Source organism: Lagenorhynchus albirostris, chromosome 4 (assembly GCF_949774975.1).
Source record: "Lagenorhynchus albirostris chromosome 4, mLagAlb1.1, whole genome shotgun sequence".
Lineage (NCBI taxonomy): Eukaryota > Metazoa > Chordata > Mammalia > Artiodactyla > Delphinidae > Lagenorhynchus > Lagenorhynchus albirostris.
Window position 1 is genome coordinate 74,415,264 of NC_083098.1, and position 144,179 is coordinate 74,559,442.

A 144,179-nucleotide genomic window follows, 5' to 3' on the forward strand; every position below is an offset into this window, starting at 1 on the left:
CCAGCCCTTGTGAGGTTAAACCCCTCCGTCGAACCCACATCATAAAAGCTGCATTTAACCAACAAAAGTGGAATCAACAGTGAAGGAGACATATGGGCGACAGCTTAATTTATGAGCAACAGTAACAACTGTTGAAGCAAAGGCAAGGTGGTATGTTCACCTACACGCTCACTGATCTGCAATTCTTGATTTGCCCTTTCTCCAACGCCTCTCTCTGCACTTCAGACCCCAGCCCCTTCTGCAAACCCAACATCTTGTTTTTCTCACAAGGCTCGAATGAACAAGACTGTTCTTTGAAATATAAAGGCAAAAATGTTCTTGAAGGATATGAGGAAGGTCCCATGGTGCATAAGGGAGGGGGCAGATCATGAACCTGGGAAATCAACAGATGATCCTGGAGCCTCACGTTAACTTCGACTTCAACCACCATTCTCACCAACATTTAGAGGAGCTGGTAATAGGGAGCAAAATGGTTGATTTGCTTTCTCTACATTTTCTTGTATTTTTGAAGGGGAACTGAAATGGCTAAAACATCATCCAGAACCCAGAGAAAGACCATAAGGAGCTTGCCTATATACCAACTAGTTTATAGTGATTCGGATTCAGAGATCAAACAAACTAGAGCTTGCCTCTCAACTCCGCTGCTCATGGCTGTGAGGTTTAGGGCGAGGCAGTTTTCTCACCTTGAGACGGAGATAAATCACACCTACCTCCTAGTGTTATTCTGAAGCTTAAATGAGGTAAAATGTGTAAAACATCTGTCGGAGGACAGGGAGAACAAAAAATGCCCATCGAAATGAGAAATTATCTTGAGACCGAAAAATGAGGCAGGCAGCTCGATTTAATCAACGGATCAGTTTATCATAGGGTAGCTTACTCACGGGGTGGACTGGGCAGACAATGATCTAGAATATTTGCAGCTGCACTCCACACTGCCGAGGGGCCAGGGATACTTTTATAGATAACCTAGGGTATGGGGGTACGTGCTTGGAAACAGGGAGTGCATTCCTAAGTCAAGATTTATGAATGGGTAACTAGTCTCACGGGCGCCGGGAATACATCAACAAAGGATTTCATCATGGTTTGGAGACTACCAGAGCATAGAGGCCACCTGGTTGTAATGATTAGTAAACGATATCTATTAACTACAAAGCCCTTAACAATAAAGAAGTGATTTACCGCACAGCATAATCCTGGGTAGGGACAGTGGAAGAACAGGAGGAACTGTGTGGGCCCAAGATGGCATCAGTGATGCTAACAGTCATACAACATCCGATGTAGGTCCAGGTAAAGAGTAGGCGTTCAACAACTGGTAGCCATCATCATCATCTTCATCACCATTGGCATCATCATCACTGATAATATCCAAACAAGGCAACCTATCAATTGTCACTGTTATTTATATGACCGAAACATCTAGTCTAGAAAGATCCCAGAGACATAAATGACTGCGTGCGTGTGCTGTGAGCACCAAAAATGTGCTGTCATCTTACAAGGCAAGAATTATTGAAAATTAATTCATTTAAATTATTTGAATACTCATTAACTGCAAACAAGCATGAGATAAAATTTTGGGATAATGTTCTAAAACTGTATCATGGGGATGGTTGCACAGCTCTATAAATTTAATAAAATCACTGAATTGTACACTTACAATGAGTGGATTTCATGGTATGTTAATTATACCTCAATAAAGGTGCTAAAAAAAAAGTCTCCCTAGGCAGGCGCTGAAGGGGGATTCAGATGACAGGAAGAACAGAAATTACCTTGCATGCAGCATAGAAAGACAAAAGAAGGAAAATATGAAAGATTAAGAGACATGGAGGGCAGAGTGAGGGGCTCTAAGATGCAATGAATTGGAATCCTACATGGAGAACTGAAACAGGATGGGCAGAGGCAATTTTAAAAGGGCTAAGGATTTGCCAGCATCAGTGAAAAACACCAATGCATAGATTCAGAGTCCAAAGAATCTCGAATAAGATAAATAGAAAGAAATTCGAGCTTAGATATATAATAGTGAAACCAAAGACAGAATGTTAGAAGCAGTAAAGAAAAAAGATAACTATCTTCAAAAGAACAATAGACTGACCTGGCTTCTCAACAACAATGGAAACCAGAAGAAAGCATGGAAATAAGCATGCTGAAGTTGCCAACCTTGAGTTTTATATCCAGTGAATACATCTTTCAAGAATGATGGTGAAGTAATTTAGACAGCAAAAACAAGATTTCCCACCTACAGACCTTCACTAAAATAAAGTTCCTCCTCTGTGTTTTACAATCACTTTAACTCTTCATTTCTTCCACATGCTGGACCTTGAATATTCCCAAAATCTAGACAAGGGTTATTAGATTTAGCAAACAAAATACAGGACACCCAGTTAAATTTGAGTTTCAGATAAACAACAAATACATCTTTAGCATCTATGTGTCGCCAATATTGTATGGGACATTTAACTGGGTGTCCTCTGTTTTATCTGGCAACACTAGTATATACAAGGGGAGAAATGTTAGAGACAGAATTGGAATCGTCTGTTTGTAGGTGATGGCCACATCCCAGGGATGAGATGAAACAGACTAGGGCTTGATGGGAGATGTCAGATGAAAAGACATGAAGGGCCAGACTCTGTGCAACTCTGACCTTTGAAGGGGTGATGGAGGAAAACAGAGAGGAGGAGAACCAGTGAGGGCAGGCCAGGGGGCAAGTTCCAAGGAGAAGCATAAAACTTCATTCATTCAACAAGTATTGAGTGTCTGCTACAGACCAGGTACTGTTCTAGGCACTGTTCTAAATAATCAAATAATTGAAAAGAGTGCTCTGAAATCGGCACAATGAAACGAAGTGATCATTTAAGGGTTACGGGTAAGTCTCTCCTCAGGCTAACTCCAATTGCGAAGTACAGGCTTCCTGGAGAAAGCTGAGACTTCGATGCCAGCATGGGAAGACCAGGTACTTGCCACCACGGAGGTGCAGAGACTTCACATACCACTAAGCAAACTTGGGCAAGTCTTTACCTCCTGCAAACTCGTGAGCAATTTAACCTCTGGACTGTCTAATTTTAACAAGTGAATGATAACCAGAGAAACTAGTGACCCACCACATATAGGTATTTTATGTTAATTAATTTTAACACTGACTATAGTATCGGTGGGGAGCAGATAACACAAAAAATCAAAATAATTACAGTACCAGGCAGAATAGATTGATAAGAGCAATAAAAATGATGGGTACCAAATGTCATGGGGATTCAAAGGCAACTTCCAATTGAGTTTATTTCCCTGGTCTTGAAGGGTGGGGGGCTTGTTGGGAGAGAAGAGACAACAACATAAAGTCAGAATGGATGGAAGCAGAAGAGTGGGGCATATTTATGAGTCGAGGGTAACATGAGAGAAGCGTGGAGAGAAGGCTGGAGCAAGAATAGAGAGCCTTGAATTCCTGGCTAAAAAGTTGGGATTTTAATAAAACACAGAAATCTCTATAGCAAAGTCAATTTTCACCAGCAAACTAGTATGGTACTGTTCGCATTTTAGAGAAAGACTACAGGTAGAAGCACATTTTTGACCGTAGAGTTCTATGCGGGGTAACCGGGAGCATCTTCTTCCTTCCTAACGAGCCTCATCAGCCAGGACAAAGGTCACCATTTTTTTATTTTTATTTTTTTTGCGGTACGCGGGCCTCTCACTGTCGTGGCCTCTCCCGCTGCAGAGCACAGACTCCGGACGCGCAGGCTCAGCGGCCATGGCTCAAGGGCCCAGCCGCTCTGCGGCATGTGGGATCTTCCCGGACCGGGGCACGAACCCGTGTCCCCTGCATCGGCAGGCGGACTCTCAACCACTGCGCCACCAGGGAAGCCCCAAAATCACCATTTTTGAATGCTATTTATGTAATAGGCATATGAACAAGGTGGTCTGACAGCTTCATTTTAGTACATTGAGGCAGTTACCACGGTTTTGGAAAATGAGATTTCAGGAGTTCATCTGCCCAATGTCACAGAGCAATAAGGGGTCGAGACAAGGCTGGCACCTTTGAACCCAGTGAGAGACTGGACACCAAGCATCTACTTTGTGATTAAAAGCTGGGCCAGTGAAGGTGACAGCTACATTAATAATATAAGGGCCAGGGATTGCTTCTAACTCTTGATTACACACACATGAGAAAGTCTAAATGACAATGAAACCATTCATAAAGGATTTCTTTGTTTTGTGGTCAATTAGCATTCATTCCTGTCAGTAATAATATAATGGAAAAACGCTTGACTGAGTTGTGGGTCTGTTTTTCATTGATTATTGATGTTTCTGGCCACACCATTCCCCCCTGATTTTAAAAGGATTCTTCTTCATTACAGTTCACCGTTCACCCCTTTTCCCTCTCCTTCCAGGAGTTACTTCTGCAGATGTAGATGCCATGTCAAAAAAGAAAATAAAACTGATGGTGTTTTGTGTGCTTAACTCATTTTTAATAGGATTTTGTGGTTCGGGGTGATTCTTTGTTTTAAGCTGGAGTAACACTCAGGCTTCTATGCAGGTTCCAATGGTCTGGACAGTCCCTGCTGATCACAAAGGTTGCTCCAGCCAAAGGACAGTACCGAATTAAAAGGCACAAGTCACCTCCTCCAAGCAAGTGGTAGAACTTCATTTTGTTCCAGAAGCAAGTGAGAATGAAGATGAAAGGGTAGAACATGGACATGTCAGAAGGGATGTTAAAAATCCAAGCCAACAAGAATACAAACCACGTTCTTGGGATTCCTCATGTCAACCTTGTGAATTACTTTACTGTTCATATTAATTTTTAGACAATCTCTTTTAGGAAGAAACATGCCAGTTATATTAGATTGAACCACATAAAATTGCTGCTAACCAGGATGGTCATTTCACATGAGTCAACCTAATAATCATCACAGCACTGTGCAGTCATCTCAATGTGTTCTACATTTATTTCTCAATTTAAATGGAGACCTTGGGCTGTAGAGAGAAAATGAGAAAATACAGCACATACAAATTCTTAACAGATGTCTGTTGAATCTTTAAGTATATAAATCCTAGCAATCTGGTAGCCTCGCGTGTATCTTACGCATCCTAGGTACAAACCATTCTAATGTCAGGGTGAACGCACTTTAACACTTTCAAGTTTAATTTCCCTGAGTCTGAAATAATTAAAAATTCCACTTGATTTATATATTTACACTTTTATTAGAATTCTTCAGAACTGTGAACAATTGGACAACATATCAGAGAAAAAACATAGAACATCAACATCCTTTAAACTTGCACCGCTTACATATTTACACATAAAGTTACTTACTGTATATATAAAAAATATTTTCAAGGACTCATGGGCTTGGGAATATTCAAAAGACATTATTGCTACATTTCAATATTTACCAAAAAAAGCCACAAAATAATTTCAAACATTAAGCCACTGCCAAAGAAACATGGGATGTAAAAAAAAAAAAGAAAAAAATTATAAAAATATAAACTTTCAAGAATATCCAAGACAAAACTCTCAGTGAAGTGCCCCTGAAGTACCTAGACATCTACAATTAACAACCATTTTTCTTACTATAATCAAAGTCAATAGAAACACAAAGGAAATTTTCAAAGTATGGCAAACAGCGACAACTTCTTACGTGACAACAAAACGCCCCAACCTGTTACCTTTGGAAAGGTGCGAGAGCATACAACTCCAGTGCAAATGGTTACTTCCAGATAAATGGCCACAGTTCTCTAAATGAAAGCTAAGAGACCTAGGAGGAGAAAACCGTGAGGGCAGCATACCTGAATCTCACGAGACAACACACAAACCTTGCCATGTACCCATGGATCTCTTCCAGTTGGGTAGGAAAAAAAAAGGTAAACTCTAACAGTAATATCCAGGCTACAGCCTAAAGTGTAAAATTTAAATCTGTTTCAGTGGGAAAGTAGCATTAATAAGGTCTAAGGAACAGGTAGAGTATGTTGAGTATAAATAACAGAGTGCCTTAAGTGCAGGTGGATTGCAAATCAACAGGTCCTTAAGCACTGCACTTCCTATATACCTCTATGTAAGCTTTGGTAAGCTTCTCTACACAGCTAGGTGGAGTGAAACAAGAGCTGTGCTGAAGAAAGCCAAGCGACTTCTTGGGTACTGAAGGACCCTCTTGGGCTCAAGGCAAGACTACTCCCAAAATATTTGTCTACAAGCATACACACGCGCGCACGCACACATACACACTTATATAGATACTGGCCCAGTGTCTAGGACATGTCTGTGATGGAGGCTGAATTTAAAGTTTACTTCCGGCTACAGAAGAATCCAACTGAGACAGTACTGTTTTGTCACTTCTGCTGGAGTCATGCAGTAAATCGGTCACTTTTTCAAACGGCATCAAATCCACTGAACACAATGCCATTCGGAAGCTGGTCAGCTTGTTCTGGACAATCTCTAGAGCAAGTTCATCGGCTACAAAGGAGATCTCTGTTAAGACTGTGCTTGGCAATTATGTGTTTTCTTTAAAAAAGAAAAAAAAAAAAAAAGCACTAACGGTTTCCTTCAAACTTGTCTGGCTCTTCAGCTATCCCTACACACAGCAGACTCAAGCCAGAATCGTATCCAGAAACTACATCGTGTGGGTTTCCCCCCTCAAATATGTGAATCTGTACAATTTACAGATGAGTATATACAAAATGCAGGCTGGGGAGGCCTTCTCTCCAATTCAGCTCCCTAATTGTGAACTCTATTTAGAAAACAGGTCAGGACCACAAAGGCTCACACCCAGCAGTCTTTATTCGTGCCTGGAAAGCATTTTTCCAAGGCCTACGTCTCACTCCCAGCATGAAATACTAGATTTCTTGAGCCCAGATACTCATAGGCTTCTGCCCTTTGAATAACATTCTATTTTCCACATCAAGGGATGAGCTTTCGGTTTCTAATCCTGCCGCATCATCGTATCATTACGGATGGTTATGAGGAATGAAGGTGACTACTGCCATGTATTCAAATAAACTATCAACTATACTTTTCAGGCAGAAATTGGAGAAGCCCTGGGAAGGACTCAGGGTGTCTATAGCCCATCCCACCCACCCTTTCTCCAAGTCTGAAGTTATTCCGTTAACGGGGGCTAGCTTGCTATTGGGAACATATGCAGCTCAATGGTAGCGGATGACAGAAATCATCGGCCACTAAAGTATGCTCATAAAGACAGGAGTACAGTGGGGTGTCCATTACCCTGGAGGAGGATTCGAGTCGAAGGAAAACAAAATAACCATTATGAAAACCAAAAGAATGGGGGCCGTTCTTGTCGGGGAACCCCCCAACACCGACCCCCAGATGTGCATTCTGTTTCAGACGTCTTCGTGGACAAGCAGAGGCTGCGTGGAGGATGTGCTGCTGCCCACCGAGTTGATCCGCACGGAACGGTCCACCGAGGGGGTCTCCCGATGGGGGCTGCAGTTCGCTAAGTTGGAATAAATCTGAGGAAAACAAGTCCGCAGTTAATACACCAGCCCCCGTAACGAGCACAGCAACAAAGGGGCACATCTGCAGCCTCAGAATCACAACTTATGAAGACTCCTAAAGCCAGAAGGTTTACAAGACCTTACAGCCAAGAACCAAATCATATTGACCAAAGACAAGCTTTGTTCTATCCCTCATTTTCCCCAAGGTCTGACTACCTAAGAAGTGATGGTGCAAAATGTGCTTTTCTGCTGGGACACATCTGGGAAAGAGAATGATCTAACTTTTATAAAAGGTGTATAAATCTCTACAGCCAACTCCAATCCAAAGGCTGATGTCAGTCACTAAGAAATCGGTGGTCCTTCCGGGGGTCTTCCATTGAGAACCGGGCTCTTGGGTGTGAAATGCTGTTTAATTCAAAATGTGCTTTGACACCCGGAAGAGCAAGCTTCAACCCAAAAGTATCAGTGGTATATGCTGAAGAAAAGACAGTTCTAAACACACAAACCAGAAAAAAAGCAGGTTAAAAAAAATCTGAGTCAAAGTAAGGATCACTCATTCTTCCTTAAAAGCCAAACAAATGATGGATTTGAGTTTTGATTTCCCCCCTCCTCAAATCACTGGGAGGGATCTCCCAACTTCAAACAACGTCTTCATTCTCTATGGCTTGTGGCCATGACAGCTATCTGCCACATTCTGGCTATGCTTTCTTGAGCAGAAGGTTTATTTTACTGCAGCAACAAGCTGTCTTTTCTCTGATTTTATTCTAGTGCACATCACCCCAACCCTCCAAAGGCTGAATAGCCTGACACGTGAGGCAGAGCGCATGCCGACCCCATGACCAGCACTTGGGGTGGAAGAGGAAATGTGGCAAATCCTTATGGAAACATCTATGTCCACACTTCTGAGTGCCAAGCCCTCTACTCTTTCACCTCCTTATTTCATAGCCCTTGGCCCAGAATGGAGGGGTTGGGTAAAAAGAAACTGTTTCCATTGCTTTACTTTCCTACCCAAAGCCCAATTTACAGCCCAAGCCAAGGAGAGAAGGGGTGGGTAGCTTAGTCCTCACCCCCAGAGCCTGAGAAGGACACGCTTGGAACCAAGAGAGCAGAGGTCCTTTGCCCGGCTAGAGTGTACTCACGTGATTGGTGCTCTCTGAAATCTGCTTCTCAATCAGCTGCACAATCTGCTTAAATGTCGGCCTTTTCAGGGGATCAGCATCCCAGCAAGTCTTCATGATGTCATACCTGCAAAATGAGGGCCATTTATCACTCCTCAATGCCCTTAACTGGTCCTCAGGTGTATGCCATGCAGCAATTTCAAAAATAATTCCAGGGCTACGCAACTGGACATAGTGAATGACATGGGCATAAAATAAAACTGTGTCTATGAGATGCTGCCAAAACTTTCTGTATATTTGGTGACAAGAATTATGAAAATCAGCTACAGAAACGACCTTTGACCAAGATGTCATAAAAAAGGAACCAAGCGACATTTTAAACTGTGCTAGTGAAAACCCTCAACATCTGAGCTTGTCTTTAAAAAGGAAAATAAAAGGGGAAACATTATCTGAAGGAAGAATGTGCGGGCCCTTACATTTCCGCAGGTGCGTGCTCAGGGCTGAGCATTCGGAAACCTTCCTTGATCATCTTGTAGAATTTAGAATCGACTGGCATTCCAGGGTAGGGGCTGCTTCCTGAGGCACAAACAGTTTGCAATCAGTGTAACAATACGCAAGCAGGACGCTGACAACACCTTAAAGAAGATGCTCTAAGTCTGATCAAGGAGGCTTTGGCAAGGCTCGTTTTACCTAAAGAGAACAGCTCCCACAGAAAAATCCCATAGGACCAGACATCACTTTCAAACGTGTACACACAGTTGAAAATGCTCTCTGGTGCCATCCACTTCACAGGTAGCCGAGCCTGCAATGGAAGCATAACAGAGTCAACAATGTTAATTATGAAGCTCAAAAAAAAAAAAAAAAAAAAAACGGAACAGAATATATTCCTATAAATGTTGCTTCTGCTGAGAGGTGGAGGTGAGAACTTGACGGGCATCTCACGAAGGCCTTCCACCCACATAACCTCAGATGACCCCGACTGCCTCTGAAATAGGTGGATCACAAGTACAGCTGACCCTTGAACAACGAGGGTTTGAACTGCATGGGTCCACTTACACATGAATATGTCTCAATAATAAATTCTACACGGTCTGCGGTGAGTCGAATCCAAGAATGCAGAGGAACCGTGGATACGGAGGGCTGGCTCTAATTTATACTGAGATTCGTCCCTGCATTGTTCAACTGTATACTATCCCCATTTTCAAGATGGGGACATTGAGTCTGTACAGTGTGGTGGATAGGAGCACAGACAGTCAGACACAGATACATGGGTTCTAACCCTGGCTCCACCACTGGCCTTGTGTAACACAGAGGTTACTTACCACTGAATGTTATTTACCCTTTTCCCTTGATAGAAACATGGCCTCCCACGGTAAGGACTGCATGGCCCAGCTCCTTCCCAGCTGCGTGCAGCCATGTGGCTCAGTTTTGGCCACTAAGGTATATAAGTGTTGTGTGACAGCTTTAGGAGAACTTCCTTAAAATGAAGCTGGCATGTGCCCTGTGGCCTTTTCCTTCTTGTCTCTTCTGGATGTGTTGGCTGGCTCTCTCATGGCCATATCATGGACCATGAAGATAAGGGCTACACCAAGGATGGTAAAAAAAAAAAAAAAAAAGAAACAAAGGTGGAGGAATTCGCTCCCCCTAGTACATCATGGAACCTCCATACCAGGCCCGGCCTGCTACTCCTATATTTGTTTTACTTTTTGGGGGGTGTTCTGTCATATGCAACCAAAACTATCCCTTACTAATACAGTGGGAAAGTCACTTATGCATCTATAATTAAGCCTCAGGATATTCTTCTGTAAAGCAAAAATAATACTTCAAATTCCATGAGTTGTCTTGGGGGTTAAATGAGATAATATGGGTACCAGTGCTTAGCTGGGTACTGCTGACTCACTAGCGTCTGAAAACTTGCCCTGTACAAGCAAGCACGTGATAGAGAGTAGCGGATATGCTGACTATGACTATTCCAATGTGGTGAGTGGCAGATTTGGGGTTGAAATTCAATGGCTGAACTTCACATCCTGAACTCCTCCTGCTAACCTCGAGCCAAACTTTCCGTGACTAGTCCTCTTAGAGACATTTCTGAATTCCTGGATCTTAATTTACCGTAAAAAGCTAAATCAATCCTTCGCTTAATCCATTTAGGATTGAAAACTGGGAAGACAATTTTTTCTGGTCTTAAAGTTATTTTAGTCAGTAGGAAAAAAAAAATGCTTTCCAGTATCCCCTCCCAGATTTTATGCTAAAACTCTTATAGAGGCCCTTAACCTGAGATTTACAATGTGTCTTGAATTCAGGAGCTTGTGAACTTGGAAGGGAAAAAATTACATTCTTGTCTTGACTAACTGAAGTTGAGCATTTCCTTAAATTATAAATTCAGGCAATAAAGCACCAGGTCTTAGCAGTGCCTGTGACTTTGTCACCAACAGTAACATAGATACCTTCACATTACAGTTTTATATTCATCACTTAGACATTACAGTAGTTGTTAGACCCACAGTTAGAACATGTTATTCTGTGTAACAAAGAAGCACGTGTAATGAATATCACAGAGGTACTTTTTAATATTTTAATAACTTCATTTCCATTTAATGGCTTTTCTCAGTATCCTATGTATTTTATGCATTTAAAACAGTGTTCTGACAAGGGATCCACAGCTGTCACCAGACTATGATAGGGGCCACAGCACAAAAACGACCAAGAACGTGTGCGAAGAACTTTCAGAGAAACTGACACAACGAGGAGGTCTCAAATGACTATGATGTAAATTTGGGGCCAATAACATGTTGTGTGAGTTTCCCTGCTTTTAATTTTGTCCCATTAGGTCTCCTTACCCAGTAGCCTGGTGAAGGGTGATATCTGTGACTGGTTAGTAGAACTGGCTTAGCTGGAGTCCACAATCTGAAGCCTGGTGGGACCTAACCACCTGACCCATCCTTGTTAATTCCAACTAAGGTCACGAGCCAAGAATGGGCTATTAAGAAGCTGCAGCATAACCACTGTCATGATTACTTAGATTCTAAATAAGACATCTAGCCATAATAATAAGTGCCTCATATAAGTATTAGCCACAGTGTGCCTGGCACTATTCTAAACGCCCTACTATGTATATTAACTCATTTAATCCTCACAACAACTTCACGAGGCAGGTGACAGTATTATTACCAAAAGGAGAAAAACCAAGGTTCAGAGGTGCTGGGGTAATCCTTGCCAAATATCACACAACCACTAAATGATAGAACCAGGTTCGAACTCAGCAAGACTGGGTCCAGAACCCAGTAGCCTTCTGTCAATACTCAAAGGCCTGGATAGAGAACCACCTTTCATTCTTCCTTCCAATAGTGTACCAGGACGGAGAGGACTTGGTGTTATTAACACTCCTCGAGTTACTAGAAACGCATGCTATCATCAGGAAGTAAATCCAGGAACACTTCTGCAAAGAAACAAGTCTAGTACAGCCCACCCACAGAGATGCCATAGTGATGGAGAAGGAAATATTACATCATCATAAGGCACACAAGAGCTACCTCCAGGAATAGCTCTGGACCATAGGTATGGGCCTGGGAAAATAGATACAGAAGAATATATGTTCAAGACTATTGGCTTCCCATACTAATGGGATATTCCTCTAGAAATCATAGGCTCTGCTTTCAGCCTCTACTGACCTGTGTCATCTCAGACAAATATCACTAAAATACACTGTTTTTAGCTTCTCCAACTTTTAAAATGTGAAGACTTGCATTCTAATGCCAAGGGTTTGTCCTGACGATACAATGAAAACTGGCAATGAAAGCACTTTGAAATAAAATCACTATGTTCCGTAAGCCAATTATTCCTTATGAATGTCTTTAATAAGCTCTTGATTATAAGATTCAACATTCTATATACCTAACTCTGAACACTATCTTAGACTTAACATTATCTTTTTCACATAGCATGTCAATCTCAAAATAAAATTCTCCTGCTGTGACCTTCAGGTCCACATTTGTTTCACTTGAACAAAATCAAGTTCATTGCTATTCTCAGGCTATAATGAAAATTAAGGCTATTTCTGTTTCCTTCACATGCTCCATAATTACACAATTAGAATTAGGAATTCTATTATCGGAATTTTGCTAAAGTACACTTAATTTGACTGCTAAAATGCATGGTACCGCAAAGGTAGGATTTGCATTATGAAAATCCTAAAAAGCAATACTTAAGAAAACTTGAAACAAAAATCCTTCACTGGACTGTCAAGGGAGAGTGGGTACTCACATTTCCTTTGACCACATAATTAGAATCATTCTTGATGTCTCTGGCTAGACCAAAATCACAAATCTTTGTGATTCGACCATGAGTAAGGAGGATATTTCTGGCTGCCAGGTCTCTATGAATACACTATTAGGAGAGTGGGAGACAAAAAGAAAACCATTTACATTTATTTTAAACTTTTAAAGAGTGAAAGCTATGTTTAATACTAGAATGCTGCTCATGTCACACAGTGCCAATACTTTTGCTTTACGTTTAAACTATTCAGTGCACCAAAAATAAATATCTAGATTACACTTTGAATGATGTTCAAATTTGTGTTTCACATTGTTAGGACCTTAATTACTATAATCACTTTCAAAACCAACTTGAATAAATGCTTCTTTTTTTCCTTAGGACTACTTTCATTCATAGGAAAATACATTATAAATAGTCCCATCATTTTTTTAAACGGAAAACTCATTTTACATGCTTCTCTTCGAATGTCCTTTTAAAGAGTTTCTAAAATGTCTACAACTTCAATCTGATACCTCCTAAGGACAAAGGGAAGAGGCTCTTTATCTCAGCCATCCTATATCCTCTTTGAGTTTGGTCATTGTTTGGAAATGTCACCAATGATAACTTAAGGGTAGGTTCTGTAACCTCATTCTATTCTGCTTGTCCCATTTCCTAAGGAATTCCTCTCACCCTTCCAGAGACCATGCTCCTTGTTTTGGTTCCATCCTTCTCTTCCCACCCCCAACCTTCTGATCAAATGTTTATCGCTCTCTCTTGATCCCTTACTCCCCTGCACTTTGTAAACCATACATGCAATATTTGAGGTCTAACTTCAAAAAGACCCAAGTATATGCTTCACCGAGCACTGCAACTACATGAGGTACCCCCTCCTTTGGCTGATCAAATAATTCTCTCTTTATTTTCTAAGAGCAGCTCCTATATCCTAAAAGCCAAGTTTTAAATGAATTCATTGCATATAAAAAATATATTCATAGAAAGCTTATTTAGACAAGCTTGCACTTTAAAGCTTACAAATGAGAACATGAATTCCGAAGAGACAGCAGTTAGAACATAAAGAAACTGTATTTCCTCTGCTTTTGGTTACCACACTTCAAATGACACTCTGCCTTCTAACTATGGCTCTAAAATGCCCCTTGGGGGCCATGGGGGCAAGGAGAGGACTCTTCTGAGAATCACCCTCACTTACATTCTTCGAGGCGAGGAATGCCATGCCCTTTGCCACCTGGTAAGAAAAGCTCAGCAAGTCCTCCAGGTCTAGGGCCAACTCATCATCTTCCATGATGGCAGGAGTCACGTCTCTTTCTATGTATGAACCTGGTAGGAGGAGAAGGGATTTTCCTAGCAATTAAAACCTTCAAGTAAGGACAGTAAAAGACAGTGACAACAATACCTCCAAGGGCTGGTAATCAAGGAACTGATGTTGAACTTGCAGGCAAATCACCTCCCCAATGTTAAGGACAGGTAGGTACTGAATCACAAAGCTAATATTCCCAATCCTGGGCTAAGTTACAAAATCTTCAGGGAACAAGAACAGTGGATGAATACAAAAGTCTCATATTTTTTATATGCAAAATATGTATTTGATATATTTTGATATGCATGTTATCATATATGCAGTAAAATGCTCAGATACAATAACACACGCTCTGACCCCAAATATCCACTTGCAACCCTTAACTGCCATTGACCACTGGCATTGCCACTGGATCCCGTGGCAATGGATCCTAGGCCATTGGATCCTATCCTAAAGGAGAACCGGTCACTACAGGAATGGTGTTAGATTCCACAGTGGTATGACAAACCCTCTGTCAATGAAGTTGTTTTTATTGCTTGATAGGTACCCACCTATTCTCGAAGATCTCCTTTTGTCTGCCTTGGTTGGTACAACATAAGAAACTCCGGGTTTCATGTCCATGTACTCATTAGTACTATCACCACTGGGAGAGATGAAACATGCATCAAATCATGATTAAATAAAATGGGAAATGGGGGAGCACACAAGGGCCAGGCTCTATCTCCCCATCCCTTTTTGAACATAAGAGGCTGCTTTTGTTTAAAGAAAGCATTGCCAAGTTTCAATAAGGAAAATCTTGTTCAGTAAGATACGAGTTTTTAATATTCAACATTCGGGTCCAATCCCCGGGAATTAGATGGCCGTTTTTGTGTTCAATTGTAGATGGAACTCAGGTCAGAAATTTCCCATCTCTTGACGCCAGGGATTTAATGAGAAGCAGAGAACCAAAAGCATTATCCCACATTACTTCAAACTCTCTAAATTAGCCTCGAGAGAGACAAGATGAAAGAGACAAAGAACCAGAGCTTCTGAGATGTGTTATTAGTGGGGGAAGACAGAGATCACTAACATATAGCAACTGATGGAAGAAGGGTTAAAAAAACCAAGTTTGGTTCAGATAAACACCAATAATTTGGATGATTTTCTGAACCATCTGGACCTCTTGAATCTGCAACATTTGGCTGGAGAGTCTTCAAGATTTCTAGTACTTCCTGCTTCTGATTAGCATAGAAACACCATGACAACAATCTCCTTCAGAGTGTGCTGGTGGTTCCAATCCCATATGGGATCCCAAAGCACAGAAAACACTACACAGGACTGAACAATTTAGGCCATTACTTCAGAAAGTTAAAAAATATACAAGGGGCCAAGGTTTTAGAAATAAGGCAAAGTGGCTCATTTATTCATATAAAGAGGATGTGCACTGGAGAAACTAACAAAAGATGGTTTGGTTTATACTGTATTTTACTTCCACTTGTCACTACTCAAAGTTTACAGGATTGAAAAAAAAATTAAAAAGCTTCACCTAGGATTTAAAACTTTAGCCAGAGGTATAGAAAAACACTTTAGGAGGTAACCGCCTATCAACAATATTTACCAAGGTTTCCTTGAGGGCCTGGGGTTAAGTTTAGGAGACAAGTCTTGCCTTCTCAAAATGTAGGGGATATAGCAAATAAAAAGGAAAGAGGAAACCCACCACACAACTGCAGAAATATAAAGTATAAGGGATTAGGCGCAATTACTAGGATTTCTGTTGGGCAGGGTGATCTAGGAAAGCTTAAATGGCAGATCTTAACAACACTTGGAAAGAAAAGGCAAGACGTGGCACAGAATTCTATTCTGGTTGTAAACTACACCGATTCTCCTTAAAGGAACTTGAAGCCCTTGACACATCATTCAAGTTCAGAACGGTATCAAGGATGAAAGAGATGAAAATAAGGCAAAAGTTTTTAAAATGTGCTGGAGTAGTTGTGCCTTTGAGAGCATGAGTTAAGAAAAGAAAGGGTAAGGTATACAGAAATAATTCAGAGGTAGATGGAGAGAAACCTATGTGCAGAGAGCTGTCTGGAGCTCTTTGCCATTCTGTTAAAGGTTTTAAAGGAATTTACCGTGACAATTTGGCAGCCTTTCCCACTTTCCCTATAAACAGTGTCTCACTGTAAAGACGCATACAGTACCTGGCTCAACAGTATAAAGAGAATGACACCAAGAACAGAACGATGATAAGAGAAATAGGTACAGAATTCATTCAATTGAACAGAACTAAAGCTTAGAAAAACACTAAAGATGCATTTTTAAGAATCAACAGAAATTTAAGTTCAACACTATTTCAATCCTTAAAAACACTATTTGAACCTTCTAAACCGTTAATCACATTTAAATCATTTAATAATTCTGATTTTGTACCTCAAAGTACCTCAGGTTCACTTTTTTAAAGAATCAACCTTGATTGTAAACCCTCAGACTCCATGAACTGCCTGTCAACAGCTATTTATGTAAATCAGTCTTACCAGGAAGACTCCTTTGAATGGAGAAGGTTTTTATAAAGCGCCGCTTCTGCGTGATCTTCCTGCTTTGAGCAAATAAATGAATCACGCTTTCTTCTCAAAAAATTCAGAAGATCACCGTAGCAACAATATTCTGTAATGACCAGGGTAGGCCCTACGAGCATTTAAGAAAAGGTTAGGAAAAGGTGAGATATACAGACCATCCAGCCTCCCATAAAAATACCCAAGGGTGATCACGGCCATTCACACTCAGGTTCAAGGCTAAGCCTACTTAGTACAAGTACGATCCTATCTATTAACATTGCTTAGCAAAAAGCAGCAGAGTAACCTTTTTACCTGAATTTCTAAGTGATCAGGGGCCAGGCATGACTGCTGGTTTTAGACAAGTTATAGCTTTCACCATTACATTATTATCAAGCCTCCTATTTGATTCACTTCTGTTTACAGTGGGGGCTCCATGCCTCTTGGTAACGTTATTATGGAAATGATGATGAGCACACACACACAAAAAAAACTGTGGCCTAATAGGAAAACCAACCACCAGCTGAGACGAGGAGGTGGGGGAAACCCTGAAATGACAGGGCATCGCCTGTGTTCCAGGGCCTATCTGTCGAACTTTTTTTTTTTTTTTTTTTTGGTGTTGTGCACGCCTAAAGAACTGTAGCTCTGAAGTTAACAGGCGACTAATTAACTCGGGCAGAAATCTCTCAGGAACAATTGGTGATGTGGTGAAGCCACATTTATGGGGGCTGTTTTAAGAAATTATATAACCCTATCAACTTGACAGTGGGTCTCTCCAGACCTTGAGGAATCGCTCATTTTACACATCTTTGTTCCTTCTGACCAAAATGCCTTCTGGCAACATCCCAGAAAGCCTTGATGAGGGGACTAATGACTGCTTCCGAATTGGAAATTTCTTTTTTATAGAAGTGAAATGTTTGCTCATTTGGTGTATATTTGAGGGCTGGAAGGCTTAGAGGACTATTTTTAATGACGGTATGTACATGAACATTAACCCTTTAGTGGCTAAATGTCATCCAGCAAAATATAAAAGCTCACAAGGTAAAAGAAAAGCTTTCTGGAGGAGATGAGACATTCTCGAGATATTCAAGAGGTCAATGTCGGTGAGACATACACGACTGTAACTAGGGTATGTCCTGGGCTGTCCTGCCCCATGATGATAAAACCTGAAATATACATTCTTAAAGTACAATAGCTTGGGTGGTGGGGTGCAGGAATCCAGCAAGAGGTTAGCCTCCTGGGTCAAAATCTTGCAAGGAGCTTATAATCAAGCATTGTCAAAAACCATATCAAAATCTCCCATCTTTTGATAATTTGACCCATAACAAGAGTCAGGTTGGCCATGGCCTTACCTCCAATGGTGCATGCTCCAAGAAGATTCACAATATTCACATGATTACCGAGGTAGCTTAAGACTTTGAGTTCAGACATTAGGGCTTCGCGTTCCGTTAAATGGGCACTTGCTAAAATTAGAAACATCTTATTTTAGCAAAAAACAAATCTGGGGGGGAGGGCTTGGGATGAACTGGGAGATTGGGATTAACACATATACACTAATATGTATAAAATAGATAACTAGGGCTTCCCTGGTGGCGCAGTGGTTGAGAGTCCACCTGCTGATGCAGGGGACACGGGTTCGTGCCCCGGTCCGGGAAGATCCCACATGCCGCGGAGCGGCTGGGCCCGTGAACCATGGCCGCTGAGCCTGCATGTCCGGAGCCTGTGCTCCACAACGGGAGAGGCTACAACAGTGAGAGACCCGCGTACCGCAAAAAAAAAAAGATAACTAATGAGAACCTGCTTATAGCACAGGGAACTCTACTTCTCTTTGCTATATGGTAGAAACTAACACAACGTTGTAAAACAACTATATCCCCCCAAAAAAACCCAAAAAACAAAGCCCCAAAAAAGATAAATCTGGGACACTGGTGGTTAGCACGCACAGTAGCCTGCGGGAACTTACGTTTGAGCATCTTCACAGCAACAGTCATGGCCGCATCTGACTTAATTAGGCCGTATGCAGTGGCCTCAACAACTTTCCCGAAGGCGCCGGCACCCAAGGTTTTCCCTACAGAAAAGAAGACAAGGAAGTAAGTGGCAATGGTGTGGTGGGACTGAAGGACTATTTGTGTCATTTCAAAACCAATAAAGGATTTGGGACAAATTTGTCTAGATACACTTCCTTAAAGTGTGCTTGATGCCAAATCTATCAAAGGTGGTGACATCTCACAAAAAACACTTATTGTTTCAGGTGGAATAAAATAAAGGAAGCTACTGGGGTTCCCTAAAGTCACTGTTATGTGTACACAGAAAGGTTATGTGGAAAGCCCCTGTTGCATACTGACCAAAACTCAGCCTGTTTCTGGGAAACTCCCATTTGTGATCATAAGGAAGTTGCGTTGGGTCTATGTAAACATAATTGTTTCCATTTATCTCCTCAACAACCTTCCACTGTACTTCATACATGGGTTTCTGGTGGAGGGAGAAAGGGAAAGAGGCATCATCTTTTAATGGTTAATGGTTCAGCCATTACAGCGTTCAAGGCAGAAAACAAATAAATGGTTACCTGCAAATATTTGTATGTAAGAATCATCACGATGATACACATCATACCAGCTGCGATCACAAAACCAATCAGCAAAGGCGTGAACAGGGTATGGGCATGGATTTGTTCTAAAATGAAGGAGGAACGTGGAATCACAACCTGTTAGTGGGGTCGGATCTTCACCACGACCACCTTGCCCCCAACTCGCCCACCTCCCACCTTACTGCCCATCACGGCAGAAGTCAAACCAGTTGCATCTGAGCTCCGTGCCATGATTATTATCTTATTCTTGTTATTCAAAGGCATCTTTTAAAATAAAAGCTTTAAACCAGACGACTGTGGAAAAGAAGTTGCGATTTCCATAGCACAAGAATAACGTTACGCTGTTTGTCAGTGAAAAGCGACATCTCAGTGAACTTTGCACTTCAAATTCCTGCCTTGAACTTTAAAGTGTTTCCTTTATGGATATCTTATAGTTTCTTCTTTATGTTTTCCTGACTTTCCAAATTTTCTACACTGAACATTGAGCTTCTTTCACAACCGAGAAAAACACTTTTAAAGTGTTCTTTTCACTGCACTCCCTGAAAAAAAACCTATGATGAAGAACAATGTAAGATTCTTCCCCTCGTTACTCAAAAACTGAACAAACACCACTTTCTGGCACTCATCTTTGCCAACTCAAGAAACAAAAACCGAGCCCTAAGAATGTAGGTGTCTAGTTCCTTTGTCTTCTGACTTCATACCAATTCATCAATTCGTCCACATGCATCGTTCAACTTACGTTAGGAGAGCTGGTCACTCATGAATCAAATTTTAAAGATGGTAAAGAAGTAGCTCACTAACATGATTCCATAAAAGGTAATGTTAACTTTGTGATACGGTGTCTGGCAATCTGTTAAAATAACTGATTTTAAGTCACAACTTAAATAATTTTTCATTGAATTTAAATCTTTAAATTGTCCCAATTCTGTTTCTGTTTGGATATAAAGTAAGTCTAGTTCTCCTACTTTCTTTCTCTACCCCTTCCTAATGGAAACCGTTGGAAATACACAATTAATTTTATACAGATACATATGCACACACATACATACGTGCACACACGCATAAAATACATATAGTACATGGTTACTGCACACATTTTATTAACAAACTAGCACAGGATGAAACTGAGTCAGTTTGATGACAATCAAACGTGCAATGTGACTATTACCAGAAATGACATGGCCAGGGATGGAATGGACTTAAAATCATGATGGACATGGCAGGCCGAGCCTAAACATCCCCTTAAATTGGATTAAAAAGAAATATACCTTTGCTGTTACCTTTAAATGCAAAGTTAAAATAGGCAGAACTCTTGCCCACATCGTTGTAAGCCCTGCACTCCACAGTGCCATTGTGCTTAAAGGCGCTGTCATCAATGGAGCTGTAAACCACTAGTTTTCCAAACGGTGACACAGATGAGTTTTGGATCTGCACATCCACTGGCCCAACAGGGACAGAACATCTAGCGGGAAAAAAACAGCAATGCAGACTTACTCTAGGAAGAAGAATCAATCGATCAAACACACTGGATGTGGCATACTTTTAAAACTAAGTCAGAGGTTTGTAATCAGACATTTCCTTTTACAACTGAAGAGTGTGATGACGGATGAGCACGTCTGTGGCACCGTGAACAAGAAAAGCGCTTGGAAAAGAAGAAAGAGGTTTCAGAGTGAGATGTGGGTTCGAAATCTGGACTCAAACACCTATTCCGTTGACTTCCGACTAGTACTTAAACCCTCCAAGACTCAGTTCCTACAGCTGCAAACTTGGGGTGGTAATACCCATCTTGGAGGGTTATCGAAAGGATCAGAGATGAATTCAATAAGACGGTTGGTTCATATCCTGGCACACAGTAGCCTTTTATAAATAAATGGTGAAAGAACGTATGAAGGATTGAAAAGGAAGAGCGTGGAGGAGGAAAGCAGTAAAGTCTATGAGGATGAAGACAGGGCCAGCCGCCAAACACCAGACGTGAGGACCCTACGGCTCGAGGTACGATCATGCCGCTGGGCTGGACTCCAGGTGGCAAAGACTCAGATGACCCTATTTTAAATTATCCCCCCCATATGCCTGGCAATTTTCTATTCCCTTACCTTGCTCTTTACTTTCCCCCTTAGCACTTAACACCTGCATATGGTAGTTATTTATTTCATCTTCTGCCCATCTCTGCCCATTAGAATATAAACTCACAAATGGGACTCAGGTGTTTTGTTCACTAGACCCATGTCTGGCCTAGAGGTGGAACTCCATAAATATTTGCTCAACAGATGTCTAAAACTATTGTGGTTGCTTTCCCTGTGGGCATACTTTCCAGGGGTCTTGAACCCGCTATTACTCCCCAAAGAAAACACTCCACTAAAACTCAGCTGAGAACAACAATCCTATGTAACCTCTTCCAACTTGGTGTTGATAAAAAAGGTCTATTCCGTGAAAAATGAAATTTCTATTATTATCCTGACTATTTAAATGATCGTGACGTTACACTGGCCTGAGTGTAAAATAGCATTTGATGGATAAAAACAGCAATGCTGACCCCATTTTCATCTCCAGGTAATGTGAAAGGACAGTTTAAGGTTTAAGTGTGGATTGTGAGGGAGAGGAAGTACAATGCCAGATGTGCTCTGCTCAGGGCCTGGGCACCTCAATCAAGGAGAAAACCTTTTTAAAACACATAGCTCCCAAACGCCGCATGTATGTGGTAATTGTGCGATCATTACTTTTTGGTAACTTGGCAATTAACTTCTGAGGTAATTTTTTTCATGATAACTACAGCCACATTTCCCACACATATTACCTCCTGTGTATAGATTGGAAATCTAATTACTCTGTCCTGGAAAATTGCTTTATCTACCTGCAGGGTGGAAATTGCATGATAAATCCAAGAAGATAACCACCAAAATAGAGAAGTCATTCAGTAATCATGTTTCAGCAAACAAAATTCATGTCTACCAAGAAAAATATAGCAATTATGTCCTTTAAAAAACCACATGGATAGAAAAAAAATTAATCAAAACAAAGTTTGGTTTTTTTAAAATCTGAAAACATATTTGAAATTCAAGTGAATTGCAGTCCTTTCCTTATGCATGTTAAGTAGTACCCAAAATAATCATCTCACCTCTGCTCGGTTCCTGGACAAAAATACCAATCAATGGTGGGCTCTGGGAATCCTGCTGCTACACACTGCAGCATGCCATTCATGAGCCTGTCACGAGTCAGGATTTCTGGCTTTGCTGCAGGGAGAGAGAAGTGGCCTTATGTCAGACTGCTGGAAAACCTCACCAAGGCTCACTCCACTATTTCTGAATCCTCAAAAACTTTCTCGAGGCCGAAGGGGACCCCGAGGAGCATGTTGTTCAAAGGGGAGAATCTGAACCAGTGAGTGGAAGGCACAGGGAAGGCAGATGTGAGGGTCTGACCAAGAAAGGCTTTCCCGGTTAGAGCTGCCCAGTCCCCATGTGGACTGTCCATCCTACGGATGCCGGGGTCTCTGAGATCTCCCTGTCCCGGGGATGGCTGAGGTCGCAGGACCACCGGACAGGGTTTCTGTTTCCAGTGAGGGGGAACCTGAAAGACGGCATCTAATCAGGATTCTAGGATTCCCAACTATCTTAAAGGTGGAAATCCGGTTTAAAGGTTTCCTGCCATCAGGATTTCAAATTATTGAAACTTTCATAGGAATTTCAAGTTATTGCAGGAACTAGAATACTTCCCCTTTTTTTGGGGTGTGGGTGTGGTGCAGATAAGGAGCTGAATCACCCTTTTACAGAGAAGTCAAAACATAAGAGTAAAACCCAATATGGCCTTTTAACTCCAAACTTTTATTTCAAATACAAAACAGGAACAGAAAATGAGAAGAGGAAACCAGCTCAAGAGTTTTATTTATACATACGTCTAAACCTGAGTATAATCACTGAAAAAGTAAACTGTATCATCAGCAGGAATGCTCTAATTTGACATTTCTGTGTAACTATAATAATCAACTGATGTTCAATCAAGGGTGCCCTAAAGCACTGCAAATTCTTGAGATTATTTCTAAAGTGAACGGAAGATGAATTTACATACAGTTGTTCTACTGGTAATATATCTGAAGGATTCTAACCCTTTGAGAATGAGTAAGCTCCACTGTGAGCACCTGATGGCAGGGATGGTGACGTGCTCATCCTGCATCCCCGGTACAGCATCGCATGTGCCGACGCCAAGCATGAGCACAGAGCTACAGGCGGCCACGTGCGGCAGACAGACCTGCACCCCAGCTCTGACACTTAGAGGTTCTCTGCCTTCCACCAAGTCTCCTCGGGTGTCCAGTGGGGAATAACAAGAGTACTCATTTCATAGGGATGCTGTGACGACTAAATGAGATGGCGCACACAAAGAACCAAGAATGATTCACAGAGGCGAAACAATAAATGTATTAATTACTAATTTATTAGTTATTCAGTTACTCTTTTCTATTCAGAGTACCCACCCTCCTCGGTTAATCAAGTTTGCTACCAATTAGGTTAACTGTATTTGCCACTCTAAATATTCTCTTCAATATCTAAAAACTGCTTCAAGAGAAGCATGATAACGTGTGTGTTTTAACCCGATGCATTGGGAATTTGACATTGATTATGTTGCAACTGACAGGAAAAATATACATGGTCAGGGGAAAAGACTGACAGATCAGAAGCTTATTTCCTCGAAGGAAGGAAATAAGCTGATAAATGACATCTTTGTAGAACGACCTCTCAGCACCTCACCTCCTTGCAGGCAAATGGCTTGGCAGGGATCAGAGTGTCTGCATGCATGGCACACCCACCTGTCATTCAACCTGGCCCTGCTGATGCGCAGGCCATTTGGCTAATATACACAAAAGAGCAACAATCCACAAGCAGTCTCAAGGTAGGGGCATCCTTGAGAGTTTGGAGCCAATGCCAGCTTTCACAAATAGAGCAAGAAGACAAGCCATCGTCTTGCGAAAGCATCCATCTGGCAAGTTTCATTTAATTATCATGGGCAACCGTGTGATCGGGCTGAAAAGTAGGACGTAACACAGAAAGCAGCGGAACTTTAGGAGAATGCTATTTGCTGAAGACTGCAGGCACCATACGGCAGGTCTCTCTGGACTCAATTCAAGTGTCATCTTCTTTTCCAAGCCATCCTCAACTCTCCAAAGCCAAGTTGGTCAGTCTCGCCTCCCTACTCCTGAAGCCCTTTAGAGCACCTGACGCGCTTATACAATATCCTGGTGTGTCTCCTCCTCCGTCAGACTGTATGTTCTCAAGGGCAAGGACCATGTCTCACTGACTGTACCTCTGACTCCTAGCAGAGTCTGACCTATGGCAGACATACAGTAAGAGCTGTTGAATGATTAAGTCCCCCCAGAGGAACAAGTCCCTCATACTCCAAAGGAATTCAATTAGAGTCACAAAAAGGGACCTGGAAGAACAGCCTAATGGTGATTTTCCTGTGTAGGGGCAAGATTTACACTACTTTTTCAACAGTGGGCCATGACATAAGAAATCCACACATATACCTGGCTGTGTGATTTTTTTTTTTTGCATACTGAGATTAATGATGAGAGGGGAAGGTCTACACATAGACAGTAAAGATAACTGGATAGGACTCAAATGGGAATCAAGTTCATAAGACAGATCTCCTCATACCAACCTTCCTTTTGTCACTCATTCTTCCTAACGCTACATGATGGATTTTTAGTGGAATTAAATATTACTCAGTATGGGGGAAAGGGCTGAAAGGATGCCTGATGACGTTCACAGTGGTTATCTCTGAGTAGCAGGGTTATGGGTAGTTTCTATTTCATTCTTTTGACTTAGTTTCTAAATTTTTTTTCTTTTTTGACAGTGAACACATAGCTAATAACAAACCTATAAGACATTTTTTAATTAAAAAAAATTGGAACAGCTGAAAATTACATAATCAATTGCATTTAGCTTTGGTTACAAGAGCCAAGCCTTCTAGCATGACACCTGGTAGCAGTTATACAACGGCCAGGGCTGGCAAAAGGTACAGTCAGGCTGACCTACTTGTTCCTGTCTGCTGGTTAATTAGGCAGATGTTTAAGCTACTATCCCAACCTAATCTAAGGCTAACAGAGCAGCTTTTGTCCTGTTGGACCTTAGGCTGGCAAACCAAGCTCAGAGGGCTCCTCAAACTTCAGTGTGCATTTGAAGCATGAGGAGATGAGGTTAAAATGCACATTCCTGGGCCCCATTTCCAGAGATTTAATAAGTTGAGCATCTGACCAAGCAAAGGGCTTTTTTAGAGAATCTTCAAGCGACCCTATCAGGGCTGGGACTAGAGTGAGGCAAGAAGAGCACCTAAGGCGAGGAATTTAAGAAGCTTCTCACCCTCTAGGTCTTGCAAATACAGGTTGGCACCCTGAGCGAGCACCTCCTTAAATTTGGCAACCTAGGCATCTCTCCTGCCTCATCCTAATTCCAGCCCTGTCCCTAATGTTGGTGACAAGAGACCTCATTGTGAAAAGGCTAAATTACATGAGTCCAGTTTGGGCTGTACATGGCAAGTTGCACTACAAAAAAATGTTTAATGCATAAAGAATGAGCTAGGTATAATTCTGATTCCTAAAAATGAAAATCTGGGCTCATCTGCATTTTGTAAGTGCCTCAACGCACCGTCTAAGGCATTAAATATACATTTTGCTTTTAAAGACACGTAACTCCCTGCAATTCTCCAGGTTAAATCTGAGCTGTGTTTCCTTAGATATTCTGCAATCAGCAGTATACCAAATGACACATTCCTTAATTCCTCCCAAGTTGGAGGTTTAGATAAGCCTAAGAGGTGTATAAGCTATGTATTTCCCGTGGAGATAAAAATTAGCCTTGTCTCCTTTCAAAGCATTGTGGACCTCAGTCATCTGGCGTCTCCGACAACACTGATCAGCTCGTAGGCAGATTTCAGAGTGCTTATAACTCTTCTGAGAATTTATTGCTCATGCAATTAAAAATCCCAACCATTTCCTGACTTACCCCACAGATATGTGATCTTACAAAATATTCCTTTTCACCAACATCATGTCCATACGGAAGGCAAGAACAAATCGAATTTTAAAGAACACAGCACAGACAACAAGAGCTGGGGGGTGGGTGGGAGGAGGTGCACAGGTAACTGGTGGGGAAGCACTGAGTATAGTTCTTGGCTCAACTTAACTACCTCCACCAACTCCTGCTACAAATGCGTATCTGCCCACACTCTCTAATCAGCAAAGAACACAGACTTAAGTGTCCATACAACAAAAGACAAAATGAAGAGGGATCTTACGGATGAGTATGTTTTTATAGTTGTAGGTCCCATGATATTTAATGGCAATACAGCAATGATTTGTAGCAATTTGTCACTATCATGGTTTGGGTCTGAGTCAAATCTACGTTCCTGCCATAATATCGTTATAATAAAGGAATTTAAATCAACTAAAATAGAAGTATTAAAAAACTCAGGTTAACTTTTACTTATAAAAGGAGTATCATACTTTTTTAATACTTTAAAAAAAAATCCCCAGAACAGATATTTTGAAAATACATTTTGGATACAAACAATTATATATAAAATGGATAAACAACAAGGTCCTATAAGGGAACTATATTCAATATCCTATAATAAACCATAATGGAAAAGAATATGAAAAAGAATATATGTACTATATATCTATGTACAACTCAATCACTTTGCTGTACACCAGAAACACAACATTGTAAATCAACTATACTTCAATAAAAAAAAAATTAAAGAAAATACATTTTGTTTTATACATTCTTAAAGATATCCAGCAACTGGTGTATGGGTACTTTAATAGAAATTTGTTTAACAAACGAAACAAAACTTCAACTATAGTGTCCTACATCCAGTTCTGTTTAGCAGAGTGTCTATCATTAAAAAAAAAAAAATCATTCTCCTACTGAACTGATGTCCCAAATGAAAGGTATGCAAATTTTTAATGTAAAAGGTGAAACAGTAATATTTTACATTTTAGAGGCCATAGGTCTCTCACAAATACTCGATTCTGACACAAACATAACATGTAAGCAAATGTGCAAGGCTGTGTTCCAATAAGATTTTATTCATGCACACTGAAATTTGACTTTTATTTTCACATCTCACAAATCTTGGTTTGTTTTTTTTTTTCCAACCATTCCTACCACCCACCCGCCACCCCAAAGAAAGAAAGAAAGAAATTCTCAGCTTATAGGCCATTCAAAAACAGGATACTTGTCAAATCTGGCCAGAGGGCTATAGTTTGCCAATCCTTATTCTAAACAGCCATCAAAAAAGATCTCCCTATCCTGAAAGTTAGCTTTAAAAAAAATGATGAAACTACTTGGAGAAAGCCTTCCTCAGCCAGAATCACTGCGCCCAATTTACAGGAGCACCATCGCTAGGTGACCTAGACGGAGGGGGGATGTGTACACATATCACAATGCAACCCTCCCTGCTGCCAAGGAGTGCAGGCATGTGATAAAGTGCTATTTTTCTACTCTGTATGACTAGTGAATTCAATGTGCCACATAATTCAGAAGTGGAAGAGAAGGGTTACTGACACAATGCCCATGGAAAGATTATGTACCTATTCTTGGATTAATTTAAATCTCCACTACATTATAGATGACGCTGTATACATTTGTAACTGAAGGGGGCTAATCTGATGTTAAGAACACATGTGGCTCAATTGGGAAGGAAATTTCCATAGAGCAGAAGTTCCACTAATATGAAAGGGACTACTCATGTTATTTTTACAAAAGTATATCCCAAGTCCAGGGTCAATTCTAGCTGAAGCTTACATGGTTCCAAACCTAAACCTCTTCTGCTTTTCCACCATAAACATGAAATAATGGCTAGACCACACCAACAAAGGGCCTAACGATCTAGATGGGTTACCCTGTCCTCCAATTAGTCCAATGTTTAAACAGATCTCCAAATTACCAACAGACCCCACCAGACCAACTTTCTAATGAGACATGAAAGAAAAATGATACCAACACGTTTCCTAAATTTTTTCAAAATATAAGAGAATCAAACTCTAAAGTAGGTTGCCATGATATTCCTTTTTTCTTCCAATTTAAATGTCTATAGCAATTCTTGCATCCACAGAGATCCTCTTCATAAGAAGGAGATATTAAAGTGCCACATCAAAAACAACACTCATAACTCCCAAGCAATTTAAGAACAAAAACTCATTTCAAGTTCAGGAAAAGAAAATAAAAAGACTTTAGATACTGTCAAGTATCTCAAATCACCTATAAAAAAATTAATGTAGAAAGATAAGAAACTAGTTTTACATAGATTAACTACCCATACTAAGAAGATCTGAAAATTATTCCTTAATTTGGAACTGTCCTGCAAGCCAGCACAGTGTATCTTCCGTGACATATGTTCGAGACATAAGAGCATGAAAGATGACAGATGATAACCTTATCAACTTCCAAGCACTTAGCTGAGGTCGTTCATTTGAGATTAAACAAGATAATTATAAACTTTAAATAATCATTTGGTTGGTTTCTTTAAAAACTCAGTCACATCATTTCAGAGTCCCACCCTCACACACCACAATGTCTCAAAATGGTATCAGATATGGGTTAAAGAAATTATGAAATAGCCATGCAGTGAGATTACCAAAGCAATACTGTAGAAGAAATATTATGGTATGGAAGATTGCTTATAATGCATTCACTGCTCAGCACCAAAGCACACAAGGTTAGCAAAAGAACCTCATTCTTGTTCCACCCCCGCAAAAAAAAAAAAAAAAAAGTTTTAAAAATGGTCTGTAAAGATATATATGAGATATATTAGCACTGGTAATCCATAACATGTAAATAAACTTCAAAAGGTACAATTAGGGGGCTTCCCTGGTGGCGCAGTGGTTGAGAGTCTGCCTGCCAATGCAGGGGACACGGGTTCGTGCCCCAGTCCGGGAAGATCCCACATGCCGCGGAGCGGCTGGGATGAGCCATGGCCGCTGAGCCTGCGCGTCCGGAGCCTGTGCTCCGCAACGGGAGAGGCCACAACAGTGAGAGGCCCGCATACCGCAAAAAAAAAAAAAAAAGGTACAATTAAAACTTGTTTGATTCTTATTTTTGCCTATTTGTATTTTCAAGTTATCCCATCCTTCACATAACATTTTTATAATAAGAAAAAATTGTTTAAATCTAAAAACACATGTATACAAATGTTTGCACAAACCAGGCTACATTCTGGTTACTGTGGTAGCCTTACAGCAAACTCTCAAAAGCAAGTAAATAAATCAGAGAAAGGAGGTCTATTTAGTACTAGCTTTATTTAATGTTGAAGAATTCCAGTAATTTAGTATAGGAGTAGGTCTAATAGAATCCACTTAGTAGGAAAAAAGAAAAGAAAAAACAGAAAAACACTAAACAGCAAAGCTTCTCAAGTAAAACTTGCTAAGTGTGTTAGCGGTAATTTAGCCTCTACCGCAAGTATGGTTTGGACACCCAAAGGTTTGGAAGGCCCTATCATCTTTAAAAAATGGAAATAGAAAGGCTAACAGGTTAAGAGGTAGGAAGACATTTCCACCTTCCCAAAAGGCAAAGTCCTAGTAACTTTGTTCTCTTGACGCATGAGGAGCTGGAAAGGTGCCCCAAACCCCCAAACTGGCACGGCCACCCCGGGTATTATTTTACCCTGGATAAAGTCACTGAAACTTCCAGCCAGGTGGATGACCCAGATGGCTGGCTGGCTGGCTGGCAGACTGTCCAAAGCCATCTAGCTACACGGCTGTCCTGTTAGGTCTACCCTCATCTACGGCAAATGGTGGGAGGCGCGTGTGCTGTATTTGCACAGTGTTGCACTTAGGGTGGCTTCTCCCTGGAAGAAGGATAGTTTAGCTATCCATAACTGGATTTAGCTATGACCCCAAATAAAAAATACATAAAAAGCAGCTCAGATTCTGTAGATGTGGTCAAAGGGAAACATTCCCATGAAGAAGCCTCGTTCTGGATGATTGATTACTTTGACCGATTTGGGTATATTGTATGATCTATAAATAATCGCTTACAGCAGACAGGATGTTAATTATATGATGCCGTGGTTTAGAAATAATACAGTATTTAGCATTTCCTTAAATTGTTTCAATCCCCTGTTAACACTCTGCCATAAATGGAGGGAAATCGGTGATTTAGAGAATTAATTTGGTGTAGAGTTCAGCAGTTGTTTGGATATCCAATAGAGCTTAACATTACCTGTGTTCCGTGTAATCCCAAAGATGAAAGGCAAGCGCTTTCATTCTCTAGACCTTACTTGTCCTGATGGCCTTCCTGTACCACCACCTGAGTACCACCATGCTCTCACTCAACTGATAGGTCTGTCATTAAAGGACAGACCTTTGAGATTGGAGAGGGATCTATTTATGGCTCCCAGATAACATTTGCTACAAATTTTAAATTCATAATACTGATCTGGAAATGCTACCAGACAACATTTTATAATGCTACTAGTGTCATTTTAAGTTACTGGCCAATCAAAACCATAATGAGATATCTCCTCACACCTGTCGGCATGGCTATTATCGAAAAGACAAGAAAACAAGTGTTGGCGACAATGTGGAGAAAGAGAACTCTTGTATCCTGCTGGTGGGAACGTAAATTGGTATAACCATTATGGAAAACAGTATGGACGTTTCTCGAGAAATTAAAAATAGAACTACCATGTGATCCATCAATCCTACTTCTGGGTATAAATTCAAAGGAAACAAAACTATTATCTCGAAGGATTATCAGTACTCCCACGTTCACTACAGTAATATTCACAACAGCCGAGGTATGGAAATAACCTAAATTTCTTTCAGTGGATGAATGAATAAAGAAAATGTGGTGTGTGTGTGTGTGTGTGTGTGTGTGTGTGTGTGTGTGTGAGAGAGAGAGAGAGAGAGAGAGAGACAGGGGGGCCAAGTGGATAATCAGGGTTAAAATATGTGTTTGGCCTCTTATTTGTCCTGGATCTGATAAAAACCTTTACTGTATGACATTGATTGTAACCAAAGAGACCATAGGTTTCTAATCCATTATCACAGGCTTCCTACAGAATCTTGGTGATGTCACTTTTTCTAAACATTTGCAGGAATTTTGGAAAGAGCAGTGCCTATTAAGAAAGCACTTTTGGGTAGTTTTATAGTTCTTAGAACTCTATTTTCCTCCCGATTTTGATCTGAAAGGGAAACAAATGGCCATTTTCACCGAAGATATCAAACTTCTTTTTAGAACTAAGAATCTGATTTCTGTATACACCTTCAATAAGCAATTCAAGACTAATTATAGTAATGCAAGTTCAATGCAAAGAATGACTGATTTTTTGGTTTCATTTTTTGGCCATTATAAACCACCTTTAATGTCAGTGAGCCTACTTACCAGACCCACGTAAATCATGGCTTGTTAGAGAAGTTAAAAACAGTATTAAAACATTTTCAAGGAGGTCCCTGGTGGCGCAGTGGTTGAGAGTCCGCCTGCCGATGCAGGGGACACGGGTTCGTGCCCCGGTCTGGGAAGATCCCACATGCCGCGGAGCGGCTGGGCCCGTGAACCATGGCCGCTGGGCCTATGCGTCCGGAGCCTGTGCTCCGCAACGGGAGAGGCCACAACAGTGAGAGGCCCGCGTACCGCCAAAAAAAAAAACATTTTCAAGTTTAACACGTACATATTTCTCTCTTAAAGGCTACACGTAAGTGATTAGAACACAAACACACACACACACACACACGCATGCACAATATCCTCAAATCTACATGTGGAATTTTCAAAACAAATGGGTTCTTCAACCACCAAACATTTAACTCTTCAAAATCAAGGATCTTCCTGAGCATTTCTCATAGCTGAATCTATTAAGCAATTATGCATCCCTGTCACTCAGTGAAAGTAGCCTGAATTCCTACACTAATAGCATGCATTTATTATTCTGATTTTTATTCATTCTAGTTTTTGCAGAGCACAGTTCCTTTCACCCTTGGGGCTAAGCTTATTTACAGAATAAAACATGCAGCAGATCTACATATGTAATTTGGCTCAGCTAAAATGGTATGTCAAAATAGACACAACTGGTCCAAGTTTAAATTTTAAAACTATTTTTAGCTTTTGATTTTAAATGTAACATTAAAAAAAAATCTTGCCCCATGATACATCAACTAGAATTTTTTTTTCAATCCAAAAAATAAAGTTAACAAAGAAATTAGCTAACTATATCTGTGAAGAGCAATCGGGACATACTTCATAAGAAACAGATAAAAGATTCACACAAAAATGCTACCTCTGTCAAAGCATTTGGAGGTCAAGAAATCCAACATGTTAGGTAAGTGAAATAAATGCCTTTATAGTCAGCTTAGTGTTTGTAATAAACTGACATCAATGAAGAGACTCCCTGAAGAGCTTAACCTACGAGGGCAGACACTACACACCCTCATCCGTGTGCCCAGTGCCATGAAGCAGGAGCTCAGTACGTGCTGGGAGGTATCTGCGACCCAGGCCCCAGAATATACAATAGAAAAGGCCTCCTGCGCTAACAGGGAATCCAAGAAGGGATCATTTGGGACAGTTCAGGCCATTTCCTCTCTAGTTTCAAACAGGCGTGAATTCACCAGCAGAGGTCATTAACACCGATCCTATGGATGGCAAATTAGGCTGGTAAGTAAAAAGGTAGCAATTTTGCCACCCTGAGAAAAGTAAGGGTGACTTCAGAGGTGTCTTTCTAAGGTCAGTGACTCATGACTGACTGGCAGACCACACACACTGGCAAATGGAGGCAGGAAAAAGGGGGAAAGAGACAGATCTTAATGCACCCTGGACCTTGAAGCCAGGGAAAGAGAAATGCAAACGACATAACTTTATAAAATTCCCAACTACTAAGCTTCTCAAAGTGAGGCCTGTCGAGTAGGCCATGTCCATGATCTACTGGTAGTGGGGACCTAAGCAGAGAAACCGAGACTAAGCAATTTGACTTCATTGTATCTGTTGAATCTAATAATAAAAAAAATCCATTCTTGGATTTTACATATCTTTGCTCTTTTCCATCTCACTTTTCTAGTGGCTGGTTCTTTCTGTATTTTATAAGAAGTATTGATCCAGAAGGAACTGGAAATTAAAAATACAAGGTCCCTTACCACAGACAGTTTGAGAAGTACTGCACTACAACACCCTAAATAAAGTTTTGTACGGACAGTACGGATATGACGCTTGCAAGGATACTGATTTACCTGCAATCATCTCTTCAATTACTTGAACAGTAAGCAGGTAGTTTTGCCCATGGGTAATACACTAAACTCTTCTGATTAACATCTGAATTAATCTAGAGATATTTGAATTTCAGGCCAATGAGATACCACATAATCAAAACTGTTCCCGGGAACTGAGATGTTAATTAACGTGTTTCCCTTGGAAAAGGAGAGTTCTGTGGTCATACAAATGTGAGAGATATGCTCATTTCCATGCCTCCTCCTGGGCAGGCAAAATACACGTTAGCGTATGAAGGATGCCGAGAAGGTCTGCAGTTAAGAAAAATGTTTATGCAGATGTGATGCTCTTTGTCTAAATACATGTTAACACCTTGTTCAGGAAACACGATTTTGGAAATGCTGGAATTGACAAAGGACTCCAGATTAGCAATCAAAAACCTGTCTTGAGTGTCACTTGCTAGCTGCTTCCTGTCTTCATTTGTAAAGGGATCACGCTCACCACCCCACCACGCTAGTGAGCGGCTGCATCAGTGAAGGAACGATGGAAAATCACTCTATGCAGCAAGTAATAAGCTCCTGGAGGACACGGAACTGGCTCCCATCCTGCAGCCCAACACACACAAACTGTTACTAAGCTGCTCTCTAGGGAATGTTCCAGGTTGTCTCCTCACGCCCCCCCCGCCCCTCCCTGCCATGCCCCGGATGGCTAATTCCGATGGTCATTTTGTGGGCTGGTCCCTTGAGATTCCGTGCCTTTGGAGGCCTCCTGCCTCTGGTCCCCTGGCTGGTGTGGTGTGGCAGGCACCTGCCACCCTTCCTGGGAAATGCAGGGGGCCCCAGAGCAGAGCCAAGAGCGGGCCCTACACTTGGCAAAAGTCCCAGCTGGTGAGCACAGCCCCAGGCATCAGCCTCTGTGCAGAGAAGCTGCCCCAAGACATTGTGGGATGTGGGCCACACAGGGCTCAGGTGTTCAGGTTCCCACGTCCACTGCCATCCTCCCACCCTAAACCACCTGCGCCCTTCTCCCACAGCCTCCACATGACACGCAGTAGGGACTCACTGAGCTGAGCGATACTGCATTCATCTCACACAAAGAATACCCCAACGTGGGCTTCCCTGGTGGCGCAGTGGTTGAGAGTCCGCCTGCTGATGCAGGGGATGCGGGTTCGTGCCCCGGTCCGGGAAGATCCCACATCCCACATGCCACGGAGTGGCTGGGCCCGTGAGCCATGGCCGCTGAGCCTGTGCTCCGCAACGGGAGAGGCCACAACAGTGAGGGGGCCCGCATACCGAAAAAAAAAAAAAAAAAAAAAGAATACCCCAACCCGAAAGAGAAAGCGTTGTAACAAGAAATTGTTTGTCAGGGCTTGATAGCACTTCTTTCCCACCTAATACCATAATCTAGCTCCTATTCAACCTCCGGCTCCCCATTTCAACAATCAGTAAGAATATATTCTCCCTCAAACTGTTTGCTATTTTTAACTTCTATGGCTCCTCTGTTGACTTCAAAGGCAACACCCAGCATCTGAGCACCAGCTACAAGGTCATGTGGTTAGTGAAATGTAGGACAAGGAATTGGTTTTTGTACACAGTCTTCCAACCACCAAACCACGAGGTCTTTGTTAAGGTCAAATTATCATGAAACGTTATTGACCCAGTACACAATGAACTCAGTGCAGCAGCTGTTACAAACACTAGCCACAACTTAAAAGAATAAAAAAATAAAAAGATAAGCAGCCATTCGTTCTACTCACTGTTCACGTAAACATTAAATGTCACGGAAGAATTCGCATCAGAATTGGACACGAGAAACGTGTAAGTGCCTCCTTCGGTCCCTTTTAATCTGGTTAGATGAAGTTCACTTACATATCTACAAAGAAAGGACAACCCATCAGTCACCTGTGGACGGCCTGCCTCGGGGCGTGTGGCTTTATCAGTTTCTACCTGAAAATACATGCTTATTTTGGAAAAATATGCCCCACTTAATTCAGTATTAACAAGATCCACATTAACAAACAAGAACACACACATATATTTCATTGGGGACAGATGCCTGGCGTGTGAGAATACAGAGTGGGGAAAGGCTCTCTCGGCATAAAGGCAACCTCACAGAGATGGCAGCCTCTTCCGCTTCATGAGCTGTCCCCACGGCCGCATCCTTCTCTGCCCTGGTCCTCTGTTCAACCTCCCTCTCATCAGTGTCCTGAACTCGCCCGCCCTGCTTTAACAGCACCTGCCTGGCAAAACGCCAGGCTGGTAGGCATCTCCACGTAGGTGTCTCCATGCAGATGCTTCAGGGTCACATGGCAAGGTCAATACCGCTGCCCTCACCTTCCTTCTTGTGACACCACTGTCTCCCGGCTTTCCTCCTTCCCCCCCCCGCCGGTGCTTCTTCCCAGTGTCCTCTGCAGCATGTGCTATTCGACCTTCTGTTTCACAGCAAGGACATCGTAGATGGCTGTGATAACTGAGCACGCGGTACCACCATCGGGGGCGTTACTGACACGGGCTCCAGCATGGACGGAGCACCCTGGGCGCCCCTTGACCCCCACAACCGATTCGACACGCGGTGGGTGGTTCAGTCTCTCCTCTCACACTGCATGTGTGAGAGGGCAATCCACGCTCCCCTGAACTACTTACTGTCTGCTCACAAATCCTGACCTCTAGTCCAGACCTCCCTGTCCTATGCCTTCCTTCCTCTACAGACCTATGCTCACGTCCCACCCCCCCAGTCCAGAGTGTCCCTGTGACTGGACTGTGGCTCACCCACACCCTTTCTTCTTTCCTTTCCCCTCTCTACCCTGTTCCCCCCAACTCCCCGCCAGGTCTCTCTCTCCTTTAATGAAGACCTTGCCTGTGAATCCCTCCCGCAGGCGCTGCATCCAGGGAACCCGACCTACGATACATTTTACCTGAACATCCCCGCTCAAGATCCCACAGTCAACCTCAAATTCAACAAACCCCAAGCCGAGCTCATTGCCTTTGCCCCCTCCCTCTCCCCTCCCCCTCGAATAGTATTGCCTCTTACCATCCAACCTGGCTGCCACAACCAGACTCCTGAGAGCATCTTCAGCTCCTGCCTCTTTCCTAGCCCTTCGATCACCTTTAAGGAGGAATCCTGGACACCTCCCAATCCATGCTCTTCCCTCCAACCCTTAGACCGAGGCCCAGGACAGCATCCTTTCTTATCCACACTCTTACAACAGCCAAGAGCTCCTGACTAGGAAAAAATACTAACTCTATCTAGGCACCTACCTCTTATCAGCCTTGGGCTCTTGTTCAGATTAACACATCTAGGTCTCAGATTCCTCTTCTATAGAAAGAAGGGAAGTAAGAGTGCCTCCTCATCGGATTTGTGAGGACCAAAATTATTGAGTTAATGTACATGAGGGACTTTGAACAGCACATGGCAGGAAAAAAGCACACACAGCTTACATGAAATGTCACTACTGCTACTGTTTTTATTATAAGTGTTTTGAGGATCAAATGAGAGGTCTGGGGCTTCCCTGGTGGCGCAGTGGTTAAGAATCCACCTGCCAATGCAGGGGACACAGGTTCGAACCCTGGTCCAGGAAGATCCCACATGCCACAGAGCAACTAAGCCCGTGCACCAGAACTACTGAGCCTGCGCTCTACAGCCCGCGAGACACAACTACGGAGCCCATGTGACACAACTACTGAAGCCCATGCGCCTAGAGCCCATGCTCCTCAACAAGAGAAGCCACGACAATGAGAAGCCCATGCACCGCAACAAAAAGTAGCCCCTGCTCACCGCAACTAGAGAAAGCCCGCGCGCAGCAACGAAGACCCAACACAGCCATAAATAAATAAGTAAGTAAGTAAGTAAGTAAAAATTTAAAAAAAAAAAAAAGAGAGAGAGAGGTCTGATGTAAAAGAAACTTGGGTTCACCGCCTGGCCCAAAGATGCTTAATGATTCTTAGTTTTCCTACAGTCTTAAAAAAAATGATTAAAGGCACTAACATTTCTCTTTCTCTGAAGAGAATTATTTAATGTGTCCCTAGTATATGCTAGTCACTGCTTTGAACTACCCTCAGAACTCTAGGAGAGAACTATCCTCCAATTTACAAACAAGAAAACTGACGCATGGACTTTTCTGTGTGCTCTAAACACACAGCAAAATGAAATGATGATGACTCAGGAAGCAGCCCCAAACTTCCTTCCATATCAGCTGTCCTCTCATACACTGACGGGTCACAGAAACAGGATCCGGTAGGCCAAGGGGACGGAGTGGGCAGAACGTGTAATTCCCCAAACAAGGCCCTTTTCTTACCTGATGTTACTTTCATTGTCAGACTTGGGGTAATCTTCCCACTTGTCAGTGGAAGTTCTGTTCATATATATCCACTGTCGGTGTTCAGGTTTGGGATATGCCTCATACTCAACAACCAGATCCGCATTCTCGCCATCGTTTACAAATACTGTTGTATTCATCATAGGGAAGATATTAATGAATCCTTTATCTAATCACAGCAGAATGAGACAGAAAGAAACTGTTATCCCCCAAATCTTGACAAATAACAAAACTTCACCTTTGGATTATAAAGATATTGACTGATTTCCAGTATTAATTGGCAATGACAAGTAAGAATTTTGACTAACCATTTTACATTTTATTTTGCTCTTGGAGAATCACGGTCATAAAGTGAGAAAGGACACACATTGGAAATGTTTATTCTCTTATCTCTGTCTCTTAAGCAAGTCTGTTAAAGATCTATCACCATCTTAGAAGTCTTCTAGAACAACCAGTCCTGATGTTGATTAGGCTAAAAAGTATTTGGACTAAATAGCTAGCCCATACCCAGATCCAATATAATTGTATATGTGATAAGAAGATGTCATAAATCAAGAAGGGGAAGAGAGCCCCAATATTTAATAAAAATGTTGCAAGAATGTCATTTAGTATTTAGAGAAAAATAAACTTAGATCTTCTTATCATATCATATATCACAAATGAATCAAGGACAGCATTTTAATAATTAAACCATATTTTTAACTAAACAACAGAATTTACTTCTATCAAAACTTTGTGGAGGGGAGGGCGAGGGGAGTTTTCTAGGCCTTTTAGAAGCAACCAAAGAAATAAAAATCATAAAAGACAAATCTAAATACATAAACATTTTCAGAACGTATCTATATATAGGAAAATTAATTAAGGTAATAGGAAAAAGAGGACATAAGAATATAGAAGGAAAAATAAACTACTAATTTAAATAAGGCATTCCTTTTCACATATTGAAAGTAGCAAAACTTCAATAAAGCTGTTAAAAAATAATGTATATCCACTCTATGGAAAAATAGTAAAACTAATCTGAAATAAACTCAATAATTTTGCAAGTGTAATTAAAGTAGCACACTCTGTAAATGGGCACAGCTCTTGTGGAAAGCATTTAGCAATATAGATTTTTAAAAATTATCTACTTTTCAATTTAATCCAGAGAACTCTTCTTAGTGAGGTAGATGGCCACGTGCAAAAAGAAGTGCTATTTACACTAGTCATAATAATTTAAAAAATGAGAAAATAGAGAACTGGCTAAGTATAAATCAGCCCTTAGAAATTATTATATAATAATAATAATATCAATACAAGGAAGAGCTTGGAAAAGACCATCATAAAATAATTGCCAATATCATATTTATAGCCTCAATTTATGGAAGGCTTACTATGTGCCAAGAACTGCCTTAAGTTCTTTAGCATACGCTTTGTTTAATAATTATGACAAACATTTAACTTATAACGATACTGAAAGAGAACGCTTGTAACCCCTAATCACAGATGAAAAAGAAATCAAGTCCTGGAAAGCCATACAGCTGGCGACCCAAAGCAGAGCCTACATGTGAATACAGGTCTGTAAGAAGCCAAGGCTGGTCTCTTTACTGTTGCACAGCCTAGAGTGTCCACATACTTTAAATGAGAAAGAGAGAGAACATAAAATTGTATGTGTAATTAAAATCCTGTTGCATATAAAAATATAACCATATACCAAATCCTAAAAAAGCTTATATCAAGTTAGTGGAATTATGGAAGAGTTTTAATCTTCTATTTATTTTTCAAAATTTGAAAATTAATGATAACATTTTATATTGTCATTTAACCAAACAGTGCCATTGTCTTTGGCACTGTTTGGTTAAATATATTGATAGCCCCCATGATGCTGACATGAGAGTATTTGACTCTCCTTTAGTTTCCTACAGATTCAGAATTAAAAAATGGAGCCAAACTGTCCTTTGTATCAATGGAAAAAATATTTTTCAGGTGAAAATCAAAAATCATCCAAATGACATTAAAACACCACTTTGTTCTAATACCTGAATCATAAATGGTACACCCCTGCCATTCTTTAAGCTAATTTAGATTAATTTTGAGGAAATAAATGTTTTGTCTGAATATTACGTTAAATTTTCAGGTACTCAAGATCATAAATTCAAAGACATCACACAATGCAAAATATTCAAACACCACAGACAACGATATTTCCACTGATTTCTCTCCCTATCATCATGTACAAAATACTAAAGTTCTCCTGAGTTTTCTATAGTCCAGTTTGCTCAATATAGTTTTATGTCCTATAATAGGACACAGTTTCAAATTCATGAAGTGTAAGAATTATTAGACTCAAAGAACCCCACCTGGGTTTGTTACAGAGGATGATTTAAGAAATTGACGAGACATTAACATTTAATCAAGGGCAAACACTGTGCCAGGCACATCTGCAAAATAAATGGCCTTCCTCCCTCCACAGCCTTGGGAGTTAGAGGCTATGTTTCTTCGAAGAGAAAATGCAGGCAGAGTTAAAGTGGGGTGTATTTGAAAGTTAAGTGGCAGAGCTCCAACTCAAAACCAGGTTGGGGCCACCCGGAAGCCTTTTTTGCGCCACTCCACACTGTGTCCAAATCCTACTCGCAGCCCCTAAAGAAATTACTTTTCTCTTTGTCTCTTACTGTTCGTCCCATCCCAACCCACTCCTGAAATAGTACAAAGCCAGATTCAGGTTTCACGGCCTCCAGTCTTTCCAGTTATACAGTTATATTCTTGGAAATTGATGAATGGATTTTAAAAATCTGATTACATACAACAATAAGCTCCAAACATCCTTACTAATTGCTTTCTGGAGCTGAAGCTGATATATCAACATGCTCCCTAATCAACTTAGCAAATTAGCACTTATGGAGTTTAATATTTTAAAAGCATAGCCTTTTATTCAAATTAATAAATGGTTCACAATCACATTTAGGGACAGAGTAGTGCCCTTTCTCTGGGCTGGCTCTGTAATTGCAAGTAAAGTGTCTTTTTCACGTTCAGTCTGGTGAGATACTTTCCATTACAACATGGGCAGAAACGCCAAAATCATATGAGATTATTGTGGGATAAATCGCAGACTTCTAACATTGGTACATAAATTATTGAAGAAATATGGGGGAAAGGAGAGAAATGAAAACAAATATCACACCATTTTATTATTGCTCATGATGAATTTCACCACCCTACAAGTACTTAAAGTCAAGCGCTGAGAATATGGTTGCATTAAAAAGACAAGAAAATAGATTAAACGCAAACAGTACTAAAAAGACAAGAAAAGTATAAACAAAGTAATTTTAAAATTATTATTATTTTCAGTAATTCAAAATACCACACTCTGATCTCATTAAGTAGATGCTTGGGAAATAAATATTCAGTAAGATCTAAAGCATGGAAGACTAAACCAGTTGTGTATGCCAGATTTGATGGGGTTAGGGCACAGGTTACTATGTTTCAGTTTATGCTCTGTAGAATCAATGACCCATGCCTGGTGGGCTGTCTTCCTGAAGGTTTATGCTACAGCCTATAAGGCTGGAGGACAGGGTGAGGTCAGGGGTGTACTGAGGAGGAGAAGCCAATTCAGTCCTTCTGCTACAAAGGGTGACTAGAGCCCATGAATCATAAAATCAAAAAACGATAAACCAAAAGGCTGAGGAACCTCACCAGAAGATTCAGAGAAATACATTAAGCTCTAAGCATATGCCTTCCTCCACAGAGAAAAGTCTCCATCCATTTCCAAAGTCAAGTCATTCAGCAAGGACTAGAGTTTCTGGAAAGGCTCAACCTACATTGTATTTGTTGAGGTAGGGGAGGTAGGCAGAGAATGACATGTTCAAACAGCTTCACAGTTACAACTTTCCACTTGCCTCTATTAAATTGGTAGAATTTGCTTTTGTGCTCTAGTTGGAAGAGGCTACGAAGATCATTTTCTTTCATATATTCATCCATTCATTCAGTAATAATAAAAACCCTAAGAATCTGTTCAACATTCCATTAACGTAAAAAGGAAACTATCTAGTAATTCCTTCATTCACTATGCCAGTAATTTATCCATTCCCAGAAATATTTACCTACTACTTCTAAGGTTGTTGTGACATTTGCTGATCCAAAAGTATTATTGGCATAACACATGAACACGCCAGAATCATTAACTCTTGCTGAGCTGATAGTCAATCTCTCCTGACGAAGAAAACTGAAGTCACCCTGATGCCAGCTATTCCTCTTCACCTGCTCTTTAGTCTGCTGGTTTCAGAAGGAGAGGGAAAAAAAAAAAATCAAAGATTACCATAAAATTTATATTCAGGATCTTTCCTAGATAAATTAAAAATAGCAGCAATTAACTTCTCCGTATTAGCATTCATTATACACTACTTAAGTAAGTATAATAAAACATCATGACAAGTCTGTCATTGGAACACTTCATATTACAGGATTATATTGAAAGATAGTTATTACTAATGATTGTAAAAAATGAAAATTCATTTCTTAATAACCACAGCATACGTAATTCCAAATTCTCTGCAGTGCTAAATATTTTTTAACAGTGCCAAATTTTAGAAGTTCTTATATAAGAAATAATACAGGACACTGATATTTTAAAAGTCAGCATATTTATATCCTATCAATACTTCCTGTTATATATATATTTTTTCTATTCTACATCCTACTGGTTGAAAGAAAACACATCACTAGTAACAATCGTTCTATTTTATTAACATTTATATTATTTTCATGAATAAAAATAGACTTACAGTGTCTAAGACTAACTCGAAAATTCATCCTATAGTTCTTACCCAGCAGAATTTTGGCAAGTATTAAAGGGAGTTCTAAAGTATATAAGACATATAAGACAAAATCCCCAATTATTTACACATGAGCTGAAGAGAAAAGGTTGTGCATTTACTCTTGTGATATCACCATGCCACTGTTAATATTTATCTACAGATAAGATATGGAGAGATTTCTCGTATGGAAAACGTCATGGGGAAACAACCATAATATAAACTATAACCACTCTCTGAAAAGATTAAAAGGAATAGCATAGAGCTTTCTGCATCTTCCAAATTTTCTGTAACATGAACACATTCCTATTACGATGCGGGGAGGGAAGCAACTAAAAAAGAAACTAAACTGCAGGGAGGGAAGCAACTAAAAAAGAAACTAAACAGGAGCTGATATTGACATGGAACAAGATCAAGGGTGATTCCCTGGCCAGACTATGGTGAACCTATTAGCATTAGACCATTCTGACAGTACTGTAAATCCGGACAGTCCTTCTGGAAAGCAACTTGGAAGCATGTTCAGACCACTGAGCAACTCCAGCAAATTTATCTCAAGGAAACAACTCAACAGAAAACAAAAGGTCCAAGATATTTACTGCGGTGAAAAATTGCAGATGACCTAAATGTATACCAGGTATCAAAATTATGAATACGTGAAAATAAGAAAAATGCTTCTTTTATGTAAAAAGCATAAAATGAGTGTACCTTAAGACAGCAACCATGTGTTAATACATATGCATGAGGGGAGAGAGAAAATAAACATGAAAAAAAATGTGGGCAATATAGCATTTGTAAGGACTAACCACTTGAGACTACTGAGCACTTGAAATGTAGTGGGTCCAAATTGAGTTGTGTTGCAAATATAAAATATGTCCCAGATTTTAAAGACTTAATATGAAAAAAGTAGTGTAAAATATCCCATCAAAAATTTTTATGTTATGAATTTGGTAAATGAGCAGGATACAAAATTAATGCACAGAAATCTCTAGCATTCCTATACATTAATGATGAAAAATCTGAAAGTGAAATTAAGAAAACACTCCCATTTACCATTGCAACAAAAAGAATAAAATATCTAGGAATAAATCTACCTAAGGAGACAAAAGACCTGTATGCAGAAAATTATAAGACACTGATGAAAGAAATTAAAGATGATACAAATAGATGGAGAGATATACCATGTTCTTGGATTGGAAGAATCAACATTGTGAAAATGACTCTACTACCCAAAGCAATCTACAGATTCAATGCAATCCCTATCAAACTACCACTGGCATTTTTCACAGAACTAGAACAAAAAATTTCACAATTTGTATGGAAACACAAAAGACCCTGAATAGCCAAAGCAATCTTGAGAACGAAAAACGGAGCTGGAGGAATCAGGCTCCCTGACTTCAGACTATACTACAAAGCTACAGTAATCAAGATGGTATGGTACTGGCACAAAAACAGAAATATAGATCAATGGAACAGGATAGAAAGCCCAGAGATCAACCCACACACATATGGTCACCTTATCTTTGATAAAAGAGGCAAGAATGTACCGTGGAGAAAAGACAGCCTCTTCAACAAGTGGTGCTGGGAAAACTGGACAGCCACATGTAAAAGAATGAAATTAGAACACTCCCTAACACCATACACAAAAATAAACTCAAAATGGACTAAAGACCTAAATGTAAGGCCAGACACTATCAAACTCTTAGAGGAAAACATAGGCAGAACACTCTACGACATAAATCACAGCAAGATCCTTTTTGACCCGCGAGAAATGGAAATAAGAACAAAAATAAACAAATGGGACCTAATGAAACTTCAAAGCTTTTGCACAGCAAAGGAAACTATAAACAAGATGAAAAGACAACCATCAGAATGGGAGAAAATATTTGCAAATGAAGCAACTGACAAAGGATTAATCTCCAAAATTTACAAACAGCTCATGCAGCTCAATATCAAAAAAACAAACAACCCAATCCAAAAATGGGCAGAAGACCTAAAAAGACATTTCTCCAAAGAAGATATACAGATTGCCAACAAACACATGAAAGAATGCTCAACATCATACATCATCAGAGAAATGCAAATCAAAACTACAATGAGATATCATCTCACACCAGTCAGAATGGCCACCATCAAAAAATCTACAAACCATACATGCTGGAGAGGGTGTGGAGAAAAGGGAACCCTCTTGCAGTGTTAGTGGGAATGTAAATTGATGTAGCCACTATGGAGAACAGTATGGAGGTTCTTTAAAAAACTAAAAATAGGGCTTCCCTGGTGGCGCAGTGGTTGAGAGTCCGCCTGCCGATGCAGGGGACACGGGTTTGTGCCCCGGTTCAGGAAGATCCCACATGCCGCGGAGCAGCTAGGCCCGTGAGCCATGGCCGCTGAGCCTGCGCGTCCAGAGCCTGTGCTCCGCAACGGGAGAGGCCACAACAGTGAGAGGCCCGCGTAACACAGAAAAAAAGAAAAAACAAAAACTAAAAATAGAACTACCATATGACCCAGCAATCTCACTACTGGGCATATACCCTGAGAAAACCATAATTCAGAAAGAGTCATGTACCACAATGTTCATTGCAGCTCTATTTACAATAGCCGGGACATGAAAGCAACCTAAATGTCCACTGACAGATGAATGCATAAAGAAGATGTGACACATATATACAATGGAATATTAGCCATAAAAAGAAACGAAATTGAGTTATTTGCAGTGAGGTGGACGGACCTAGAGTCTGTCATACAGAGTGAAGTAAGTCAGAAAGAGAAGAACAAATACTGTATGCTAACACATATATATGGAATCTAAAAAAAAAAAAAGGTCATGAAGAACCTAGGGGTAAGACGGGAATAAAGATGCAGACCTACTAGAGAATGGACTTTAGGATACAGGGAGGGGGAAGGGTAAGCTGGGACGAAGTGAGAGAGTGGCATGGACGTATAGACACTACCAAACGTAAAATAGATAGCTAGTGGGAAGCAGCCGCATAGCACAGGGAGATCAGCTCCGTGCTTTGTGACCACGTAGAGGGGTGGGATAGGGAGGGTGGGAGGGAGACACAAGAGGGAAGAGATATGGGAACATATGTATAACTGATTCACTCTTGTTATAAAGCAGAAACTAACACACCATTGTAAAGCAATTATACTCCAATAAAGATGTTAAAAAGTTTTTTTTAAACGTTAATTATATGATAAAATATTTTGGATATATTGGGTTAAATAAAATACATTAAAATCAATTTTACTTTTTTTTTTTTTTACTCTGTCATGTGCCTACTAGAAAATTTTAAATTACATAGGAGGCTCACATTCTATTTCTACTGCACAGCGCTGCTAATGTACAGTGGTAGAATTATAGCTATTTCTCTTTTTTTCTCATGTTATTATATTTTTGGAAATTTTTTTCACTAAAATAAGCATACATAAAAGCTGACTGCCAAAGTTGAATGTTTTGGAATCAAAAAGAAGAGAAACCTGCTTGGTTAACTAACTGTGAGATCTTGGCCAAGTCAAGGATGCCACTATGGTCTCAGCTTTTGTTTCTAAAAGGCAATGAGAGAATAAAGGTCTTTAAAGGCCTTTCCGGTTTGGAGCACTATGTCTGACTTGAAGATAATCCCTTCTAAGAGATTCTTCTAATAATTGGCAGAAAGCTGACATTTTCCTGCCTAAGAGTAATTGTTAAGAAGAGACAAAGGGGAAGTGACATTTTTCTCTGGCCTCTTCCAGTCCATCATACAGACTTCTCCTCGGCAAAGGCAGAGTGGCAATGGACAGGTCACAGACTATATTCTAGATTCCTGGTATCTTCCTTCTAGTTCCTGCAAGAGCCCAGGAGTCCCTGTTTAGGGAGCTAAACAGGACAATGAATACATTGGTGCTAGAAGGAATAGTTTGTTAATAATTGATACATCATCAGCACCCAAACCCAAAGGCCATAATTTAGGATACTGTCAAAGATCATAATAAAAGCAAGCAAAAATATGAGGGTTTAGAAGCCTTAGAAAAGCTAACCAAGATTCACAGTGTTGAATAAACTCCAAGACTCTCTTACGTTTTAAAACGAACAGTTGCAAAAATACTACAAGAGCTGTTTTACCCTAAATTTCATTGTGAATTAAACTTATTCTAAATGATCCAGATCAAATACTATGGATTTCTGAAAGAATCTGATAGTGCTATAACAGTGCTAGGTATTCCAAATTAAGCCAAAGGATATCAATAAAAGATTCATGGAGGAACCCTGGCATACAGCCATGAGCCCCATCTGCAAGTCACACATTACATATTGTTCGCATGTGATTTGCTTTTCCTTAACCCTTGGAGGTGCTCACTGGGATTTCCCCAAAGAGTTCCCAACACTGCAGGCTTATCTACCAGCACCAGCGGATTAATTGGGAATGGCATGCAGGACTCCCGGGAAAAAGTGGTTCAGAATAAAACTGCCTGGGGCAATTTAATTCTCATCTCAAAAAGGCTAATTTTCAAGTTATGGAGAGGCTCAGTTACGCACCCCGTAAATTGTTCTCTCATCTGAAATCAAGGATCATAGAAAGGCAATTAATATGGGACTGTGCTCTATAAGGTTAGTCAGAAATTCATGTGTAAGCTATTGGTTTTATGATAGGACTTGTTTCTCTGACCCACTGGTTCCATTCTCCTGTTAATGGCAGGCTTCACTTAGCAAGGTATCCATCACAGGTCTACATGAACGCCATCATAACGGTCTGCATTATGCTAATCACCATAGTTACTTGTTTAGCAAAGGATTCTCTAAACAGGCATGAAACTGCCAATGTTGAATACAGAGCATGAGGCGGAAGAAGAGGAAGAGGAGGATGAAAAGACAGTATTTCCTTTCTTCCAACGTAATACGCATGTGTGTACTCAAGAAAAACTACCATGAGAGCAAATTAACGAGTTGGCCAAGATCATTCAAACAAAAATTATTAAAAACTCAGTCACGGGCTTCCCTGGTGGCGCAGTGGTTGAGAATCCGCCTGCCGATGCAGGGGACACAGGTTCGAGCCCTGGTCTGGGAAGATCCCACATGCCGCGGAGCAACTAGGCCTGTGAGCCACAACTACTGAGCCTGCGCGTCTGGAGCCTGTGCTCCGCAACAAGAGAGGCCACGATAGTGAGAAGCCCGCGCACCGCGATGAAGAGTGGCCCCCGCTTGCCACAACTGGAGAAAGCCCTCACGCAGAAATGAAGACCCAATTGCAGCCAAAAATAAATAAATAAATAATTTTTAAAAAGTAACAAATGTTCAAGTACAGTTGGCGTCTTTAAAAAAAAACTCAGTCAATGGGAATCTTAAGGCAAGATATTAGGGAAACCGGACATTTTAAAGACCTTGTTATTAATATGAGTATTAGAGAGGGAGAAAAACCTTCAAATATAACTGGCTAAAATTTATTTAATTTTAAGATATGCCTAACACAGTATCTGACATACAGTAGACATTCAATATGCATTTGTTAAACGAATGATAACCTAAATGTGTCCGAATGTTTCAGATTGATGACAACCATTTTATTAATAGCGACTAAAACAAATAGAAAACCATTAGCAACCTGATCTCGGGTAAGCAGGCTCAAAGGAGGAAATCAGATGCATACAAAAAGAAATCTCCCAAAGGGACAGGCCTCTCTGTGGCAGAGGGAAGGGTTTCTTGGCTGACATCTGAGACCATTGATTTATGTTTTTAATATGGAAGGAAAAAAACTGGCAACTCTCCCCAATATTTTAAATAATCTGGCCTGAACAGTTGCCATAGTAGCTTTAAAAATCAAGGTAGTTACTCACTGAACCATTAATTTTTTTTTCCCCCCACAAAAGTCATTCAAAGAAACAGCATGGAGTAATAACAAGTCTGAAGTTTTCTCTACGACTTTCTCAAAATAAATTTACAAAATGACATTTCTTTGTTACTCATAATGAATGTACACATCTACCTATGGTGCAATGAAAGGGGTAAATACACATCATCTGTACACACTCCAGAGAGTTCCACCTCTAACAGACACACCAGCTGAGCCATCCCCAGGACAATTAACAGACTTTTCTAGAATATGTAAAAGAATGTATATGTATGTATAACTGAATCACTTTGCTGTACAGCAGAAATGAACACAACATTGTAAATCAACTCTACTTCAAGAAAATAAATTTTTTTTAAAAATGGACTCTTAAAGAAAAACCTTCAACTCTCCCACACAGAGAGAATGATACATTGAGGCAAATGGAGAAAATAATCCACTCACCTGGCTGTTTTCCCTTATCCACATTGATTCCACAGAGCTAGACACGTCTTTTATCAAGCACATCACTGCAAATTCTTCCCCTTCCCTGAGAAGATAGCTGGCTTTGGACACAGACACAACAGGCACAGCTCTGATGGCTAGAATAAAACGAAACGTGGCCCTCAAATAACTGGCTGTAGTATAGCATAACGTTTTAACTTACCATTTTTCCTCAGCTCACTTTGTGGTCTTTTAAATAAGATATAAAGTATGGTACTAACCGATCTGTATTACTTTTATATTTGAAGACATCAGCAATTAAATTGTACATCCCTCAAGTAACTTCATTAACACTGAGTGAAAAAGATAGACTGTCTACTTTGAGATTATAATAATCCTGAACAATGCTATTTTGAAATAGGTAGAAGCCCTGGCATAGTGAAGCTGCATTCATCTTTATTTGACTTGCTGGTTTCATGAGAATGTGACCAACAACTAATTATATTCTTTTAACCAAACAGGCATCTTTCCCACGTGCTATAAAAATAACGTCTTATTTCTTAAAATCACAGGTTTTAAATAATCAAACTTGCCTTAATTCCAAAGAGCATCCTTTTTCAAAAGCCTTAATAAAAACTACTCAATAGCTAAATGCCAACTGGTGTTGAGTTAGATGATCTCTGAAATACAAAAATCTGGGTATCTTCCAGCTATCAAAATATTCTACATAATGCCACATTAAGAACAAGGTCCAAAGTCAGTTGGTACTTTCCTCCTCAGATTGTGAATAGTTTGAGAAGGTATTAAAATTAAATAGCTGAGGAGGAATCAATTCATAGATCAATAGTAAATCAAGGAGTGAATAATCTGTATGCTAATCTTTTCAGTGTAACTAAGGCTTCCCAATGAGTTTCTCTTGGAAGGAACAGTTTGTGCAATTATGAAACTTTGGGATGTCCTGATGTCAGTAGGTTTAAAGACTGTCCCCAGGACCATCTGAATGCCCATCCCTGGTAGACACACCCAGCTGGAGGTGGTCATGGACCCAACACATGGGATGGAGGCTGTGAAATAAATTATTCACAAGCAGCCAGCATTATTTTGAGGCTGGGCGAAACGATCCAAGAAGCTACCTGAGTGACATACTGAGTTGGACCAGTGAGAAGAGAGAAGTCTTCTTTTAGATCAAAGGATGCTCCGACTCCCAGAAGAAAGCAAACAAGGGCCCGTACCTGCCCTCACTTTCAGGGTGAATTTCTTCGACAGCACGGACTTGCCCTTCTGGTTCGCCGAGCAGTGTAGACAGAGCCGATGATACTCGCGCTTCACGTTTCTGATCGTGATGCCGGCCTTGGGGTCAGCGACAAACGTCAAGTCCTTGGGAAGAGGTTTCCCCTCGCACCCCGTGAGGGAGTAATTGGTCACCTCTGGGTCTGTCAGAGGACAGCGGACCAGCGTGTCGTTGCCTTCCTTCCCGTACAAGGGAAGCTCAACCAGGAAAAGCTTCTCAGGATCTACAGCATATCAACAATCAGTAGTTTGAATGGCTGGTCACAGACACTGAAAACATTTTATAAAAATCTAAAATATTGCCGCTCATAACAACAATCCCTAGTGGCCCAAATGGCTGCTGACTTTATTCTTTGCAAACAAGAGTAGAATTTATCCGAGTCATACTAATAAGGAAGAGTTAACACCTAGTAAACGCTTTCCATGTGTCAGGCACTAAGCCTGGACCATCACACACTTCTCACTCTCATTTAATCCTCAGTACACCCCTATATGACAGGCGCTATCATTATCACCATTTTATCGATAAACTATAGTCTCAAAAACAGTAACTCTCCTTAAGTGACACAGCCCAGAAATGGCAAGACAGAACTCAAAGCCAGGTCTGACCGATACCACAATCTGAACTCTTAAAGCTCTGGGAATATTTTATTGTAATAGTTACTTTTTTTCTACAGCAGGTAACACTCCAAAGAAACTGGGCCAAGAATAAGCCAGCCTGATGGTATCTAATAGGGTGGGAAAAAGTGGAATTATACCTTGTTCAGGACTTTCCCACCCACTGTCCAACCTGTAATTTGTTTTGATCTTATCTAATTGACACAACTTCTACTTTTGTGTGAGCCTTTATCACTTTTTTGAAAAGTGTCCAAATATACTTCCATGTTGTACCAGTTTCCGAATTAATCATATGTTTTTGGTTTTTTTTTTAATCTATTTAACAAGCAAGAAGACCTATTTAGTTCAGAAAGGTGAAATAATTTCCCTCTGGTGATACAATAACTTGCCTCATTTGTCCCCAAGTGTGCTTGACTTCAAAGTCAAATATGTACTCTACGCCTCCAAGACTAAGGGAGAAGCATGGGAAAGAGTCTATGAATTAAAAGAAGAATACAGGGCTTCCCTGGTGGCGCAGTGGTTGAGGGTCCGCCTGCCGATGCAGGGGACGCGGGTTCGTGCCCTGGTCCGGGAGGATCCCACGTGCCGTGGAGCGGCTGGGCCCGTGAGCCATGGCCGCTGGGCCTGCACGTCCGGAGCCTGTGCTCCGCAGGAGGAGAGGCGGCAGCAGTTGAGAGGCCCGCGTACCGCAAAAAAGAAAAAAAAAAGAAGAACATAGAGGTTTAGAGGCAGGCAAAATGACCACGATCTAGGAGTCATGTGAGGGTATTCAATGAGACGAAAGGGAAAAAAATAAGAAATGTTTAAAAAGGGGACTAACTCATGTTATCAGTACTCAAGATATGCTAAGAAGAAAGGAATATGGGAACCCCATGGGTCAGCCTGAAGCCTGGATGATAATCAGTAGTAACAGTGCAGAGTACATCAATGTGGAGAATGAGCTGCAGGGGTCCAGATGTTTTTCCTTATATAGTGAGAGAATTACCAGCATCTCCATTGTTTGTAACAACACGGGTTTCAGAAAGTTCCTAAGAACCACCAGCTGAACACCCTGAGCACAGGGACTTTCCACACAATTCTTTCTTCATTAAGATAAATTTCAATCAGCTTATAAGTAACAATAGAGTACAATTAAGACTGAAAATGAACAAAACTGAATCATCATAAAATTGTCGTTCAGTGTTTTCATTCCTACAAAACCCTAACCCCTCTGCGGGGGCCTCTTTCCAGAGTTCCCAGTCTCCAGGATCCTCCAGTTTCTGAATAGAATCTAGAAAACCATCAGGAGGCCACACAGTATAAATAACATGTGGGCCCCACTCTATTCATATTCCTTGAAAGGTATGTATAAATAGAACTTCTAGAAATCAAATAAACCGATATGCAAACGGGGAGCTTATGAGTTTCAGAAATGCTACGGCAAATACTTGATCGTCCAAACCAGGATACTTGTGACTGAAAGGGGTACTCTTAATAATTATGCCAGGACACCAGGCATGGACTGGGAAAGCCTCCGGTCGACTAGGATCTCATATAAGCAAATACAAACCTCATTCTGTATACACAATATGCTGCCGCCTCTACTGTGTAAAGGTAATACAGATACAGGGTTGGGCCCACAGATTACACTTAAAATATTTTTTAATTGTCCTTTCCATCTGTAAACCGGGTGTTCCACAAAAATCAACGACATAATTGAAATATACTTATCATAGAATTTTGACCAATTGTCAAAGAGTTTTCCAAAACAAATTATGCACCTCCCAGCCTTACTAAGTTATTCTGCAAACAAATTATCTCATAATGGCTGAAATATGGTTCGAGGCTATAGCTGGTTAATTTTCCATCTATTCTTTCTCAGTCACTTGAGTCATAGTTCCTACAGCAATGCCCCAATTTCCTTCACTGCTGTCTAAGACAAATTACTTAAGCATCCAAACATCTTAAATTGGTAATAATTAAGTACAGTCCTAAGTTATTGGGGATGACGTCCCCCATCAAGAAAATCTGTGAGCCCTGTGAGACTGATTTGGCTAATGCAGCAGTTTCCCTATTTAGTCAGCTGTCTACCCATCCTATAAATAAGCAGAATGATACTTCATTACCACCTGGAAATTACAGAGTACCTTCCTGAATGTCAAAGAACAGAACATGGTTGGCTCCACATTTATGGAACCATACCCGGAGGCTAGCTGTGGCTTTTCAACCCGCGTCTTTCTTTGCAGCGACCCACCCAGGAAAGAGTAAAAGATAAACTAAGGAGAGGCAGCGTCAGTTTCACGGCAACCTTCTGTACAGAGAACATGAGAGTCAATTTTACTAACCCTTGACAGAACTAGAATTTGCACAATTTTGTCTCCCTGATAACAATTACATAAGAAAGACAGCGCAGGCGATCTTATCCAAGCATTGCCATGAGGAACTGTGACTCTAGGGGTGGCTCAGATCCACAATCTAGGATAAGTTTATTCGGTCCTCTTCCACAATACCATGCATGAGGTTGCAAGGACAACCCCAGGCCAGGTACAAACCCAGGACTAGAACGGAAACTATTTATCCTCCTATAATGCGGGTATGTCTCTTAAGCTTTAAGTGCTTCAGTTTTTACATCAGCAAAAAGAGACTCCTCCCTTATCCCTGCCCCTAGCCCCCTAGGAAATTTCCTCCGGACAAGGATATTAAAAGCACAAACACAGATGAATCGCTGCATTCATCACATGAGATGAGGTTCAGAAATCCAACCGTCACATTTTCCTTTTGTTTCTAAGAGGTCACAATTTTTTAAATGAATGAACTGACTTCTATTAAGAACCTAGGAAGGACAGGGGGTGCTTAGCCAACTGAGTTATTTTTTTGGAATTTACTCCCTAAAAGTGGGTCAATTCATTTGAAGCTTTGGTCTGTTTAGGCCTTTAGAGGCCTTTAGTTCCCTGAAATGTTTTTACTAAGTGGGAGTATCTGGAATCTCAAGGCATTAAAATGCCGCCTTCCCAAAGGGCCTAATTTATTCTCAGGGTTTACTCACATCACCAGGACAAATGGCTAAACCACATTGTAATCTCATTAGGAAGAGTTACACAGCCTTGCAGACCTCCAGCTGGAGTTATACCCAAAGCCACTATGTATCAAAAGATGGGGGAAACTAACAATAAAAATTTTTGTCTTATGCTTCCTAGACCCAGCCAGTAATATTTTATCCATGACTCAGCCATCTGTATGTCATCCCTAATTAAGGACAGGATATAAAGTTTTCTAAGTATAGCATCAAAGAAAGCTGAGCATTTACCTCTAACAAACACATAAATGGAACCGCTCAAGCCGCCTTCATTGGTGCACGTGTAATTGCCTGTATTTGTGGCCTCTGCTTTCTTGGTGATCCATTCTGGGTGTGTTTTCTCTCTCAATTGACCCAGAGTCTCAAAAGTCCACTTGACAAATCCTGGGTCGGTGCATAACAGCCTAATCTCATCGCCGACACTGACAATTAACTCTGATTTTGCCGGATGGATGGATGGTGGAGACAGTTCCCCTGGACTCACAGATGGTTGAGAAGAGCCTGCCAAGAAAAATGAAAATCGTGTTGAATGTGATCTTTTTCTTAGGCAAAATAAGGATTTCTTCCAATATTGATTTCCATCTTCTGTGTACTCGACAATAAAAATAGGACAAAGCTGCCCGGCTTTTTATGGGCAGAGAGTTCTTTTTAAAGTTTCTCGAGTTCATCTAGAAAATTAAGTTATTTTCTGCAACCCTCAATTAATCCTGAGGGTCACCCTTGGTATACAAGCCAAGACTTGCTGGATGCCATGGCCTTCGCTGGGTTAAACACAGAGCGGGGTCAAGTTTCCACTCTGCACATGGGCCATTGCAATGATACTGACATGCTGACACCCAGTCCAGAAACAACAAAAACAAAATCTTACACTATTAAAAAAGAAACTACTGGGCTGTCACTCTTTAAGCAAAATGTACATGATCATGATTAACTTGGCTTTTTCTTAAAACTTTGTGAATTCAGTTATTTCTATGCAATTCTCCTTATATGGTGATGGTCATCAAAAAAGGACTATCTCGAAGTTTCAAATAATAAGTCATAAAGTGAAAATCTTATTTTAATGATCAGATCATGAGATTTCCTGGCCTATGTTGGTTTGCAGCCTGATCTACCTACCTAATGCCTAGAGAGGTTTCCTACATAGGAAACTAGTTTAAAGATATAGACTCTGAATATGAAACTTGAACCTTAGAAAATTCACAGCAGCCAATTCATTCATTCATTTGTGCACGCCTGCATCTGTAGCATGAAGGCAAGTATCTGTTCATTACCTGTGATCTACAAAAGCATTGTTAGGTGCTGGGAGAAAATCCCCATAAACGGACACACAGTCCTTACACTCCAGAGCTTAAAGTACACAGTGTTCAATGTCAGAATAATGAAACAAAGGTACAAGGTTTAGCTTTAGGCTAAAGAAAAAGAAGTGGGCTGGATTTTCACAATATCAGAAGAGGAGAAAGAAAAGACAGACAGGTACCAGAGATATATACCACGGAGACACTCATGCACAGTGAGATACCAGAGGTCAACTAGGTTCACGGAAACCAGTGAAAAGCTCTGGTCCTCAGGTAGGCAGGAGCCACAGAACCCAACAGCAAGGATCTGAGACGAAAAGAGGAAGATCTGAGACTGCCAGAGGAAGAGCACATTAGTGGCTAGAGTGCCACGAAAAATACAAAAGGCTGACTCACACATGACCTGCGTGAGATGGGCTGGGGCACCAGGATAACAGAGCCCGCTGGGGGGCTTTCAGCTACTTCTGCAGGATCATGGGGGGAATGGTTCATGTGCCTGGGATTTGTGCCCCCCGCACACATACAAGGTCAGCTGGAGAGGGTGTGGAGAAAAAGGAACCCTCTTGCACTGTTGGTGGGAATGTAAATGGATACAGCCACTATGCAGAACAGTGTGGAGGTTCCTTAAAAAACTACAAATAGAACTATCATACGACCCAGCAATCCCACTATTAGGAATATACACTGAGAAAACCATAATTCAAAAAGAGTCATGTACCACAAGGTTCATTGCAGCTCTATTTACAATAGCCAGGACACGGAAGCAACCTAAGTGTCCATCATCAGATGAATGGATAAAGAAGATGTGGCGCATATATACAATGGAATATTACTCAGCCATGAAAAGAAACGAAATTGAGTTATTTGTAGTGAGGTGGACGGACATAGAGTCTGTCATACAGAGTGAAGTTAAGTCAGAAAAAGAAAAACAAATACCGTATGCTAACGCATATATATGGAATCTAAAAAAAAAAAAAAAGGTTCTGAAGAACCTAGGGGCAGGACAGGAATAAAGACGCAGACGTAGAGAATGGACTTGAGGACACGGGGAGGGGGAAGGGTAAGCTGGGATGAAGTGAGAGAGTGGCATGGACTTATATACACTACCCAATGTAAAATAGAAAGCTAGTGGGAAGCAGCCGCATAGCACAGGGAGATCAGCTCGGTGCTCTGTGACCACCTACAGGGGTGGGACTGGGAGGGTGGGAGGGAGACACAAGAGGGAGGAGATATGGGGATATATGTACACGTTTAGCTGATTCACTCTGTTATACAGCAGAAACTAACACAACGTTGTAAAGCAATTATACTCCAATGAAGATGTTAAAAAAAAAAATGTTACTGAGCACCAACAGTATGAGAAGTGCTATGGACGAGACTCTGTGGACGAGACTCTGTGCCCTCTAGACTGAGCATCTAAATGGAGGAGCCAGAATGTGGGAATGAAGCGGTTAGGATTATTTTTAAAGTCATACAGTGCATTAAATAATGAAAATGGGCACAGCGGTAAATAGAGATGCTATTATTTCAATTACTTATCCCCTTTAAAAAAGGAATACTTCCGGGAATTCCCTGGCAGTCCAGTGGTTAAGACTTGGTGCTTTCCCTGCTGTGGGCCTGGGTTCAATCGCTGGTCGGGGAACTAAGATCCCACAAGCCACGTCGCACGGACAAAAAAAAAAAAAAAAAAAAAAAAAGGAGTACTTCCTAGTCCATATGAGCGACGTTGACAGTAAACTGAATCCAAAAATTCTCAAGAATTTATATTGCAATATATTTCAATCAATTCAATCTTCTCATGAGTGGGTCTTAAGGGCATATGCAGATACTACAACCTGGTTGAATAAATACTGTTGACTTCCGGAGACCTGCCACCCCAACGTAGGCAAGGCTTAGCTGTGTGACCTAAGGCAGGCCACTAGAGCTTTCTGTGCCCAAGTTTCCACATCTGGAAAATGATGATAGAAATACCCTAATTTCACAGAGTCCTAATGCAAATCAAATGCGATAAATACACGCAAGGAGCTTAACACAGCACTGTGGTTTGTAATAAATGCTAGTTATTACAGTGAAGCAATAAAGCATCCTAGGTAAGAGCTTGACTCAATTTTTGAGGTTTCTAAATTGTTTTTGAATTTATTTTATTGAAGTATAGTTGATTTACAATGTTGTGTTAATTTCTGCTATAAGCAAAGTGATTCAGGTATCCACATATATATTCTTTCTCATATCCTTTTCCATTATGGTTTATCACAGGGTGTTGAAATTATAGTTTCCTGTGCTATATGGTAAGACCTTGTTGTTTATCCATCCTATATATGATAGGTTGCATCTGCTAATCCCAAACTCCCACTCCATCCCTTCCCCTTGGCAATCACAAGTCTGTTCTCTATGTCTGTGAGTCTGTTTCTGTTTCGTAGATGAGTTCATTTGTGTCATTCTTTAGATTCCACATATAAGTGATATCATATGGTATTTATCTTTCTCGTTCTGACTTACTTCAGTTAGTATGATAATCTCTAGAGATAAGACTGTACAGATTTGCATCCTGGCTCTCTCTACCACTTACTAAGTGGGTGATCCTTAGGCAAGTTACCAATCATCTCTGCCTCGGTTTCCTCATCTTGAAAGTAGGGATAGTAACAGCACCTGTTCATAAAACTGTTATGTAAAGCACTCAGAATTGTGCCCAGGCACATAGAAAACACATAATAAATACGAGACAATTATTCTAAAAACAGAATCTCTTATCTTCCCTCCAATCAGTCCTGACTTACTTCCTATGGATGTGAATGGGTCCATCATTTCCCAAACCGATTTCTGCCTACTTCGCCCTCCTTGGCAGTAAAATCATAGCAATCTTTCCCCAGAGCCTCTGCCCCACATCCTTGTATGCCTTTCCACTCCTGCTGTCCCACCCCAGACTAGCCACTTACAATGTCATGGAGAGAACACCCTCTTCTGAAAGATCTCCATGCCTCCAGCCTCCACTCACCCCACCCCCAAATCATCCAACCTCATAACCCTGAGACCCATCAGCCTAAAACACCACTTTTTCAACAACCCCACTCCCAGCCTCAAAACCCCTAACAGAGGCAGCAGCAGCTAACACTGACATCATGTGCGGCTTACAAAGCATTTTCACGGGATTAATTTCTAGCTGTTTCCTCTGGACCCAACCTGCCTCTCCAGTCAGACAGACCCTTAGGCTAAGGATGCTGCAAACACTCTTCAGTCCTTGCTATGCCCATCTCTCTGCCCACATCCCCAGGACACAGCTACTCCACCAATTCACCTCTTTGTCATATGGAAAGCCCAGTCTTCATGGCTGTTGTTCCCTAACCACTCCAGGTCGTGATCACCTGTCCCCACTAAATCCCTCTAACGTGTTCAGCCCCATCACCCATTTGGCTTCTACTGCTGTACCACAGTGGTCTACATCTATATCTTACCTTCTCTACCTACTGCAAGGTCTTAGGGCCCTCAGGGTAAGGATCCTAAATTGTACTTTTTCCCTTAGCATAGTCATAAAAAAGATTCCCTTCAATCCCTGAACATATAAAAGATTGGAGGAAGGACAGGTTCCAAAACACCCAGCTCCTGTAACAGATGTTAACAGTCTTCCGACCTATCCCCAAAAGAGCACAACTGTCTATTCTGCTGCTCCACTAAGAAAAGGGAGTGGCTTAATTCATCCATTAAAACTACTATGGAGGGGCTTCCCTGGTGGCGCAGTGGTCGAGAGTCCACCTGCCGATGCAGGGGACGCGGGTTCGTGCCCCGGTCCGGGAGGATCCCACGTGCCGCGGAGCGGCTGGGCCTGTGAGCCATGGCCACTGAACCTGCGCATCCGGAGCCTGTGCTCCGCAACGGGAGAGGCCACGGCAGTGAGAGGCCCACGTACCGCAAAAAAACAAAACAAAACAACAACAACAAAAAAACTACTATGGATACCTCCAAATTTGATATCATTAGTTTGCACTTTACTTCTAGAGTTAGTTTTTAAAAATAAATTTTTTAAATAATCCCCACCAGAAACATTCAGGGTTTTATTTTCAAAATAAATGATAAGTTCAACCCTCAAACTCATACTATAAAATGAAAATAGAGCTTATATCAGAATGGGACTGTGGATATTATTCTCTTGTCTCCAAATAATGCTCTCACAAGAAAAAAAAAAACCTAGAGATTCCTGTTAAAAGATATATATGTGTGTATATGTATATAAACAAACACAGACATATATACACACATACTTTTATTATATTTAAAAATCAGGGCTTCCCTGGTGGCGCAGTGGTTGGGAGTCCGCCTGCCGATGCAGGGGACACGGGTTCGTGCCCCGGTCCGGGAAGATCCCACATGACGCGGAGCGGCTGGGCCCGTGAACCATGTTCGCTGAGCCTGCGCGTCTGGAGCCTGTGCCCCGCGACGGGAGAGGCCACAGCAGTGAGAGGCCCGCGTACCACAGGAAAAAAAAAAAAAAAAATCAACACCAATAATTTATTCCAACTGGCCTCTGAAATTGCTCTGGAATCACACATTTTGAAATATATCTGGTACATAGCAAGTTCTCAACAAACGTTTGTTGAATTGGGTTTTATCTGTATCAGGACCCTTTGCATTTGAACATATACTTCCCTAATTATGTTTGGCTAATAAAAATATCAAGAGTTGCTTTCTGTTTCCTGAACACTTGTTAATTAATGAGCCCCCCCAAAAATGATAGATGGCAAAATCCACCATTCTGGGGACCAAGTACTATAATGAATGATGGCTCTGGGCTAGGAACTCCAGGACCTATTCAGCAAATACTTATCCCAGGTACCTTGCTAAGTGCTGGACCTAGGAAACAGTCCTTGTTCTCAAGAAGCACAAATGAGGGAGGAAAAGGGCACTTAGGAACAGTCAACAATGCAAGATTTTAACAATAGTTCAAGATAAATACCAACATACCCTCTGTGACCTCCTTCTAGTATAAAATTCAACCATACCCCAAAGAATTGAAATCAGGATGCAAACAGATACTTGCACACCAACGTTCATAGCTGCATTATTCACAAGAGCCAGAAGGTGGAAAAACCCAGTTGTCCATCAACAGATGAGTGGGTAAACAAAACGTGGTATATACATAAAACAAAATATTATTCAGCCATAAAAAGGAATGAAATTCTGACATATGCTACAACATGGATGAACTTTGAAAACATTATGCTAAGTGAAAAAAGCCAGACACAAAAGGATAAATATTGTATGATTCCACTTATATGAGGTATCAAGAATAGGCAAATTCATAGAGACAGAAAGTAGGATAGAGGCTACCAAGGGCTAGGGAGGAATGGAGGGTTATTGTTTAATGGGTTTCTGTTTGGGATGATTAAAAAAAAAAAAGTCCTGGAAATGGATATGGTGATGGTTGTGAATGTACTTTAATGGCACTGAATTAGACCCTTTTAAATGGTACGCTTTATATTATGTATATTTTACCACAATTTTTTTAAAAACTAAAGTTTTTAAAAAATCAGTAAATCTTCAAGGCCCGGGGGAAGCCTCAAATTTTCTCAGCTACCTGGGATCTTTCTTTTTTTTTTTTTTTTTTTTAATGCCAGGGATCTTTCTTATCTGACCACTCTGACCTCTAGTAGTAGCCTCTGTGGGCCCCCCAAGTTTATCTTAAATCACAGCGTTAAAAAATTAATCACTGTTATTATTTTTATTTGTTCCACACAGCTGTGTTGGAGGGCTTGAACACCAGCTCTCTTTCTTCCCAGTTCTCTACTACCTTATACAGAGTAGCCATTCACAGCAGAAGCCTCTTTTAGTGCTCTGGGCTGAATAAGCTAGAAATTTTAAACCGCACTGACTACTGCCCAAGAGACTTGAACGCTCAGGGCTACTAGAGTTCTTCTCTTGTACATCTGTGCTTTTCTCCTCACACCATCTGAGTCCTTTGGTTTTATTCTCAAACCTGTTTATGGAAGTTGGACTTGATTTTATATTATATATAAGTACATGTTATGAAAATCGATGAAATGAGTGTGTGTGAGTGTGTGTGTGTGTTTGGGGAAGGCTGTTGATTCTCTGATAACTAAGCAACACTCTACAAGGTGGCTCAACTGAAAAAACCCTACAGGTACTGCAAGTTAAACATGGGTGAAACATGAGAAGACTGGGGGAGGGTCTCCACAAACACGGGGGGTGGGGGGGGGTGGATTCTGCACTCTGACTCTCTCACAGGCACTACGTTTAAAGAAACTGAAATTAGAAACTGCAGGCCTTATATTGTGGGTGTGGTGTACGGGGAAGACAGCAGCTCAGACTGCCTGAGAACTCCCATCAGTCAACCCAAACTCAAAGTCAACCAAAACTCAAAGAAAAAGTTCTGTTTCTCCATCAAAAAGAACAAAGCCATGATCTTTCTTTTCTTAAGTGAAATAAACCATTCAAGATAGACCTGTATTTTTTGTGATCTGTGGCTTAAAAGACTCGAGTCCAGAGTGGGCTTCCACAGTACAAGCTTCTTAATGACCTGTGTAAGTCGGGGCGACTGGCTTGAGCACAGGGTGCTCCCCAATCACCTTCAGTAGTGGTTGGACCATGTCAACTGTTAATCATTCTGGAGTCTCAACTCTCCTCCTAAGGTCTTTATACCCTTCACAAATGTCTAAAGCTGCAAAGACTGAATTTATAGCTGGGGTTAAAAGTAAGGAAGTCGTTTCAAAACCTTCTCCTCTTTGGACACAAATGTAAGGAGCCAGGCAAAATAATGGCAGGGAAGAAACCCTACATAGACAGGCCTATTCTAGTTTGGGGGAAGTAGAGCTGTGAATAAGGCAAAGCTCAAAGCTCCATTGTAGTTCAGCTCCTCTCTGGTTCACATACTGTTCAACCACAGTTCATAATAAAAGGGCTAATGATTTTGTATATCCTACTGTTTCTGACACACTTTTATATTCCCATAGGAGTAAACTGGATAAAAATCAAGATGGAAGGATCGTAGTAATTGCCCACAACACCCATGGGGCTTTAAAAACAAGTAGATGATACTGGAAATAGAATAAAGCTGGGGTGGGAGGTATGAGCTCAGTGAAAACCACACAAGTCCTTAAAAATGCTCTTGCCCAGCGACAGGGAGAGTGTGAATCCACTCTGGATCCCCACGCAAATTGGAGGAAGCCACGCCATGGAGGATCCAGCATGGCCCCCATTCCACTGTGGGGAGGCCACGCCACCAGAACCATTAAGAAATCTTTTATGTCAATGTGCACCTATTGCATAATTATTACCATGGTGGTGAACGAGATGCTGATGGGGAACTCAGCCTTGTGTAGAAGATGAATCTAATACAAATGAAACAAAAATACTGAGAGGTCACAAACAGGTCCCAAGACTCAAAGGAAGCAGCTATCATTCTGCCCAAAAGGACCATGAAAAGCTCCAGGGGGAGGGGCCATGGGAGCTGAGCCAGGAAGTCTTTGTCTGTGTGTTTGCATGTGCCCGTGTTTGTATGTGTATTCGAGAAAAAGCTCATCCTATGAGGACCCCATCCCACCCACCCCAACCCCCCAAACTGCGAGCTCTCAGAATCCAAAGCAAGGTCTGTAGCCATCACTAGCCTCAAAGCCTCAGAGGGCATCAGGAATACAGCATGTGCTCACGAAGTGCACAGCAAAGGAATGACTACATATAGGAAATGCAGAGGTGCAGGATTTAAGAAGATAATCTGAGACATCATCTTACAGAGCAGTGCTTTCCTCATCTAGGGTGTTTGCTAACAGTCTTTTTTTTTTTTTTTTTTGCGGTACGCGGGCCTCTCACTGTTGTGGCCTCTGCCGTTATGGAGCCCAGGCTCCGGACGCGCAGGCTCAGCGGCCATGGCTCACGGGCCCAGCCGCTCCGCGGCATGTGGGATCTTCCCGGACCGGGGCACGAACCTGTGTCCTCTGCATCGGCAGGCGGACTCTCAACCACTGCGCCACCAGGGAAGCCCACTAACAGTCTTCTTGAAGGTCAATTTCACTCAGTGACAAATAACAGTAAACATCCTTTTATATTATAATATGTAGCATAAAATAGAAAGAAAAAAATCAAACACAGTTTTTTCAGGGGGAAAACATGAGCTTTCAAAGAAATTGAACTGCTTCACGACTTCATACTCACAAACACACCACCCAAATTCCGACCATCTCCAACCTTTAAATGCACCTCCACGGACAAGTTTGAGAACAGTCCTAAATGGATCACTTGAATTCCAATTCACAATTGAACACTGTCCAAAGGATTTTCTGGGTAACAGAAAAGTTCAGATATATCTTTAATCTTATAACATAGAGATTTAAAGTACTCAACTGAGAAGAACTCACAGCTAAAATCTACTCAGGTTTGGACATGAGATAAACGATAGGTAATTGACACAGTCTCCTCACCATCCTTTAAGTCTCTCACTGTAATACCCCTAAGTTCGGGGCCTGAAAAAACCAATTCCTTGGTACAATGCAAATTTGTATTTATCTTTTAAAAATAAAATTTCTCTCTGCATGCCAGGCCTTAGTACTACATTAGGTCCAGGATATTTAGTGATTATACAAAATCTGTTTCCATATTCGAGACAGCTTAGGGTTTCAAGCAATGGCAATAGACCATTATAAAATGATCAGCCATTTGAAAGTCAGTTTAAAATCACAAAATATCAATAACGAAGACATCCCGCAGCACAGTCTTTTTTTAAAAAAGCAGCTCCTTGAGCATATTTCAATGTTGGTGTAAAGATTATGAACTAATTGACAGAAGGGAACCGAAGGACAGAGAAAGAAAAACTGGAACATTAGTCATTAGTGGCAAAGAGAAAGGGCTCAATAACAAAGCCAGCACTTCAGAAACGTGTCTTCATGGATGCAATGGTAATTGAGCTCCTACCGTTTGGCCTGTGTGGGGCCTGGGTCCTGAGAGGACCAGGAATACAGAGCAGGGCATGACAGCCCAGCGCATGACAGCCCAGCGGGGAAGCTGAACTCACACACATAGTGACCATACAATGAAGCAAGTGCAGACATAAAGGGCAACGGGGGGCTTCCCTAGTGGCGCAGTGGTTGAGAGTCCGCCTGCTGACGCAGGGGACGCGGGTTCGTGCCCCGGTCCGGGAGGATCCCACGTGCCGCGGAGCGGCTGGGCCCGTGAGCCATGGCCGCTGAGCCTGCGCGTCCGGAGCCTGTGCTCTGCAACGGGAGAGGCCACAGTGGTGAGAGGCCCGCGTATCGCAGACAAAGAAAGAAAGAAACAAACAAACAAAAAAAGGGCAACGAAGCGTGTGGGCAAGAAGAGGGGTCAAGGAACTTCCCTGGTGGTGCAGTGGTTAAGAATCCCCCCGCCAATGCAGGGGACATGGGTTGGAGCCCTGATCCGAGAAGATCCCACATGCCACGGAGCAACTAAGCCCGTGCGCCAGAAGTACTGAGCTTGCGCTCTAGAGCCCACGAGCCGCAACTACTTAGCCCGTGTGCCACAACTACTGAAGCCCACGTGCCTAGAGCCCGTGCTCTGCAGCAAGAGAAACCACCGCAATGAGCAGCCCGCGCACCGCAACAAAGAGTAGTCCCCGCTCGCCTCAATTAGAGAAAGCCTATGCGCAGCAACGAAGACCCAATGCAGCCAAAAATAAATAAATTAAAAAAAAAAGAGGGGTCAGAAAGGATTCCTAGAGCTCAGATTAAAAAATGTGTGCGACCTGGCCAGACTGCAGGCGCAGATGGTCTATCGAGTGGGGGAACCACAGGAGCCAATGTCACAGAACCAGCAAGACGCATGCTTAGAAGTCAGGTGTCACTCAAAATCCCTGCGGCATCAAGGTGTGAGGCCAGAGACCCAGTAGGGTCTTTGTCATGGTAAGGAGGGGAGCCTGCCCAGATGGGGAGCTAGTGGTGTGTGTCTTGGGGGGACCCCTCTGGGAGCAGTGAAGGATAGTACTGACAGAACAGGACTAGAGACATGGACAGCTAGGAGACTAGGTCCAGACAGGAGCTGATGAGAACATAAGCCAGAGGTATGGGACGGACAGGAGAGGTGGGTGTTTACTGGGTGAGTACGGGGCCTCGGCATGGGCGGATCTAGGCAGTAACGAAGCAAGAGGAAGGAAAGAAGACACCCCTGTTTTTGGCTTACACCTATGAGAAGATGGGGTGCCAACAGACTGGAGGGGGAAAAAACTGATTTAGACGCATTTGGATCAGCAGGTGGCAGCTGGAAGGTTCTGCAAATTGATGGGTGCGGGCGCAGCAGGGGAGGTCAAGGCCACAGACACATTCACCAGCACACAGGGGGTAGTATCCCGGGGTGCCCATAAAATCATCCAGGGAGGGAGTGGAGAGTGCAAAGAACAGAGGGGCCGAGAGGGAAATGACAAGGCCCAAGGCGGCTACAGTAGGGTAGAGACGGTGATGACTCGACTGGTAAGACAGAACCAGGAAATTCCAGGCTAGAGGGTGCGGAGGGACTTCTAGAAGGATGCTAGAATCTTGGAGGACATGGCAGCAGGCGGGGGAACAGAAATGGACAGAGAACCAGCCCTAAAGTCTTCGGCACAAAGGATTGGTCACTGGCAGTAGGGAGGAGGGATGGAGAGTCATGGAAGTTATATCACTCATTTGCAACCCTGGCTGCACACCAGAACCCAATCCTGCCAGAATCTGACAGTACTGCAGGCCTGGGGTGTGGGAGAAGAGGAGCCTTGACTGCACGTCAAGGAGAGGAGAGGGAGGAAGGGAGGGAGGAGGAGGAAGGAGGACTCCTTAAGTCAGTGAGCAGGAAGGCAATGGCTGATGGGGAAATGGAAGACATGCAAGCCGCCAGAGGTCTCGCATGAAAAGCTGGGCGGGGATGAGTATCCAAGGGGGCAGGCAGCCAGGGAGAACGGCAAAGGAAGGAAGGAAGGAATGGGATTTAGGGACACAGAGGACTGACTAGCAGAGAAGACCACGACACAGACTGGCTGGAGAGGCCTAGGCGGCTACTGCCTGACCTCAAGGGCTGATGAATGTGGCCATGGGGTGACTGAGGCGGGGTAAAAACGCTATTTTTAAGCCCCTTTTTTTTTTTTGCGGTACGTGGGCCTCTCACTGCTGTGGCCTCTCCCGTTGCGGAGCATAGGCTCTCAGCGGCCATGGCTCACGGGCCCGGCTGCTCCACGGCAATGTGGGATCTTCCCGGACCGGGGCACGAACCCGTGTCCCCTGCATCGCAGGCGGACTCTCAACCACTGCGCCACCAGGGAAGCCCGCCCCTCTTTCTTTTAACACGCTCTTTTCAGAAAAACATCTGTGGCACAAAGGAGCCGTGCTACCACACGTGGGTCCCACATTCTCGTGGACGTCCGAGCAAGTGTGAGTCACCAGGCTCCCTGGTGCTAAAAAGGGATGCCCCAGTGCAAACAGGGGTGCCCTTCTCTGGAGAGGCAGGGTTGGGCCACATCACCCCAACTCCCACCCCACACTGGCTCACCTTTCTGCAGGCTTTCAGCTGGGGTGGGTTCACCTGTGGTTTGGGCCCTTCCGGCCTCTGCTCCTGAGAGCGGTTTCCTCCTGGGGGCCGAGTCAGCTCCTCTATTTTCTGCCTTAACCACATGGACAAACCCGGCACTAATAAATCACCTGTGTTGATCACACCTTTCCTGTAACGTGTATTTTCTGCTTTTCTGGCTGTTACTGTGATCCCTGGGCCAATCACGCAGGCCTCGTTCTCTGCTATTAAAGCACATCCCCACGCAGATCCTTCAACGATGCCCAACCAGGAGCTTCCTTGTACTTGAACCCTCAACTCCTTCTTTTCCATCAATTCTCCATTCACAAGCATGCCATCTGGGGGCAAGAGAAGCTGCCCTCAGGCTGCTTTTGCTGTTTGAAAAGCACACCCAAGATCAAGGAGATGTTAGATGTCCTGCATTCTTCTGAGGAAACTTACTAAGAGGACTCAGCAGCAAGGATTCAGGCTTCCAATAAATGCCTTCTAAAGGTACGACATCTGTCAAAGCTTTTCTCAGGTTGGAGGCACGAGCAAAATTACTGTTTGGTGTCTGCTAAGATATTTAATATTTGTACGTTTTACATAAGATGTGTAACTCTGTACTTTTGCTCTGAAGCAGTTAGTGAAGGAAAAATGTAATGGTGGGGACATAGAGAAATTCTGGATTCTAAATTGGGGGCAAGTCCCTTAGGTTCGAGGCGTCTGCTTCCTCTGCTGAAAAACTAAAAAGAGGACATCAAAAGCCCTAAGATTCTAGGATCTGTAATCAAATAGTTAGGCCATAATAGGGTCAAAATAAAGAAACCCTTTATTTAAAAAAAAAAAAGCTGGCTGGACATAAAAAGTACTCAACTATTTATGGCAATAATGAATAGCAGTGATTCTCTTATGATATAAATAATATAACTAATCACCTGCTTTGTTTTTAAACTACTGTTTGAACACAGAATTAAATAAGGGCCTAAACATGGAACTTGATTCCTGGCTCTTACATCTTATGAAGTGAACAGTAAGTGTGGAGATGCATGTATCACCCGTTCGACAATGAAAGGAGGATCCTTCTCAGCTTACGATATTGCAAAACTTCTTCTAGACATGCATACATCCCCAGCAGCAAAGGCTTACATAGGGCTACTTAATATATTTCCTACTCAGTCACCCTAAGAAAAATACAACCCGATGTTTGAGGGAGCAGGACGTCCCCTTTTTTTTTTGTGGTACGCGGGCCTCTCACTGTTGTGGCCTCTCCCGTGGCGGAGCACCGGCTCCGGACGCGCAGGCTCAGCGGCCATGGCTCACGGGCCCAGCTGCTCCGCGGCATGTGTGATCTTCCCGGACCGGGTCACGAACCCGCGTCCCTGCATCGGCAGGCGGACTCTCAACCACTGCGCCACCAGGGAAGCCCCAGGACTTCCCCTTTTGATCTCAAAGATACGCATGGCCATTATGAAGTGGGTCTTTGGGGAGTCAGATGAGGTCTGGATTTGACAAACATAATGTACGAGGATCCATCCCTGCAGCAGAAAAGAGGAACGTCCTAATTTCCAGTGGGTTTTTCCTGATAGCCCAGTGCAGCTTCTGTTGTAAATACGGAGGTTTCCACGTTTTGAATTCTGTAAAGCACTTAATGAAATAAACAGCAGATAAGAAGCAGAAGGACTGAAATCCAATAAACAACAGAACAAGACCCTTACCATCTGTGAAGCTGGGGTGGGGAAGCTCCTGACTGCTTTCAACATTAACTTCCTTGACTTGAAGAACCATTAACAGCCAAGTGAAAAGGAACACGGCAAGAAGAGCGTGGAAGGTCGGCCTCGCTAGTCAAAGGCCAGCTTCACCCCAGACCTACCAAGTACCAAGGAAAACAGACACGTGCGCGTCTCACCTCCAAGCAGACCTCCTGGCTGCACGCTCTACAGAGGGCAACAGCTAGACCCTTGAAAGGACCTGCAGAAGGACCTGTCAGGCGTAAACTGCCTTCATGTTAGCGCTGTCCTGGACATGTGTGGTGGAGTGTGGGCCTGTAATCACTATGCCATTTCCTCCAACCAAGAAATTGACAATTCCTCAACATGCCAATTCCCAGGCTCAGGAGGGGAAATGAGTTTGTGTCAGCAGCAAATGAAAACTTTAAGAAATAAAAATATGCGACACCCATAAGCTCTGGTTCTAATTCTATAGCATTTCATTCTAATGACATCAAATGTAACACCAATAAGCAAGAGATTGGTCAATATTTTTACACTCGCGAACATAAATATATGCCAACTGGGGCATTTAAAAAACATTTTTTGGTGGTAAAATATACATAACATAAAATCATGTTAAACGTTTTTAATTATACAAATTTTGAGTGGCAATAAATACATTCACAATGTAGTGCAGCCATCACTACTATCCATCCCCAGAGCTTTTTCATCATCCCAAAGTGAAACTCTGTACCTGTTCAAGAATAACTCCCCATTCCACCATCACCTCCTCACCTCAGCCCCTGGTGACCACCATTCTACTTTCTGTCTCAATAATCTGACCGCTCTAGGGACCACATGTAAGTGGGACCATACAATACTTACCCTTTTGTGTCTCGCTTATTAAACTCAGCCTAACGTCTCCAAAGTTCATCTGTGTGTTAGCATGGGTCAGAATTTCCTTTTTTAAGGCGGAATAGTATTCCACGGTATGTAAATATCATATTTTAGTTTATCCATTTATCCTGATATTTGAGGTGTTTTCCTGAGGCAGTTTTTAAACTCTGTCTTCAAATGTGACCTACATTTTTGAAAGGCCTCTCTGCTTTTCTAGTTCTGAAAGATGCCTGGAATAATACTTGGCTTAAATAGATATTTAAGCTAATTTTCACCATAATGGGTAAATCAATACATTTTACTAGTGATTATATACTAAATTCTGCTTTTAATACAACTGTCAGTTAAGGGAAATTGTACTTTCCCCTCCATCCCATACATGGAGCAGAGAGAATGTTTTTTCCTTCTGTTCCACTTTCAAAATGTTGTTTTATAGCCACTGGGCTGGTTTAAAACAAAGGAAGTAAAAACAAAAGTATTAATTAAAAACAAACAAAAAAAGCAATTTTATCTGAAGCAGTTGATAGAGAAAAGGTTACCAGAATTGGTAACTGTCTTGAAAAGAGAGGTGAATTAGCAGGGGCCAAACAGTTTAGCTGCAGCCCTGGATAACAAGCTGGGGCGAGTCCCTGGTCTCCCCACTTTTTCACGAAACAGGGAGCCCCCTGTTTGCCTGTGTTACCCTGCCATAGAAGGTGTTCTGTTTGTTAGGTGCTGGAGAGAGCCAATTTCCAGAAAGGGAGTTGGATGGGTTTTAGCCTCTGAATTAAATTTAAAGGACTGGGACTAGGGCTGAGGGCAAAAGTGAGCTAGCTGAGTGTCCCTCCTTGGAGCCAGGCCCCAGCCTAGAGCCCAGGGGGAAGACCACACAGGTGGGGGGCAGAAGAAGGAACTCAGCCTGGGGGGCCTCAGTGTTCTCATCAAACCTAAGGCTGAGGCTCAGATGGGTTTTCAGGGGAGCATGTTAGCAACTTAATCGGGTCAGGAGAGCCAATATGTATATACATGGACAAGTAAATGTGGGGAAATGTTAATTGCAGAGTCTAAGTGAAGGGTATCCTGAAGTTCTTTGTAGTCATCTTGCAACTTCTGTAACTTTATTCAGCAATATTTTAAAGTCTAGAAGAAAGCTCAGAGACTGGAGATTGATGGTGCTTTTCTGAGCTTGGATGAGCACGGGAGGCAACAGGAATATAATGGAAAAGGTGTACGTTTTGCAGATTCCAAGCTGAGTGTTGTGAAACTTTGGGGAAGTTACCTGACCTCTCCAAGCCTCAGAGTTTTGTTTTTGTTTTTTTGTTTTTTGTTTTTTTGGGTTTGTTTGCGGTACGCGGGCCTCTCACTGTTGCGGCCCCTCCCATTGTGGAGCACAGGCTCCGGACGCGCAGGCTCAGCGGCCATGGCTCAAGGGCCAAGCCGCTCCGTGGCATGTGCGATCTTCCCGGACCAGGGCACGAGCCCGCGTCCCCTGCATCGGCAGGCAGACTCTCAACCACTGCACCACCAGGGAAGCCCAAGCCTCAAGAGCTTTGACATCTATAAATCGGGGGTGAGATACATCAGGATTCATACATTATCTCCAAATCCTATACCTACCTTATGTCCAATAAATGGTTGCAAGTGAGAAATAGTGTTTATGATGTTTGTTCCAAAACTTACTGTGTTTATTATGTTTCACTAAATCTAACAGAGTTTACACTGGGTATAAGAGGGTATGCTGAGGGGCTTCCCTGGTGGCACAGTGGTTAAGAATCCGCCTGCTGATGCAGGGGACATGGGTTCCAGCCCCGCTCCGGGAAGATCCCACATGCCACGGAGCAACTAAGCCCGTGCACCACAACTACTGAGCCTGTGCTCTGGAGCCCACGAGCCACACTACTGAGCCCATGAGCCACAACTACTGAGCCCATGAGCCACAACTACTGAAGCCCGCGCGCCTAGAGCCCGTGCTCCGCAACAAGAGAAGCCACCGCAATGAGAAACAGCGCACCGCAACGAAGAGCAGCCTCCGCTCGCCACAACTAGAGGAAGCCAGCGTGCAGCAACGAAGACCCAACGCGGCCAAATACATTAAAAAAAAAAAAAAAAAAAGGAAGAGAGTATGCTGAGCCCCAAATGTAAACCAAGAACAATTAATTGGCAAATAGCAGATTATCAGTTCCTCTATCAAAAGCAAGGTTCCCACAAGCCACTCTAGATCTTAAATCTCCATCTTTAAAAAGAATTTGAGCCCTTGCTCTCAGTACGTGTATTTTTATAAATTACACCCATGTGTGCCATTGCCAGCCCTTCCATGAATTATCAATGGAAGGCTTACTTAGTTTCTGACTGGAGGTAAAATGCCCCCCACCTTGAAGCTGTCGCCTCTGGGAGTAACTCCCATGCTGTCACCTTCTAGAAGAGGAACGAAAACCCCTGGCTTTACCCAGGTCAGGACAAATTGACCAAAATGAGGCAAAGGAGCGCATCTCTGTTCTTCCACCAACTAGATCTGAAAGTGGGTGGGGAGAAAGAAGCTGCCCCCAAAATCATCTTCTAGGAGCAGAGCGGGCAGCTCTTCCAGGAAGCCCTGAGGGGACTGGGGACAACAGTCATTTCCCTGGAAACTTCGCAGGTGCCACCTTTACCACTCGGGCTGCTGGCTTCCGGCCTGGGTGTTATGAACATCTCCAAGGTCAGAGGATTTCCCTCCTTTCCCATATCCCTGGAAGCATAATACTCAAGAACGTCTCCTGGGGGGTCCACAGGCCAGATCCCAAATTAGAACCAAATCATAAGATTCTGCTGCCACTGTGCAAGGGACTCACTTTTCTAGCAGGAGGATTAGATGATGGTGACAAATACGCTCTCGTTAGGTGACGCCTCCATCCAAATTGCATACATTCACCAGCCCGCATGTCCTAGGGATAAAAATGGGACTGCCCCCCCCCCCCGCATTCATGCATTCAACTAAAAATGTTTCTTGAATGCTTGCCATGGGCTGGGCCCTTGGGCAGCAGGGAAACAAGGCAGGGTCTCTCGTGGAACGTATATGAATTTATATTTAGCTCCACGGGTGAGCTGTAAACCAATAATTATACAATTATATAATTACCATGTGCAGAGTGTGGAGAAGGACACTGTACACAAGGGGCGCTGACCTGACCTACCCTGGGGGGGTCAGAAAGGACTGCAAAGGAAACATGCGAGCTGGGGTCTGAGGTGCACTAAGAGACCAGGGAGAAACACAGTGCCCCTGGCAGTGGGCAGAGGGGCAGGGTGGCTCCCACAGCTCCAGGGAACAAGGACATCTTTAAGGAGTGAAGAAAGCACGGACGGCGAAGGATGAGGCAGGGAATCTGCAAAATGGAGATCAAGAGGAGACACTGGAGGCGTGGGATGGGATCTACAAGGACAGACTTTATTCCAGGAACACTGGGAAGTCTCTGAAAGGTTTTAGTCAGAGAGGGACACGATCACATCTATTCCTTTAAAATATCACCAAGAGGGGCCTTCCCATCACCCCTCCCCCTGGTACACGCGTGTTTTCTGAAGGCCCCTTGCAGCCTCTGCGAGGCACTGTCCCACAGTACTGCAATTGTCTGCTTTCCTGTCTGGACCAACTGAAACTCCTATCTATCTTTTTAGTGCCACACAAAGAGAACTGAGAATTGCACCCTCGCCTGACATTCAAGAGGTCACACGAATTTTAATATTTTTTTAACGATCACTGCCCAACGCTGTGACACAACCCAATCATTTTTGCATTGAAGACTAGAGGTTCTCAAACTTTAGTCTGTACCAGGATCACCTGGACAGCTTGGTAAAAGGGACCGCTGGGCCCGCCCCCTGGTCTGGAGGGGAAGGGAGAGTTTGCATTCGGGTCCAGGACCCCACGTAGAGGACCAGTTATCCCCTCCCCCACAAGGCAGGCAGCTATCAGGAGAAACCCGTGGCATTAATGCAGTAAAAAAAAATTTTTTTTTACCAGAATCTGTATCTTGGAATTCAAAGCAAACCTGCAAAACAGATTTTCTTGAGTGAGCAAATCTGCCTGGCTTTTACACCTAGAAATCGGCCTCACACTGGGTCCCCCTGACAAGCTTTGGCAGCCAGTCGGGCACAGATTTCTCGAATCCCCAAGCTTGAGAAGTGGGAAATGTTGCAGAATTCACCAGTCACAGCTACAGGACTCTGGAATAGTGACACTGGGTGGCAAATACAACTTCTGTAGCACATCAGACCTCAATCTGGTGCATGACATCCGAGGGCCCTGAGCCCATGTCCACAGCCCATGCTAACCCAGTGACGGCCTCTGGGCTCTCATCTGCAGTGGGTGAGAACCAGAGAAAAGAGCACAGGCTTCTCCTTGGACTGTATGTGGTCCTGCACCAGCCGTATCAAATGCCAGGCATTTCTTGGTGAGTAGTCAGATACTATTCACCAATTTTCTAAATTGCTGATCAGATAATTGCTGCAATCGTAAATTCTGCAGCCATTCTACATTTGAATACACAAAATAAAAAATAATTAGACCAAAACAATCACATTGGTCTAAAAGCACACTAATGGACAAAATTCGTTTATTCAAATTTGTTGCGACATTCATCAAAACACTTGGCTGGTCAATTTGCTTAATGAGTGTTGACTTTTCCCTTAATTTTTCTTGGGTGACAGTCACTTCAAGCAATACATTAAGCCTGCTACCCGTTTACAAAGAATTCTTAATGACCAGCCCCATTTTGAAATGATTTCTTCTCAATCTCTGTAGAAAACCAGAGGGAATGTCTGAAAATGATTTACTCTATTTTCCAGAATAAAAAAAAAGTTTCCAATATACCCATTGAGAAAGTTTTACTTCTTCCTTCTATGGCTTTAGAATAATGGCTATCCCTAAATACAGGAGGAAAAAAGGGCCAATTCTAAAATTGTCACCTTTTAGTATGTAACTTAAATCAATGGCCAACTGGAGGAAACTCAAGTTGGAGGAAGGAAATTTAGTATTTTTGGAAATCTAAATTAATATGTCAAGTCCTGGCAGCATTTTTTTTTCAAATGACTATAATTAGAGATATGCAAATGCTTCACTGGGGGAAAAAAAGGCTGAAAGAGAAAAATGCACCTAATTAAGTAATGATTTTATCTTTACTAGATGGTTATTAAAAGTGTAAATGTGGTTGAACCCTTTTAAAACTATAAAATAGCATTATCTCCTTCAGAACTCAAGGAATATCAAACCAAACAAATAATGGCAAAAGTGTGTCACTCTTTACACCTTTTCCTCAGATATGGGCTTCCTGGTACTCAGATGATTTCAACTATTACATTTTGTCATAAACAATAAGCTTAGAGTGGGATGAATTGGGAGATTGGGATTGACATATATACGATAATACGTATAAAATAGGTAACTAATAAGAACCTGCTGTATAAAAAAATTAATAAAATTCAAAAACAAAACGAAACAGTAAGCTTAGAATATGGCTTAGGTAGCCCATAAAGTGGCCAGTTTTCAGACAGTTAATACCATTAAGTTTTCTCTCTACTTTCTTATATTTTGGAAGAAAATTATTTTTAAAGGCAGGTACTACTGATTTAATGTTTCAAGACTTTGCTACTTTCATCCCGACTTGGTAGACCCAAAGGTCTACAAATTTTATGTTAAAATGTCCATATAGATTCTGGCAAGATGGTGGTGGAAGCATAATTATGAATATCCCCAACTCACCCTAACCATAAAAACAAATAGAGCAGAACCAAAAACCCTATGGATAGCATCTACAAGAAAACCAGGTGATAAGGTATCCCCTAGCCACAAAACCAGGTGATAAGGTATATCCCCCTCCTATGTATGAAGGAGGTGGGGACAAACTACCAACAGCTTCAAGAAGTGCCGTTAGGTACGCACTACAATGCTCAGAGGGCCATTCTGGGGACACCCACAGAAGCTGGCAGAGGACTCTGCAGGTTCCAACTTCCCTAGGAAGTACAGAGGGGATTGTGACCCATGTATTTCTAATGGGCTGGAATGTTCTGGGGTGGGAGAGGTCTGATCCCTATAAACTAACAAACTAGGTCAAAGCCCCACACTGAGGAGAAACTGCTAAAGATGAATCTAAGATGAGTTAAATAGGCAAAGGAAAGGAAAGGTTCAGATAAGTAGGGGCTGAGAACGGAGACTAAAAAAAAGTAAGATCTTAGGTGTAGAAAAGACAAGACCATTTTTTTCACCACTTTGTGAAAACAATGTTAAGTGGGTACTCTAGAACTGTGAAGCTAGAAAAGCTATAATGGCTCTAATAAGAGTATACGAAAACTCGTAGTGAACAACAGAAAAGAATAGCAGTTGAATTCCAAATACGTTCTTTAAAGAAAAAATAAGGAATAGAATGACATCCCTAGTATAGAAAATAAAATCATGCCAGAAAGACACAAAAAAAATGAAAACTATAACCTAATATTTCAAAAATGAGCTAAAAGAAATTAAATAAAAAGAAGGTATAAAGAACAGCCTAAATCAGAATTTTTAAAACTCAGAAATGAGCTGAGTGAATATATATATGTAATTGAATCACTTTGCTGTACACCAGAAACTAACACAACCTTGTAAATCAACTATACTTCAATTTAAAAAAAAAAAGGAAAAAAAGAAATGAACTGGAGAAAATAAAGATTTGAAAATGGAGATAAAGAAATAAGAATTAGAAATGAAAGGAAAAAATCATTTCAGAAATAAAGGGTAAATAAAAAGAACACAAGAGCAAATAAAATGAATAATGTCTCAAAAGAAGAAGATGGAAAGGAGAAAAAATTTTTTAATTCAAACGAATTATGAAGACATTAAAAGGATTTGAGAGAAAAAGATCAATACAAAAAGACAGGCAAAGAAGATCTAACATACACACAATGGGAGTTCCAAAAGCCAAGAAGAAGAATAGAACAAACAGCAAAAGCTACACTACAAGAAAGTTTGAAATTACAGTCAGCTCTCTGTGTCTGCAGGTTCCACAACCACAATACAGAGAGCTGGCTGTACTGTGCCATTTTATATAAGGAACTTGAGCATCCAGGATTTTGGTGGCCGTGGAGGTCCTGGAACCAACCCCTTGCAGATATGGGAGGATACTGTACTTACTAAAGTAGCACAGTATGTCCCTGAAAAAATCAACCCAGAGCATCTAACACTACAGAATTACTGGACTTCAAAGAATAAAGGCAAAAAACAGGCCTTTGGGTATCTAGGCAAACATACCAAGTTAAATATGAGGGAAAGAATATCAGATTGCCAGCAGACTTTGACAACACTTTATGGCAAAAGACAATATAGTAAAATATTAAAGATCCTTGAGCAAAGAAAAGATGAGCCAAGGATTTATATCAGACAACCTGACTTTTAAGTATAAAAGCGAAGGCTACAGACAAGCTGTTGTGAACATAATTCAGGAAGCACTTCCCATGAATGCTTCCTGAGGTATCTGTTAGAGGATGAGCTTCAGAAAACCAAAATGTCAGGAAAGACGGAACATAAGAACTAGTGGCAAGCATTAAACATATATTTACTTGTAGAACTAAGATTAAATGGTGGGGGCTTCCCTGCTGGTGCAGTGGTTTATGGTCCGCCTGCCGATGCAGGGGACACGGGTTTGTGCCCCGGTCCGGGAGGATCCCACATGCCGCGGAGCGGCTGGGCCCGTGAGCCATGGCCGCTGAGCCTGCGCGTCCGGTGCTCCGCAACGGGAGAGGCCACAACAGTGAGAGGCCCGCGTACAGCAAAAAAAAAAAAAAAAAAAAAAAAAAAAGATTAAATGGTGATAACAAAGGAGACAGCAGAGTATGTGATTGCTGTATATTCTGATAAAGTAGTTTTGGTGCAGTTATCAGAAAAATTAGGGGAGGGAGAGCATCTGCAAAGTAGAATATGCTTGCTGACGGCCTTATAGTAAAAGGCTATTACTTCAAATCCCAAGTAGGGGAGAAAAGGGAGAGGAAAGAACAGGCTACTAGCTAATTTAAATTGTTACTCACAGAAGGAAACCAATAGAAAATAGAGCCCCAGAAAGAGCGAACCAAGGGTATCATATAAAGGTATAAGTATAAAGGCAACCATTAGAAGAGAAAGCACAAATCTTTTTAAGTACCCAACGGTATATCCAAAAAAGGGAAAGAAAACAGAATAATAGAGGAACACACCATCTATTAAGTCGTCTTACTAAAAAAGAAATCAAACCTGAGTATGATCATACCTCTAAATGACCAATTTACAGGAAATTCAGGGAACAGAGAACATGTTCAACAGCACCACAGGAATGCAGCCAGCAGCATTCGGACTGTGGATAACTGCACAGGACTAATCCTCAGTTTTCTTCAACAAACACTGGAGAATAGAACCTATAAATAAGAAATGACTTAAAAGGCCGTATCAACGAACTGCCACATATGGCTCTTGCTTAGAGTCTATCAAATATTTATATATTCGTATATGTCTTTATATTTATTTTCAATAAGGGAAATGTGAATCCTGGCTACTGACACTGTGGAATTTTATTGCTTTGGAAGGCTGTGACATTGGCATTATCATTATGTTTAGGGAAGGGAACCTTTCTATTTTAGAGCTACATACTGAAAATGTTCACAGATGCAATTCTATGATGCTTATGCTTCAAAATAATGGGAGGGTGGAGGGAATTCCCTGGCGGTCCAGTGGTGAGGACATGGGCCTTCACTGCTGTGGACCCGGGTTCGTTCCCTGGTCGGGGAACTAAGATCCCACAAGCCGCGTGGGGCGGCCAAAAGAAAATGGGAGGATGAAGTGGGTAGAGGTGAAGCAGAAAGACTGGTGTTGATCCAACTGCTGAAGCTGGATGATAGGTATATGAGGGTTCGTTCACTATTCTCTGTGTGTGAGGTGGTCCCATGATAAATATATATATAACTACATTTCTATGTATTTTAAAGTTACATATTTTTTAAAGTTAACGTGAGATTCAATTCCTCCATCTTGAAATAAAATGGCTGCTAATAGGTTTTCAAATAAGCCAGCCTAGAAGTCAAAGGACACCCCCCTTTTTCTTTAAATCCTTTCCTAGTCAACTGATAGGAAACTTAAACAGGGTCTATTTAAATTTAGGCCCTGAAATTCTCACCCAAAACAATAGGTGCTAACCAATGATGATGACACCAGATAAAAAGAATTCTCTGGCTTAGAAACACTATAGACTTTCGTCAAATCTAAACCAAGTGCTTTAAGGCAACTGATTTCATAATGAAGCATCCACACTTGTATACCTAAAGCTGTTGGTTTCATCGAAATTGTTAACTGACGTGGTACCAGGCACCTGAGTATCTACCTTAATGCCTTCAATCACAGCTGTGGTCAGTGGATGCCTTCCTGCCCATAACTCAAGAGGGTACCACTTTCTGTCCCTGGACAGTCTTTATCTTGGATTCCTTCCTGAGGATCAATACTAAAGGCAGCACGAGTCCTACTCCAGGCCTAAGACTTGACAGAGAAGGAACTTTCCAGTTCTGGGCACAAACAGTGGCAATTCTCATCTGGGGGAGTCCCCGATTTGAAGCTGGAGGGCTTATCACTTCATGGAACTCTGAAAGGCCACCCTAAGGCTAAAATGCAAAGTCAGATGAAGTCACCCTGTCACCTCACCCAGTCTGGCTGCAGCAACACGGTGGCTAAATGGCGCTCTGCCAGACTCAAAAGTGCCATTAGTTAAATACAGGTATTATTAAAAACTGAAGGTGGTCAGATTTCAACAAGAAACAGATGAAAGAATTTAAAAAGGAGGTGCAGTGGCTTCCCTGGTGGTGCAGTGGTTGAGAGTCCGCCTGCCGATGCAGAGGACGCGGGTTCGTGCCCCGGTCCGGGAAGATCCCACATGCCGCGGAGCGGCTGGGCCCGTGAGCCATGGCCACTGAGCCTGCGCGTCCGGAGCCTGTGCTCCGCAACGGGAGAGGCCACAACAGTGAGAGGCCCGCGTACCGCAAAAAAAAAAAAAGGAGGTGCAGAGCCTCCAGTGCTTGGAGACATACTGGAGAGCATTCAGCCTGGACCCCTGAAGCATCCTCTCTCAGCTGTGAAAAAGCATTCTGGTCCATTCTGGGAAAAACGGTTCTAAAGCCACAGATGGACGATGCACTTTGGCACATTCAAGGCTCCACAAAGTCCTGAAAGTGAAGACACCTATCTGTGTTCCCCCGGCATTGCAGACATTTCTGCCACCCCCTTCGGTACATCCTTCATCAGTACATCCTCATACCTGCTGGAGAGGCTGAAGTTACAAAGACTGGAGCCGTGACGAGCTGGAAGGCTGGCGTGTGATGCTCAGCCCTTCCAAGGGCACTGGCGGGGCGGACAGGACTCAACTGACAAACATCTCACAGAGCTCCTCCTGAGTCGGCCCCGACCCAGGCCCTTCCCCAACCCACCCCTACCTAACTTCATTTTTGCGTCCTCTGGTCCCTCCTTCCCTGTGAACCCCGTCCCCCAACCCTCTGAGAAACCTTGCTTTTCTCTGCATTCTTCCTTAATTGACCATAATAAGAAACTGAAATAAATCTAAATGAAGGCGCTTTCTCTGAGAGACTCTAGACTTCTTCTTCCTTCTGGGCTCTTTGCGGACCTGGACTCATGAAAGAAAAAGAATTCACTAGAACATAAGCCTCAAGAGGACAAGGATTTCTGCCTGGTGTGTTTACAGCTATACCACTCGCCCCCCTACTGCGTCAATAATTGTTTGTGAACAAATCTATAAATTCCTGGTACGTGTAGGGTCCGTTTAAAAGATACTGAAGGGACTAACAGAATGAAACTGTAAATCTTAAGCACTACAGCTTTATGCCCAGAGTTGCTGTTCCAAGTTTTCCAAATGGAGAGAGAAGCCATCTGCACCTGCCTTGGATTTGTCCTCACCTGATGGCATGCCACTCACTACCTGAGCTCTTTCGGCATCCTGGCCAGCTCCTTCTTAGAAGGCAGTCATTCTGAAACAAAGGTGATCATTTAAAATACTATCCCTTGAAAAGACTGGAATGGAAATGAGGCTACACATTCAGATCTCCTAAAAAATTCATAAACCCTTCTACATATGCTAGTTTATTTTAAAAAGCTGGAAAGGGGGGTTCTTTTTCATGAAAGTGATACATTTTGCTTGAGCTAGAAACGTGTCTACTATTTCCCTGTAGTAAATATACTGACTATACTAAAATAAGGAGAAAAACCTTTAAACATCCCAATTAACTGTTTTCAAGTGGTGATTCTAATGACATATTTTTGGAGTAAGAATCCTGGTTTGACTTAACAATGACGAAAAGCCGAAAGACCAGTCCATGCAGTTTTACCAGACCATTCCTTGAAACGCAAATCTTCCATCAGCCGTTAAAAAAGAAATCTACATTGTGAAAATTAGGATGGAAATGCATTTTAACATTTATAAACTTTAAAACTTATCACTTTATAACGTACCCATAGTCTTTCCAAGTAGTATAATTTTCAATTTTTTAAACAATAGTGTTTTTTTTGTTTTTTTTTTTTTTTTGGCGGTACGCGGGCCTCTCACTGTTGGGGCCTCTCCCGTTGTGGAGCACAGGCTCCGGACACGCAGGCTCAGCGGCCATGGCTCACGCGCAGCCGCTCTGCGGCATGTGGGATCTTCCCGGACCGGGGCACGAACCCGTGTCCCCTGCATCGGCAGGCGGACTCCCAACCACTGCGCCACAAGGGAAGCCCGTAGTTTTGTTTTTTTTTAAGCATGCACTAGCCAGTAGAATAACAGCCAAATGCCACACAAAATCGCTAGTCAATGTTTTCCTCAGAAGTCACATCTACATTAGATCCCTTTCTATAAATACTTCCAATAAAAAGAGACACCAAATAATTTCCAAAGTTCTTTGTGACAACGCCACCTTTGTTCTAACCCTGCAAAGCAATTCCTCTGCTAACGAGTCTGCATAGGCCATCATATTTAAATTACTGGCAGCCCTGATTGCTTTCAAGAATTTTATAATACCCTTTGAAATAACGTGAGTCACCTGGGATAAACCCAAATGAAGTGGGATGTTTTGCCTCACTGAAGAACTTAAGAGACACAAGGGAAAAAGTAAGGATTTCTCCTTCTTTCATTTTCCCTATTATTTTTTAATTCATTAGGTCAAGAACAAGGCATTCCCTGGAAAGTACCATCACTCACACTCTTTCCTTAAGTGATAGATTTCTGCCCGCCACAAACAGCCACCTCCTCCCCAAGGCTCACTGCTTTGGGAAGGGCAGTGACCAGCACCCCTCATTACCTTTTAATGACCTTCTAAACGCAGGGCTAGGGAACCTACAGCAGAATCCCAAGATGGCCTAAGCCAGTCAGGACTCTTATCAGGCTTGGGGGTTTCATTTGTTGCCAGGTTGGTTGGTTGGTTGGTTGAACAAGTGAATTTATGCAGACTGTTACATTCCTGACTTATCATTTTAATAAATATTTAAAATCTGTTAAGAAGCAGAGACTCAAAGATCATCTCTTGCTACTATCAGATGTTGAGCCTACAAAACTTGTGATCTTGGCTGGGGCGGGGGGCGAGTAGGAGGTAGGGGAGGGTAATTAGCCCTGGACTTAAAAGCAACTCAAAGTACACATCCGTGGACCTACTCTGGATTTGCATTGTGCATACCATATATGTAATATCATGCAAAAGTGAGACCTATTAAAAAAAAAGTGAGACCTATACTCTTCCGTTTTTTAAAGTTATTTCTCTGAGTAAGCACCTACTTGACCAGATGACACATACAAAAATCTCACCACATATGGTACCACAGGAGACACTGCAGTTACTGAAGAAACATCCAGGTGCCCTAAAACTTATCCTATCTCATCTTCTGCTAGTCTCCACAGAGGTTTTTTTCTATGGGAGTCTTTCAGCTGACTGTAAACCTCTACTTCTGCTGTTCACACCTTGACCAATTCCTGCCCCATTCCTCAAGATTTAACTCAGGTCCCAGATCTTCCTTGGAATCAGCCATTCTACTCAAGAAATGATGCTCATTCCTCCAACCCAATGCAAATGAATATGTGTCCTGGCTTCAGGACCAGCACAAGTATTTAAATCTTATTACAAATCTTAACTATGTGAACATCTACACCAAGCACTTACGTTTCCACAGATCCCAGGCTCCTTGAAGGTAGGGATCACATCTCAGAAATCATCATGCATGTTGACAGGACAAGTGAAATGATGTAATCAACCAGAGACTGCCCAATTGCAATTTCATTTCTACCACCTTCCCCTGCTGGACCACTGGCTGATCTAACGTGCCACTGAGCCATGACCACGAAATGACCAAAGGGAAGGGACAGGTGGGAAGGGAAGTGAGGGTGCTGGGTAAACCCCAGACTGAACAGTCCATCCCTGAGTAATCAAGGGAAAAGGACTTCCTTCACCCTTACAGATCTGTCAGCCTAAATGCAGCATGGCTGGCTGTGTCTCAGAATCAACAGTCAGTCGGGTGGATCACAGAGCACAGTCATTCTTAGGTTAGGGCTAATTATGGTCGATTATAGATTTCTCCAGACCTCGAACTTCCTTGTTTTGGGCACTTATTTTGGCACTCAGCTTAAGCTATCGTGCACTTGCACAATTCATTCTGTGGTTAGATCCACTGTCCCCAACTCCAATAGATCGATCAATAACCCCTTTTTAGGTGTGAGTTCTTTATTGGCTATTTTCAATATAACCAAAAACTGTAAGGGTCGTGTTAGAGTCTACCCAGAATTTATAAGAAACAGTCCAGCCCACAGCCGAGGCAGTGAAGAGAGAAAAACAGCTGGTTATTTTATTTAGAAAGATTTCAGCTAGGCCCTTAAAGGGTCATCAAGCCAACTGAGGTGGGCAGGACCTAACCATTTCAGAATGACAATTACTTTTGGCTTTTCTCATACCTATAGCCAAGGCCCTATAACTCTGGTAACACAATAAAGTCTTTTCCAACCCTTCCAATCAAAGAATTTTCCCTTAAAAAAAAAAAAAAAGCCTCAATTTCTTTCTGGGGCAATTTCAACTATTCTCATTTTGTCCCATTCTTCACTCACATACTACAAATATTTGAAGACTGTCATTCACTAAACCTTCCTTTACCTTATCTTCTCCAGGCTTCATAAATCCAATTCTTTAAGTTGCCCTCAAAGGGCCTATTTCCCAAAGCTTTAATCAACTCTACGTCCTCTTCCGTGCCTAAAACATCCATTTTGTTCTCTGAGAAAACCAATAAACATACTTTTAAAATAGTCTCATGCAGAGACTAAATGAAGAATTATCTTCTTGCCATCGACTTCTTTTCATGAAAATTTACTTTTCATTACACGACGGGTACACAACACACAATTCTTTAGGATCCCCAAATCCTACTGTAATATTATAGAGCCATGGTCTGTGACCTTTGAGGTTTAGTTTTTAACATGGACATGACCCTAAGAAGATTTTCATTTATATCTATCATCGTGTCTGTGAAATTGTCAAGTAAATGCAGCCTGTAAATAATCAATAAACAAACATAGCAGAGTCCAGCATCTTATGGCCTCTTTCAAACGGGCTCCTCTTCTTGGCTTTATTTCTGTGAACTCCACAGCACCCCCGGATCTCCGTTACCACACCCACAATAGTTCCTGTTCCCCTTCCCCACAATCTCGTAGTGCCTGGCACATCCAAGATGCCTGTAAATTTGCCAAGCAAACTAACTAAGTCTGCCACCTTTATCTTCCTCATGTCTCTTAAGTGTTCCCCCTTCTTTCCAGAGCATGCACCCCAACACGCAAGCACTCACTCCTTCATCCAGAGACCACCTAACCATCTAAAGAGTATGATCGGGCTTCCCTGGTGGCGCAGTGGTTGAGAGTCCACCTGCTGATGCAGGGGACACGGGTTCGTGCCCCGGTCCGGGAAGATCCCACGTGCCGCGGAGCGGCTAGGCCCGTGAGCCATGGCCGCTGAGCCTGCGCGTCCGGAGCCTGTGCTCCGCAACGGGAGAGGCCACAACAGTGAGAGGCCCGCGTACCGCAAAAAAAAAAAAAAAAAAAAAGAGTATGACCGAAGGTCCCTCTCTCTGCCCAGCTCCCCACCAACACATAGCTCTCAGCTGTGGGCCTAACCATCCTAACAGAGGCCCCTCAGAAACTCTCCGTTAGATATTTGTACACCCATGTTCATAACAGCATTCGTCACAATAGCCAAAAGGGGCACGCAACACAAGTGTTCATCGATGGATGAATGGAGAAAAAAATGTGGTCGGTACATACATATACATATACATACACTGCCTTCCTTAAAAAGGAAGGAAATTCTGACATGCGCTGTAACACAGATAAACCTTGAGGACAGTATGCTAAATGAAATAAGGCAGTCACGAAGACAAATACGGAATGAGGTCCCTAGAGGGTCAAACTCATACAGACAGAAAGTAGAATAATGGTTGTCAGGGGCTCAGCGTTTCATGGGTAGAGAGGGTTTTGGTTTTGCAAGATGTAAGTGTTCTGGACATGGGTTACACAACAATGTGAATGTAATTAACACCACTGAACTGTACACCAAAAAAATGGTTAAGATGGTAAATTTAATGTTATGTGCATTTTACTAACATTTAAACACACACACACACACACACACACACACACACACACACACACACGCCTCCCTTAGTTTTGGCTGCCCACAGCAAGGGGATGTCCAAGTTTTTGGAGCAGGTTGGGGAGTGCGCTTAACAGGACAGAATAGTAGAGCGAACAGCCCTGGACCAGCAAGCAAAGCTGGGAGGGCCACTACTGGGTCAAGTCTACCGTAGCCTTGACTTCAAAGTTCTTTTCAGAATCTGGACCAAACTCAACACTAAATATACCCTCTCCCTCCAATATACCCTAAATATACCCTCTAGCTCCTTGAGGCTAATCAGAGTCCACCTTTCCAGCCTCTTCGCCTCCAATTCTCTACCCCCAGTCCTAACACCAACTGAAAGATCTGAAAATCTTCAAATAAGATCTTAATCTCTTGCTCCCTGTTTCAGGAGCTTTTTCCAACACAAGCCTCAACTACAGACACTCTACCCTCTTTTAAAGTTTAGAAATTAATGTCAAATATTATCTCCCATGTGGACTGATCCCTGATCTCTATCACATGCCCACCAAGACGTAAACTCCTCTCCTGTGAAATATGGCCTGGGCACTTTGCACTTCTTATGACACCAATTCTCTCTTTGAATTGTTGGCTCTGCTCTTACTCTGTTCCTACCCCACCCCCAGAGCCCACACATATAGTCCCTACAAGGACCAAGGCATAAGGATTGATCATCCTTTGTTAAACTGAATCTGAAATGTTGGCTCAGCATTCACTAGTTCAAAGCTCTGTACAAGTGCTGGAGAACAGGAGAGAAGTTAAACCAGTACTGCCTGAGCACTGCTGTGTGTCCAGCCCATGGCAACGGACAAGTTCAGCTTGGTCCCTCACAGCTAGGGAAGGGCCTCATATAGTCACGGAAAAGCTCCTCCCTTCTCAAGGTGCTTTCAATGCCACTTTACAAGGCAATATTGGGTTCATGGACCCTCTGTGAGCTACACTTACTTATTCACTGAGAAAATGGGTCATTGACAGAACTTTCGCCTCCTAAACTTTTATCCAGAAAGCTATATTCCCTTTGGTGGAAAGCAGCCTGTGAATAAGGTTAAACAAAGAACCAGGGAGAGAAGTATGCATTAACACTAACTGTGAACCTTTTAAAAACCGAGACATTGAATGGATAAGCTTCATCTTAATACTAAAAGAAACCCCTCTATATAATCTGGTTTAAAACCATTTCCAAATTTCTTTCCTAAGAGACAAACGCTGAAAAAGAAACAAAATCAGCCTGATGGTGGAGTCCCCATGGCTTCCCTGTAAGGGACGGTATGCAAAGTGTGTTTCATGCATGATCTAATTTACTCCTTTCAGTAGGCCTATGCCATCATCCCCATTTTACAGATGAGGAATTGAAGCTTAAGCAGAGGTGAAGGGTCTCGTCCCAGGTCACAGAGCTGGCAAGAGGCCAAGCTGGACAAACTTGTCAACTTCAGAGCCCAAACTCTTAACTCTGATGCCTCATGCCCTGAATAACAATTTAGCTTAAACTTTAAAGTTTGCAAAAGCCTTAAAACCTAACTGTCAGAAAGGTATGCAGCGGAAAATACCTAACCAACACATTTCATAACCAAAATGTAAGCATCAAGGCTAAAGCATAAGATGAATGGAAAAATTAGAAGGTATGAATGTTTTCACTAGAGAAATCTTCTGGGAGATATATGTATACATATAGCTGGTTCACTTTGTTATACAGCAGAAACTAACACAACATTGTAAAGCAATTATACTCCAATAAAGATGTTGAAAAAAAATCTTCTGGGTTTTTCTCCCCCCCCCCCCCGCGGAAAAAATAGTCAAAGGTCTGTCTTTAACACTAGTGATTCCCAACTGTTTTGTCAAAAGCTATGTAAAACTCAAGACAAAAATTAAAGTTTATTTCATTTTAAAAGCTGTCAAGTTAGTACCTATTGGTATCTGCGTGCAAGGATTATAAAGAGAAATAGTCAGATTCTACATACTCATGGAATTTCTTCATTTGTTAGGTGCCTATGCCATCCCAGACCCTGTGCCAAGTATCTTTACAAGAATCTGTTTCTAATCTTTAGAGTACGCACATTAGAGAAGGCATTATTCCCATTTTAGGGACAGCAATAATTCCTAATTTACAGATAATAAATATGTACAGAGCTTGACATGTGTTGAGCTTATACCATGAGCGTGCCGGGCAGTACCATTCTAAAAACTTTATATGTAGCCACACATTTACTGGCACAGAGAGGTTAAGTAATTTTCCCAAAGTCACACAGCTAAAACTAGGATGAAAAGAGTGCAGCTCAGCAAGGGTAAGCAATTTGTTCCGAAGTCACAAAGCTGTCGGTCATGGAGCCAGCAGACTAATACAAGGCTGTTTTCATTCCTTAGGCCTGTGCTCCTTCCACTAAGTACCTGCGTGGTCCCACCTGTGCTCACTGGGACCCAAGGCTAAATGCCTAAAAGCCTGACTGGCAGTATAGAGTGGTACTGTCTAGAGCAATGGAAAGAGTAGAGGTCCCATCTAAAGACGGGGAGTTTTCGATTCTTCGAGAGAATAAAGAAACCTAGATCTTGATATAAAGTCTCCATATTTTAAATACTGCCCCAGTGTTTTCTAAAAAAGCATCACGTGGGCCAAACGAAACACATCCAAGCAAGGGCTATGAGTTTGCAATTAAGAGTCTGAAGTCAAAAGATGGGCTGTCTCGGGTCCAAAATGTCAAGAGACTAAGAGCTGCCAGGCTAGGCTTCCTCACAAGTCCTCTCTGCTTTCAACAAAGATTTACACTGGATTCGGCCTAGATTCAAACTTTTTCCTCTGGTGACTCCCTTGCAGGCCCTCTTCACTCTGGATTTGCAGCCACGAAAATATCTATTCAAGTTACAGAGACTGCAGGTGAAATTTTGCATGCTTAGGATTTCTTCAAACGTCCTTCAGTCCCCTTTTTAAAAAAGTTCCCATATGTGAATGAAGCAACATTAAGCACTTCCCTAGCCTATCAGCTGTTTAAACTAAATTCATTCTGGAGAAAATGCCGCTGCAGCCTTGACCGCTGCCTTTGAAGGGGTCCCTGCACTGCAGTCCAGCTTCAAGAATTCCCGCTCAGGACACCGCGGCTCATTTCCTGGTGTCCTTCTTTAATCAGCTGGGGGAGACTTGAGGAAATGAGTCAAAATCCTCAGGGCAACTTCTAAGGGCCATCAACAACAGCAGCAAAATCCATCACAACAACATCTGTACATAAACGTGCTCCAAGGGAAGCCCACAAAATAACTTGGCACATTTCTGATGAGCATTTGTTTTGGAAAAAGAAAGGCTTGGAGTGTCGAGCTGCCATTATATCTCACTGTGCTCGTCCAGGGTAAACAGCCAATGATGTCACCCATCACTGGGGCTTTTCTCTCTCACAAGTACCCCACAAGCATATAATGCTAAGACCACTTTTAGTTTTTTGCAGTGGGGATGGAAAAAAATTTCAACTAACTTGCACCATCATGTTAGAGACAGTGCATCTTCATTTTGGAGGGACTCTACCTGGAATAGGACAGCTAACACCTAAAGCCCTCATACCCAGCGTCAAATGCCTACAAACGCCTCAGGGAAGCTATCACTGAATGACTCCCCCTTCAATGAATACTTCCCTCAAATTGAGAACACTAACTCAGACATCGTATGACAGGAAACCTAAGTCTTTTTCACCAACAATGGGAAAGTAATGATCTTGGCCATCCTACATTCCCAGAACCTCCAACAATGCCTGGCATATGACATAGAATAGTTTCAAATAAATCTCAATTTATAACTGATTCTTAGAAATCATGTGACTGGAAATACAGCTGGGCATATGGGGCCAACCTCAGGCTTCACCCCTGATTATTCTGGGAACTCGCTTATCCTCAGCCAGTTTCTCCAGCTTTAATGGTAGGGATGGTAACAAGACTACCTCCAGAGCTTGCTGAGAGGACTGGAAATTGCAGGCAAAGGTCCCAGCATTGGGTCTGGCACTAACGTGAAATTGGAGGCACCCCAGAAAACGTGTTGCAATAGCACAGCATGAATGGTTTATAAAGTCTGAAGAAAAAATGTGTGGGTGGGTGGGAAACACCAGAAAGTGGATAAATGAATTATCTGGGTTCCCTTTTATACGACCATCATGTTATTTCCAGCAGGACAGTAATTCAGAATGTTATGTGTCCAGCTGCTGGGGATGACTCTAGCCTCACACCTGCAGGAACGAGGGGAGAGTATGATTCACTATTCACTGCAGGTTCATCCTGCTGGGCACAGGAGTTGTAAACACTGGGGCGGGGCGGGCCTGGTGATGGTGGAGGGTCCTGCAGAGTTGGCACCTCCTAGGCCTCAAAGGGAAACTGTAGGGGAGCATGTTTGGACTGGAGAAACACACATCTCCCTGCTTTAACCAGAGGCAGACCAGCAGGACACCACCAAGCGGTCGCTGTGACCAGGAGGCAGTGGAATTTCAAGGAGGCAGGAAGGATTCAGGGAAAGAGTTCAGAAGAAGTGTAGAGTCTACGCTCATAACACTGGAAGAGGAGAATTTGGGACCCGAAGGATCCTTCATGGTGCAGACCCCTTGCTGCCCTGTTGAGGACCCCGGGCGCCCACAAATTTAAGGGACTGGCACAACGGCACACAGCCAATAGAAGCTGAGAAAAGGAGAACCAGAAAGGCAGCACAAGCCTTTGTCACTACACCACACTGCCCCCCAGGAGCCAGACCTTAAAATCCCCTTCGCCAAAAAATCTGTTCGATGGAGCCGGCTAATTATGAGGAATAAGGGAGCAATGGATTCATTTAATTTAAAAAATGGGAAATAGTATGTGTAGTCTACCTTTCTTGTGTGCCCGATGGGTCCACTGCACACCCCTTCACTGAAATTAAAATGTCAAGGCACAAAGATGGAAAGGACCAAACGTCTAATTTGAAGCTTAGGCAGTCAAATCCGCCACGGGAATCCGGACACTCATTCATGATCCCTCCTACCTCTCTTCCCCCACAGGAAAGCCCTCACAATGCCTTATAAGACCGGGAAGGGGAAGGCTGCATCTTAAGACTTTATGGGAAAACCGATCAGCAGTACATAGAGTCCCACAATAGTCATAGCGATGCTTCCTTTGGAGTCCTTGAATTCCAGTTCAGACTCACTTTCTATCCTTACATCATCAAGTTAGCCTTAAAGGTTAAAAAAAAAAAATGACCTGGGAAAAAGCAGGGCTTCAGGGGTTAGTCGGGTGACCTGCACTCGCTTGCGCACCAGCGACGCCCAGAAAAAAAGAGAAGGGGCAGGAATCTGAGGGCTTCCAGGAGCCTGCAAATCCTCCTCCACCTGAAGACCCAAGTTCCCGCGCAGATATAACCGATTTTCATAACAGCTTTAAGATATAAGTAAGATTTGCAGAAAGTTCCACTCCATCTCCCACCCCTCACCTCAGGCAGCCCTTCAGTAGAGATATCATATGGGAGGGGGTGTTGCGAATCTCAAAATTCCCAAAGAAAACAGGGACCTGCGATTACAGGTCGCAGACACCGTGTAGAGGGGCTTGCAGAGCCCTGTCAGCCTGGCCGGGTACTCCGGCCGTGCGTGGGTGGCGGCTGGGGTCAGGAACCGCAGGGTCCCGGCGCACCGTCCCCGCCTCCCCCGGGAGCAGGCAGCAAACGCAGCCCTCAGCCGCTCCGAGGCGCGTTGCAGGAAAGAAACGGCACCCGGCAGAAAGGGGCGAGCCTCGGGCACAGAATCTACAAAAGCAAAAAGTCTGCAACCTAGCGGCTGCTTTCCACACGCCCTACCCAAGTTGTCTCCGGAGCCGCACCTCCAGGTTCGCGGCCACAGAGCCGCACGCGGCACGCTCCCCGTGCAAAAGGCATAACCGGAGGACCCGAGGACAACGCAGTCTTCGACTCGGGTCCAGGATGGCGCCTGGAGCAGAAGAGGCAGCGGGTCCGTCCCCTGCTCTGGGGCACAAAGAGCGCCGCGGTTTGGAAAGCTGCCGCCGCAGAGCAAAGAAAAGGCTCTCCTCCAACTTCGCCCTCCGCGCGGCTGAGAACCTGCGGGCCGGTCCTCCGGTGCGCCGGTCACACACGCACAACTTTTAACAAAAGGAAGCAGCGGTCGCGCCTCGCCCGGCGGAGATTAACGCGCTGCATGCGAACCACCTCGCCGCCCGCCTCTGCGCCCGCTCACCCTCCGCACAAAAGCATCCCCAAACTCGCACGCAACCCGCTGCCCTCAGCCTCACCTCGCTCAGCCTAAGCCCCCCTCGCCGCCCCCATTCCCGGAAGACCCCCGGCTCAGCGCGCCCACCACCAGCGACAGGGGGCTCCCTGCGCAGGTGAGCAGGGCAGGGCGCAGGAGAGTCCCAGGGCCGCCCCGAATCTTCCCGGAGGCTGAAATGCCCCGTCACCAGAGGGCCGGCAACCACCTCTCCCGACACACCCCAACGTGTTCGGGCCCTAGGGGGGCACAGGGTGAGCCGGGGAACGCGGTCCGGGTGCCCGCAGCGCCCTCCCACCTGTCTGGACGCGGAGCAGGAGCACCAGGACGAAGAGGAAATCCCAGGCGCCGCGAGCGCCTCTCATCGCGGTGGCTGCGCTGGGAGCGGAGCTCCGTTCCACGTTCCTGCTCTCGCCCAAGTGCACTGAGCGCGGCAAAGCCGGGCCCCCAGAGCTGCGAGCGCCGAGCAGCGGCCCCTCCTCCCAGCGCCCTCCCACTGCGTGCCGGCCACGCCCCTTCTCCGCGCCCCTCCTCGCCTCCCCTCCCTCCCTCCCCCACTCCAGGGTCTTGCTCCCTGGCTGCGGCGTCTGACCCCTGCTCCTTCGACGAGCTGATCCCGGGGGACCGAGCCCGCGGGTAGGGAGCGGGCACACCGGCCCTCGCCGCCCGCTCCTGACCCCAGAGCCCCTTCATCTCTCCACCTCTTCTCTCCTGTGATATAGTAGGGCTGCCAGAGGCAGTTCCCGGACGAGAGTGGCGCTGCCCACGGGCTTTGTGAAGCTGGGCACCACGCGCACATCAGGGGACCGGCCCGCCACCTGGCAGGTGCTCCCCAGACAATAAAGGTCCGCCTCCGCCCCTCGAGCACGCTCCCGAGGGAGGAGGCTGGACGCCGCTAGTGGTGGAAGGTGGTGCGGGGGACAGGAACGGGGGGGAGGGGGGGCGATGGGATTGGGCCCCGACATTCTTCTCTATTCCTGTTATTCGAGGGGGATCAAGCGTGGCGCCAGGCGCCGCGGTAAAAAGCTGAGCCCAGGCGTGGGTAATTATTAATGCTCTGTTTCTCCACCTGCTCCTCAACCTGTAAGATCACAGTTGGTTTCTATTGGTCGGTGTGGCCTCTGCCCAACAAGCCCCTGCTGAGACCTTTCTGGAGACTGGGGCTTTGGGGTGGGAAGGGGCCTTGAGAAGTTTACTCTGGGAACCCGAGTTTTTAAATCCATTTGCGCCAAAGTCGTTGTTCTGGAAGCCCTCTGGGCGCCTTTTTTTTTTTTTTCCTGTAGGGTTTCTCTGCCTCTCTATCAGACGACAGTTACAGGGGTGGGGATTCTTGTGTTCTTCTTAGCTGCCCTAGCCTGTACCAAGGCAAAACAATAGTAAAATGATCTTCTTAAGCCAAGTTTCACGGCCTCGGAAGTGCTTTACCCAAGGAAACAACAGTATCTGTATGGGGTTTTATAGTTCCTCCTTAGGCTGAATGCTATTTCATGCTCACAGTAACAGCTCTGTGAGGTCGCGGAACAGATATGTATATTATTTCAATTCTAAAAGTAGCCCAAGATCACACAGCTAAAAGAGGGGAGACCCAGTCATTATAAGACTGACCCCAGTGTATGATGAGCTTTCCCTGTGCATTCTAATAAATCAGTAAACACCTCTCCAGAAATCTTCAGAATGGAAAAGAAATGGGAAGTGCCCATAAGAAAAAGCTATGGAATCATTTAGATACACCTAGACTCTTCTCTAAAGTAGCAGCCAAAATTTATAATTAACCAATTCTCTGCCACCCTCTTTATTTAATATTGAAAGCTCACCTGTTTGATGTTGATAGGACCTAAATTGGTTTAAGAAAAGTGACTTTTAAAGCTAATCACTTGGACTTCCCTGGTGTGGCGCAGTGGTTAAGAATCCGCCTGTCAATTCAGGGGAGGTAGGAGTTCGAGCCCTGGCCCGGGGAAAATCCCACATGCTGCGGAGCAACTAAGCCCATGCGCCACAACTACTGAGCCTGCACTCTAGAGCCCACTAACGACAACTACTGAAGCACGTGTGCCTAGAGCCCCTGCTCTGCAATAAGAGAAGCCACCGCAATGAGAAGCCTGCGCACCACAAGAGGAGTAGCCCCCGCTTGCTGCAACTAGGAAGCCCGCGCACAGCCACGAAAACCCAACGCAGCCAAATATAAATAAATAAAATAAATAAATTTTTTAAAAAAGCTAATCACTTAAAAATTATCACTACTTCATCAATATATATGATCGCCTCTCTTTAAGTGTTTTTATTTATTCATTCAATAAGCATCTAAGTGTCTACTGTGAACGAGGACGGGCTAGGCACTGGGAGGACCATTATTCATAGACAGGTGTGGGTCCTGCCACAGTTTTTACAGTCAAGTGTGGGAACCCACACCCCAATGTCCTAGCAAATGGTTCAAGGCACACAGCTGTGGGAGAACTGAAATTTAAAGGGCTCCGTGCTCAGGACCATCAGACGACATCTTCTTCTTAAAATGACAGAGATAAAACCTACCATGCAAAGCAATCATAAGTTTCTAGGATCTTGATTTATTTCTAAAATCATTCGTAGTGGGGGAAAAAATCACTATGTGTTAAAAATATCAACATTTTGCCTGAAAGAAAATTTACAATTTTCTTCTTCAATCAACTGATATTGGAGAGGATAACAAGTCTTCAGAAGAGTGGCTGAAAAGAGACCATATTGCAATTTAATTCTAGGCAGGAAACGTCTATCAGAAAAAAAAAAAACCAAAAACAATAGGGAATTATACAATGCTGGACTATCATTCATGTTCACCATTCAAAAACACCTATGAGCACCTAGGTAGGCATACGATACAAAAATCAGTGAGACAGAGTCTCTACCTAGAGGGATTCTTGTTCCAGGAGGAAAAACAGATACCCAAATAAGAAACTATAATATCTGTTAACAGGGCTCGTGTTCAGCCTGTACATACCCAGGCTGGCCATATCGGTTGGTAGAATATTGAAATCTTTCTGTACTGATTGGAAACAAACCTACCTCCCTAAACACCTTAGTACCCTCTCACTCCAACTCCTCCCTTGAGATACCCCAAATCTCCCCAGATCCAGCAATTAAAGGTTTAATGACAGGCACAACAGAGAGCTTCCAGTCCTTGTGGCTTTAGGGTTATTAGCTATTTTTAATAGTACCCCCTGCCAGCTATGTACTAAAAGGAGGCATATAGAAGGTGCTATGAGTGAACTTCCAGGGGAATGAACTATACTTTAGATCATGTCCAATAGAAACATTTACAATAATGGAAATGTTTTATGTCTCTGGTACAATTTGTGGGACCAGTTCTGTACTCTGTTTTGTGATTGGCCCTGGACCCTTTCATGGATTATACTTTATGTATTTTTATTGTTTTCGTAATTGTATTAATGAGAACTCTTGATTGCAATTGTAGAAGTTGTAAACTAGTTTATGCAAACAAGGAAACCTAAAATGTATTAGCCCAGATAACTGGAAAGTCAAGGGGTGATAATGTCCCAGACTTGCCTAGATCTAAGAGCTCAAAGTCATCAGACTTGAAGGTGGGGTGTGTGTGTGTTTGTGTGTGTGTGTGAACACACATGCATTCTTTTTCATCTCCATCCTTCAGCAATGCTTTCCTGTATTGCTTCCCTGACCTCATATGCAGCTCTAGACTTATAGCTCATTAGTACCAATGCAAGCAGAGCTTTTCTGCCCTCAGGAACATCTCCTGCAGAAGTACTGATTTGGCTTAAGTCACATGCCCATCTAGAACCAGTCACTGAAGCCAAACAGATGGAACATGAGGATGGGCCAGGCCTGGGTCACATGCCCATCCCTGGAGCTAGGGTTGGGGGCCCACTTCATCCACATCACGAGGGAATGGGGAGGACTGTGTTCTCAAAGAAAAACCGAGGTCCTCTCAACAGAAGAAGGAGGAATGATGCTGCAAAAAGAGAACCAAAAATGTTCAGTATAGTCTCACACAGCCCAAATCTGTAATTTGAAGAGTTTTTATATTTCTGATTCTAAAAGTAAAGATGCTTATTGTAGAAAATTTAGAAAATACCAAAAATTATAATGAACAAAACAAAACAAAAATCACCCAGGTATAATTACTGAAGAGTTCATTTTGGTATGTTACTTTTTTTTTTTTTTTACAGAGCCAAGCAAAGCAATTCTTTCTTTCCTTCCTTCCTTCCTTCTTTCTTTCTTTCTTTCTTTCTTTCTTTCTTTCTTTCTTTCTTTCTTTCTTTCTTTCTTTTCTTTCTTTCTTTCTTTCTTTCTTTTGCTATGTTGGGTCTTCGTTGCTGCTCACAGGCCCTTTCTAATTGCGGTGAGCGAGGGCCACTCTTCATTGCGGTACGCAGAAGCATGGGCTCTAGGCACTCGGGCCTCAGCAGCTGTGGCACGTGGTCTCAGTAGCTGTGGCTCAAGGGCTCCAGAGTGCAGTTCCAGTAGCTGTGGCGCACGGGCGCATCATGTGGGAGCCTCCCGGACCAGGGTTCAAACCCCCGTCCCTGCATTGGCAGGCAGACTCCCAACCACTGCGCCACCAGGGAAGTCCCTGGTGTGTTTCTTTCAAATCTTTTTTCTCTGCCTATTCTAAGGGGTTTTTTTTTTTCATTATATGATTTGATTTTACAATATTTGCTAATTTTCTTTCTAGCTTTTTCACTAATCATAACACAAGCATTGTCCCAAATCATTAAAAATTCTTTGGAAACATACCATATAATGCTAATATAATGTTGTCAGTCCTATTTATATACCATAATTCTGGATGTTTAATCATTTCTCTATTTTTTTCCAGTTTTCTTCTATCATAAATTACTTAGTGATGAAGATCTTGGTGAATAAAACTTCCCTGCCTCCTATTAATTATTTAGGGTAGATTCCTAGAGGTGGAATTGTTACATCGAGGGAATAATCCTTTTCACGTTTGCTCCTTAATAGACCTTGTTTTTCCAGTAACGGTTTGAAAGTCTTTTGTCCATCAAATGGGAGAAATGAGTACATGATCCTTACTAGTAGACCTGTACTGATGATAACCCTCACAGTTTGTGAGGATGAAAAAAGATAATGTATGTTCTTAGTTCAAGCTTTCACTCAGTATCGATTGAACACCTTCCACGTGCCAGATGTGCTCTATTTGGTGCTGGGAATGCAGAGTTAGAAAGACAGAGATGCTGTCTTCATGGGATTTACAGAGAAAGAAGAGAGACACATAAGGGGGTCAAGTTGGTTACAGGTGCTCTAACAGAGCTCTGCACAGGGTGATGTTTGAACACAGAAGAGCACCTCGATCATGTCGTACAGTGGCCTCATGAAGCTCCCCCAAAGAGATGGCAGATTCTGAGGCATCCAGAGGAGAGGAAGGCAAAACAGGGAGAGGTAGGAAACACGCACGCAAAGGGCTAGAGGCAAGAACCAGCGTGAGGCATGTGAACCACGAGTGGTGCAGCACAGCTAGGAAGCGGGGCCTCACAGGGAGGGAAGAGTTGAGACAGAGATAAACAAGAGCTATTCATGCCAGGAATCATGAACTTCATCCTCTGATGAAGGGTGAAGCTATGAAGAGTCACTAAAGGACTTTACTCTGGGGCCAGATGTGATAAGGTTAACATTTTGAAAAGATAGTGGGAAGACTCAGCGAAGGATGTATGGAAAGGGGCCCAGACTTGAGAAAATAGGAGCCTAATGTGGTGATCCACAGGAGGAGTGGTAAACTGGATTAAGTTTGTGGGGGTGAGAATGGTGAGAGGGGGTGAAGAAGAGAGATGCTGGGCAGACCTGTAGGCCTCGATCCCCAACAGTACTGTGGAAGATGAGTGGAAAGAGAGACCCATTTCTGATGTCAGCTCCAGCGTGCTTCCTTCCAGCAAGACACGGGAGCAGGTTTTTAATGGAAAGTGAAGGATGTGGAGTTGAGCCTGGTGGCTTTGAGGTGCTCGTGGATGTCATGCAAGCTAGACACCCAGGCCTGGAGCTCAGCACAGGCCAGACCATAGGGAGGTGGCTGCCGCCGAGGGTTTGGATGAGGTCACCCCAGATGGAGTGTCCCCCCTGAGGAAAACAGAGGGCTGATGTCAGCACCTAGGGAAACACCCACATTTAAGGGACAAACAGAAAAAGAGGACCCCACAGGGGATCCTGATAAGCAAGGGTCGGAAAGGCAAACACAGAGAGGGCTGTGGCACAAGAAGGTGTCAGGAGAGTGGGAGTGTTCAGGTGTTGCCTATCTCTCAGGGAAGTCAAATAAGATAAAGACAGAAAAGCATCCGTCGGTTTGTTATCATAATAAGAACTGGCAACGCCCAGCCAGTTCCAAATTATTTACATAAACTAGCCCGTTTCATCCTCACAATAACTCTACCAGGTAGGTACTCTTGGTCTCCCCTACTTTATAGCTGAGGAAACTGAAGCTCAAGGAAGTTAAGTAACTTGCACTAAACTTACACCAGGATTCGAACCCTTGGAGGCTGACTCCATAGCTCCTGCCCTTAATTCCTGCGATAACTCCCCTCCCTAGTTAACCTAGAGGTCATTGGTGACTATATCTATACTCTTACGCTCAGACACACACCCAGACACCCAGACAGACAGAGTTTGTGACGCCAGGATTCAGGCTGCAGTGGGTTGAGCAGTACATTAGAGGTGATGAGATGGATCGAAGATGTATTGCTTGGTACGTTTTCAAGAAATTGAATGGTATGAAAAAGGAGGGGATGGGGTAAGGGATCAAAGGGAGATTGGGAAGCCTTGAGCAGTTTGTAGGCTGAGGTAAAAACACCAGAAGAGGGAGATTTGGAAGATCCAGCTGGTGGGGGAGGATGATTGAGAAGGGGAGGTGAAAACAGAATCTAGGGAATTCCCTGGTGGTCCAGTGGTTAGGACTCAGTGCTTTCACTGTCTTCCGGGTTAGATCCCTGGTTGGGAACTAAGATCCCGAAACTGGGCAGCGTGGCAAAAACAAAAAACAAAACAAAACAAAACAAAACACAGAATCTAAAGTCAAGATGGAGGAATTAACATTAGAAAACAGAAGGGAGGAGTCCAGTGAGAAATGGGAAAAGTTGCAGGGGGGTGGGAGGTGTCAGTTTTAAAATCCTAGAGTCATTTATATGTAAATATAAATATATACATATTCATATATTTTAGTACTTAATATTTAATACTTAAATATGTATATATATATATTTTAGTACTTAAAAGATGACACTAAAAGGTTACTTTATCATACTTAACAGCAATTGCTCCTCCTGGGGCACTGTACAAAAATGAATAAACAGAAAACAACTCAGTAGGGCCTCTTATCTAAATCCATGCTACTTCCCAGAATTAGGAGTATTTCTAAACTTCAGAGTCACATTTGTGTTCCATAAATCCCCACAGCACATTGTTCAGGCATCTCTTAAAGTCATATATCTTTCATTGCCTTTTATTAGAATTATTTGTAACCTTGTCACAACCTCTCTCCACTAAATAATACATTCTTTGAGGAAACTGCTGTAATTCAACTGTGGATCTCACTGAAGGGCTTGCCCAAAACGAAGCCATGATGCACACAGTAGTCACCGAGTGTCTGCAAGATGGAATTACGGATGAACTATGTAACTGGGTGTCTTTTCCTATAATTTTTATTTTACCAGGGCTTATTCAGTCTCCATGAAATCCAGCTTCTTTTTCTGGAATTATTATTGTCATAAATTTGTATAATCCAAATCTGTCTTAATCTCATACTGAATGCCATGATCTTTTCACCTTTTGACGTTTTCCTTAGGATCTGATAAAGAAGTCACATTGCAGGAGTAAGGAAGGAAGAAAAACTTGCTTTACGATTAAAAGTATTAAATGGTCAGGAAAATACTGGGAGGAAAAACGTATTTAACACACACAAAAACGAGTACATGTAAATCAGGTCTCCTGATTGATGAGGGAGGGAGGGAGCAGAATTGTTTAATCTACTTACAGTTCTTGAAATTTGCAACTAAATAATCTCAGATTAGGGACCCACCCCTCATTCTTTTTTTTTTAAATTGAAGTATAGTTAATTTATAATGTTTTGTTAGTTTCAAGTGTACAGCAAAGTGATTCAATTATACATATATATATTCTTTTTTCAGATTCTTTTCCATTATATATTATTACAGGATATGGAGTATAGTTCCCTGTGTTACACAGTAGGTCCTTTGTTGTTTACCTATTTTATATATAGTAGTGTGTATGTATTAATCCCAGACTCCCCTCATTCTTTCTTTTTTTTTTTTTTTGTCCGTGCCACACAGCATGCGGGATCTTAGTTCCCGACCAGGGATCGAACCCGTGCCCCCAGCAGTGGAAGTGCAGAGTCTTAACCACTGGACCGCCAGGGAAGTCCCCTCGTTCTTGATTGATAGGAACTATTTCCACAATTGAAGGGATAGTAATGCGAGCATGGCCCTTGTTACACCAGTGCTGTAGCAGAAACCATTTCCAGCGACAGAGTAGCTCTGCTCGTGGCTTGTCCTCAGGTCTTCAGTGGTTAAAGTGTCCGTGGAGATGGGGGTATATACAGGGCAGGAAGGGGTAGGGACGAGCATGAGGAAGGGGTCTGAGACACTTTGGGGAGTGAAAGGGGACAACAGACATAAACCAAACCCTCCAGGATGAATAGTTATCCTGAGCATAAAGATTATAGCAACCTCTTGGCAGCCACCTCATTTCAATTAGGAATCAGATCCCTTCTATCCCTTGGGCCCTTTAAGACAGAAACGCCTTGGACATGTGTCTGCAGGGATTGAGTCCTTCAGCCCTCAGTTTGAAGGAGGTGTGAACCCAGAGAGGGGGAGAGAGAGAGAGAGGATGCAAGTTCAAAAGCACTTGCAAATTGTGATTGACAAAGTCAATTAATTTTTTAAAATACATTTTTTATTTTATTTATTTATTTTTGGCTGCATTGGGTCTTCGTTGCGGTGCGCAGTCTTCTCATTGCAGTGGCTTCTCTTGTTGTGGAGCACAGGCTGTAGGCGCACAGACTTCAGTAGTTGTGGCTCGTGGGCTCTAGAGCGCAGGCTCAGTAGCTGTGGCGCACGGGCTCAGTTGCTCCGTGGCATGTGAGATCTTCCCGGACCAGGGCTTGAGCCTGTGTCTCCTGCATTAGCATGCGGATTCTTAACCACTGCACCACCAGGGAAGCCCCTAAAGTCAATTAATTTTCATTGACTTGCACATTAAAAAAAATCAGTCCTGGCCAAAATCATCATCATCATCATCCTCATACATAATAATTATTATTGTGTATTATAATTATTCATGCCATAATAACCAGAACTGCCCACCTTTCTACTATAAAATGCCTTTAAGACTTATCAATGGGTCATAACCATTTCAGGATATAATAATAATAGATAATGTTTATTGAGTAATTACGATGTTTCATGTGCTGATTGAAGTGTTTGTATTAACACATTTCTTTTCCAAACAACCTTTAGAGGTCAGTCTGTCATTCACCCCATTTTACAGATGAGAGGACGGCACCGATAGGTCAAGTGACTTAGTTACAGTCCCCTGATTAGTAACTGGTGGAGGTAAGCTTGAACCCAGGCAGCCAATGAGCAAACATCCATCCTGTGCTGCTTCCCTCTGCACACAATGCATGTTTGTTTCACGTTGATAATAGGTTTTCAACTTCATCCTCAACTGTTCAGAACCAAAGGGTGGGGATTGTTTCTCACCATCTCTGTGTCTTCCACAGTGTCTTGTACTTGTTGAAAGTTCAAAACTTGCTTGCTGCAAACTAACTATTAAAAAAATGTGCGTTAAACGGGGCAAGCAATTTGAACACTGACAGGTTGTTTGATGAGATTATTATTATTTTTAAGGTAATAACATTGTGCTAATATTAAAAATAGAGTCCTGGGACTTCTCTGGTGGTCCAGTGGCTAAGACTACGCTCTCCCAATGCAAGGGCCCCAGGGTTCGATCCCTGGTCAGGGAACTAGATCCCACATGCATGCTGCAACTAAGAGTCCACATGCTGCAACTAAGACCCGGTGCAGCCAAATAAATAAATAAATAAATAAATATATATATATATATATTTTTTAAATAGAGTCCTTACTCAGTCATATAAAAGAATGAAATATTGCCATCTGCAGCAACATGGATGGACCTAGAGAATATTATGCTTGGTGAAATAACTCAGAGAAAGACAAATAGTATAGGATATCACTTATATTTGAAATCTAAAAAATAATACAAATAAATCTATATGCAAAACAGAAAAGGACACACAGACATAGAAAACAAACTTATGGCTACCAAAGGGGAAAAGGAGGTGGGATAAATTAGGGATATGGGATTAACAGATACAAACTACTATACTTAAACTAGATAAGCAACAAAGATTTATTGAATAGCACAGGGAATTATACCCAACATCTTGTAATAACCTTTAATGGAATATAACTGCAAAAAAAAAAAAAAAAAGAAACCCCAAATCACTATGCTGTACACAATATTGTAAATCAACTATACTTCAATAAATATTTTTTAAAATTGGGACTTCCCCTGCCAATGCACGGGACACGGGTTCGAGTCCTGGTCTGGGAAGATCCCACATGCCACGGAGCAACTAAGCCCATGTGCCACAACTACTGAGCCTGCGCTCTAGAGCCCGCGAGCCACAACCACTGAGCCCACGTGCCACCTACGCGCCTAGAGCCCGTGCTCCGCAAAAAGAGAAGCCACCGCAATGAGAAGCCACCCACGGCAATGAAGAGTAGCCCCCACTCGCCACAACTAGAGAAAGCCTGCACGCAGCAATGAAGACCCAATGCAGCCAAAAATAAATAAATAAGTAAATTAATGTATTAAAAAATACATTTTTTAAATTGAGTCCTTATAGTTTAGATATATACTAAACTATTTATCATGAAATGTATGATGTCTGAGAGTCCCTTCAAAATTACCCAGTGGGCACTGGGAGGTGGGGAGTGGATGGGAATACAGACAAAGCCAGATTGGCCAAGTGGCTGATGAACCACAGGAATGGCTGAGGGCAGTGGGCAGCAAGATTAACGCCTCCACAGGCTCATCAGCAAGATTTTTTTTTTTTTAAACATCTTTATTGGAGTATAATTGCCTTACAATGGTTTGTTAGTTTCTGCTTTATAACAAAGTGAATCAGTTATACATATGTTCCCATATCTCTTCCCTCTTGTGTCTCCCTCCCTCCCATCCTCCCTATCCCACCCCCCTAGGTGGTCACAAAGCACCGAGCTGATCTCCCTGTGCTATGCGGCTGCTTCCCACTAGCTATCTATTTCACATTTGGTAGTGTATATTATGTCCATGTCACTCTCTCACTATGTCCCAGCTTAACCTTCCGCCTCCCCGTATCCTCAAGTCCATGCTCTAGTAGGTCTGTGTCTTTATTCCCATCTTACCCCTAGGTACTTCATGACCTTTTTTTTTTTCTCTTAGATTCCATATATATGTGTTAACATACGGTATTTGTTTTTCTCTTTTTGACGTACTTCACTCTGTACGACAGACTCTAGGTCCATCCACCTCACTACAAATAACTCAATTTCGTTTCTTTTTATGGCTGAGTAATATTCCATTGTATATATGTGCCACATCTTCTTTATCCATTCATCTGTTGATGGACACTTAGGTTGCTTCCATGTCCTGGCTATTGTAAATAGAGCTGCAATGAACATTTTGGTACATGACTCTTTTTGAATTATGGTTTTCTCGGGGTATATGCCCAGTAGTGGGATTGCTGGATCATGTGGTAGTTCTATTTGTAGTTTTTTAAGGAAGCTCCATACTGTTCTCCATAGTGGCTGTATCAATTTACATTCCCACCAACATTGCAAGAGTGTTCCCTTTTCTCCACACCCTCTCCAGCATTTATTGTTTCTAGATTTTTTGATGATGGCCATTCTGACCGGTGTGAGATGATATCTCATTGTAGTTTTGATTTGCATTTCTCTAATGATTAATGATGTTGAGCATTCTTTCATGTGTTTGTTGGCAATCTGTTTACATATGGTCACCTTATCTTTGATAAAGGAGGCAAGAATATACAGTGGAGAAAAGACAGCCTCTTCAATAAGTGGTGCTGGGAATACTGGACAGCTACATGTAAATGAATGAAATTAGAACACTCCCTAACACCATACACAAAAATAAACTCAAAATGGATTAAAGACATAAATGTAAGACCAAACACTATCAAACTCTTAGAGGAAAACATAGGCAGAACATTCTACGACATAAATCACAGCAAGATCCTTTTTGACCCACCTCCTAGAGAAATGGAAATAAAAACAAAAATAAACAAATGGGACCTAATGAAACTTCAAAGCTTTTGCACAGCAAAGGAAACCATAAACAAGACCAAAGACAACCCTCAGAAAGGGAGAAAATATTTGCAAATGAAGCAACTGACAAAGGATTAATCTCCAAAATTTACAAGCAGCTCATGCAATTCAATAACAAAAAAACAAACAACCCAATCCAAAAATGGGCAGAAGACCTAAATAGACATTCCTCCAAAGAAGATTTACAGACTGCCAACAAACTCATCAGCAAGCTTGAGCCCAAGTCTCCTAAATGCTCTGAGCCCAGCATCTTTCTCCCTTAACCTGAGAGGTGTACCCTTGACAGTCTCTGAGGTTCCATCCTGCTCCAAAATGCTGATGATTCTCTGATTTGGGGGCAATAACTGAAAGGAAAAAAACCCCACCAACTCTTTGTGCTGGTGGCCAAGAAGAGATGGTAGAACCGCTCATATTCTTTTAGCTTCTTCAAACATTGCACCTCTGGCTTTCATTCCTGTCACTCCCTGGCTATGTGACTCCGGGCAAGTTATTTAACCTCAGCACCTCAGTCTCCTCATCTGTAAAATGGGGTAAAAATAGGGCCAGAGGCACCTCACACGGCTGTGAGTTAATATATGCAAAGTGTTAAAAGCAGTGCCTGGCATATAGTAAGCACCCAATAAATGAGAGATCTTTTTTACTATCTTAATTTTATAGCTATTAAAATGAACTGTGGTTCAGTGAGGAGAAGTGATTTAGCGGAAGTCTATCCATTTTAATAAACAATGGAGCAGACATTTAAAGGCAAGTTTTCTGATCATAAATCCAAGGCTGCTTCCACTCAAATTGCCCTCTGAGGGCATTATTATGAAAAATAGCAATTATGAAAAATTATACTAGACAACAATCTAGGAGGATCAGCTACTAGCCTAAGAGTCCGGCAGTCATCAGAAACCAAGTTAACATTTGTTGTTAACACAAAAACTTAGTCTGAGTTTCAGACTACGGGCTCTGGGTCTTGGAGCCAGCCAGCCTCTCTCCCAGACAGCCTGGAGCCCGGCACAGTGCAGTCGGAGAACGCTGGATGGCTGAAAGGTAAATTACATGAGGCAGCAAGAGCCAGCCCAGCACAGGGGAGGGGATGGGCCGTTCTTTTGTTTGCAAACTGAAAAGCTTCTTAACCATGCACGCTGGGTCCCTTGGAAAGCACGGGGGCTCTGGTCAGGCTGACCTCAGGCGAGCAGTTTATTTTTCAAATGGTAGCAAATGATGAGTAACTTTTCCAGCAGCTCTACCATCATCAGCCTTAATCTGTCATCTCAAGATTATTTTTTTAAATAATCCTTTTAGAGATGTTATGTGACAAAGAAATAAGGTTGATCTCTGTTTATTCACATAGAGTTTAAAGATATGCTGTTGAAGAAAAAGGGAGGTCACAGAGTAATACATGTAAGATGACTCAAATCATGTTAAATATTAGGTGGAATCCTACGAAGGTACTGATAATTTGACCATTTTTGACCAACGGAAGCAGCAATTTTGCATGGTTCCACCTAATATGGAACTACGTTTCTGAAAGGATACACATCAAACTGTTAACTGTTCATGTTAGGCAAGGAGGGTAGATTTGGAGAAGGGGGAAGGAAGTAAGGGAGTTCGCTTCTTTCTGTACTCTTTGAACTTTTATTCAAGTAAATTCATGTATTACTTTTATCATGTAAAAAATAAAAAATAAGTTGCTATTTGCCAAATTTAGCTGCATCAAATGGTTTCTGGAAGGAACTTAGGAATTAAGAAATATTTATGTTTAATAAATATTAAATATTCCTATACTCAAATACTTTTGCATTTTGCATATCCCAGGGCTACACACTTCAGATGTCACCAACATTCAGGTTCCCCCTTGATTGAGGTTATTTTGGTTTTTTTCGTTTTAAGTATAGTTGATTTACAATGTTGTGTTAGTTTCTGAATGGACCTAGAGATTATCATACTAAGTGAAGTAAGTCAGACAAAGTTTTTGTATTTTTTTTTTTCTTTTTGGCGGCACGGTGAGGCTTGCAGGATCTTAGTTCCCCTGACCAGGGATTGAACCCGGGCTGGCAGTGAAAATGCGGTGTCTTAACCACTGGACCGCCAGGAAATTCCCCAGAGCTTTGTATTTTTATCATCAGTGTGACTTACTTACTTACTTGATTAATTTATTGATTTACTTACTTACTTATTTATTTATGAGGGAAGTGGGGATAATTTTCTTTTTATTTGTGTTTGAATAGAGGCAACTTGTCTAACCCCTGAAGACTGAGTTAGGGGCCCAACTATGTGTTTCAGTTGGATGACACACCGTCTGTGTCTTAGGACTTTTCACTCTGTATTATGATGTATTATAATGACCCATTTACCTATCTGTGTCTCCCAGGACCCCCCTCCCCTGCTTCCCCTACCACAGCAACTAGAAAACCACCACCATGTCCGCTCATTGAGACCTTAGCACACAATGTCCAGCATAATAGGGGCTCATCAACATTCAGTAAATGAATGAAAGCTTACATGCCAGGGGGGTGGCAACTCTTTTCATAAATTGTTCATTCTTATCTTAAAAAAAAAATACTAGCCATGTTTATAGCAATGGCAGAGCAGAGGTGTTAAGAATTACTCATGTAATGGTTCAAGGGCAAAGAGCTAAAAGCAAGTCAGAAACTTGTTCACGTTTTGTTCAAAGCCCACTAACATTTCAACATGTGTTAAATGTTAATAAGCAGCTATCTGGGTCAATGGGTTAAGTAATAGCGGTGGTGGAAGGTGAGAGGTGAAGAAATGCATGGAAATTACATTTGCAGATGGCTTGGCTCAACTTGTAGAATAGCGGGCAAGCGATTTAATCATATTATCATCTTCCCTTTTCTCCGCAGCAGGCTTGGTAATGTGACAACATTCTCTTTATTCGGGCATCTGCGGAGCCTGGTAAAATCTGAAAATATCAGGAAGGATCCAAGGGTTGGGTCACCGTCTTCTCCTTAGTGGCAGAAAAAAAAAAAAAAAAAAAAAGAAATCACAACGTTTAACAAAACTGTCAGAAACTGATGATACGGTTTGTGGCTCATCCTTTCCTACTCCATGCATTTGACCGTTTGTCTGCACCTTCTCATCAAGGCCAAAGAAAGAAACAAAGAGATTGCCCCTTAACGACAATACAAAATGATGATAATAGCTAATGTATTCTGAGCACACACTATGTGAGGAGTATCCTATTAAAATCATTAGTTAAGGGGAGGGAGGTGGCTTTGCCCACCAGGGGACACTGGCAATGCCTGGAGATATTTTTAATTGTCACGTCTCCGGGAGACGGGAGCACAGAGAGGATATTGGCATTTAGTGGATGGAGGCCAGGGATGCTGCTAACCATTTGAAAGTGCACAGGACCACTGGCCCACAACAAAGAATTATCCAGCCCCAAATGTCAACAGTGCCAAGGTGGCTAAACCCTGCTTTAGATGAATTTTCTCATTTAACACTCAAAACCATCCTAAGAGATTGTTGTCTTCATTTTACAGATTTGGAAACTGAGGCACGGGACAGTCAGCTAACTTACTCTAGACCACACAGCTAGTAAGCAACAGAGCAGCTTTGCAACCCAAACCTGTCTGACTTTGGAGGTCCTAACCTTGGCCATGGTGTATTGGTGGGAAGGGAGCAGATAATCTTGGATTAGCAGTGGACTTTATGATTACATAACAGAGAATTGCATAGGGCCCTTGTGTCCATCACTGGAACCCTGTAGGAACTTGGAGGCAGGTGACTTCACTCTGCTCAAAGTGTGAACTCTGTGAGTGTGCTTACTGTTCTTTGTCCTCTTTTCAACTAAAACGGTCTGAGATTGTATTGTTTTTATGAAGATAGTATGGATTTATAATTAGAAATAATTATATTTAATGAAAATACTCATAAAGCAGTTTATGACTAGTTCTCCAAAATAATAAAAGTAATAGCAAAATAATGAAATATTAAGTTCGGCCTTTCCTCATTCTATGGAATTTTTCTTCAGCCTTGCATCTCAGTGGGCAGAATATATCCCAAGTTATATGAAATTCAGGAAACAGCCTTATAGTCCTTATCAGCTGTCATTTTCCATATTTTACAAGAATTGAACTTTTAATTATGTTTCAGTGCAGTTCAATAGTACCAGACCCAGCACGAAGATACTTCACATGGTTGTAATTGTATTTTATACGTAAGGCCTTCCTTTTTCCTTCAAAATCCCCAAAGGTCTCTCAATGGTGGACTCTACTGAAAATCACCCATTTTCCATGAGGCTGAAACAGGTTCCATATTTAATGGACCAATGTAAAACATACTAGAAATATTAGTATGTGTGTTATGTTTTTTCTCCTTCTCAGTGGGTTATGTTTCTTTTGCATTCCTACTTGTTGTCATGATTAGATTTCTTATTTATTGGCTTATTTCCACATTTGACTTGATAGTTTCCATCCCATATGTCTTATCACACTCTCAGCTATCTGTAGCAGGAGAGAACAGGGATCTCAAAGATCATTCAGACCCCTAACCTGTATCTGAAACATTACCATCCCTGGTTCAATGCCCAGACTTTATACTCCAAAGTACTGCAAAATTGCTTAGAATCGGTGAAAAAGAAAAAGGGGAGGAAGAAGAAAAGACCCTAGGAAATTCATAAAGAGGAGGGGGAAATCCCTAAATAATTGAATTGTGGTTATTTTTTTTAGTTATACTACTTTTTAATGAAAGAGTATATTAGAATATGTAAATTGGTATAGCCACTATGGAAAACAGCATGGAGATTCCTCAAAAAACTAAAAATAGAACTACCATATAATCCAGCAATCCCACGTCTGGGTATATATCCAGAAAAAGACAAAAACACTAATTTGAAAAGATACATGCACCCCAATGTTCATAGCAGCACTATTTACAGTAGCCAAGATATGGAAGCAACCTAAGTGACAATCAACAGATGAATGGATAAAGAAGATATGGTGTACATATACCATGGAATACTAGCCATAAAAAAGAATGAAATTCTGCCAGTTGCAGCAGCATGGATGGACCTAGAGAATATTATGCTTAGTGAAACAAGTCAGACAGAGAAAGACAAATACTGTATGATATCACTTACATGTGGAATCTAAAAAATAATACAAATGAACATATATGCAAAACAGAAACAGACTCACAGACATAGAAAACAAACTAGTAGTTACCAAAGGGGAGAGGGAAGCAGGGAGGGACAAGTTAGGGGTATGGGATTAAGAGATACAAGTTACTATGTATAAAATAGATAAGCAGCAAGGATATACTGTATAGCACAGGGAATTATAAGCATTTTCGTGTAGTAACTTTTAACGGAATATAATCTGTAAAAATACCGAATCACTATGTTGTACACCTGAAATTAATATAATATTGTAAATCAACTATACTTCAATTAAAAATATATATATTAGAATAAAATAATATATATCCTTTATTTTAACAAAATAATTCAATTTCCAGGGAGGTCTCTTACTCTAATATTAAGCTAACATTAAACTGCATCACTGAACAAAATCTAAATCAATAAATATTTTACCTTTTACATTTCAGGAAGAAAATAATAACAAATCTAAGTTAGAAACCTCAAAATAATTTTGTCTCTCCCCCACCCCACCTCTCCAATCCATGCTGCACTCTGCAGGGAGAGTTATTTTTCTAAAATAAAAATATGCTAATTTCAATGTCTATCTCAAAAACCTTCAATGAGTATCACTCTTACCTAAAAAAAATGCTCCAATGCTTTACTATGACATTCAAAACCCTTCTCAATCTGGCTGTAATTTAGCCTTATTTCTTGCCAGTTCTCATGCTTTTTTATTTCTCTCATCATCCAAGAAGCTTTAATTCTAGTCATAGCAGACCATGCAAGTTTCCTCAAACACACGTGCTATTGTCAGGCTCTTTGCCTAAATGCTCCTTGTCATTTCACCATCCAATTCATCCCATCCTTCCAGGCCCAACCTAAATGATACCCTCCTCCCATTCCCATAGCACGTTGTTCCTTTCTCAACAGTAGAATCCTTCAAAACATCTAATGGATATTTTTGTCACTTGCATAGATATTTGTAACATACCCTAGCTTCTGGGCTCAAATTTTATCCATCTTTTATAACATACAATTATGCCCATAACTGGGAACCAAGAAACGTTTGATTTTAATCAAGTGACCATAGAGAGTGTGCTTTTGGCACTAATTTGCCTGGGGAAGCTGAGAATAGTATCTACACTAGCCACTCTTTGCATTTGGTGTTTTTTTTGTTTTTGTTTTTGTTTTGCTGTACGCGGGCCTCTCCCTTTGCGGAGCACGGGCTCCGGACGCGCAGGCCCAGCGGCCATGGCTCACGGGCCCAGCCGCCCCGCGGCATGTGGGATCTTCCCGGACCGGGGCACGAGCTCGCGTCCCCTGCATCGGCAGGCGGACTCCCAACCACTGCGCCACCAGGGAAGCCCTGCATTTGGTGTTTTGAGGAAGGTGTTTAAGAGGAAGTGGTGTGAAAAACATGTCCTGAATAGGTCAATCCCTCCAATAACCGAGATCTGATTAAATCACAATCAGGTTTATATCGGTTCAGTAGTATTTCCCAAGTCCCTCAACCCCAATTATCCCACCTTCAGGCTGAAGATGCTTCTGAAAAAGCAAAAAAGAACTTTTCCCACTTTTGTTTTCCCAGAAAAGCCACTTCCTTTCAGTAATTCTAGTCATACAGCAATTATTATATTGGTAAAGGATTTTGGACTCAGTTCCATACAATTTTCATTATAATTTGCAAAAACCTGGCAGTTTAGCAATTGGTGGAACAGTACATAACCAGTGATACAAACATTTGGCCTAAATAAGGCCCACTTGGGTATACTGTACTTGGGAATTTGTAAACATAGAAACTTCAGCTTTTTGGATCCTTTCTGAAGAAGCAGTCACCACATTCTTTCAAGCTCCTACTCTCTTGCTTCTTTCTTAAAGACTCCCTGGGCCCTGATAAAGGAACAGCAGAAGTTGCTTTCCTGACTCAAACTTGAAGGAGGACTGAACAGCTGCTGAGGTGCCCGTTAGACACAGGCCTGGTTAAAGGACCCACCCTTATGATGCTATCTAGAGACAAAGGATGTCAGTCTTGAGAATGACCTTGGGGCAAGAATAACAGCTCCAAACTCTGCAGGCACCAAGCAGAAACATAAATGTACGAGTAGGCTGGTGGGTAGGAAATGTGGTTACCGTTGGAATATAAGAGCTTGTGGCCCTTTTCTTTTTCTTTAAAGATTTATTTATTATTTATTTATTTTATTTATTTTTGGCCGTGTTGAGTCCTAGTTGCAGCACGCAGGATCTTCGCTGAGGCATGCAGGATCTTTTGTTGCGCTCAGGCTTCTCTCTAGTTGTGGCGTTTGGGTTTTCTCTTCTCTATTTGTGACGCGCAGGCTCCAGAGCGCGTGGGCTCTGTAGTTTGCGGCACGCGGACTCTAGTTGAGGCGTGCGAGCTCAGTAGTTGTGGCACACGAGCTTAGTTGCCCTGCGGCATGTGGAATCTTAGTTCCCTGACCAGGGATCGAACCCGCATCCCCTACATTGTAAGGTGGATTCTTTACCACTGGACCACCAGGGAAGGTCCTCAAGGTTCTTTAAAAAGGAACAAACCTACCCTACCACGCAACACTCGTTGGGTAAGAATGAGGGGCCCATTGTTGCCCAGAATTTCCCATTTTTCCAAGAGAAACTGAAAATCTAGATCTGGGCAGGGGGAGGGGGCGATTTCCCTACTGGGAAACGAATTGACATTCATTTTCAAGCACCGTGTAGGTCCTAGAGAAATCAGTCTGCAGGCTGGATGTGGCCTGAGGCCACCAGTTTGCAGTCTGCGTCTTAGGGACCATTTAGCCCAACTCCTTCGTTTTATAGATGGATATGTTGCAAGTGAGATTGATTTCACACAGCTGGTTGGAAGCAAAGAAGACTAGACCCTAAGCCCTCTAATTGCCCCTTATCATCATTCACCTTGGATTCAGCGCTGGAGTCTGAGACACTGGAATGTAAGGACCGAACTAGCCTGGAGGGCTCTTGCCTGGTTCAGAACATAGGCTCCAAGCTCGCTTGAATTTGATGGATAACAGGATGACGGAGCCATTTCAGGCTCCTCTACTATCTCTCAAATCCCCTGGAACTAGACTAGCACTTCCTTAATATGGCAGATCAGCAGATACACCTGAGGAACATTACGAACTATAGATTTCCAGGTTCTAACCTAGAATTTAGCAATCTGAGGTTCCAGGCCCATGTATATTTTTAGTAAGCCCCATCAGTGATTCTCAACGATTCTAAAGCTCAGCTGCTATAAGCTGGGGAGCCAACATGGGCCATATCAGGACTTACAGATGAATCCCATTCCAAGGCTCTGGTCTTGAACATGGAGCACTGCTACTCTTCCGTTAATTTTTACCACGTTTTACAAAGCTTCCAACTTCCTAGATTCTTGGGGTTTTTTTTCACACTTTTAGAAAAAAAAAAAGGAGAAGGAAAACTAACTCTGTTGTGGTAAAACTTTTGGTTTTCAATAGTATTGCTGGATGCAGGATATTTTTGTTCAAGAATGAACCTGAACAGCTGCAATGAACTACTTAATTAAATCACGAATGATAAATTCCTCATAAATTATACTTACACATTTTATAATTTTAATAGTTCTTATTTTTTTACTATAATCTGTAAATATTTAAGTAGATGCTATGAATTAGATTTCAAAATAGATGAGTAATTTTTGACTGTGACATCCATTTTCATAGCATTACAGTTTATTTTAGGGGACAATTATTGGCACTTGTAAAAATGTATCTAATTGCTAGGCTAAATCAAACTCTGCAGTACTTAGATGTTTTTACCCTCATCAGTCCTATTTTTTCCTACAGTGACCAAAACAATAAGGGAATAGAGGCAAAAAATAAAATTCTAAAAGCAAAATGCTTATCATAAATTATCATTTTGAAATCAGCCCAGATTTGCTTAGGCCAATAACTCATTTCTAGACCTAGTAAATCCCGTTTCTTTTTTCTTTTGACCCTGATTGCAGACAGAGCCAAAGTAGTTCCTGATCAAATGTAACTTGAACCTCTTTATATCAAGCTCAGATGATTGCTTACATTGTATGGAGGCTTCACTTGTTTTCAAATGCCTAGATTAAAAACTCAGATTTCATCGGTGATGATGATGATATTGATGGTGATGGTGATGGTGGTGGTGATGGTGATGGCGATCCTCTGCTGCTGCTAACTCATCGTCTATCAATACAGTAAGCACTTTGACTTGTCCAGGCACTGGCTGCTTGCCAACTGTCAAGGCTTATGGCCCAGGCAAGATTTGAATAATGCCTATTCTTGTTTCCTCCTTTCTTTGGGGACATGGTGTCCTTGAATAATTTTTATAAGCTGATTTACCTTGGTCCTAAGAGGAAGAAATCCATCTAGCTTCTTATACCATGCCCAGAATTTAACAACAAAGAAAATCTTAAGAATAGTAATAGATTTCTATTCCAGCCACTAACCTACTGCACCACTTGCAGAGTGCCTTTGCCTTGAATGAATCTCTGAAGGACCAATCAGACCTAACGCATCTCAATCTTGTACAAATATTCCGAGTTGATTCTTCATTCCTGATGGGTTTTCTGGTGTAATTCTGTATTTGCCTAGTTTTAAAATCCCACACTTAGGTGAAATGTCTATTTAGAGCCACCCGTTTTTTAATTGAACTGTTCGCTTTTTTGATATTGAGCTCCATGAGCTGTTTGTATATTTTGGAGATTAATCCTTTGTCTGTTTTTTCATTTGTAAATATTTTCTCCCATTCTGAGAGTTGTCTTTTCCTCTTGTGTATGGTTTCCTTCACTGTGCAAAAGCTTTGAAGTTTAACGAGGTCCCATCTGTTTATTTTTATTTCCATTACTCTAGGAGGTGGGTCAAAAGAGATCTTGCTGTGGTTTATGTCAAAGAGTGTTTTTCCTATGCTTTCCTCTAAGAGTTTTATAGTGTCTGGTCTTAAATTTAGGTCTTTAATCCATTTGGAGTTTATTTTTGTGTATGGTGTTAGGTAGTGTTCTAATTTCATTCTTTTACATGTAGCTGTCCAGTTTTCCCCGCACCACTTACTGAAGAGACTGTCTTTTCTCCATTGTATATTCTTGCCTCCTTTGTCATAAATTAGATGACCATATGTGCATGGGTTTATCTCTGGGCTTTCTATCCTGTACCATTGATCTATATTTCTGTTTTTGTGCCAACACCATACTGTCTTGATTACTCTAGTTTTGTAGTATAGTTTAAAGTTGGGGAGCATGATTCCTCCAGCTCTGATTTTCTTTCTCAAGACTGCTTTGGCCATTTGGTGTCTTTTGTGTTTCCATATGAATTGTAAAGATTTTTGTTCTTATTCTGTGAAGAATGTCATTGGTAGTTTGATAGGGATTGCATTGAATCTGTAGATTGTTTTGGATAGTAGAGTCATTTTCACAATATTGATTTCTTCCAATCCAAGAACATGGTATATTTCTCCATCTGTTTATGTCATCTTTGATTTCTTTCATTGGCATTTTATAGTTTTCGGAGTACAGGTCTTTCGCCTCCTTAGGTAGGTTTATTCCTAGGTATTTTATTCTTTTTGTTGCAATGGTAAATGGGATTGTTTCCTTAATTTCTTTTTCTGATTTTTCTTTGTTAGTGTGGAGGAATGCCAGAGATTTCTGTGCATTAATTTTGTATCCTGAAACCTTACCAAATTCATTGATAAGTTCTAGGAGTTTTCTGGTGACATCTTTAGGATTTTCTATGTATAGTATCATGTCATCTGCAAACAGTGACAGATTTACTTCTTCTTTTCCAATTTGTATTCTTTTTATTTCTTTTTCTTCTCTGATTTCCGTGGCTAGGACTTCCAAAACTATCTTGAATAAGAGTGGCGAGAGTGGACATCCTTGTCTTTTTCCTGATCTTAGTGGAAATGCTTTCAGTTTTTCACCATTGAGTATGATGTTTGTTGTGGGTTTGTCATATATGGCCTTTATTATGTTGAGGTAGGTTCCCTCTTGCCCATTTTCTGGAGAGTTTTTATCATAAATTGGTGTTGAGTTTTAACATACAGATGTCCAAGAGGCACATGAAGAGATGCTCAACATCACTAATTATTAGAGAAATGCAAATAAAAACTACAATGAGGTATCAACTCGCACTGGCCAGAATGGCCATTATCAAAAAATCTAGAAAAAGTAAATGCTGGAAAGGGTGTGGTGAAAAAGGAGCCCTCCTGCACTGTTGGCAGGAATGTAAATTGATACAACCACTATGGAGAACAGTATGGAGGTTCCTTAAATAACTAAAACTAGAACTACCGTATGACCCAGCAATCCCACTACTGGGCATATACCCTTAGAAAACCATAATTCATAAAGAGACATGTACCCCAATGTCATTGCAGCACTATTTACAATAGCCAGGACATGGAAGCAACCTAAGCGTCCATCGACAGATGAATGGATAAAGAAGATGTGGCACATATACACAATGGAATATTACTCAGCCATAAAAAGAATGAAACTGAGTTATTTGTAGTGAGGTGGATGGACATAGAGTCTGTCATACAGAGTGAAGTAAGTCAGAAAGAGAAAAACAAATACTGTATGCTAACATATATATGGAATCTGAAAAATAAAAAATGGTACTGATGAACCTAATGCCAGGGCAGGAATAAAGATGTAGACATAGAGAATGGACTTGAGGGCATGGAAGGTGGAGGGGAGGGGGAAGCTGGGGTGAAGTGACAGTAGAATTGACATATATACTCTACCGAATGTAAAATAGCTAGCTAGTGGGAAGCAGCAGCATAGCACAGGGAGATCAGCTCAGTGCTTTGTGATGACCTAGAGACATGGGATAGGGAGGGTGGGAGGGAGGCTCAAGAGGGAGGGGATATGGGGATATATGTATGCATATGGCTGATTCACTTTGTTGTACAACAGAAACTAACACAGTATTGTGAAGCAATTATACTCCAATAAAGATGTATTAAAAAAAAATCCCACACTGATTTTAAGGACAGTTGCAATAGGTTAGGATCCTTGGGTCAACACAATGTGTTAGAAAAAGCAAATGGAGGGGACATGGGCCTCCAAAAGGGGCAGGCACTCCCCAGCCTCAGCCCATTGTGCCATGTGGCCGAGGTTCTGGTGTGGCTTGATCTTCTGGCTTTTCAGGAAAAGTTGGAGTTGGGATTTTTATATGATCTCCCAATTTTTAAATAAAGGTAACTGATTTAAAACAATTTAAAATACTACCCAGGTTAAACAAGACACTTCTGTGGGACCCTCCTAGCTGATATTCTGCCAGTTTGCAAACTCTATATTGTGAGAACCATTGCTCTGTGGGTTTACAGTCTTAGTGCTAAATCAGTTTTGAACTTTCACCCTGGATAGCTTTTATGTAACAGCAATATATATATATATATATATATATATATATATATATATATAAAATGTCTACTATGTGCCATGCACTGTTCTAGATACCGGAGATGCAGCAGTGAACAAAACAGGCAACGTGATGTACATTCTAGCAAACATTCATATTCATAAAATCCACAAAGGACAAGACAAGAAAACATGAGAAACAGGGAGATGAAAACATGAGAAACAAACAAGGGGATGAAAACAATCTCAGTGAAATTTACAGCTAGATGATTTTAACAGACACTTCAGCATGTCATATAGAGTTTAATAAAATTAAACTTTTAAAAGCAGACTACTTCATGGAAAATGCAGCCTTTTAAAAAATATATTTATTTATTTATTTATTTCGCTGAGCCGGGTCTTAGTTGCAGCACGTGGGATCTAGTTCCCTGACCAGTGATTGAAACCTGGGCCCCCTGCATAGAGAGCGTGGAGTCTTAGCCACTGGACCACCAGGGAAGTCCTGAAAATGCAGCCTTCTAAAAAACCTCCTATCAGAATAAAGTATTTCTTGATATAACAGGTACTTGTTGAGTTCCTACTTTGTGCCAATTGCCCGGCCGGACAGAAAGAATACAACGGCGAATAAGAAAAACATGATTTTAGCCCTCTACACGCAAGTGCATGAAGCAGAAAATAAACCAGAAAAAAAGAAAAATTAATAATAATAAATAATGCCAAATCATGGTAAATGCTATGTAAAGACTAAAACAGAGACTAATGACCAGAATGAGAAGCCTAGTTTAAATAGAATAGTCTGGAAATCTCTGCCTGAAGAAGTGACATTTAAGGTGAGGTCTAAGGGAGGAGAAGAGAAAGTCCCTTGAAAGAAGGGAATAGGATGGAACGAAGCTTTCTAAATAAAGGAAACAGCATGTACAAAGGTCCTGAGGCCTGAAAGATCTTACTTAAGGAAGTGAAGTCTAGTGGGGCTAGAAAGCAGTGGGTTGAGCCTGCAAGGACAAGCAGGGCCATGTATTCACAGAAAGAATTTTGGGTTTACATGAAGTGCAAGGGAAATTAGTATAGACTTTTAGTCAGGGGAGTGACATAATTTGATTTAAACTTTTAGAAAATCACCTTGGCCATTGTATGTGGGAAAAACACACAGGAGTCAGGCAAGCATGGATACAGGGAAATAAATTAGGAGGCCATTGTAAGTAATAGTCTTGGTTAGAGGTAACAGTAGACTGCCCTAGGAGAGCAGCATTGGCGGTAGAAAGTAAGGCATAGATTTCAGACACATTTTGATTGGGGGCTTTCCCTTCAAGTCCCATGACTCTCTCTGTTTGCCTATTCTTCTCATTTTTTCTTTCTGGGAAATAAAAATCACAAGATTTAAGGTCAACTCTGCCTTCTGATATGAAAAGCCAGTACAGGAAATGGACAGTCCATTCCAGTCTAGTAATAATAACTCTGTGAACTGACTTTCACTGAGTTTAAGTCCACAAAGTTAAAAATCAGGGGCGTGATCCTGTCTGCTAAGTATCTCCCTTAATGCCAAAAACTTGGATCACTAGGAGTTTTTCAGATTCTGAAAGATACAGACAGCATGATTGCCCCTCTTATCAAAATATTTTGCATGTTTGTTTTATTGCGTACTTTGCTTTTTTTTTTTTCAACTTGCTTAAAAAAAATTTGACACCATAGTTGCAGGAGAAACATTCCTGTGACTCTTAACTAAATAAAACTAATGAGTTAATCTTGGAGAAAGATTAAATGAGTCCAAAAAACTGGCTCCGTGACTTGGGATTCCTGTGGCTTATTTTTATTATTCCGTGTGGTAGGAACCCCACAAGGTGGGCTTGAAAATCAAGCACATTTGAAAAGGAAAATCAAAGTAAATATCTGATATTTTTGATACAGAGAGAGGAGAGTGGGGGACGGGGCAGGAGCTCTCAGCCTGGACCCTCTGCAAGGAGGTAAAGCCCCCCTCTCTGTCTCCAAATTCAGTAGCGTAGTCCCAGTTTTATTCTGACCAGTCACATCTTCTGTAACCCTTTCCAGCATGGGTTTGGACTGGGGAGAAAGAAAGTTGGAGAACATCAACATAAGAGAAAGTGGCAGATATGTAAGCGTTGGGGTGTTTGAAGTTCCTCAAGTTTTAACATTCCAGGTAAAAAAGGAATTAAGAAAAAGACATAAAATGCATAAAAGGTTTAGTCTCTCTTACCAACCCTTATTTTACCTTGAAGGGAGGTCCAGGATTCTCAAAGGACACCAATCCCTATAGCTGATCCCTGGAGTAATTTTTCCTAAGCCCCTTTTCTTCATCCAGTCCCAGCTCAAACTAAAGCTAGCATCACCCTCTTTGACAACCTGGTGACAGCTGTAAATGATTAAACACTTAAGCCAGGAAACTGGTGCTACTGGAGGTTTAATCTAGTAACAGAAGAGACAGATTTTGTAGCCAACTTCAGAAATTCAGTCTGGATACCTAAGTGATTTAAACTTCTTGGGAAACCTGCAAGGTCTAAATCAAGGGCCTCTTCCCTTAATATTGTCTTTGTGGATACATTGTAGCCTAAGAATAATAATGGCAAACATACATGGTACCTACCATGTGTCAGGCAGTGTCCTAAGAGCTTTACTTTCATGATGTCATTTAATTCCCACAATGACCCTCCAAGGTCATCCGGCCAGTTCGTGAGTGGCATGGAGTCTCACTTAGGCAGCCTGGCTCCCGGTGTGTGCTCCTAACACCCCTCTTCCCACTCTCAGCCCCAATCTCTGCCCTCCAACCCCGGCTTTAGTGACACGTGTCTTAAATCACGATGGGTATTCTTGTAGGATTCTTCCCTTTCCTTTCCACTTCACATGTTAAACTCTTGGGTTTGGGTTGAAAAGATAGAGTAGGAAAAGACTTGTGAGAATATTATTAACCACAAAATCTAACATGTATGGGACCCATCAGATATCAGGCACTGTGCTGAGAATTGTACACTGACTATCTGTTTAATCCTTACGACAACTCTAAGATTAATACTATTACCCTCTAATTTAGAGATGAGGAAGCAGAGACACAGAGAGGTACAGTGACATCCCCAAATCACACATCAGGAAGAAGTAGAAATGAGATATGAAGTCAGACTTACCTGCCTGAGAGCACAAGCTCTGGGCCTCTGAGCCTGTGCGCTATAAAACCTGTCAAGACCCTTATGGTCTGTTTTCTCTCTGGTCTTCGCTCAATAAGACAGAAAGGTTAGCTGCTATGGTGGATACGAGGGGACATTCCCCAGGTCCCTGCTGCAGAACTGGGGCACACATTCCTCCAGCTTCTGGAAGCACTGGCTGCTGATGTGTTCTCCTCCCGGGGTACCTTCGGTGGGAGAAAGCCCCGTAGGCCAATGTCGTGCCCCTCCCTAGGCAACCCTCGTATAATGACTACCTGCAGGGATATAGAAGCTCAGCCCCTCAGCCTAACCTGAGTCATCTATGAGCTCCACACTGGGTAGGTTGAGGCCTTTGTTGCATCGTCATCACAGCCCAACTTCCCCAGTTCTACTTCCCACACACCCCACAGGTGCTGATCCTGGGACCGCCCACCAATAAACGTCCCGCATACAGATCTCAGTCTCAACGTCTGTTTTCCCAGGAATTCGACCTGTGACAGCTCCCAAGGGTCCCAGTGCCTCCTCCCAGCCTCTAACCCTATCATGCCTATCCGTTGCATGCTAGAGAAGAGGGAGACGATCCAACGTTTACCATTCCCTTACACCACACGAGGCACAAGAGTGGACAGCCTGTGTAGATGACCCCCATGAGCCCCAAAGGAATCAACTAAAATAGTGGCACTTCCTTTTTACAGATGGAGACAGCAAGGTTTAGAGTGAAGTGAGTTGTTTTGAGATTACAAATTGAATAAGGAGATAAATCAGATTTCTGGTTACCAAATTTTAGATAGTGTGGTAGGCTGAATAATGGCCTGCTCCAAAGATGTCTAATCCCTGGATCCTGTGAAGATGCTACCTTCCAAGGCAAAAGGGACTTTGCAGATGTGATTACATTAAGGCTCTTGAGATGGGGCGAGATCCTGGATTATCCAGGTGGGCCCAATGTCATCACAGGGGTCCTTACAAGAGGGAGGCAGGAGGGTCAGAGTCCAAGAAGGAGATGTGAAGATAGAAGAAGAGATGGGACTAATCTAAAACTAGAAGTCAAGAAACACAGGTAACTTCTAGAAGCTGGAAAAGGCAAAAAAAAGAGTTTTCCCCTAGAGCTTCCAGAACGACAGCTGGGCTTCCCAACCATTTTAGATTTCTGACCTCCGGAACTGTAAGATAATTGTCTGTGTTGTTTTAAACCATCGTTTGTGATGATTTGTTACAGCAGCAGTAGGAAACTAATACAGGGAGGCCCTTCCACTCTCTCCAAGTTGCCTTTTTGCATCTATGTATGTGACACTCTTGCCTCATCCCACTCGTCCCTTTGAGTAACGTCGAGGCTGCTCTTTCTTCTGTTGTGAGGACCCTGGACAGAAAGATGATGGAGGCTGCTCCTCTGACAGCTCCCTCTCCAGTGGAGCCAGTCAGCTGTTGGCCACCACAGGCCCTACCCCGGGTGCAAGTGGGGAAACAGGACCAAGGAGGGAGGAACTACTATTATGTCTTTTCTTAGTAGACTCCCCGGGTTTACCTTTCTGGTGCAAGCTGGTCTCCTCTAACCTCGAGTTGCTTTTTTGCTACTCATCCCTGTCTTCCCATCCCTTCCTCTTGGAGCTCAGGGTGAAGCTCTTTGGGGAGCCTAGTGCAATTTGAAAGGAAAAACAGGAGTGGATGTGATGTCTTCATTCCTCTTTTAAGATCAAAGCTTTGCATCACTGCTAAGAGTTCATTGGCTTTTGACTTTCTTAGGTCTGGGGTGAGGGTGGGGATGGGAGAGAAGCAATCCTGGCTGGTTGGAATGGAAAGTAGCATTTATTGAGTCTTTGCTCCGTGTTATGTGACCCCTATTCTACCAAGGAGAAAATTAAGGCACTTAGATCATGCTAAAATGTGGCAGAAGTGGGATCAAACCCACGTCTGTCCCATTCCAAAGCCCTTAGGCTCTTTCTTTATGTGCTGCCCTTACTATAAGATTTGCATTTTATGAATGATAACATTGCAACTTCTCTTCCTTTCCCAATATCACATCCAACTTCACAAAACACTTTTACTTCTTCTTCTTCTTCTTGTTTTAACCATTTTCCTACCTTCCACTCTAGGTGAGTCCTCCACAGCCCCTCTGTACCACACCTCTAAAGCCCCCATCAGCTTTCACTTCTCCTGGGAACGCAACACTGTTCTCTTGCCAAGAGGTTTTACCTCCTGGAAGTCTTACTAACACCTCTGGTTTCAAGCATCCCACGGCTCCTGCAGGAAGCACCAAACTTGTGTAGACTTTCTCTTCTCAAATTCCTACAATTGCGATGTTTGCTACCCACTTGTTCCTGAAGCTGCAAAGATTGCTCTCCAGACTCCTGTTAAGAAATGCAGACTTGGGACTTCCCTTGTGGTCCAGTAGGTAAGACTGTGCGCTCCCAGTGCAGGGGGTCTGGGTTCGATCCCTGGTCAGGGAACTAGATCCCACATGCATGCCGCAACTAAAAATTCCTTATGTTGCGACTAAAGATCTCTCATGCTGCAACAAAGGATCCTTCATGCTGCAATGAAGATCCCGCGTGCTGCTACTAAGACCCAGCGTAGCCTAAATAAATGAATAAATAAATATTAAAAAAAAAAAAAAGAAATTCAGACTTGTTAAAGTACAGAATTACAGAGCTGGCAGCGTCTTTGGAGAACGTCCATTTTACAGATGAAGAAACTGCGGTCCAAAATCACACAGTTAGTTTATTGGTCAAGTCCACTCCTTGAGACAGGGACGGGATTCTACATGTTGCTCTACACTTTTGGTCATTGGTTGGGTTACTTATGGGTAAAGAGCACAAACTCTGGATCCAGATTACCCAAGGTTCAAAGCCAGCCTCTGCCACTTGCTAACTGTGACCATGGACAAGTTTCTTAACATCTTTGTCCTTAATCCATATACAGGGAATAAGTACCAACTTCTTAGGGTTGAAGTGAAAATTAAATGGTTTAAGATGTGTAACTACCAAAATAATCGTTCAACAGGTATTCATGATTTCATCTGATGGACTGAAGATTTTAATTAAACACAATTACCAAACTTTTCTGCAGTCGTTTAAGAGACTTCCAGATCTAGGTGGGCATTACAGCAGAGTGGAGAAGAGCAATTATGAAAATGAATTGTTGAAGCTCTGGCCCTTTCTGTCTGCAAGACTTTGGGAAATTATTAACTCCTTTGTGCCTCAGTGCCCTCATCTCTAAAATGGGGAAAATGAAAATATTGACCTGTAAGCGTTGTTGGGGAAATTATACAAGGTAACCTGAGCTCAGCTCCCGGGACATAAAGGCTTCATATTTGTTGGCTCTTATTATTATACAAGATATTATTACATATCTTATCTTATATGTATATATATTATTATAGAGACAATGTGGACTTCCTTCTGTAGCTTTTAGTCCAGTCATTAGTAAGTCATGCAGAAAAATTACTTAGTATGTATAAAGCTTTGCATTTACAAAATCATTTGTAATCACCGCGTTCCTTAGCCAATTAATATGTATTGCTCAAAATAGCCCTGGGAAGTTATCTGAGGTTCTCTGCATTTATGATACATCTTAGACACTCAAGGTCACACAGGGAGTTGATGGTAGAATAAAGAAAGAAATCTGTAGTCGTTTGACTGTTACTTAACTCCCTGAAACTTGCTTCTTTTCTATCTATTCCCGGTAATTTATCTACCATCAAAAACAGTGCTTACTTAGCCCAGTATCAATGGGTGACTTGAGTGCACAGGGGCTTTGAGGGACTCAATCCAGAAGACTCCCCAACCTGCTTCCATCCTTGTGAAGAGGATGTAGCTCCCATGGAGGCTGAGGGCACCAGGTGGGTGGAAAGCTCTGATCTGGGACTTTCCGGTAAGATGGGGAACAGAATAAGAGCTGGGAAGTTAGGCTAATAAACACGGGATTCTGAAAATGTCTTAGAGCAAAAGAAAGTAACTTCTAGGGATGAGGTCAAGGGGAAAGAATACTTCTGAAGGAAGGCTGTGCATATCTAGAGAAATGTATCAGTTAAATTACAAACTGTGTGTCCTAACTGAGCTGTCCCTGTGTTCATGGCCCGTACCTTTCCACGGATGGAAGCACCTGGCAGGAGAACCAGCCACAAGCAGGTTTCTGGAGTGCAGAGCCAACCTCCCAGAGGAAAACAAAAGGAGCGTAGTCAAAGCCAGGAGCTGTACCAGGAACCAGCCTCAGGCCTACCCCACCTGCAGGTCCAGGAACACTTCCCAACAGTGTGGCCCAGGGCTGCAACTCCACCTCACTACGGCTGAATAGGTCCTTTCACAGGCAAATGCACTCTGGAGTCAGTTTTATATACTGACACCCCCCCCCCACCCTCCACCTTTCTAAGCAGATGAGCCCATTTCCCCTACTGATGTCTCACGTACAAATGATAGTCTTTTACAGAATGGCTCTGAACCAGGCAGCAAAAAACAAAAACTGGTTGTAAAACAAATTGTATGTATATGCGTAGCTATCTGTGTAAACTGAATCATTTAAAATACAACAGGAGGGCTTCAAAGAATCCCCTCTTAATATAAAAGAATTAGGTTCAGCTTTTGGGTTGTTTTAAGAATGAATTTTTGCCTCTTGTTTCTTGCAGTAAAACATCCCTTTACCCTGCAAATGGTCTCCTTTTAGAAGATAACAAAAACAGTGAGTAATTGTTGCAAAACAATAATGTTGATCGGTGCTTGCCCTGCTTTCTTGACCTCTGACCTAAAAACAAGGCCCTATGGTAAAAACCCCACACCACTTGATTATAAAACAAGTTTATTTACATAACACAGCAGAGTTTCAGGAAACTCACTCCAAGGACACCTTTTCATCGCAACTAAAGCAGGGAGTTTGGAAGGATGTACAGCGAGCCCAATGACTCTGTAGAGAACTTCTAAAGACCTGACTACAAAATAGCCCTCCTGCTAGACTTGGGGGTCTGGTTTTCAATTCGGCCTCATCTCTATGCCCACATTTAAAAAACTGCTCCATACCAGCTGAATAGAATTCAAGTTCCATACAGAAAGTATGACCCCTCTTCTCTCATGCTGCCACACATTGCTTCCAAGAAGGTGGGTACTTCCTGCTGTGATGACTTATGAAGATGTGCCCATTGTCTACGAAATCAATCCGCCAAACCAAACACCAGCCCTACAGAAGGATGGGCTGCCTATGCCTGACCCTGAAAGTCAACAACCAGGTATTTCTCTCAGGCAGGAAAAAGGAGGGGCAAGTATTCAAATGTCAAGGCTCTCTAGTTTGAATACCGAGTGTCCCCATTTTAAATTTGAGAGGCCTCAGCAAAGAGCATCCTGGCATGTCTTAATAGTTGCCAAGGGATGAAGGATGATTAGACAGATGCTGGTACCCAGCTGTTCTCCAGCTTCACTGAGGTCAGAACAAGAAATAACATTTAGACCAGTAATGGGGGAGGGCAGGTCATTTAGATACAATAGAAAGTTGTAGGAACTGGAGACTTTTGCAGAGAAGGTGCTCAATACATATCAGATTGAATGCTTGAATGAATACTTGATTGAATGGATGAATGGATGAATGAGGTTGGAGAATTCTCCATCTCAGATGTATTGGGTTCACTCCTTAAATGTATCTGAAGGAGGAGCCACATGTTACCTTTATGAGCAGCCATAAGCCTTAGTTCTTTAAATCCCTGAGATGTTACAGTCCCGCCGACATCTGAGGGTCTCTCCTATGCCAGGCACTGAGAATTCCTCTGAGGAGCTTCAGACTGTGGAAGAGAATAAGACATAAACACAGAGTCCTACAAACTAGGGAGGCATTTATGAGGGGAAACTACATAGAATTTTTAATTGCAGAATACGAAATTCTGCTTCCGAATTCAACCTGTAGATTGAATACATGCATTTATTGACACTTTTAAATTAATTCATTCAGTCATCAAATATGTACTGTATTCTAGTGCTTACTGTATTCCAGGCACATTCTAGACACTGGATGTACAGTAGTACATATAACAGACAATGCCTGCCTTCCAGGGGAAGACAGCAGACAATAAACAAATATATAATGTGTCAGGTGATACTAATACTGGAGATAATATTGGAGGAGAAATAAAGCAAGATTAGGAGTATAGAGAAAGTCACAGTGGGGGGTTGATTTATACAGGCTAATGGAATAGCCACCCCAATAAGGTGACATTTGAGCAGGTAAGACATTAGAGAAGTAAGGAAGACAGCCATGCTGCTATATGGGAGAAAAGCATTCTGGGTGGGGCAACAGCAAGTGCAAAGGCCCTGAGGCTAGAATGCACTTAAAGTGTTCCATGTGTGGCAAGAAAGCCGATGTTGATGGAACAGAGTAAGTTGGGGAAGAGTGGAAGGAGGTGAGGTCAAAGACACAGCAGAGCCAGATCTTACAGCACCTTTTATCTGAGTGAGACAGAAAACCATTGGAGAGATTAGAGCAGAGGAGTGACGTGACATGACTCACGTTTTAAAAGGATGATTCCGGCTCCTGTGTGGACAGTAACTGTCGGGGGGGCAAGGATTGCAGTAGGGAGACCAGTCAGGAGGTTGTTGCCATAGTGTAGGTGAGAGTTGATGGTGTCCTGGACTTGGGATGGTAAGAGTAGGGAATGATGAGAAGTGGTTGGATTTTTTATATATTTTGAAGAAGAGTTGACCAAATTTTCTGTGGATTGGATAGAGGGTATGAAAGGGGAAAAAAAGAGACAGGGATAATTCCAAGGTTTGGAGCCTAACCAACTGGAAGAATGGAAGCACCATTTCCTGAAATGGGGAATTTTGTAGCTCCAGAGGAAAGGAGGTAGGGATTCTGTTTTGGACAAGTTAAGTATATGGTACCTGTGGGACATCCAAGCGGAAATGTCAAGTCAGCAATGGGTGACGTGTCTGGAATGCAAATGAAGATGAGCCTGACAATATAAATTTGAGAGTCATAGCATTTGGACAATATTGAAAGCCAGGAGGGTGGCTAGAAAGTGAGTATAAAGGGAGAAAAGAAGTGGTCCAAGGCCTGAGCCTGCGGCATTCCAGCATGTGGAGATCAGGAAGAGAGATGACTCTCCTGGCTCTGAAAAGAAGAAGTAATAATGGTATAATCTTGGCTCAGCAGTGAACAGTATTTTACATGGTCACAATAATCTGGACACTAAATACATAGTGATTTAACCAAAAATTGTCCATGTAACTGTATTAAGAGAAAGGAAGAAGAAAAAATAGGACAGTGTGGAGGTGTCAAAGTGACACATCTTCCCAAGTAGGAATACAATAAATATCTTAAAATTACAAATAAATAGCAGTATAAAGAGGATATGTGGAAACAGGGAGGTACAGACCAGGAGAAATGACTCAAGAGTAGAAAGTGGCTTCCTTTGGGGAGTAAGAGTGAGGAGAAGGAAAGACCGGAGCAAGGGATTACTCTTTTCCTTTAAACTTTATACTTCGGTGGATGAATAGATAATCAAAACATGGCATATCCATGTCATGGAATATTATTCAGCCATAAAAAGGAACGAAGTATTGATAGCTGCTGACACTAAGACGAGCCTTGAACACATTATGCTACGTGAAAGAAGTCAGACCGGAAAGACCATAGTGTATGAGTTCATTTATATGAAATATCCAGAATTGGCAAATCCACAGAGGGAGAAAGGAGATAAGTGGTTGCCAGGGGCTTAAGGGAGGGAGCAATGTGGAGCGACTGCCAGGAGGTACAGGGTTTCTTTTGGGGGTGATGGAAATATTACGGAATTAGATAGTGGTGATGGTTGCCTAACCTTGTGACTACACTAAAAATTCCAGAAAGGTACTCTTTGAAAAGGTGAATTTTATGGTATGCAAATTACAACTCAATTTAAAAAATCATATGTTATTTGAAATGTTCAATTATATAAAAGTATTACCTCGATAAAAATGAAAATTAATTCAAAAATAGTATTAGACTCAGAACCCTGAATTACCTTTGAAATAAGGAAGGAACCCTACCTAATTTAAACCTTACTCTAGGATTCTTATTGTTTTCATCTTGTGATGACAGTAGCATAAACCATGAGCCATGGCTGCGTCAGGCAGTGGCAATTGCGTGCAAAGCAGTGACGATGAAGGAAGATGGTGTCCACACTATTTTGCCTCCCAGATCTCACATGAGGAAATCAAACTGATGGACAGGGCCTGCTCCATAATATATGGGGCCCAGTGCAATTGAAAACGCAGGGCCCTTTGTTCAAAAAGAAGGAAAAAAAGTACTGTTATAGTACTAAAATAAAAAGTTTTTCCCTTTCTTGACTTGTGTTATTTATTTGCTATTTCATGTCTTTCTCAGAGAGAAAAAGTTAAACATTTACTAGCATGAGTTTTACCATTCATCTTTACATTGTGCAATGCCAGTTTCAAATACAAATATAAAAGACTTAAATTTGCATGTAGAATCACCAAAATCACACAATTTGTATTTTATAGCTTCTATATGCATATATATTTCATTCTTATCAGAGCAATGGAAACACTGCACATAACTAACTCAAGTGTTTTGGTTTTTCTTAAGCCGTGCCGCAGCATGTGGGATCTTAGTTCCCCGATCAGGGATCAAACCCATGGCCCTTGCAGTGGAAGCACGGAGTCTTAACCACTGGACCACCAGGGAATTCCCTAACTCAGCTGTTTTTATTTCACTCTTTGACATGTACACATTCCACCAGTACTCTGTGCCTTCAGCTTACTGTGAGCAAGGACAGACAGAAAGAAAAGGAAGTATGGGTTATCATAGCTTCCCTTTCCCTCATTTTCAGCATAAGTGGTTGCCTAATTATAGGCAAGTAAAAAATATGCAAGCGAGAAACGATATGATAAGGGTACCTTGGTGCTTCATGTATCTTAAAATGCCTTTACCTTCTTTCTGTATTCAAGGAAGTTCTGCCTAAGTGGAAAGCCCTGCTTATTCAGTTGTGTCGGTAATGTCCTTACTGGGTACTCATTTTGAGTTTTGTATATGAACTATCCAGGATAGGTAAGTCCATAGAGGTAGAAAGTAGTTTAGTGGCTGCCAGGGGCTTGGAGGAGGGGGAAATGTCCTCCTACGTAGACTCTTTGTTCATGGGGTCCCCCTAAAGCTACATGGGAATGGGTAGCAAGGAACAGTAACAGATACCCACATCTGTGTGTATCTCCTCTGCTCACATACGTGCTCTGTTGTCCCGTTGGAATTCACTTATAAAACACAAATTCAAAGCTAAAATTATTCAGGATTTCTAGACCTTGACAGCAGAGCATTAAACTGAACCTGGAGCCCTGCTGAGCAAGGGGGCCTTGTCCACACAGGTTGCATACTCAGAACAGGCTGGCCCTTGTTGGTAGAACCCAGTTTACATCCACAACCCCACTTTTGGAGGGAAGGAAAATGTCTGAGGAATGTCGTGTTTTGTTTTCTAGCTTCTGCTGTGCACATATATACCGGGAGGCAAAAGAAATGGATTCTAAATGCCGGTTGACCCTCGTCTCCTCTGCCCTTGTCGGTTTTCTTTCTTTGCCTCTCTTGACCTTCTCTCCCTCCTCTTGTCTGCTCCTTCTACCAAAGTAGTGTTCAGGGACTTCCCTGGTGCAGTGGTTAAGAATCTGCCTGCCAATGCAGGGGAAATGGGTTTGAGCCCTGGTCCGGGAAGATCCCACATGCCACGGAGCAACTAAGCCCGTGCACCACACTACTGAGCCCACATGTCACAACTACTGAAACCCGTGCTCTGCAAAAAGAGAAGCCACTGCAATGAGAAACCCATGCACTGCAATGAAGAGTAGCCCCCACTCTCTGCAACAAGAGAAAAAAGCCCGTGTGCAGCAACAAAGACACAACACAGCCAAAAATAAAATTAATTAATTAAAAAAAAGAGGTGTTCATTAACCAAATCAGTTTCCACTGTCTTTTAGTAAACTATGTCTATTTCTGCCTTTCTACTATTTTGCTCATAATTTTTCTCTTTTTAAAAAAATTTTTAATTTTTACACAATTTTTAAAGTTACTTTCCATTTACAGTTATTAGAAAATATTGGCTATATTCCCTGTGCTGTACACTACATCCTTGAGCCTATCTTACACCTAAGAGTTTGTGCCTCCCACCCTCCCATCCCTCCTCCCCACTGGTAACCACTTGTTTGTTCTCTACATCTGTGAGTCTTCTTTTTTGTTATATTCACTAGCTTGTTGTAGTTTTTAGATTCCACGCATAAGCAATAGCATACAGTATTTATCTTTCTCTGTCTGCCTTATTTCACTTAGCATAATGCTCTCCAAGTCCATCCATGTTGCTGCAAATGGCATTATTTTGTTCTTTTTTATGGCTGAGTAATATTCCACTGTATATATATGTACCACATCTTCTTTATCCATTCATCCGTTGATGGACACTTAGGTTGCTTCCATGTCTTGCCTGTTGTACTTAGTACTGTTCTGAACATTGGAGCGCATGTATCTTTTCATAATTTTCCCCTTTGACAAGTCTAACCACAACCATCTCTATCCAACCAGCACCCCTTATTTGTATTCCTATTAAATCAGTGCTATGTCCTTAATGCAAAATCATCATCATCATAAATCATCACCGTTGTCATCATTATCATCATCATCACTGATAGTACAAGTACAAAAAAATTTATCCTGAAGCTTGATGTATCTTGGAAAATAAAAATATGCCCCAAGTTCATGATATATTATGAGTTTCACTGATTTTTCTGTGCATAATCCAGTTCTCCAAGTCTATGTTCTGCATTGTATCTTTTTTTTAAAAAAATATCTATTTATTTATCTATTTGGCTGTGCCAGGTGTTAGTTACGGCATGCAGACTCTTAGTTGCTGTATGCATGCAGGATCTAGTTCCCTGACCAGAGGTTGAACCCAGGCCCCCTGCGTTGGGAGCACGGAGTCTTAACCACTGGACCGCCAGGGAAGTCCCCTGCATTGTATCTTAATTTAAGGACTGACTCAAACACAAAATGACTATAAATTTAGACAGACTACCAGTGGCTTAGAAATGACAAAAAACAAAAAAACAAAACCAAGTTTATGGAAAAATTGGTCTCTACTTTCAAGGAGAGACAGATGACTCACTAAAATGGCCCCATTCAAGTGTGACACTTCGATGGTATCTTTGGGTTAGCCTTCCATCCCCCCAGCCCCCAAATAGAGCACTTGTCAACCTATGTGAACAATACCAATCCATTCCTGAAATGAATCCTCCAAGAAGGACCCTAATATGAATGTATATGGGAACTGATGGAGGAGACTCTTCCACTTTCTGGGACTAGATATCTTGGTGGAGCTCCTATGTACATTTTTAATTTATAATTAAAGAACACTGGGGCTCCAAAAGGCTAATGGACTTGCCCTAGGTCATACAGCTAGAAAGTGGAAGGGTTTGAACCTAAATCTTCTGTCTGTTAGATCAATAGGCTTTCTAGTATCCAGCACTTCTCTTTCATGCATAGAATGGAGGGGAAGGAGGGAGGGCGATCAGAACATATAAGGATTCGGAGAAGAACTCTAAATTACTATCAGCATTTGTCAGTTTTTTTCCTAAACATAAACCAGGCTACCGGAAACATTAGGAAATTAAAAAGAAAAAAAGACACCAGTGAAGCTGATTGTCATTTCTTTCTATTTTATTCTCAGTTACAGATGGAGAAGCTGATGTCTTAAATCCTCATGCTTCATAAGTTAATGGGAAAATGAAGGTCAAAGGATCTACTCACCAAAATGTCTTCCTTCGCTTTCCTCGGTTCATTCCCGTCCTCTCTCGTGGCCACGTAACTGAGTTCCAGCCAATGGGAGTGGAGCAGAAGTGATGTGTGTTGCTTCCAATCTAGTTCACATGCTACCATGTGTCCTCCTTCATCCTGCTGACTGAGATGGAGAACCCCTGAGCCACCTCAGAAGCTACATGCTGAAGGTGACGTAGGAACCTACGTCCTAGGTTCCTGAATAACTGAAGAGCTTCCACCCCCATCCCCCAGCTCCCCAGAACTGGAACCATTCTGGACTATCACATGAGCAAGAAATAAGCTTCTGTTGTGCTGAGCCATAACCTGTATGGGTCTATTTATGAGTGCAGCCTAACCCATCCTAACTAACACAGGTCCAAAGAGTTCCTTCTTCCACATCCAAGCAAAGTCCAACTGCTGTGGTCTTGCTCCTAAATGCAGGGTTTCTGCATAACTGTAGCCCCAAAACAGATGGTAGGTGAGGAGGGTGGGTGAAGAGGAACAGGGCAGTATTTGATGATTTGGGTCTTGGATTTCTAGTAGGGATTTATTCACTGCAGTTCATGGAGTAACTGCTAGTGTTCCCCATAATGAGTGGGTTGGGGTTTCAGCCCCAACTATGCCACCAACCTGCCATTTATTATCCCTTGTATCCAAGGAGGTAGTTGAAGAATAAGGTATCCAAGGTCCCTTCCAGTTCTATTAAGAGATAAGTCTAAATTCCAGTGCCAGAATTAAATGTAGCCTAAGAAAAGAATATGATTTTGTAGGGCTGAATGTTCAGGTCTGACAGTTACCCACTCGTTTATTGGAACTCATGCTGGACTTGTTAGGTATTTTGAATATTTCCCTTGGTTATTTCTGCCAGAAGTCAAATTTAGAACTTTCTCAACTTAGAACTTTCTACTTTAGTCAGATTATATGCAAGTGGAATGAGTAAGACCAGGTGTTCCCAAATTTGGATCTGAGGAATGCCAGTTCTGAGATGTTAATAGGTGTTATAAGAAAAGAAAACAGGTTCTTGGACAAATAAGTTTGGGAAATACTGGGTTGAACAGAGAGAACCCAGTTGGACAGACATCACCCCTATCCCATCTTAACATGCTGCCATCTCAACTCCATGCCATGTGACATTCAGCCCCCTTACCATTTTCAAAAGGAATTTCAACTACATGCAGCTATCTGTGATTTTATTTTTCAGCCTTTGCTGAAATTTTCTTGGAAAAAATGAAGAAGAAGTCTTGTCCCCCATACTCATAGAAAGGTATCTTAAATATCCTCACTAGATGTATCTCTTTACAAGATTCCATTTTCCTGGCACACATGGAAGTCCTTCTACCTGTCCTTTCCTCATTCAAATCCAGCTTCTTCTTCTTTGTCCAGAAAATTTTTGTCTTGGCTCCAGACCTGCATATTGCATTCAGTAAAACAAAACTCCTGCAGTTCACTGGTCCCACTCGCCATAGCAGGCATTTAGGGCCCATTTGTTGTTTCTTAAGCAGGTCCCTTACCGACTCAATGCCACCCCAACCCTTAGTAAATGATTAAAGTAGTCCTTCCAAGTACCTCTAGTATTTTCCCAAAGATCGGTTTCATGAATATGTATGTGTTTCATTATCAGACACAAAGTTTCTTTATTGCAGGACTTCTCAGAGACTTTAACACAGTGACTTGTAATATAAATCCTCTGTGGAGAAAATACACTGTGCTTCCTAAGTTTGTTTGACCAAGGGGAATACATTTTGAGAAATCTTGAGTATAAGGTAAGCTTTCTTTACTTTGGGTCAGGATAGGGAAAGAGGTGCTCCCATCCTAATGCCTTGCTTCTCATCTTTGCCATGGAATCCTATCATTTTTGGTTTTCCACCATGTCCCCCTTGCAAAGCCTTCCCTGCTTCTGGTTCTCTGGACTGTTCTGTGGAGCTAGAGTCCCCCAGCCTGACAGATAGAATCCAGTGCACTTTTGCTCAGTCTAATCTCATGTCTGTTTCAGGCTGCTCATCATTACTTTTATTCACCCTTGGTTGGTAGGACTATTTTATTGAATCCCAAATTGGGCATAAGATCTGGCAAGTATGTGTGTCCATATGAATGTACTTACAGAGGGTGATGGGGAAGAATCCTAAAATCAGGGCTGTGCTGGAAAATCTAGGGAACCATGGTTACGGTTCCCCACGGAAGCCATGCCACCTTTCTCTAGCTCGTCCACGCCCAGCATTTTCCTTCTCTCCTCCCTGTCAGCCACGACATTTTCTCCACTTCCATTGGAATTAGGTCAAACTTTAGTCCCTCAATTTTCTTCCTTTCACATCAAAATATATCAGGGTCGTCTACCCACTTTCTTCTTTCCCCTGTTTCAGGGGACGATACATCCTTCCCCCTTTCCAGGGCTGACCTTGTCTGGGCTCCTGGTGCCCTTGCCTCCAGGCCCTGGGGCTGTTCTTCATTTACCAGCACCTTTGTCCTTTGCAGCATCAGCCTCTCCTCTTCCACTTACAGTCATTGTCTTAATCAGCTCAGGCTGTTGTCACCAAATACCATAGCCTGGGTGGCTTAAACAGTAGACATTTATTTCTCACAGTTCTGGAAACTGAGAAGTCCAAGATCAAGTTGGCAGCAGATTCAGTGTCTGGTGAGAGCATTCTTCCTGGCTTGCAGGTGGCCGTCTTCTTGCTGTGTCCTCTGGTCGTGGAAAGAGAGAGATCTTCTCTCAATGAGGGCACTAATCCCATCGTGGGGCCTCACCCCATGACTTAATCACCTCCCAAAGGCCATCTCCAAATACTATCATATTGGCAGTTAGGGCTTCGACACGTGAATTTGGGAGGTACACAATTCAGTCCATAGCAGTTGTGGTAAATCAACTTTCTTGAAAACAAACTTCAAACACCAAACTTTTCCATAGAGTGGTCTATACGTGTTGCTTCCTCTTTTTCATCTCCAGCCACCTCCCAGACCATGGCAATCTGTCCCTGTCCCTCCTGTCTCTCTCCTTTGCAGTCACCAGAGCCTTCTGAATGCCAGATCCAGTTACTTCTATTAATAATAACAACTATTAATTGCATTTATTGGGCAGGTCAGTGTGTTAAGTGCTTACATGTGCCATCTCATTTCAGCTTCACAGCCCTCTAAAGACAGGCTGGAGTTAATTATGGAAGGTTACAGGTCAGAGGTAGCTCAGAGATCCCTTAGAGGAGAGAAGAAGTATTAGCTGCTGTTATTATTATACTGAATTGGCTTAGAGTCCAGTTCTTCCACTTATTATTAGCTCCCTGACATTGAATAAGTCGTGTTCCCGTTCTGTGCCTCAGTTTCCTCATTTGTAAAATGGGGATGATGAAAATGACCTATCTCATAAAGATGCTATGAGTAACAAAAGCAGTTGTCATATCTGAAGCGCCCCCAGAGGGCCTGGCACATAGTAGGTGCTCAAAAAATATTGATTTCCCAGCCCCAATTTATTTGTAATATCCATCTGCATTCACAGTAATACAATAGCATCAGCTTGCCATTTAAAGGACACAAATTCTGAACTATAGTGAGAGGGGAATCTCAGGGCATGAACTGCCTGTAATCAAGCCGTAGCTAAACAGGTTTGTGTTTTGCAATCTGGCCTCCGAAAAGCATTGCTCAGTTTCCTGCAGTCAAGAAACAGATGGGTGTAGCTCTTTCTATAATGTAAGTATTTTGATTTATTCTCACCTTTTTCTGACCTCATTTCCTTTTTCTGGTATAAATTGGAAGCAATTTCTTTTAAGCTTCATGTTTTCCAGAAGTGAGGTGTGTTTTTTTTTTTTTTTTTTCCCCTGAGTGGCTCCTGGGATAACAGTATTGACCACAGGTATATATATCCTGGGACAGCATGGGTCCCCGGACCCTGACTATACAATTTTCCTGAGGAAGCCAAGCTTTCCATTACTCCAAATATTCTTAGTCTTCCTCACTTTGAGGTTTATTTTGGCATTGGTAACCTGTCTTCCTTTCACAGATTATCTGAGGTCCCGACAGCCCTTCCCCATGCCAGGCCCTCATGTCCCATCACTGGTGAAATGTCTTTGATTACTCTGGCCTGTGTACAAATCCTACTGGAGTTCCAAATCGGCCCACCGAGGTGTTTTGTCTGGAACACAAAATATTCTAAATTTGTTTTAGTTGCTAATATTTGAAATGTGCAAATTTCACATCAAATGACGGACCTTGGGATGCTGAGTCCCTGTGCGTTAAAATCAACAATTGGCTAGAGCCAGGTGCCTGCTCTCTACACAGTCCTCTTCTCTCCCTGCTCTGTTCCCCACCCTGGGGAGCAAGGTCTCCCACGATTATGCCACCATCCCTTAGTAAGCTTTTGAATCTACAATCCCTGTTCTGGCCTCAACTAGGCTAGGGAGTTTTAAACCATACTGCTGTCTGGGGGCAGGGGGTGTTGCAAGCCCCGCACAGGAGGAGCCCACGTTCAGGTCCTCACTCTCCTCTCTGCCCTAACGCATCTTCCCTGGCTCCCTGCTCAGCTCTCTGCAGACCCTCTTGCCTTCCAGTCCACCCTCCTGGCCCCCATCCACCCGCCAGAGCCATGCTGTTGGCTGTGGTCCTAACCGCCTCTGAGGTCCAGAAATGTTACCCTATCTTAATACTGGCTCCCTTTAGTCCACACCGTTAGTCAGTCAAACCAAGGGGCTTTGAAGACACATTGGGTCTAGAAACACTCATAACGGGCATTATCTTAAGTGTCTAGAGTAGGGTTTCAATTCATTTTTATTCATTTGACTCTTTGAGTGCAGTAGCAACTGGGACCAATGAAAACCAAGGTTTGGGGGCTTTTAGCAGAAAAGCTTGTGCCCCCTCAAGGCACAGGAAGGTCCTTACATAGTAGACACTACGCCTACCCTTTGCTAGCTTGTATTGTGATGTGTTGTGAGGTTGAGAAGTGTGGAGCGAAGGGAATTGAGAATTCTAAAATGTGAGAAGGGACTTCAAACTTCGTATAATTCAACTGCTTCAATTTACCCAGGAAGAAATTCACCTGAGCCTGTTAAGGGTGTTTTTACTCTAAAAGGATTGAAGGACTATGCCCTTGTGAGTTTCAAGGTCAGCCCAGGAGAATGAGGGCTTTAGGCAATTTTCAGCACCCTGGCCAGCCTCTGTAGATATGCACATACTCTGGGTACACGGGGTACAGGCTGTGTGATGCTCTGTGCCTGGAAGGGTGGGTGGATATGAAGGTGGGGTATGAAGGGTGTGTCAGTGGGTGGGCAGGGATTTAAGAATTGTAAAACAGTTTAAGCGGAAAGACTTTATTTGTACAATGCAGCAGTAAAGGAAGCGTCTGAATGAATGCATTCATGTATTTAGGAATCCATTATGAGTAGAATTGTTCAGCTTTGGAGAAATCACTCATCACGAAGGCTTATTCACCTGATAGGCTGCCACCATCCAGAGAAAACAAAAGCCAGGAGAGCTCTTGTTGATTTTCCCTGCATAGGGAGTGTGCGCTCTTGGGTTCATAAGTTTTATGCAAATAGGATTCATAAGCCGGCCATAAATGATATTTTTCCTGTCATGCTACATGCTGGCAGTCTTGATCTCATTACACCTTGGCTACTTGAAACTTCCTATTTGAAAACTTCTATTGTGTGGTCTCCAAAAGCTTGCAGGCAAAACTGCCGCTGGAATAGCAATGTGCAGGTTCTTGTTCTGCCTCCTGACCCAGGCTGGGAATAGGACCCTGCTGAGGAGGCTGTAGGCTCAGGGGGAGAACACAGAATGCTGCTTCTTAGGCAGTGATGTCACCCACTAAACCCCCTTTTTTTGGACTCAGGTTGGACAGCTCAGGGGTCCTTAGTAGCGTTTTTCTCAAAAGACTCCCTAGAGTAGACCTTGGGATGTCTTTTCTCTCGTGGAATGTCCCTTTGTCCCCCTTGAAGACTCATCTCCCATCTCTCTTCTGCCAACCTCCCCTCTCCTGGCAATTTTTCTCTTACCTCACCTCCCCACACCCTTCAGGCAGAGCTGGGTGCTCCCCTTCCTGGTTCCCCAAACATTCATGATGAATGGTGCTCAATGGCTGTCCCTGGGCGGGCACTGGGGCCCTCTGTCAGCAAGACTTGGCCCCCTGCCTTCTGTGGTCCATGGTCTCTTAGACGTTGTAAATGGCAGGACAAATGCAATCCTAGAGGATCACTGACGAAACCCAAAGGGTCCACAAGAGGGAGTGAGCTAGGAGAGGGGGAGTGAGGCAGGATCAGGGAGATTTGTCTGAGGCCATGGAGAAGCTGAGTCTTGAAGGATAGATAGGCCGTTCCCTAGGCAGACAAGGGGGTGGGTACTCCAAGAAGAAGGAAGAGTATCATGTTTCCACTGTGTGTTTACTGAGCACCTGCTACATACCAGGCGCTATTCTAGGCCTGGTCTCATTGGAGCTTACATTCTAATGGAGATAGACAGTCCCAAATTAAAGAAATAAATATGGATACAGTAAGTCCTCTACATACGAACGAGTTCAGTTCCGAGAGCGTATTCGTAAGTCCAGTTTGTTCGTTAAGTCCAACAGAGTTAGCCTAGGTACTCAACTAACACAATCGGCTATATAGTACTGTACTGTAATGGGTTTATCATACTTTTCACACAAATAATACATAGAAAACAAACACACAAAATAAAGAAAACATTTTTAATCTTACAGTACGGTACCTTGAAAAGTATAGCAGTACCAGCTACATCTGCTGTTTTACGCTTGCTTCCGGACATCCTGGGCTTGAAATAAAGATACTGTACTACTATACTCTAAACAGTACTATACAGTAAAGTACACAAAAGCACAACCACTTGTACGGGATGCACACATGTGACAATGTATGCCAGACATGTGGACTAACTTACATGATTGGACATGGGAATGCACGTTCACATCTTTGAAAGTTCACAACTTGAAGGTTCGTATGTGGGGGACTTACTGTAGCATGTGCAAAGGCCCTGAGGCATAAAACAGTGTGATGTATTTGGAAAGAATTGTGACTGGAGTGTCCTACTCAGGGAAGGTGGGAGAATGGCAGGAAAGTATTTTCTTACTTCTTATTGCATGTACAGCTGTTGCGGCTAAGGCTTCAGAAAATCCGGAAAATCACAGCAGCTTTCTAATTTTGGAACATTCCCCTGTTCATTTTATTTAAGCCTGACTCTGTGGTTCTCAGTCCCAGATTCAGAGAGAGAGGATAATCTTGCTTGAACTTTCCTGCAGCCCTGTTCCTTACAACTAGTTCAAGACTCAGCCCTGCAAGCAGAAGACAGGTGTGACCGTGAGTCTGTCTGAGTCTGGCTACCCTGCCTTACCTTTTGTCGCTTATTTCCTGTCTCATTGGGCATCTGAGTGTCTGGGATTTAACACATCAGCTCTTAATTCTCCCAGGGTTCCCATGTTCTCAGAGTGCATGCTGGTCCTGACCTCTGCCATCTAGGTTAACAGGAACAATGGGAAGATTAAAAACAGCAGAATAGCAAGATCAGATTTGAAGACCGTAGCTATACTATAGGTCCAATGGTAAAGCAGAGGAAGGACTAGGAACTGGGGCCTGGGGGCTGGGATATGCTTGTTAGAATAGAGCAAGGAGACCCCTGGAAGGACATTGAGAAACACCCAAACGAAGGCAGTGACAGCAGAACTGGCAAGAATGTGATCGATGTGAGAGCTCATTGGAAGGTAAAATCATCAGGATCTTGTGGTTATCTGGATGCAAGGGCTAAGAAAAGAGAAGAGAGGAGGGGATAATTTCTACGTTTGGATTTGGAAGACAGTAGGGTGACAATGCCATTAACTGGATCAGGAAATTAAGGGCCAGGGCAGGGTTTTTTTTTTTTTTTTTTTTTTTTTTTTTTGCTGTACGCGGGCCTCTCACTGTCGTGGCCTCTCCCATTGCGGAGCACAGGCTCCGGACGCGCAGGCTCAGTGGCCATGGCTCACGGGCCCAGCCGCTCCGCGGCATGTGGAATCTTCCCGGACCGGGGCACGAACCCGCATCCCCTGCATCGGCAGGCGGACTCCCAACCACTGAGCCACCAGGGAAGCCCAAGGGCAGGTTTTGAAGGGAGAAGTTCCTAAAGGAGGTCACTTAGGGCTGTGTTGAGTTTGAAGCTCCTATTGGGTATCCTGTAAGAATTTGCATAGGGATAGTCAGAGGGATGAATGTTTCTGAACACTTCCACGTGTCAAGCACCCAGCGGGGTGCCCTGAATAGGTGTTTTCATTTAAAAACCTGAGAAGCAGATATTCCTCAGCCTATTTTAAGACCTGAGGAGACTGAGCTTCACGGATGTTGAATTATTTACCCAAGCTTCCCAGCTGGAAAGCGAGGATGGGACGCTCCAACCCAGCTTCACAGGATCCCATAATTCTGGAGTCGATCAATCAACAAGTCTGTACTAGAGATAAACATTTGAGAGGCACCAGTACGTCGATGAAAGCCACACCGTAGTGAGACTTTTTGTCCATTAGATAACAAGCTCCTCACAGCCGAGAATCAGCTCGTATTCTCCTTTGCATACTTGAGCAGCAGTGGATAATGAATGGGCGATCCAAGCGTCTCTTCCCTGCCTGGTCCTTGTTTTGTTCCCACCGCTATCATCCAGTTGATGTATCCTGTTAGCCGATTTTGCTTTGTTTCAACTGAGCTAAGAAATCCGTGCTAGCAGTTCCTGAGCTTTCGCTCTGTGAACTGCTTCCCAGGATTTGTTGCTCTTAGGCTCTGTACTGGTTTCCTAGGGCTACCGTAACAAATTACTGTCAGCTTGGCTTGAAATGACAGAAATTTACTTTTTCATAGCTCTGGAGGACAGAAATCAAGGTATCGGCAGGGCTGTTTTCTTCCGGAGTCTCAGGGGGAGTGTCCCTTCCACGCTTCTCTCTTAGCTCCTGGTGGTTGCTGGCAATCTATGGCGTTCATTCCTTGGCTTGTAGATTCATCAGTCCAACCTCTAATTCCGTCTTCACAGAGCTTTCCCTTTGTCTCTCTGCGTCTCTAATCTCCCTCTCTTTCCTTTTATAAGGACACTGGTCATTAGACTTAGGGCCAACCCTAAATCTGGATGATCTCATCTCTAGATCCTTAACTTAATTGCATCTGCAAAGACCCTTATTCCAAATAAGACCACATTCTGAGGTTTCAGTGGACATCTTTTGCGGGCCACATTTCAACCCCCTGTAGGAGCATGGCAACGTTGTAAGTTAGGAAAAGCCCTTGTTTTTTTCTTTTTTGGCAAGTGAGAGACCAAAGCACAGGAAAAAAAAAAAAAAAAAGATGCCCAGGGTCCCTAAAGAGAATTGTGGAGCTAGGATTCAAACCCATGCAGTCAATCTTCAGGGGCTTTGCTCTAACCATTTTACTCCTCCACCTCTACACATGAATCTGAATTTCCTACTGGATTTGGTGAGAGCTTCCATATCTCCTTCTCCCTACTGACAAAAGTGCATTTAAAGAGTGACCTTCAAGAGATGATATCCTCCTTTTATTGTCAAAAAGAGCTCAGAAGACTGTGTCCTTTCCAAAGGCCCTGGTAGGAAGGAAATCTGAGAGGGCAGGAGAAGCTTGCGGCTGTCCTTAAGTTACACCAGGTTGACAGCCACCAATTAGGCCCACAGATCATGCCAGCCCTGCCTAGAACACTGACAGCCACAGTTGGCCTGTGCTCAGCCTGCAGGCTGCAGGGCCCAATTTGCAAAGAGGTGAGCATGGCTCCTCACAAATTAAAAAAATGGGAGCCTGTTCTTCTTTTCCGCTCAAGGAAATCATTGGATCTCATCCATGACTCCTCTTCCAGCCCCTAAAATCTTTCACTTGTGATGCTCCTGTGCATACACCATACAAAGAGCTCCAGTGTGGAATCTCACACAGCCAAGCAAGCAGCTCACACATGCTCCTGACATGGGCCCCGTCACAGCAGAAGGCTAAGCAGTCCCTGTGCCTTTCACTTTGGGCGCTGGTGCCCCAACACGGGACCACACGAGAGGGCCCTTCCTGCTTCCCTCTCATCACCTGTTTACCATCCTCAGCAGCTGGAAGCTGAAAGCAATTCCTCTCACCATCTAAGATTCATCATTATATTAAATTCCTACACACCCTAGGTCTGAGCTCAGCAATAATTTTAAAAAGCTGTTTGGGGTTGAGTAGGTAATGCTAGGGGTCTGGTGAGGAGAAAAAATGTGGCATTTTCTATCCCAGTGAACATGCCTTATTTATATCATTCAGTCCCTGGCTTGTTGGATTTTCTTCCCCAATTCTGGAATTTTAGGTTTAGGGTCGTTCTGAGGATGACAAGTGTGATTATTTAGGTGTATGGCTTTGCACTTCTAGGTTCGATGCCAATCGGGGGAAACTTTTAAAAATGGTATATGAAAATAGTGTTTCTAGAATGTTATCTTTTGTGTAAGAAAGGGAGATATCACTATATTATGTGCTTCCTTAGATTTTCAAAAAAGAAATAATGGTAGAATAAACAAATAAACAAGAAACCTAATGAAGATGATACTTCTAAGGGGAGAGAGAGAATAAAATGAAGGAGATTGACATGGAAACAACACTTCTCTGAATGTGACTTATCATATGATTTTGGTTTTGGAACAATGTAAAAGTTTTATGTTAAAAAAATAAATTAAAAAAAGAATTCTTCAGCTATTGACAATGATCTGAAACAAATGAGCTTAACTCTATGTCAAGTTGGTGGCTAACCATTAAAAGTAGAGTATTACTCCAAGTAGGGTGAACAGCCCTCCTGGTGTGACCAGGTTTTAGCATGGATCTAGGGAAACCCCTCAGTACTGGGCAAAACAAGGCTGTTGATGTCTGTAACAAGTGATGATAAAATCCAATATGTTGACTGTACATCCCTAGTGAAATCTATTCTAAGAACAAATAAGAACCAAGAAGAAATATTTAACTGCATCTGTAGACCTAGTGTTTTCTAAAGTATTGTTACTTTGAAACCATTATGGTATACTTGTAGTATAAGTATTGTATTGTGTAGTATAAGATAAATAAATAATTGTATTAAGATTGTTAGGAACCAGGGTTTTCAGTATGTGGGAAAAAGGATAAAATCAAAGAAGTTATATAAACCTTGTAGGTATCAGCATGGACTCATGATTTAATGCATATGTCTTAGCTCTGCCCACTGAAAAGGCAGGAATTAATGACAACTCAGTAGCAACAAACACCTGTAGCTCTTTCCACCTGTAAACACCAGTTCCCTACTAAAGGGTATCAGTGCTTCTTAGAGAAATGGCTGATTTCAGAGCTGGGCAAGAAATGTCCAAGATGAACCTGTAATATCTTACTGTGCCCAAAGCAAGGAAGCAATAAAAATCTAATAAAATCATGACAAAAAGACATGATTAATCTTTTTTAAATACATTTATTTATTTTTATATTTATCTATTTTTGGCTGCATTGGATCTTTGTTGCTGAGTGTGGGCTTTCTCTAGCTGCGGCGAGCAGGGTCTACTCTTCGTTGTAGTGCGCTGGCTTCTCATTTCAGTGGCTTCTCCTTGCAGTGGCTTCTCCTGTTGCGGAGCACGGGCTCTAGGCACGCGGGCTTCAGTAGTTGTGGCTCGCGGGCTCTAGAGCACAGGCTCAGTAGTTGTGGCGCACGGGCTTAGTTTCTTCGCGGCATATGGATCTTCCTGGACCAGAGCTCGAGCCCGTGTCCCCTGCATTGGCAGGCGGATTCTTAACCACTGAGCCACCAGGGGAGCCCCACTTGATTAATCTTGAAGGGGCTTTCACTGATGTGAGATGGGAAATTTGAATATCAAAAGGAAAAATGACTGCAATGAATTGAAAACATTAAATGCATAAAAATGATGAGCCCATCTGAAGCAAACAAACAATCAAAACCAAAATTCTTTGGTCATTCCCTAAGGCAACAGATCAGAACTTTGAAAATAAAGGGGCAAAGTCAGGCAGTTTTTCTGCTTTTCCTGTATAAATTTAATTTTAGAGCAACCAAACACCTGATGAGGAAAAATTCTTCCTTATGTAAAAATTACAGCTAATAAATTCAGAAGGGATAATTGAATTAGAAAATCATCATTTTGGGAATCTCCAATGAAATAATGAGTCTAGGCAATAATCTTCAATGGATGCCAAAACCATTAAGTACAAAGTTAATGGTCAAGAGAATAAGAATATATGCCACAGGCCAGGAGAAAATATTTGCAAAGACATGTCTAATAAAGGGCTGTTACCCAAAATATACAAAGAACCCTAAACCTCAAAACTCAACTTAAATCTCAAAACTCAACCCTTAAACTCTTAAAACTCAACTTATCTTATTGATAATGAACAACTCGATTTAAAAAATGGGCAAAAGACTCTGTTCTGATTCTGGAACAGAGTGCACTCCAGGAGAATCTAAGAATTTAGGACGAAAAGAAAATGGCAATTACATCATGTATGCAAGAGCAACATCTGGGGACAAACTTAACAACAATAAATTCTCACTCTGTAGTATTAGAAATATAAGTCAATTTCTTGAGAAGAAGAGAAACAACTGTTTTGTTGAATCTGGCCAACGTATTTGTGGAAATGGAATGGCTTTTAGAATGAACAGATACCTTATCAAAGATGTACAGATGGAAAACAAGCATATGAAAAGATGCTCAACATTATACATCATTAGGAAATTGCAAATTAAAACAATGAGTTACCACTTCTTACCTGTTAGAATGGCCAAAATCCAAAACACTGACAACATCAACTGCTGGCAAGGATGTGGAGCAATAGGAACTCTCATTCATGGCTGGTGGGAATGAAAAGTGGTACAGCCACTTTGGAAGACAGTGGCATTTCTTTTAAAACTACATATACTCTTACCATATGATCCAACAATTGCACTCCTTGGTATTTACCCAAGTGAACTGAAAAATTATGTCTACACAAAAACCTACACTTGGATGTTTAAACCTGCTTTACTCATAATTGCCAAAACTTGAAGCAACGAAGACGTCCTTCAGTAGGTGAACAGATAAATGAACGGTGGTACATCCAGACGATGGGATATTGTTCAGAGCTAAAAAGAAATGAACTATCAAGCTATGAAAAGACATGGTGGAAGCTTAAATGCATACTACCAAGTGAGAGAAAACAGTCTGAAAATGCTACATACTGTATGATTCCAGCTATATGACATTCTGGAAAAGATAATACTATGGATATAGTAAAAAGATCAGTGGTTGCCAGGGGGTTATAGGAAAGTAAGGGATAAAGAATCAGAACATAGAGAATTTGGGGGCAGTGAAACTATGCTGTATGATACTCTAATGGTGGATACACGTAATACATTCATCCAAACCCACAGAATATATAACCCCAAGAGTGAACCCTAATGTAAACCATGGGCTTTGGGTGATAATGATGTGTCAATTTAGGTTAATTGATGGGAACATATGCACCACTCTGGTGCAGTATGTTGGTAGTGGAG

The 144,179-nt window shown here is 42.3% G+C and overlaps 1 protein-coding gene across 1 annotated transcript; it reads right to left on the minus strand.

Moving 5' to 3' along the window:
- Nucleotides 1–7,076: 7,076 nt before the first annotated feature.
- On the minus strand, nucleotides 7,077–91,333 carry KIT (KIT proto-oncogene, receptor tyrosine kinase). The gene is made up of 21 exons (XM_060147276.1): nucleotides 91,267–91,333; nucleotides 53,961–54,230; nucleotides 49,999–50,280; nucleotides 48,788–48,924; nucleotides 41,811–41,979; nucleotides 37,714–37,903; nucleotides 35,176–35,291; nucleotides 22,349–22,463; nucleotides 20,514–20,695; nucleotides 19,213–19,319; nucleotides 18,992–19,118; nucleotides 18,610–18,714; nucleotides 17,999–18,109; nucleotides 16,629–16,779; nucleotides 14,670–14,761; nucleotides 14,011–14,138; nucleotides 12,813–12,935; nucleotides 9,240–9,351; nucleotides 9,026–9,125; nucleotides 8,571–8,676; nucleotides 7,077–7,446 (listed from the first exon to the last, which is right to left on the minus strand). Exons 1-21 carry the CDS (start codon nucleotides 91,331–91,333, stop codon nucleotides 7,318–7,320), a joined length of 2,919 nt encoding a protein of 972 aa, XP_060003259.1. The 3' UTR covers nucleotides 7,077–7,317.
- Nucleotides 91,334–144,179: the final 52,846 nt, after the last annotated feature.

What these genes read in the sequence shown, in the direction of transcription:
- KIT (XM_060147276.1), bottom strand. Translation starts at nt 91,333, where the DNA reads ATGAGAGGCGCTCGCGGCGCCTGGGATTTCCTCTTCGTCCTGGTGCTC. An exon ending in ATTATGTGGTCAAAGGAAAT is followed by an intron (nt 9,352 to 12,812) that starts GTGAGTACCCAC and finishes CTTCCATTGCAG; the next exon opens with GCTCGGCTACCTGTGAAGTG. An exon ending in GAGCACGCACCTGCGGAAAT is followed by an intron (nt 8,677 to 9,025) that starts GTAAGGGCCCGC and finishes CTCATTTTGCAG; the next exon opens with GTATGACATCATGAAGACTT.